Here is a 144,179-nt window from a genome sequence, read left to right as displayed (position 1 = left end):
GACACTGTGTGATCTTGTAGATCTTCTATTTTCGGCACGCAATGCCATCGTGCGACTAAGTATGAATCATGCTTAATTCCACTGGGTCCTTTCCCCTGTGAATGACGCAACACCGGCAGTGAGGAAATATTCTCTTCACAGCACTGACATGCACAGTTTCTGCCTCTATCGTTTGCACAACCATTTTCTTTATCATCAGGGATATATGCAGACAGACAGACAGGATATATATGTCAGAGCCCCAGGGGATGGGCGGCACACAACAAAAGCAACAGCATTTTTACTGTGGCGCTTGATAAAATATATACTATTTGTTTCAAAGGGGTGTCCTACTTTATCCTGCCTGCCTGCCGGCAGGCAGGATAAAGTACAGACAGACAGACAGACAGACAGACAAATAGACAGACACTTTGAAAAGTTGGCCGAAAGCTACTATTTGTTGCCAGTTGTCTGTCCTCACAAGTCTCTCAACTCCAAACTCCTTCCAGATTGAGTCGTCTGAGTGCTGAATGAACACGAGAGCGTGGAGCTTAGCGCTTGCAAAAAGCCAATTAATTGCAGGATAATACCCACATGTAACAGGATTTCAACGACTTTTAACGCTTCTCCGACGCAAAAGGAGATTTACCCTTCTAATCCTGCAGTGCTGCTGGTCCTAGCCTGCAGGGGCCCAAAACAAAGTTCTTTTAGCAAATTAGCACCCACCCACCCCAAGATTTGCAATTCATTCCTGCCATAATGAATAGACAGAGAGAGACAGTAATTTGTCACCAAAATTATAGCTTCCATGAATTCTAGCTTGTCTTCAGAATGTCCAAAATGCCGCAATTTAGCAACAACTCGAGTTTAAGAACTTTTCAAATAAATTGTCAATCCATTGCTTTAAATCTAGCATCATTAGTCCAGACGTGAACCTTGACTGAGAGACTAGAGAATCATTGCCTTATTTTGAAATGATGTGTGCCTATACAGTAGCTGCCTACAGTATGAGGAATTCCATCATACCCATACAGTATAGCCTATTGTTAGGACTGGTCTCACAGAGATTGCTGCTGGAAAGTGCATGTGAAGGCATGTTCACGTGCAAACATGTTGGCGTTTATCAATTGTAGTAATTGTTTGGTAATTCAACACAGTAAGCAAGCAAGCATGACACAGACAGTTGCATTGCTCCCCCAAACTCCAGCCTCCCCATCCAGGCACAACTAGGCAGTCTATATAACAATGTAAAGACCTTAGCCCGAAATCTGTGTGGTTTGACTCTGTCCTAGCCTGGCCCTGCCGCCGTGATTTCTGGTAGACGGGCGGGTGCCGCCGGGAGCAATGCGCTGAATCATATTGGTTCATCGATCAGAGCACTCTCATAGTGTACTGTTCTTTGTTCACTTTTCGTGACTAGAAGGATAGTTCCGCTTCAACCTCCTTGATGGAAGCTGTAAACATTAACACTAACCAATCACGGTCCCTAAACAAATGTTTAATATGTTTATTGGGTCAGGCCGGGCCCATGCAATTCTGTGACGGAAAGGCATGGCCAATTATTTCCACTGTTTGAGAATACACAGGCTAAACTAGAGGTAGGCCCGTGGGTAAATGAGGAGTCAAAGTCAGGGCAGTGCATTCTCGCGCTCAAAGGGCGCTTGTCCCCCTAATGCATCAAATACCGCCACTTGGTCAAAGTGACGCCTCAGGGTGTCCAATGGCCAGGTTTGACTTGGTGTAGTGAGTAGTGAGTACTACCACTGTCTCAACCGGCGTCAAGCTTTCAACATGCCTGCACAAAAAAATCCCCTCTGGGAGTCCGCATTGGGACTCCCCGGTCTCATACAGTGTCTCGGGACAGAGTAGGACCCTCCAGCCAGAACATCACAGGGTGGGCTGACAAACAGACGGACGGACAGACTGACAGACACTTTGAGGAGTTGGCTGAGAGCTCTTATCATTGCTATAATTTGTCGGTCTTCACAAGTCCCTCAACCTCTCCAACTCCTGCAGGGTGTAGTCGTCTGAGTGTTGAATGTATCAAAGTGAGTGAACGCGAGAGAGCGTGGAGCTTAGCACTCGCAAAAGGCAATTAATTGCAGGATAATACCCGCATGTAACAGGATTTCAACGACTCTTAGCGTTGCTCCGTCCCAAAAGGAGATTTATCCTGCTAATCCTGCGATGAAAGGCATGGCCAATTATTTCCCATGCATTGGAATACACACAGGCTGAACGAGGGCTAGGCCAGCGGGGGAATGGGGAGTCGGAGGAAACGGGCAGGAAAGTGATTTTGTGTGTGTGTGTGTGTGTGTGTGTGTGTGTGTGTGTGTGTGTGTGTGTGTGTGTGTACACAAACACACTTAACTATTAACTATATTCAGGTAGCAACAACAAGCTGTCAGTCCCCGCAAATTACCTAGTGCAGAGCTTTTAATGAACCGGTTGCATTGCAACTCACAGGAGGGAGATGAAAGCCGAGCATCGTTCTTCTAAAACTGACTCCGTGGCTGATGGGAACGGGGTCCGCCCGCCACGTTTCTTGGCGTTTCATCAGTTTTTAAGTGTGCGCAAAATGTAGGCTAATGTTCATGGATAGTTTGTGCGTGAGATTTCATCGCGACCACAGAGGAATGCACATGGCAGGAAGGACACACGGACAGGCACTGACGTTTGTTACAATTTATCTGTAGATATTTCTCCCTGTTGTATCACAACACTGCCAAATACAAACATGAAAGTGTTGCAAACAATAGATGGAAAAAACCCATGTACTGTACCAATCGTACATACACTAATTATGCTATTGTCATGTGAAGTGAAAATAGCAGATCTACAAGCTATATGAAACACGTTGTGACTGTGAGATATACATCTGATATTTTAGGAATTTTGGGATGTTTTGGACAATTTATGACAGCTTCCGCCAATAAAGACATGCCCAAAATAGGGACACCAGTGGTGAAATGTGTTCACCATCACTTCAGACAGTCACACAGACAGCAGCCTCCATTGACCACTAGTTTCTTTGTTTATTTAACAGCACTATCAGTCAAAAGTCAAACAGGGGTTTGGGTTTATGCAGGTTCAGGCTCTTTCGAGGTATGTGTAGTCAGGCCTTTTCCTGGCAGCTCGCAGTTCCATTTCAAACAATATGTCTTTACCGTGCCTTGCATCAGGCGATAGATGACAAAACTCACATTGCAAATCTTTACGCTGGTTAAATTAAGTGTTTTTCTAGGCTTTTTTCCCAAATACACATAAAGAAAATAACATTCAGATCCAGGAATTTCCAGCACACGTCCATGAAGAGGATGGCTTTTTAATTTGATAATAATCCCTACATACCACCGTATGCTTTCTCACGGTATATAGACTTTAGATTAACTCTGTTAGGAGTGGTTACTGTTTGATGTTCAATAGACCTGTACTTGAACCTGGGTCTCACAAACAACTTTTAATTGAATACTTTATTAACAAGATTGAACTCCCTGGCTAAGTAGATGTTCTTTTAGCCTTATACTTGCCACACCACACTAAAAATGAACCATTTAGGTTTTAGGGGTACAATATTTACACTGAGTTAAATCGACACTCAAAATGTGGCAGTGGGCGACGAATGGATAAAGCCCGTGTGTTTTTGTATGCAGAAGTTAGGGTGTCGACTGTAGAGTCTTCCAACTGAACCTCTGAGTGTGTGTGTGTGTGTGTGTGTGCGTGCGTTTGTGCGTGTTTGTTGTGTGTCTTAGGGTGTGGGCGGAGGTAATTAAGGCCTCAGGAAACATGCATTATTAATCGTAACACGACATAATAATGGAAAATGCTGCGTGATCCATCATGCCCAGATAACTGCCCGCCCCCGGGGAACTGTTTTTATCTGTGCGTGCGTGCGTGCGTGTTTTGTTGCAGCGGGGATTGGATGGTAACCCCTTTTTGTTGTTTGATTGATCTGACAAAGAAAGAATACACTATACACACACTGCAGTTATTTGTATGTGTAAATACTGTAGCCCTTCTGGGCAAGGGCAAAGTGTTTTGTGTGTGTAACTGTGTACGTGGGCTTAATGTGCTTTGATATGCGTGTGTGTAATATACAGTATGTACCCGCCTAATGCATTATGGGACCATTAAGCAAAATGTGACTTCAATGTCCATGCAGGTTTTTCATGCATGCATGCAGTAACTGGAACTGTGTTAATGGAACAAAAACGGACCCATAAAGGGTCCTTTTTTCTTTTTGCTTACAGTTGTTAGTCTCAGAGTTAAATGAACACTCTGGAGTTTTACTGTGCACTATTACGCCATGTCCTCATTTCGGATATTATGGTGTTATTGTTGTTACGTGAGGTCATTTGTCCCCATTCACACACGATGACAATAAAGAGGGCCGTGAGGGACACTCAGCAAGCGGAATCGTGACATGGCCGTCAGATAAAAGGCGACAAAGGGTTTCTCTTCGTGGGGGCTTTAGTGGTCTGACGAGGACCGGGGCGGCTTTGTTAGAGCACTCCTGAGACAAAGTGTGTGTGTCCGTGTTATGTTGGAACGGGGGGGTGGAGAGGGGGGGGGGCTTTGCAGGTTACCAGACTCTCTGACTCAATGTTTTGGTGTTGCGTGTCCTGCAAAATCTTATGTTACCCTCTTCTTCTCCCCCTGCGGGTAAGTTGGGGGTGTTAGCTTGATCCGGTTCCTTTGCATTCAAGGTGAGTGACAGGATATGAAACGAAGAACAAGGCCGTCGTGGATTTGAGGATTTGCTCGAACAAAAACACAAGATCGCGAAGGCGAGCCAACATCCACAGAGAGGTGCGGACCCCGAGGGGAGAATCAATCTTTTCTCTGGTCTCGCAATGAAAGCACAAAAGCCTTCCAGTAGCAGCGTTATGCACTGCTGAATTAGCTCTACTGTGGGTTGTTGCCTCCCGTGTAGAATTTATTTAAACCACTTTACCTGGCCTCCCTATTTCGCATGTCATTATAGACAAAAAGTTAAAAAATGATTACATTTGCTCAGATGTTTTCATGGGGAAGGAGGGTTGGGGGGTTAAACATACAAAACATATTTTACAAAATTGATTGTGGTGACTCGTGGGGCTATAGTCTACAATGTCCCAGCTCACAACTTCCTAGCAATTCTGAGAGACTTCAGTGCATAACGTACAGGTGGAGGAACTCAATTCTGAATGCTGAAACTTAAAGCATTTTCGGCTCTGTGGGCTCTGATTATTGAATTGTCTCCAAGAGCCTGAGGGTCCCCAACCTAAGCCAGAGTACATTGCTTCTTATTTAGTTAAAGCCTTAGTACACAACTAGCCTCGGTCCCAGCCTTACTCATCTGCGAAGAGAAAAGCCTGGTCACGACCTAATGGCTAATGCAGAGAGTGCCTAGCCGGAAGCAGGGCTTCCAGCGTTTGAACTTCCCCTGGGAGTTGTCACTCTTCCGCTTCCACCAAATTCCAGCACTTCTGTTTATAGGCATTCAACAGAGATAGGCCCAGCGATTGCCGTCCTCCTCCCCCCTATAGATAGATACAAGCCTAAACCAAACCAACAATGTCTAACCTAAAATGTTGTACCTTATACCAGGTACAGAACATTTCATAGGATCATGTGAGATCCCAGTGAGAATATAACAGTATAATCTCTGAAGACATTTATGAGGACATTGACGGTAGCGTAGAACTGCAATCACAACCTTCAACCCGCTAATTGGCTGTGTAATGGCCCAGTTGGGGCTGTTAACAGCAAAATTGCGAACAGATATCTGGCAGAATGAAGCCAGCCCACAATATTGCGGTGAAAACTACCCTTACACAGTAGTTAGTTTAACTCTGAGCAAATATAACCAAATGCGAGGGCCCATTTTGCTTACATTTTTCATAGAGTTATAAATGAATGAATTCAGCGTTGAAATAATATAAAGTACTGCAGTAAAGTACCATTCTGAGGTGCTTTTACCTTTTTATTTCCATTTTGTGATACTTTATACTTCTACTCAACTACATCTCAAAGGCATATAGCCCTATATCTTGCGCCACCCCTTAGTTGCCTATTCTTTTTTTTACTATTTTCACACTTCACACTGGTGTGATTTTTTTAGTAATATTTCAAATGCACAAATGTGACCTGTAGTAGCAGACTAGCAGTGTCTATACTGTGGTATTTCACTCTTACTTTAATCCAGTGGGTCCCAATCTTTTAGCTCGAGACCCAACAGAGAAATGTGATCTCTGTTTGGATTTTGTTTTTAATTCATGAAATGTTTTTATGGTGGGGTTTGGAAAGGAATGTAGGAATGTAGGAAAATGAAAAATAGGGATTTAGGCCTACTTGCTTGGATGTACTCAAGAAAGACGCAGGAGCGCAAAGTATGCAACAATGAGCTGGCCAGACACCAGAATGACTGGAAGCGACGATGGAGGGCTGGGGCTGAGGATGACCTAAAGAGAGAGAGAGAGAGAGACCCATAAAAATGTGTTCGCGATCAGTGTTTGGTAACCACTGATCTAATCCGCCAGTGGATAAATAAACAAGTATTCTACTGTTTAAAATGGGTCCTCGATGACGTCTTCGCCACTGTCGACCCCGATGATAAAGAGAATGAAGTTGTCCACATGCCACTTCTATTTGTTAGGGGAGCTCCGCGAGACAGCGAGACATCTTGAAGCATTGTTTTTCCAGGCCTCGGGCGTGTTCCGTTATTCCCAGGCGGTCTTGCGTTTCTTTGACGGGGGTCGTTCTTTAGCGCGCCTCTGGCTGAGCATCAGAGGGAACAGTTAAAACCTGTGTGGACGGCTGCCCAGAACACACTCCATGTTCTATCCACCTTCTCTTCAAGGTTTATTTTCACCTCAATGCCCTGTCGACGTTGCATACTCTGCACAAAGTATCACAAATATATCCATTTACATCAGTGGTTGTTAGAATCATTCATGTAAAGGACTCCCAAATTGATATGTATTTTCCCGCGACCCTCATAAACAATTTCTGCAGAAATGTTGGCCTATTCTTGTCTGTGTTCGCAATAAATGACCTGACCATTAAAGGGGTCCTAGGGTTCAAGTCAGAGTCATAGATTCCCCATTGATTCGTTTTACCACTAATGAGAGAAGGAGGGCTGTGGGTGGTGAAAGTCACCCAGGGGGGTGAGGGGTGGCAGTTCCGTGACAGCACGCTAGCCCAGTGGTTCTCAACATGGGACCCAGGGACCCCCAGGTGTCCTTGAGGGGGTCCCAGGGGACCCCCAGATACATCACTGATAGTTAGGAACCAAATAGACCATGTGTAACTCTGAGAGACAACTCTTAGCTCTCAAATTCTGACAAGCATATCGAATGCATGGGGGTCTGTGGCCTAATGCTTATCAAACTGGGAGGTCCTTGAAGTGAAAAAGAGATGAGAAACTGCACTCCATCGGGGAGTCGTCACCATGGAGACAAACAGAGGCTAACCCTAACCCCGCCCCGATGCTTGACCTCAGCGGTTGCGTGGTACGCAGGCTATGCTGCACTGGTGAAGGGAAGCATCTCCCACTGTGGGTTTTATGGTAAAGTGAGTGAGCACGACGCAGGGCAATCATAAGAGAGAAAAAGCATTACACGCCACAGGGGAGGTCAATTTTGTGAGTGTGTGTGTACGCGTGCATGCGTATATATGTGGGGTAGAGTGTGAGAACTCTGTGAGGTTTTACTGGTGTGGAATCCACCACAGTCCACTTCCCCTGCGGGAGAAGACAGACAGTGGAACAATATTCTCCTATTATGATTATCAGTCTCCGCACGCACGCACGCACACACACACACACACACACACACACACACACACACACACACACACACACACACACACACACACACACACACACACACACACACACACACACACACACACACACACACACACACACACGCGCGCGGCTATAACACAAGCCAGATGCCTCCTGGAACGGTGTCAGAGATGGAAAGTTATCCTCTTCGTTTTCAGGAGTAAATATTTTTCACCGGTTTCGAGGAAGGTAACTAGAACCAGACCTGGAGAGAGACAGACGGAGACATGGACAGAGAGAGACAGACGGAGACATGGACAGAAAGAGACAGACGGAGACATGGACAGAGAGAGACAGATGGAGACATGGACAGAAAGAGACAGACGGAGACATGGACAGAGAGAGACAGATGGAGACATGGACAGAGAGAGACAGATGGAGACATGGACAGAAAGAGACAGACGGAGACATGGACAGAGAGAGACAGACGGAGACATGGACAGAAAGAGACAGACGGAGACATGGACAGAGAGAGACAGACGGAGACATGGACAGAAAGAGACAGACGGAGACATGGACAGAGAGAGACAGATGGAGACATGGACAGAGAGAGACAGACGGAGACATGGACAGAGAGAGACAGATGGAGACATGGACAGAGAGAGACAGATGGAGACATGGACAGAGACGGAGACATGGACAGAGAGAGACAGACGGAGACATGGACAGAGACGGAGACATGGACAGAGAGAGACAGACGGAGACATGGACAGAGAGAGACAGATGGAGACATGGACAGAGACGGAGACATGGACAGAGAGAGACAGACGGAGACATGGACAGAGACGGAGACATGGACAGAGAGAGACAGACGGAGACATGGACAGAGAGAGACAGACGGAGACATGGACAGAGACGGAGACATGGACAGAGAGAGACAGACGGAGACATGGACAGAGACGGAGACATGGACAGAAAGAGACAGACGGAGACATGGACAGAGAGAGACAGATGGAGACATGGACAGAGAGAGACAGACGGAGACATGGACAGAGAGAGACAGATGGAGACATGGACAGAGACGGAGACATGGACAGAGAGAGACAGACGGAGACATGGACAGAGACGGAGACATGGACAGAGAGAGACAGACGGAGACATGGACAGAGAGAGACAGACGGAGACATGGACAGAGAGAGACAGATGGAGACATGGACAGAGAGAGACAGATGGAGACATGGACAGAGACGGAGACATGGACAGAGAGAGACATAGAGACAGAAAGATGTACAGTAGACAGAGAGTGGTACAGACAAAACGAGAGCGAGACATAGAGATATAGAGAAACGTAGAGACACAGAGGGATGTAGAGATAGAGATAGAGACAACTAGAAAAAGTGCCCTTCTGGGCACAGGTCTCCACCAGGTTATCCACAGATCCGTGCAGTTAGAGGTAAAAACACTTTTCGGCCAGTTATAGCGCCACCTTGAGGCTGAGTTGAAATTGTTCATGTGGCATTTTGTCCTGGGCCTAGTGGGAATGTGGGTGCACAATTTCACGGAAATCACGCGATGTGTTCATGATTTGCAGCATTTTGTTTGAAACGGAGCACTCCTGTGAACTTTGGAAGCCAATCTTAACCAATCAGGATGGAGTCTGAGAAATCTGAAAGACAGCTTTCATTGAATGGCTCTAGAGAGACTGTGTACCAATTTGCGTGATGTTTGGACAAAATGTGTAGGTGTACTGTGCAAAAACTTGTTTTGCACAAAGCGGCCTCCTGGTGGCGCTATAACAGGCCGTTCTGGAAAGTTTGGGGCAGAGGTTCATCGTTGGCATCCAGGGAGTGTGTGTGCAAAATTTGGCATCGACCGGGTTAACGGTGGCCGAGATTAGCTGCTCACGGACGGACGGACGGACGGACACACGGACGGACGCAGTGCAAAACATACTCTCCCCCCATGCCTTCGGCCTGGTGGAGACAAAAAGACAAAGAGGAAAATATGCCCCTTAGCTTGCTGACAGTGTCATGTTGTGTCTGTGACACTGCGCTGTGGGGCGGAGGAGGGACCGTCCAGGCGTCCACCCCCCCCCCCCCCCCCCACACACACACACACACCCAACGCTCACGATAAAAGTATATAGGCTACCTGACAATAAGGGCGGACCAGTGGGGACCACCCAGATCGCTCAGCTCGCTTCCATGTTCACTCGATCCAAACCCCCTAATTTCCCACAGCCGCTCAGGTTTTTACGATCGCCCCTGTGCGTCCGCTCCCGTCCCACCGAACGGACCGTTCAGCTAAATTTACGCCGAGACCATAGGTGCCTCGCATGTAACGGCACAGCCATAAAATGTGCTTTATTCTTCCCTATAAATAAACACATGCTGTAGGCACCCGCCGTACATTTATAAATCATACACTTTAACGCCTGGCTTTATGGTCCTTCGTTCTACGGTGTCGCGTGACATGCAGAAATATAGACGATCTGCAAGCTCACAACGCGGTACGGACGCAATGCCCCGTGAGCTTGTAGATCGTGCCATTTCCGGCACGCGCCAATTAACGTTGTCCGACAAAGTATAATCCGGCGAATAGATTGCTTCCATGATGGAGGCCGCGGCGGTGTCTTATGGCTCATTATGGCGATGAGTCCTGAGAAGAGACATACTATGGGGGGGGGGGATTGACTCTGTCCAGATGTTCCCACCTTCATCCTGTCCAGTCTAAACAGCCACAGGACAGGAAGCACTCACCATTCCCCTCCCCCATCCCCCCCGCACAGTCCTTCATCAGGGACACTTCGTTCTCTCTCCCCCCCCACCTCCGCCCCACTGTCATCTCCCTCTTTCTCATCTTGTCTTTAAGTTTCTTTGCTGTTTATCTGGTCTCTCTCTCTCGTTCACTTACCGGTAATTGTTCTTGTGTTTTTTATGGACCAGACCACAGATGTTAAGAATTGTGATTTAGATAGTTATTTAGACAGACGCTATAGATTAATTGCATGGTTTACCTGGTATCCTTGCTTCTTTGAGGCACTATGCTGTTCTCTCTGCACTCTTTATGTGATTATTTACGTTTATTGACTATATAGTTCACGCTCACTCTGCTTATTCCAATCTTGCACTTGTACAGTAGCCTAAGTCGCCCTGGATAAGAGTGTACATGTAGGCCTAAATTGTAATGATGTTGTTGCCCTAACAGGGTGGTTGGTCTGCCTATTTATTATAGTCCGCCCCCTGTGACGTCATGTGGGTCAATACATCATCATTATTATATACTTAGCTACTCAAGCACACCGTTTCTTCAGGAAAAGTATCGGTGCAAGTGCAACCACACTTACTTGCGCTGTGGATTAATGGTCTTTCTCTGTTATTTCTCTCTCTATACCCCCCCCCCCCCAACCCCCCTTCCCCCGATCCGGGTTCTGTTCTCTATATACCCCCCAACCCCCCTTCCCCCGCTCCGGGTTCTGTGACGTCCGCCTTCCGCAATTCCGCTCCGGGGCTGAGAGGGGAGGACGGAGCGTGCTTGTTTACATCACTGAAGGATTGATGTGACGTTGACGGAGCGAGCTGACCTTGGGCAGACAGTTCGTATAAGCGGCCATAGATCAAACGCACACACACGTTCTGTACGGTGCGTGTCCCGCCACGGCGTCACGTTGACGGAGGAGAAAGCGCGAGGAGCGGATGAAGTAATGGCTGACCTCATCCCTGGGAACGTGGTTCAGTGGCGACCCCTCCATAATGTGCAGGTGTTGCATGGTTCCAATCAAACGGCCCTTGGCCTATAAAGCAGTGGTTCTCAAAGTGAAATCCTCCAAAGGTCTCGAAGTTCTTGAAAATGAGTTAATATACTAGCATCAAAATCAGATTAACCACTTGAACCCGAATTTATACTTTGGCTATATTTGCTGTGGCTGGGGAGAGGGGGTGGGGCAGGTGGCTTAAGGAGCTTTACATCTTGGGGGTGGGAGGGTGCAGTGCTGGCACTGTGCTCCATATACATTAAACACTTATATTATACACACGCACACGCACCGCACACACACGGTTGGACGGGCGGGCGGACAGGGTGCAAAACCATGCCTTCGGCCTGGCGGGAACAACAAAACAAGTACAGTAAGACTGCAAAGTCTATACATGAATATATTGAATACTTAACTTTATGTTGATTAATAATCGAGTCGAGTAATAATCTAACTATAAATGCATCCAAGTCTCTGTGTGTACGTGTGTAGGCTACGTGTGTACCATAGACTGTAAAAAATATGGACAAAGCGTTCCCCGGGTCTAACATGAACGTAAAATGAAGCCTGTAATAATATGCTAATTCCTGATGTAAGTCGCCATCTTTGGTACCAGCTGGCCATTGGCTGGCTCCGTTTTGTATACCAGCTGGTCATTGGCTGCCCAGACAACGAGGCGGGACTTCCCCCCTTCTTCTCCGTTGGTTTTTATTTTGACTCGAGTGGGAGGGGAATCCCGATCATAGACTGTAATGGTAGCCACGCCCCTCAGAACATACGCGATGGTTTTTTTTCTTTATGGTCATTTTTTTAATTAATGGGACCATAATTTTCCCAAAAGAATATTATGACATTAGAAATGAGACTTTAAACTAGTGACTGGAAGAAGAAAGTATTCATGACCATGTTTATTAAGGTAATACAGTCTAGGTGAAGTTGGGCCAAAATACATGGGCCTCTATGGAGCTATGGGGCTTTTTGGGTCCGGTCCAGCGCCACAACAGGCCATTATATGAACTACCGATTTCAAATGAGGCTTCACGAAATATCTGGCTGACTGCCCCCCTGGTGTGTACGTAAGTCTGAAATCCACGTAACTAGAGAACCATTCTCCCCACCGACTATTCAATCAAATTTGACACACCTCCACAGGGGGTGCAGTGCCCGGTGTCGAGTCGGACGGGCCCACGGTTGTCAAGAACCGCAACAAAAGGCCTCTGCCCGGGCACTGCCCAGTGTCCATATATGGAGCTGGCCTGTTCTGACATCATTCTGACGTCTGCATAGACTCCATATTTGGGCATGCCTGACAAAGAACTCCATATATGGGCATTAAAGGGACACAGACATAATAACTGGGTGGAGCATCCATTTCCAACTTGCATCATTCCAAGTATAGGCCAGTGCCCAACGGGCACCACTGTAGAGGCTCCAACAGGCACCACTCTAGTAGCCTAATACATAATAATAGGGGCACTATATAGCACCTCCAACGTCTGGCTTTCAGACGTCATCAGGCAGCCAAGTCTGTGGACTTCTTATGTTTGTCTTATTCATGCACTCCCCAAATCAGCATGACCACAAAATCAGCATACCCCCGTGACATGAGGCAGCCAAGTCAATGGACTTTTTATGTTTGCTCCGTGACGTACAAAAGCAAACAAACACGCCCCTCACTTCACACAAGTGTACAATGGCTGGCCTTTGAAATTATTTCATAATGGCAGCCAAGTCTATGACTTTTAATGTTTGTTTAGAGCACCTTTAACAAAAATCGAATAGTAGCCAAGTCTATGGACTTTTAATTAATGTTTGTTTAGGGCAGCAGTTAAACAAACATTGACAATGTATAACTTCATGTGGCCATTCTGGCTAATATAAACTAGAAATGCACTCTGTCGAGATGCCGACTTTCACTTCGCACACAAGTAGGCCATACATGGCCTACTTGTGCGCAAGCAGAGCGCGCAAGTACTGCTACTAACTAATGTCTAATACAACCGCTGTTCTAAATCCTTTAGACCCGTTATTGACCTTATACCAACCTTGAAACGTACCTTAGTTACGTCACCATCAACAGCCAATAAGGGACCACCATTCTTACCCCGACATGCATACTGTATACATTACATACCCAGCCAATCACCAAACGCATCAAGAATGGTGGTCCCTTATTGGCCGGTGGACAACCCCGACATACATACACATACACTCCCAATGGCCGGTGGACAACACAGACATACCCAGCCGATCACATTACTTGCTCGCTCTGCTTGCGCAAGTAATAAATCTTGTGACTGATTTCATTTGATACAATAATAACACACTGCAGTCATCTCTCGTAACGTGTAGTGGCAGTGAATCTGCAATGAATGAACGTGACTGCCATATATGTGCAGGCTTCTAAAAAGTAGGCGCCCCTCACATCACACGAGTGATCTTTAGTATAATAAAGATCACTTAGTATAAAAAGATCACTTATAGTATAATAAAGATCACTTAGTATATAAAGATCATTTAGTATAAAAAATAATGGTTACATGATGATGTGGGGTTCAGGCACCGATTGGCTGATAGATTTGTGCGGCAGAACATTGGCTCCGTTCAGGTAGAGCTCGTCGTTGACAATTACGTCCTCTCCGAGCACAGTCACGTTCTCCATGCGCACCCATCGGCCCACCGTGCAGCTCCATCCCACAATGCAGCTCTCTAGCCAGGAGTGGGAGCGAACGCGCGCCCCCTTTAGCACCGTGCAGCGTTTTATCCTCACGCCGTCCTCTATGACCACGCCGGCGCCCACGGTGACGTCCGGCCCTATGGTACAGTCGCGTCCTATCTGAGCCGTCGGCTCCACCAGCACGTTGCCCAGGAATCCGCCTCCCGTGCTCCGCAGCCTGTCGGGCGCGCGTTGCCGCAGCGACTGCAGGTACAGGCACATGCCGGTCAGGAAGTCTTTGGGCTGGCCGATGTCCATCCAGAACCCCGGCATGTCCATGGCGTACAGCTGGCCCTCCTCGGCCATGGCCGGGAACACGTCCTTCTCCAGGGACGAGGGCCGTGGCTGCAGGCGCTTCAGCACGCGGCCGTCCAGCACGTACATCCCGCCGTTGATCCTGTTGGAGACGAAGGTCTGGGGCTTCTCCACGAAGCGGCCGATCCTGCCACTGCCGCCGTCCGTCTCCGAGAGGACCACCACTCCGTACTTGGAGGGCTCCTCCACACGTGTCACTGCCAGTGTGCCCTCTCTGCCGTGGCAACGGTGGAAGGCCAGCAGCTCCGCGAAGGGGAAGTCACAGATGACGTCGGCGTTCAGGACGAAGAAGGGCTCACGGTCGTCGCCGTCAGCAGCCAGCAGATCTCTGGCCAGCGCCAGCGGCCCGGCGGTCCCCAGCGGTTCCTTCTCGGCCGACAGGGAGATGCGGACCCCCAGGCTCTGCTCCTGGACCTTCATCTCCGTCCGCAGCAGGTCACACATGTTGCTGCTCACCGCCAGGACCACGTGGTCCACACCGGCGCTCACTAGCGCCTCCAGCTGGTGAAGCAGGATGGGCTTGTTGCAGAACTCCACCAGGGGCTTGGGCACGCTCAATGTGAGGGGCCGGAGCCTGGTCCCATGGCCGCCGACCAGAATCAGAGCCTTCATGGTAATGATGACAGTCGGTCTGGTACGGTAGATTGTCTGTATATGACGTGCTGTAGATCACTGTAGGCCAGCAGTGATGGAAGATAAAAGATGTAATGAACATGTTCTTGTTGCAGTTTAAGTACCCGGTCTGTCCACCGAGGCATGGCATATGTGGCTTCTCAGCCAATCATCAGGTCGGAACATACAAATAACCATATATGGTACCATGATACTTCTAAATGTTGATTACATTTATCAACCCATGATGTTATTATATCACTACTACAGTAGCCTCCCAGCTGGATCCGTGGTTCTGGAAAACGGCAGGCACCGGACTCCCCCGAGTCCTGGCCGATACGTGTGCTGTGATTGAAGTCGGTCGGTCCCATATATACGTATGTAGGCCTATGTACATGACCATATATGGGCATAGCGGTCCATCTGTGGCTCTGGACACCCGTATCTCAATATACGCCTATATATGGGCGTATCGGTCTGCTAAACCTCAATCTGACTTACTCGATACTGGATGTGGCACTCCCTTGGGTCGTTACTGGATGTGGCACTCCCTTGGGTCGATACTGGATGTGGCACTCCCTTGGGTCGATACTGGATGTGGTGGCACTCCCTTGGGTCGATACTGGATGTGGTGGCACTCCCTTGCGTCGATACTGGATGTGGTGGCACTCCCTTGGGTCGATACTGGATGTGGTGGCACTCCCTTGGGTCGATACTGGATGTGGCACTCCCTTGGGTCGATACTGGATGTGGTGGCACTCCCTTGGGTCGATACTGGATGTGGTGGCACTCCCTTGGGTCGATACTGGATGTGGTGGCACTCCCTTGGGTCGATACTGGATGTGGTGGCACTCCCTTGGGTCGATACTGGATGTGGTGGCACTCCCTTGGGTCGATACTGGATGTGGTGGCACTCCCTTGGGTCGATACTGGATGTGGTGGCACTCCCTTGGGTCGATACTGGATGTGGTGGCACTCCCTTGGGTCGATGGATGTGGCACTCCCTTGGGTCGGAGTGATACTGGATGTGGCACTCCCTTGGGTCGGAGTGACTCGATACTGGATGTGGCACTCCCTTGGGTCGGAGTGAGCGACACAAGTGCTGAGCTGGAAGTCGATCAATCTGACATTTCTAGATGTGAAATACAGATGGACGTACAGAGATTTTTGTAAGAATTATTATTATTTTAAGGACTTATTATTAAGCACCAATTATATATGAATATAAGGTTGAATGGGTGAAGTGCTCCTTTAACACGGGGTCCCCGGCACAAAATCCTTTCAGATGGTCTGCAACCAAGTTTTGTACCAGGTTTGTACTGCTGTATCGTGATATATTACATCACTGTAGTACCGTTACGCATATTGCGTCACCAACCAGCATAAGAAACTCCATGGAAAAAGTAGTTTGACCTTTTTTCTATGTCTTTATAGTACGTTTCGAATTTGACCCAGTTACCCCCCAAAGTGTAACCAGGTAATCTGAGTACCATTACCCATCTTGCCTGAATGTTTCAAGCTATTCTGTGCAGATTACAAACATAGAAACAGACAGACAGATAAAAATAGACATAAACACATTCCATGCCATGAGTTGTCCGACAAACACCCCCTGCAGTGGCGGAAAATACCCAATCTACAAGCTCTACATTGTGACCTGTTGTGAGCTTGCACATTGGTCACTTTCAGCAAGCAACACTTGTGCGATGGAATAAAGTAACTAAACATAACATATAGGCTCCTTTGTTTCCATGCAGTATGAGAGTGAGAAATGGAGAGCATTCAAAAGGTGACCCCGTCCACAAAAAGAGTGACACACATGTTATCCTTTGATCCACAGAAAGTTTGAGAAGGAGATGTGGAGAAAACAAAAGTTCCCTTTAATCCTATATTCATATAGAATATCATAATCAAAGCCGTGTATAAGGAAAACATCAGGTGGTCTTATCTATACACCATTAAGCGGATGCTTTTATTACCGTGTTGAGTGTATTTGCAGCCAGGACTTATTTGAAGGCGTATTGGGGGGGAGCTCATGCTGTTCATTCATCTACGAGCGAAATTGATAGCCCAGGTTTTGGTGGAGAGTCTTTGTTTGAACTCGAATCAAAAAGCCACGAGGCAAAGGAATAATTTCACACTGCAGCTATAATGAACCACATGCAGAGGGAAAACTTTGAGGTGTGGAATACAGTTAGATAATTAGTATAATTCAGAGTTATTTTTGATGTCGGGAGATTCTAAACTAAATGACATCCGCTGGCTTTGAAGCAGCAAAACCTACTGCACATCGCCAGTCATAGCCTTGTGAAGTGCCAGCAGTGTTGTTTTTTTTCCGACTAAAACTAAGACGAAAAATGTTAGTCGACACTGACAAAAACTAAATGGAAACTAAATGAAAACTAAGCTATGATGACTAAAACTAAGACTAAATATATTGACAATTTCGTTGACGAATATAAACTAGACTAGTTAGGAAGGGACTAGTGGACAAGAGATCCAGTAAGAGTCATTTTACACTAGGTTGCATGCTGAAAATAGCCGATCTATAAGCTCACAATTGCATCAAGGCCCGCCAAAATACATTTCAGTCGACTAAATCAACTGTAGATTTAGTCGACTAAAGTCTTATGACATTTAGTGGACAAAAACTAGACACTAAACTAAGACATTCCAGGTGACTAAAATCAAAATTTGCTGCCAAAAACAACACTGAGTGCCAGGGATGACTCGGATTCATGGCCTGTTTTCGTGAGACACTCCATCCATGAATATGAATGCAGAAAAAGAAAAAGTGCTCATTAAGAAAAAATATTCCAACATTCTCCCCCCACTGCGTTGCGTGTGGTCCGTGACTATTAATCATATTCCCCGAAGGGAAACAAATTGAATAAAAATGGGAACATTTTTACATTTCAAATTTCCTGCGATTGAAAAGCCCCTCTGTCTGTGAGGTTTGCATGGCTACGCTCAGACAAAGGCTTGTAAAAAGGAGAGAAAGTGGGGGTGAGATGACTAAAGTGACAAATGGGCGGTTAGGAATGTTCTTGCTGGGTTATCAAACCCATGATTACTGGGAATGTCAGAGCATCACAGATGTGCACTGACCCTGGGTTTTGGCGTCAGAAAGCGGACTCATCTGAGAAATGTTCTTGCATATTGCCCTAATTAAATAACCTGTTCTGCATACACTGCATTCTGACAGTTGTATCAACTATGAAACTATTTCTTTATGCAAAAGAACAAAATATTTACCAAATCTTATATAATTTTGCCATATAGAATGAAAAATGCGTGACCATGATATGACTACAGGTACTGTAGTCATATGGTAGACTACAGGTACTGTGCGCACGCACGCACACACACACGCGCACACACACACACACACGCACACACGCACGCACACACGCACGCACGCACACACGCACGCACACGCACTGCATTGTCTTTACCGTCCCTAACCTCAGTCACATGAGAATCACAACACATCCAGTAACGGCTGAGTGAGTTCGTGCCAGACAAGGAGATTTATCCTCTATTTATGACAACACATTACTCAACATGAAGAGTATACTATACAGCCCACAGCAATGCTGCATGTACTGTATATATCTAAAAACAAGAAGTCATCCCTCGTTTTACAACTATATATAGATAGACACTCACATAAACCCATAAATCTACAGGCAAAATAGTGTGTGTAAAGCTACCCTAGCTCTGTAACTGTTCTGTTGTATCCCGGATTCAAACCTGTGCTGAACCTTTAACCATTTTGAGCTGGCATGTTATAGTGCCAACATGAGGCCGATTTGCAAAACACATTCATTTATATTACTCGTACACATTTTATCCATACATCACGCACATTGGTACACATTATCTCTAGTCATGTGATCAACACGGATTTCCCATATTCCATCCCGATTGGCTAAGATTGTCTTTCAAAGTTTGCAGGATTGGTCAGTTTTGAACAAAATGCCTCAAATCCTGAACGCAGCGTGCAATTTATGTACATTTTTGCACGTACATTCCCACTAGGCCGAGGACGAAATGCCACTTTAACTTTTCATATCAGCCTCATGGTGGCGCTATAACAGTCCGATTTGCATTTTTACCTTTAACTGCACCGATCTTCCCGTCATCCCGATTCTCCATACATCCGGCCAGTTCGTTGGTACTTTGCACTCCTGCATCGCTCTTGAGTACATCCATGTATGTTAGCGTGGGGCGTCCTCGTGATCGATGCCCGTGTGTTGGTTCCCAGAGCACCAGTTTGCTGGCTGGCAGTTCTTGATGCCTTTGGCAGTGTCCTGCTAGTCTCATTCTCCTGGCTGCTATTTTCTGGCTCACCCTTGGTAATCCCTCATACAGAGTCTTGTTAGTGACATGTACAGTCATGCTGATGTTAATTACTGCACGCAGCATTCTGGTGTAGCACCCGTCAAGGGACTTCTGCAGGGTTGGCTTCAGGGTCCAGCATTCACTGCCGTATAGGAGAACAGACTCCACTGTTGCGTAGAAGAAGCTGAGTTTGATTTGTCGGGGGAGATTGGAGTTCCATACACTGGTCATGCCATTCAGGGCCCTCCATGCAAGTGCCTTCTTCACTTTCAGATCTTGCTCGGTTGAGTTGACCCATGAGCCCAGGTACTTGAAGTCCTTGACTTCCTTCAGCACCGTGCCTCCTGTTGTTGTGAGAGGTGGATGTTCCGGTGAGATGTTGTAGGACAGGTGATAACCTCAGTTATCTTGGCATTTAGCCTAAGGCCAACTTTGGTACACTCCAGCTCCACTCTGTTCAGGAGTTCCTGAGCTTGTTCCACGCTGTCGGAGAGCAGGCCGATGTCATCTGCATAGTCCAGATCTGTCAGGACTACCTTGGGATGTCGTCTTGACGTCCTTGGTGTTAGGGTGAATCCAAGATCCTGCTCTCGTCCACTGATGGCTTTCCTGAGTGCATAGTCCAGGACTATGATGAAGAGGAAAGGGGCTAGGGTATCCCCCCGCATTACCCCGGCCCGGATATCAAACTCCTCGCTGTTACCATCTGGGGTCATCACCTTGGCCCTTGTTCTTGCATACATGGACTCTATTGCCCGGAGCAAGTTGGGAGGGACACCGTAGGCCTTAAGGATCTTCACCTTTGTGCCTCTGTGAATCGAGTCAAATGCCTTTTTGAAGTCGATGAAGCAGAGTACAGCAGTCAAGTTATCCTTCTTCACCTCCTCAATCATTCTCCTCAGTGCCAAGAGCTGTGCTACGGTAGATCTCCCCTCTCTGAGGCCATTTTGGTTCTCTCTCAGGAGAGGGTCGATGGCATGCCGTATCCTGTTTAGTATCATTCTGTTGTAAACCTTTGCAGTGATACAAGTCAGGCTGATGCCTCGGTAGTTTCCGGCTTTGAGAGGTCCCCAGCTTTAGGCACTGGAATGATGTTGGACAGAGACCATATTTTGTAATACTGTTTTAATATAACGCTTTCAGATTCAGACCAAAAATCCTTGCAAATCGGTACACAGTATCTATATAGTCATGTGATTAAGATGCATCTGTCCGGTATTTAATTTCCATCCTAATTCGCTAACATTGGCTTCCAAAGTTTGCCGGATTGGCCCGTTTTGAACAAAATGCCTCAAATCATGAACGCAGAGTGCAATTTGAGGGAAATTTTGCATGCACATTCCTACTAGGCTGAGGAATAAATCCCACCCTTTTATAGCACCACCAGGAGGCCACGTTAACTTACCTGGCCTGGTGGACAAGCTGAGAACAAGATACCTGTTCTCAGAGGAGCACTTTTTCTAGTTTCATGTTGCACTGGTTGCCTGCTCCTACGCACCTTTTCCACTTGGTGTGCAAAAGGAATTTATTTTCTCTACAAAAGGGTATGAAACAGGGTCTGGGTTCAAATCTACTGCTTTCGGCGCATTGTTGACGTAATGAAACATTTGAACCATTTGTAACTCCAAAAGTGTAACAAATTAACCATTTGTTACATTTGGCTACATTTGGTTACCAGGGCTGCCATGTCTCACCCTTTGAGTGTGACAGTCACGCAATTTAACCCTTTACCACGCACCACGCCACACATGCCATTTCACACGCATTATAAATAACAATTTTCTCCGCGGCTCCGCCGCGTAATAACGCGCACTCATGTGTACGGTAAAATAGCCGATCTGCATGCAGCGCTGATATATCATATATGCAGTAGGAGGAAGAGGAGGGTAAACAGTGGACCTGGACAAATCGTCGGCAGGGTCCCTGACTGTGACGCATGGAAATGAGCCATGCGGAGTTTAACATCGCTTCGAAATATTTTTCATGGAAGACAATATAGCCCCCACAAGTTACAACAAGTGAGTAAGTGTCAAAGTGACCATCTCTCGTCTTCTATACTGGTGTGGCGTCTCTTGCGTGATATGAGGAAGTGGAACGGTGCCAGTAGCCCGTGCACATTATAGGGACAAAGTCGTGTGTGTGTGTGTGTGTGTGTGTGTGTGTGTGTGTGTGGCCGCATCGCGACTTGTTTCTGTTCAGAGAGAGAGAGAGCCCACAGATGTGTTTGAACTAAGAAAATGTAAAATTAGGCATTATCCCACATTCCAGTTTCTGACTTTTTATTTCACAACATATTCCCCAATTTCCACTGAGATTATGGGGTGAATGAATGTGAATGAATGAATCTCTTTCTGTCATAGTGACATTGTCCTGCATCAGATCATGTCCAAATCAGGTTCTCCAATCTCCAGTAGCCTCTTCAGTTTTTTGAAGATTTTTTGAGTGGTGCAACCACTGACCACTCCCTTACGGAGCTATGTGTGTGGCTTGCTGGCTGGCTGGGTCTGAGGACTATGTGTGTGGCTGGCTGGCTGGCTGGGTCTGAGCACTATGTGTGTGGCTTGCTGGGTGGGTCTGAGCATACATACATACATAGATAGATATCTTTTTCATTTCTACTTTAAGCATGAGGAGGCTGTCAGTGCAGGGAGAGCAGCTGGCATGGAGGTGAAGACATCAGTGTTAAGGTTAAATATCAACGTTAAAACGGGACAAATCCACATTAAAAAGGCCAATTTTTTTCGCCGCTGCCCTTCGGACGGCGTCGAACGCATTAAGGCACTAGAGTCTCACTCTTGACATTTTCTGAAATATGGCAGCCCTGGGTTACATTGTTACACTTGCAGAGTTAAATCACCACCTGGATACATCTAGATGAAAGTGGAACAAGGTCGGACCCAGCTGAACAGACTTCCGCTCTGTCATACTGATAAAAAGGCAGGAGCTGATAATATCCGTATACATTATTGCATAGCCTATAGGGAAGCGTATTGACTCAGAGTGTCCACCACCATATGTATGTATGCTTAGAGCCTGCGGCCTATCTCCATACCAGGCACTGGCTGGTGTTTGTGTGTGGTCGGTAAACAAGATCTCCAGCAGTGTGGGTAAATAACACGCACGCACGAACGCATACACACACATGCGCATGCACACACACATATGCGCACACACACACATGCGCACACACGCACACTCATGCACGCACACACACACACACACACACACACACACACACACACACACAGATCCATTTATTTGGATCTTGTCTAAATTCTTGATCTTTCACAACACGGGGAAATGAAAACTGGGATCAGTTATTGGGGCCTCGCACCCCTCTCTCCCACCCTGTGAGTTCTGGTAAAAAAAACCTCTGGCTATAGGCCTGTCAGTAAAGTATGTCTCTCTGTCTGTCTGTGTCTCTCTCTCTCTCTCTCTCTCTCTCTCTCTCTCTCTCTCTCTCTCTCTCTCTCTCTCTCTCTCTCTCTCTCTCTCTCTCTCTCTCTCTCTCTCTCTCTCTCTCTCTCTCTCTCTCTCTCTCTCTCTCTCTCTCTCTCTCTCTCTCTCTCTCTCGCACGCACGCACGCACGCACGCACGCACGCCTATCGCACCAATGCAATGGCCTAGGGATGCTGTATAGTTGGGTGGATGTTTTGTTTGTTGGTGCTGTGTATTTATTGTGTAGTTTTGTCTTGATATTGTGTTTCTGTTGTGTGGTTGTATTCATGCTGTGTAGTGACAAGTAAGACGCGAGAACGCGGGAAGCGAACGCAGATCGTAAATTGCAATAACAGCGGGACACACAGACATTCAGTGTCGTTGTTAAGCAGCGGCGGGTGGTGTAACAGCGGGACACACAGACATTCAGCCCTTGCTGTCTAGCTGCGCCCTCTGGTGTGTCGTTGTTGAGCAGCAGTAAACAGGACTGTGACTGCTTAGCTAACGTTAGCCCATATGCACACACTAGTACACATAGCCTAGTTACAGACAGTGTCGTTGTGACAGTATTATTTTTATGTTGGGCCTAGTACAGCAAGTTACAGACAGTGTCTTTGTTAAGCAGCGGCGGGTGGTGTAACAGCGAGCAAGTTACAGACAGTGTCGTTGTTAAGCAGCGGCGGGTGGTGTAACAGCGGGACACACAGACATTCAGCCCTTGCTGTCTAGCTGCGTCAGCCCTTGCTGTCTAGCTGCGCCCTCTGGTGGCGGGCGGGTGGTGTAACAGCGTGACACACAGACATTCAGCCCTTGCTGTCATACTAAGTGGCTCACTGCGTTCGCAATAATAACCATACCATCCCTCTGGCCTGCCAGTAAGGCTCGCTCGCTCTCTCTCTCTCCTTCTCCCTCTCCCTCTCTCTCTATCTCTATCTCTCCAGTATCTCAATAACACACACATCACCACCGTAACCTTGCACAACAGTTGATTTGTTGACCGTTGCTAATGACTTTTGTGCTGACAGACCTGTGTCTATACCTTGATACTGTGGACATGTGTTTCTTTCACCACCGTGCACGCTAGCCTCCATACGCTGTTTGCTTTCCAAAGCAGGTGTTCCCATTTCCTGTGAAGTGCATTTGAGTCAGTGTTTACCGCCAGCTTCAACCAAATCCACTCAGTCTCATGCAGGTTTATTACCGAGCATTGTTGACACTTCTATAGCTTCTCGCTAATGAGAGACAGCTTTATGAGGGCAGCTGTTTGGTTATTTTTGGGTCAAAAGCAAAATGTGCACGCTTTAATGATTATACACGCAGAGCTTACTGGTGGAAAAAGTGTTGTGTGTCAATTATGGGCATCACTTCCTGTTGTCGGTCATTTCATTCATTTGAGGGATCAAAATCAGTCAACAGTAATGTGGGAACACGGCCTGACAGATATTAGTCTGCCTCCTTAACCTACAATTAAGATCCCCCTCCACACAGCTGATTCAAGTTAATAATGAAGACCATTTCACCAACAATGACCATGCGCAAATTGAGCCGAGGCGTTCATGTTTCTCAAACTATCTGATTTACATGTCTACACAGTACACAGGTCGGATATTTAGTTGACAAAAATCTCTGTTTTAGCAGACGGAAATGCCATAACCGTGTGGCTTGAGTTGCTGAGAGGTCTAAGCGTTTAGAAAAAGATCCATGTGTGTGTAGCCCGAGCCTTAAGCCGACCTAGTGTTCATATATACATTTTTTATACAGATAAATCCTTTAATAAGCTGCAGTCTGTATGTTTTGTCTCCCATACTTAGCAAGCTTCAGGCAGTAATACTACTTAACACTCAGTAAGTGTCCTATACCCGACACCCAGGATCTAAATGTGGAAGAGTAGAGAACCCACCTCCAACCACTGCAGAACTCTTAGTTATATTGTATTAATACACAGTAGACTACCATATAGACTGGAACAAATCTGTAACTCTGAGAGATAAATAAGCACCCAGGACTTTAGAGCGCTTATCTTGTGTATAGTTTATATTTGTGTCTGTCAGAGGTATATGTACAGTAAGTAGTGTAATACTTCAGGCTTTCACCTGAGTAACCGCTGGTTCTCAAGAGGTCTATGCTTATACAGGAATGCAATACCAGGCTTTACAGGCCCTTGCAAGTTGAGCCTGCACAAAGAGGTGGAAGAAAATAATACTCAAATGTAATAATTAAGTAAAAGTATCAACACCTCAATGTAGAAATACTCAAGTTACAAGTAAAAGTCCGGTATTCAATCAAAATGTACTAAAATCACAAAACTATTGGCATCAAAATACTTAAAGTACCAAAAGTAAAAGTGCACACAGAATGTTTTCAAAATGTTTTCAAAATGTATACAAATCTTTTGAAAATAGCAGATCTACAAGCTCGCAAGTAGGCTATAGAGCTGAAATGGTAATGTATGTTTTCTAATAAGAATCTAAATCTGCAAAGTAACTAGTAGAGTTAAGTGATTGTAGTGTAGAGTAAAAAGTACAAATATTTTCCCTTGAGATGTAGTGGAATAGAAGTAAAAGTACAAAATAGTACCTCAAAAGTGCATACTTAAGTACAGTACTTGAGTAAATGTACTTTCCTGTTACTGTTACTTTCCACCACCAAAATCCCTGGTGGCAATTTAACCCGGAGTGTAACCATAATTTATTTTCTTTTGTGTAATAAAAAGGTAAATTGTCACTTTAGTGCCCCCCCCCCCCCCCCCCATATTTTGTTCTCTTCCTTCTAATAATCCAATAACCGCTGGTATAGTTCATAGTATCACAGTGGATGGATGATTAAAAGGGACTATAATAGAATGGTGTGTGTGTGGTTTATGATTAATAATATAATAGAATGGTGTGTGTGTGTGGTCACTGGTTTATGATTCATAATATAATAGAATGGTGCGTGTGTGGTTTATGATTCATAATATAAACCCTGGAGAGTTTTTCAACCGGTGTTTTTTTTTTCCTCTTGAAAGGAGTGCCACGACTGTTGACCTTTGTCAATGCGTTGCTCAACGACCAAATGACACAGTAGAAAAAATTGTGCAAGGAGATTACGTTAAATACAAATGACATTGATGGGGGAAAAAACAGCGCAATACCCAGAGAGAGCACCCGCTCCACACACACACACTTCCCCCCCCCCCCCTTTCCTCTTTCTTAGAATGTTGCTATTTGCTTTGCAGTTGCACAATTTCTGTTGAACCATTGCACGCGCACGCGCACACGCACACGCACACACACACACACACACACACACACACACACACACACACACACACACACACACACACACACACACACACACACACACACACACACACACACACACACACACACACACACACACACACACACAGCAGTAAAAACTGTTAGGGAAAGCAGGGCCGGGCCAATTAGCAGTTCTCCCACCTCGTTTCGCCTCTCATTCCATTTTTTAACAGAGCCTCAAACGAGAAAACACCCTGTTTTACGGTACCAAACCCTCTCAAACACCTTTAGTGTTTCTTTTATTAGTTCTGTAACTCACGCAGACTTTCGCTTTCACAAGAGGCCCCTGGTCACTGACCTTGAAAGTGGAAAAAAAGCTTATGAAATTGTATTTTAGCTAAAAGAAGAAAGAAAAAAGAAAGAAAAAAGAAAAGCATGTATCCTAAACTGTGGTTGTGTCTTACATCATGGTAATGCCCTCCATAAGATAAGCTGGTTTATCCTACGATAAGATTGTTATTTGCGCTGAAATGTGTAAGCATGGCTATCTGGAGTAGATTAACGAGATTAAGTTGCTCTTGGTAGGTGGTCCGTATACCATGCCTTCATTTCTCTGAAGCGTTGGTGCTCATCTTGACTCTCTTCCTGGGTGGAGGAGGGAGGGTGGAGGAGGGAGGGTGGAGGCGGTCTCCACCTTGGAGCTCTGTTGATGCTTGGTGAAATATGACAACAGGTGAGGCGGGCTGTTTCATGGAGGACATTGACAAAGTTAGAAGCCCAAGTCAGTCACAGGAGCGTTCGTCTGCCTTCTTAGATGTTAGTGAATGAGAAGTACAATCCTGTGTCGACACTGGATTTAAAATGAACCATTACGGGTGCCGGTTACATTTAGAAGCAGGCTTATTCGCCTTTTCTTTATTAGGTTCAAAGCATTAGGGATATTACAGATGGCTTCCATTCATTGGGAAAACCAGAGGCACATTCTAAGAGGCCTTGGCACTTGTTCTGTACTAAAAAAGAAGGAGCTTCACTGTCAGAAGAACAAGAAGAATTGAGTGTCCCTCAGCTCAGAGGACTAAAGCAGACACTAACAGACTTGTCGAGATGAGATTGCGGGAATTTCGGCCTCCTCTTTCTTTCTCCCCACTGTTGCATTTAGCAGACACTCTTAATCCAGAGCGATTTACAGTAAGCAAGGAAAACACACAGCAATACATCAAATGCATAAAACTGTAATCTAGGACAACCAAGAACATACACAACAATAATCTGCACATTCACAACAATTTATACATCATGCACACTGACATCTGTCCACATACATCATCTAAATTACATTTTAGCCTTTGCATAAGCCTGCAAGGTCGTCAAGGCATGGCAAGTGCTAAGGACAGGACAGGCCTCCTCCGATGACAGCCCAAAGGTCAAGGTTACTAACGCATTCATTGAATTCCTTTAAAGTCCTTCCTTCATTTACTCCACACAGAATACTATGTCAGCCTGGACAGACAAGCTGGTTGGCAGAGGCATGATACAACCATGATGTGGTATTTGTAATGTTATAGTTTATAAATGCCGGAGATAAAATGGCACTTTAATCCTAGCCTTCGGGGGTTCAGTGCAGGATTGAGATCACGTATCGATCTTTCACTCCGCTCCAAATTTCTAGTTTTTCCTGTTGCTCTACTAAAGCAACGGCAGTTTGTCACTTTAACATCCATCCGTCTAACCCTGGTTTTTGCCCTGTCCCTGACAAAGCTCTGGTTGTTCCCTTCCCCAGGAACCAGGGTTGCTCCCTTCCCCAGGGAACAGCCATATGCGAGTGCCAGATTCAGTCCCCTGAGTGAAGGTCAAGCCTGATGAGGCATGTGAGCAGCCAGCGGTTTGTCACCCGCAGGGTGGCACTAATTGACTTTAAGCCACACCGGGTGGCAGCCTTCAGGGACATGGTGGACATAGAGGACAAAGCTAACAGGGAGGGAGACTCAAGGCTTCCAGTCCAGCCTGACAGGATTTCAGCTGGTAATTCTTTGCAAACCAGTAGTTCTCCTCAAACCACTGGCTTTCATTGTAGGCGTATAATCATAGAATAACCTCCCGGGATATCAGGTGAATGTCCATAGATAGATAGAACATCCATTGTAATGTTTGCCAGTTTAAGAACCACGGAGGGTCCATTTGATTCCATTTGTACACTTAGAGCTATAGGGTCAATATTGGCTCCTAATTGTCAATCATTTAGCCCGGAACCCCCTCATGGACCGATGCGGGTCTGTGAAGGTGAGGGTGAACCCCATGTTGAGAGTCAATGCCGTAGAGAAGCAATTCTCAATGTGGGGTCCAGGGAGCCCCAGGGGTCCTTGAGGAGGTGCCAAAACGAGTTAAAAATGTGTTAATATAGCATCGAAATCAGTTTAAACCGATTACATCAACAATTTGAAAACAGCTGTTTTCTAAAGATATTCAACTAAATGTGAATTATTTTTTAATAAATCATTAATCTTGTATGGGGGTCCCTAGCACAAAATAGTTTCAGGTGCAGATATATATGTGGGGGTCCTTGACATGAACCAATGTCTCACAGCATTTCATGTTAGGTTGGAAGTCAGACATGAGCAATGTTATCATTCACCTGCTTTACGTTTTTAAACCTCTTACCACTAAAAGACCTCCGGATTCCAAAAAGCCCTTACATACTAACCGTATACTAACCCAGCCTTGTTGGTAAGCCTTCAAATGACCCTTGCATACCACATTACCGCCTGCTTGGATTCCGGTCAGGGCCGTGTGAGGACACAAAGCAATGTGTGGGGAAGCGTCAGCATATATAAACGGCGGTTTTATGAGGCGAGGAGCCACTCGCCTGCCCGCTGACAAGAGAAAAGCTCTGTGTGTGTGTGTGTGTGTGTGTGTGTGTGTACTTGTATTACTATCATCATCAACATTTTTTTTCGACCGCGGTCGAGATCATGGATTTCACAATGCCACGCCAGACTTTCCGGTCCTTCATTTCCATCCCCAGTTCCTGATGCATGTGTCCCTAGCGATGACATCAGGGAACGACTGTGTGTGTGTGACTGTGTGTGTGTGTGTGTGTGTGTGTGCGTGCGTGCGTGCGTGCGTGCGTGCGTGCGTGCGTGCGTGCGTGCGTGCGTGCGTGCGTGCGTGCGTGCGTGCGTGCGTGCGTGTGCAACCAATGGACTCGGTTAATTACAACATGACGCTCCATGGCAACTGCTCTCATGTTTTCCAAAACAATGAGAGCCATTTGGAGTATGCACGGAAGCTCGGTGACATGGGGTAGCGCACGGCTTGATGCGCTAGGGGCAATTAGTGCATGTTTACTTTATATTCCTGTGGACAGACATGCAGGGTCCCTCACTGTCATGTTTTCAGGGCAGCAGCAGTCGCTGCCAGGAACGAGTGCCATGCTTTTTTTCAAGAGGTTTGTTGTGACCGAGGATAAGTCTGCCTTCCCTCCCAAACAGAGGATGGCTTATCACAGGGGTACCCAAGCAATGGTGCATTTGCAAATATTTGGGTCATGCAAACATTTATATGGGTTGTGAGCAAACATCACCTTTTTTCAAAACTAATGAGAATAGCAAATCTTCAAGCTCACAACAGGTGACATAGTCACGCACTGTGAACGTGTAGATCAGCTATTTTCACTATTTCTGAAATGTGAAGGTGATTATAATGTATTTTTGTGCATCTGGGTCGTAGGGATACATTTCTGTCTTGGGTTTCGAGCTGAAACGTTTAGGAATCACTGGCTTATCAGCTCTCCTGTCGGGCCAGAGTAAAAGACGGTCGCATAAGTCTTTTTGTCTGAGCCGCGCTCTGCGAGTAGCATAAACAATCTGGATTGAAAACCGTGAGGAATCTCAACCATCAAACCCTAGCCTTGATACCATATAAGTCCATTTTCAGTTTTTCAGATGAAGGATGCCTCTTTTGTCTAAACACAGAATTTGAAGGCAGCGAGTAGTAGTACTGTGTGTTCACGGCTCTTGACAGCGGAGCTTGTGTAGCCCACTTTCTGCATGATGCATCACGCTGAAAATTGCAACTCCAAACTATAAGGAGCACGAAGGTTCACCAGCTGTTCACAAAAAACTTAAATCACACTTTGTGAAGTGAGGGGCGCTCTAATCATCATACATAATACATCACACATTCCGTGCTCAGCCAATCAAATCATCACAAAATTCCGGCCAATCACTTTGTGTCTTCACTTTTCTGCCCTCACTTTTATCTTCAATATGTACTTTGCTCAGCCAATCAAATCATTGCTGGTGTGATCGGCCAAACATGTTTGTGTTCACACAAACCCGGAAAGCTGGGCATAGGAGGGGCCCCTCAAAAAAACGGAGAGTGGATGGTTATAAATTCTGCAGATGCTGCAATGTTCTATTAGTCTGTAATGGCTAGTGCCCTTTTCTTCGCGATTGCCTGTTGGGACACGAGCAACGAGCTGGTTCCCTTCTCTCGTCTGGGCGAACTATCCGGGACTGGGTGAAGGCTAAAATGAAAGATTAATTCACAAAGTATGTGCCGTTAGCTATGAAGATGTATAATGACACACACAATGGTCACTGTGCTCGTTCAGACTAATTATCTCAGTAAGTACAGTAAGTAATTACAGTAAGGAGTCTAAGGACACTATCTGACATGGTTACTGTGTGTACCATTATTATCTTTTTGTCCTGCATTGCATGCACGGGTGTACAGTATCTTGAGTTGCTGAGATGTGTGTCATTGATTGATTCCCCAAAAAGTGTGTCCCTTATCGGTTCAATAAGGGACACGTCTGTTTAAGTCTCCAAATATGGGATGGTTTCATATTTCAAGGCACGGCTGGCAACCCTATCCTATAACAACAGCCTTATGCTTGTCACAGAGAACAGGACCATGGTGTCCGTCTGTCAGCTATAGCAGCAAGCCTGACCAACAGCGCTCTGATGACAGGGTCTGTCTGATCCAACACCACCAGATCCGTGTCTTACAGACCTCCCAGGGATGAGCAGGGTGTGGAAAGCAACTTACTGCATTTACTCAAGCAGGCCTACTCTAACATTTTGAGGTACTTTTTTTTCCCAATACTGTATACTTCTACTCCACAACATATACTAATGGGGGTATTCTACGATTGTGATATAATTATGATAAGATAAGATTCCAAACTGGACTGCCATTATAACATATTCCACACATTTCCCAAACATATCAAGATCTTATATTAAAATTGGCTTAAGGGAGTCCTGGAGGGTGGACCTCTAATGTCACGGTCATGTCACCATATAAGGAGGCAGTAGTGTCACCTCCGTACGCAAACCCGTGGGCAAGCTCGCAAGTCGAAAAAACATATGTACCTATGATCGGCCAGCATGTTGGTTCTGGGGGCTTGATATATGGGCACAAAAAACAGGCTTTTCTGCCATGAGAAAACATACATTTATATTGCCAAAGCAAAAAAGGGAACAAACAATAAAAGGGAACCATAAAGAAATGTGTAAAGAGTGTGCTGTGTTACAATGCAACTTAAGAGAAAACTATCTTACAAGTTACACCATAACAATTGTGCATTTGCTGTCAGACATAATTCTACAGTATAGTAGGAAAGGTTAGCTTTGGATAAACTTTTGAAACAAATTGCAGAAGTATTTCAATGTTTTAATGTCTCTCTCTCTCTGAATCCACTGTCTTCTGTCTGTTTATTTCTCTCCCTCATTTTCATTTCCCTACCCTTTCCTGCCTCGCTCCCCCTGCCTCCCATTGCTCCTGCAGCAAATTAGCGTCTCGTTCTCCCCGGCTCCTCGTTAGCTTTGCTTCTAATAACGGCCGTCTGCCAAATTACGAGAGGTCCTATTCCTGGTCGCATTCTGTCCGTCCTCATTCATGTGTACAGCGAGTAACGTGGCCCTGATCTGTGTGTGTGTGTGTGTGTGTGTGTGTGACGTGTGTGTGTGTGTGTGTGTGTGTGTGTGTGTGTGTGTGTGTGTGTGTGTGTGTGTGTGTGTGTGTGTGTGTGTCCGCGTACGTGTGTGCGTGCGCAGGTCAGTCATGAGAGCGGAGAGCCGCATTCCACGGTGCTGTACTAAATCCCCATGGGATAGCCCTCATTAGTGGGACTAGCTGTTCCCAGGCTGTCTTGCAGCCCCTGCTGCCTGTGTTGTGCAAGCCTGTGTCTGATGAGATGGTACAGTGTTTGCGTGTGTGCGCGTGCCTGCGTTCGTGCGTGCACGCATGTTTGTGCGTGTGCATATGCATCCAGGTAGCTTTCTCCTTTATGAATCTACCTCTGCTCTGCCTTCTGTGTCTGTGGATTGTTTATTTTGTGTCTCTAGTGTGTGTGCTTTGCACGCTTGTGCGCCGTTAGCATTGCACGTGTGTCCGTATGTACAGTACGCTCCTATGTTTTCAATCTGCGTGCTTCTGTTCATTTGAAGATCTAGGACTGCTTGCGGCTGCCAGCTGGCTTCCAAAAGATGGCCGACTCTTTCAGAATCAAATTGCAAAAGAGACTTGCCCACCAAAGTGTACATGTTTTACAGTATGTAACAAGTCTGTGTTAAAACCAACACATTCTCACACCCAGGTTATAATACAGTGACAAGAATCACAATCGGAATTCTTGATTAAAAATACTTCACAGTAAAGATGAGATTAATTTGCCAGGGATAAACAAGCGTCAGACATTTGACAAGTTGCATGTTGATTAGGACAACATGATTTACAATTCCTAATTCTAACTGTAACCTAACTGTAACCTAACTGTATGCAACTCAAATTTCATTGAGGCAACAGAAGAGATCACACACACTCCCTCTGCTACCTCTTAACTCGGGCGCCTTGTTTTAAATGTTTTACTGGTGCGTGAACCTGTTACGAGTTAGGATCGAGAAGTTATGTCGGGATTACAACAAGTCACGTGAGCGGTACTACCGGGTAGATTAAAAAGCAACGATACAGAAGAACCGTATGAAAGCATGGTTAGATTTGCCCTAGCCTCAGAAACCTAGACGTTTTATTTCCTGGAAGAAAGTAGATTTGCCCCGACTCATAAATAGCACAGACTGCGAGCGAGAATGTGCACGGCTTGGGACTTGAAAGTTATGCCCCTTATGACAGGACTTACTTGAATATGTCATACTGTTGCACACCAATCTACAAGCCGCTCTACAAACTTGAAGATCTGATATTTTTGGGACTTTATTAGGACTTGCGCAAGATTGACTCGGTAACAACTCCTCTGCGTTTGTGGCGCAGAGCTGCTGTGATACTCGGTGACGGGGGCACGCAGAGGACAGCTTTGTAAAGTGTTACCGTACAGAATTCGGGGGGGGGTGGGTGGAAGGACCCACACACCCGGGTGGAATTACAAACACATGATTTGTGCACCCGCATGAACACAACAAGCACACGGCCACGCGTTCACCCACGTCTGGCCTTCAATCCCCCGCCAGGCTGTCATGTATCAGTATGTCCCTGCGAAACACTTATCACTTAACTGGCTGATTCTCCAGTTCCTTTTGGTATGGGATGTGACCGTGACCCCCCCACCCCCCCTGACAGTGTCTGTCTTTGGTTTCAGCTTTATTTTCTGGGCGACTGAGGAGGTGGAATGGGGCGGGCAGGAAGGTTCAGCGGAAACTCTGTCCTCTCATTTCAATGTGGAAGGACAGAAAGAACCGAGGACACTCGCTTTTGAGTGCAAGAGGCCTGAAAAATGTTAGTTGTTCATGTTTGTTGCTGACATTATTATACATGTCAGCAACCTGTGACTTGAATTGAATTTCCACAGTATTCTGGGCAAGCCATCACAGGCAAAAATAAAAATGAAATAAAAAGTATTTGGAATTTGCACCGTTTATTTAACATTTTCAAAAGATCTCAAGAACTGCAAAGATTAACCAAACTGTAATCTCATCACATTTTGTTAGTTAGAAAAGGGCTTAACCCATTTAAACAGGGAAAGCATCCGTGCCATTCGAGATTTTAGTATTTCCTATTCAAAAAGCAGATATACCAGCTCACTTCGTGCCGTGCTGCAAGCTTGTACATCTGCTATTTATTTTTTTTATGTTTAGAAGAATCTTGAAAGTGCAGTTGTAGAATGGGCCTAGATTATGGCATGTACTGTAAGGATAATGTAACTCTCCCTTTGGGTATCTAACTGGAATGTTATCACACCATTATGGTTGTCATCTACCCCAGGTTACTTACTACATCTCAGTTTCAATCTTTTGTATTATTTGTTTTTAACTTAGGTTAGACATTGTCAGTATGGTTACATTTAGGCATGGGTTTGGGCTGGTTAAATCTGCACTACCGGTATATAACTGCTCTCTACTACCGATAGTTTTGAACCCGGTTTCCTGCACGGAGTGCTGAAATGTACTGAAATGTTTACCATTGCACTAAATAGAAGGTGCCTTCTTGCTCTGGGGATCATGTCAGATCCTGTGTTTGCGTGAGACCTGACCTTTGTCACATCCAAATGTCTCAATAGGAGAAAAGGGAGACAAAATACAACCACCTCAATTGAGTTAAGTTAAGACAAAGTTATATTGAATTCATTAAAAAAGTGCTGCTTTAAATTTAGGGTAAGTGGCTAAGTGCTGGGATCTGAACATATAGTAGATTAGAAGGCTTAGGTGAGCACTGTGTGTAATAAAGCATACTTATTAAAACAATTATTTTAATTTATCTCTTATTATGCCAAACAGATAGGGACAGACTATACTATCAAATCTGTGTCATAAACATCACACTAGCTTATTCATATCACTTAATTCATAACATGAGATAGAGAGAGAGATAGTTACGTCACTCACTATAGCATCTTCTCCCATTGTAATAATGGAATGCGTTAGTTCTCATTCGATCTCAATGAGGAAGTTCCAATGTTTGGAACTATAGCTCATAGCAGCCAGCTTTGCAACGAGATCAAAGCGTGTTGCAACTCTCTCTCTCTCTCTCTAAGGTTCTGGACAGACCATACCATTTTTTTATATCGAATTATAACATGGCTATGGGTGATTCACACCATATGCCAACAACACCTATCACAATCCCATAGCTTTATAATAGAATATTTCACAGTCTCAAGGGTAGTATTGTTTTTGCAACATGGCTGCCAGTGATTAGAAACAGGATTCACGTTCAGTTTGAACCCAAAAACTAGAACCACAAAAACATAGCGTAGGAGTGGGTTAACATACAACAGAGAATCTCAATGTGTTGCAACGGGTTGCCCCAATTCGACCATGTTATAAATGGTCTTATTACATGGCTTGGTTGAATGCTTGATTCTGATTGGTCAATCGCTGAATTCAGCGGCGTGTTATTTCTTGATAACAGACAGCTCCGCTCTATAACAGACCGCTGCCTAATCAAACCCTCTGAGCACCAGCTGCACGGCTGCCTGCGCTTCATTTACTGCTGTTTCCAACATGACAGCCATGTAAACACACACACACACACACACACACACTAGTGACACACAATGTCATTTACAGTTGAACGTTGCTCTCAAAAATGTTTTTGAAAACATTTGAGCTAGAAATAGACTATAGCAGTACCCTAAAATGGATTCTCTTTGATCAACTCACTTCCTTGTTTTCCGACAGTACTCGAGCCCTGCAGCTGGGCAGACGCAGCCAGCGCGAATACTTTTTTTGTTGTGTTTTGGATCAATTTATTAATTTAGCCATGTAATAAGCGGGATAATATCTGGCTAGGTGGTCATTGTCGGGATATAATTCACCTTTAGGCTTCGCCTCGGTGGTTAAACTCCCTGCTAGGTGACCACCTAGCCAGATATTATCCCTTACTTATTCTAGCGAAACAGAATAGAGTGGCATACCAAGGATACCGGAGAACTCGCCAGTTTACCAAATCGCTGCAGCGAACATTCTTCATCAATGTCTTCATCGTTATGCTAACATGATGTCTTCATCAGTGTAGTATGTCAAACTCACAGATGTTATAGTTAATTTCCAAAGTGATCAAATTATTTTGGTGAGTATGTGAATAATGAAATGGTAAGTAGGCCTACCATTTCAGGATGTTTACTAATGAATTACATTGTTTCAGTACTTCCTACTTTCTCTACTGTTAACTCTAAACAACTATCCTCTCTCTCTCTCTCTCTCTCAATTCAATGCAATTTAAATGAAGGTGAAGTAAAAACTAAAATGCACTAAATCGCAACGAGTTGGTAAACTGGCGAGTTCTCCGGATACCAATACCAACACACGCCATTCCGACTACGTGGCTTCCGCGTGCGGTTAGGGTTAGGGGCAGGACAGGTTAGTACTATTGATTGAGTACATCAGAATCACGGTGTGTCGAAATAGCAGGCTTCGGAATGCTGGTGTGTAACTAAAAAAATACATTGCATGGATGCACCTCAGTGATGTTTCCTGAGGTCATCGGGGTTTCGGGTCTACCAACATCATACTCCTCACTCAGGTCGACCCAACCGGGGTTGATCAAATCCCGACTTGCATCCCAGTAGCTACCCTCGATGAGTCCATCAGGGAATGAGCAAGGCCACACAATCCGTTGCTCCGGAACTACTCTGATGGGACTGGGAGAACAAAATTCTGGCGCTTGGAAGGACTAGGCTCTGTGGGTTGACTCCTGTCCGGGCCCCTCCTACGTCTCAACAGGTCCACTCCTGCTCTCACCAGGCCCAGGACCTGTGCGTTGCACCAGACTCCCAGCACCAGGCACTTCATTCAGGAGTGGTGGATTATAATGGCCCTCCTAAAGGCCTCACCGAGGTTTGTTGGGCTTCCTCCTCATGGAGGACACAGGCTGGGGCGCTAACTCATACTCACCCGTCTCTCCGGTGGTCACCAGACTATTCCTGAGTCACTATAAATAGAATAACTATTAAAAAAAAATACATCGCATGGATGCACCTGGGACGTATCCTCAGTGATGTTTCCTGAGGTCAACGGGTTTCGGGTCTACCAACATCATACCACTCACTCAGGCGACCCAGCCCGGGGTTGATCAAATCCCGACTTGCGTCCCAGTAGCTACCCTCGATCGTGTAACCTTATTCTAGGTTCCCTCATATGAAAATGAGGTGAACCTAGGCTAGTGGGTCCACAGACCCCACCTTGAAAACATCTATTCTAGCATACAGTAGCATGCCTGTTTTCAGTGACACTGAACTGAAACCACTATCGTCATGTTATTTCATGACTTAACAACATTACTTCCTGTTTCTTTAGCATTTTCCCACGAAGAAAATACAGTGGGTGAGTGTCATATTTACTTTCCCTTACAAAGATTTCCCCCTTTTGACGCACAACAATGCTGAGGAAAGCCACATGACCTAAAGGGAGTTTCACTTTGTTGTTCATTCGAACTGTGTGGTTTGTGGAAACGAGAAAGTGTCATTTCAAATAGGAGGTAGTTTTAAACCAGTGCTTCTCAAAGAGGGATCTGAGGACCCCCAGGGGTCATTGTCCTTGTTTTGCTATTTGGCATTTTGGGGCAACCCAAACAGTGAAAGGTTACATACTGTGCCGTTAACCTGTATGGGAGTAGAGCGACAGCATACTTCAAATGAGCCCAGAGATAGGACAATGTTTCACCTGTACTGCAGTCCTCGGAGGATAACTAGAGAGTCTACCGGTATGTGAAGTTATTTTTGAGTCCATGAAATGATGTTGTAATGATCTATCTAGGCCAGAGGCCAGGCTAATGGTCGAAGGGTGACCGCCACTGATATGAGCACACAGACACCAAGTGGTTTGCCAACTGTAAATACACACGCTGCTTACCTAGCATAGATTGTTGCTTCACACACAGGTCTGTAATGAACCCATTACCACCACACTGTGTCTCTCACACGCACGCATACGGTCACACACACACACACACACACACACACACACACACACACACACACACACACACACACACACACACACACACACACACACACACACACACACACGTTTGTATTACTAGTACTACACTTCATCGTTATTTTTAGGATACCAATTTTAACTCCCCCTTACTCTCCATCTTCAAATGAATCAAGTGACTGTATCATGTATTGACTTTTGAACCAGGAGTTAATTCAAATAGCCTATTGGTAATTTGTTATACAATTAAATTATTTAATGAAATAAACAATTTCTTTTCCAACTGTTTTTTCCACACTTGGACTTGAAATCATTGTTTTATTTGATGGCCTTCCTGCCGTGGCATTTGGCCTTTGTGCCCTCAAATAAATTACAACATAAAAGGCCAAGTGGTGGCCTTGGCCCCGAAAAGGATGGGATTCACCATCAGCACACAAGTATAAATCAGGCAGAATTCCAGACAAAACCTCTAGTCTAAACCAAACCTCTAAATGCCAAATCATAAAGCAGCCCTCAAAGGTCTAATAATAAAGGTATGCGCGCGCACGCACACACACACTTTACTGTAACGGCTGTGGTGAGCTCCTGTGCAGAAATGAGCCAAGGTCTGCCTCTCTGATCATAACACACAACACACCGATAAGAGACACCATTGTGCATGTGTATTACTCTCTCTCTCTTTCTCTCTATCACTTTCCAGCAGACGATTTCGAAATCATTAACAACCACCACGGGGAAAAATAGATTGGCAGCCAGACTATGAGGCCAAACCTGGATAGCAGGTCCAACACACACACACACACACACACACACACACACACACACACACACACACACACACACACACACACACACACACACACACACACACACACACACACACACACACACACACACACACACACCTCCATCATCAGTTAACACATGCCAAAAACATACTGTAGACATAAACTTAAACAGACTTAAACATGAACCGCAACCTGAACTTAAACATAAGCATAAACAAACTTTAATCTAAACATGCCTATGCCTAATCTCAACCTTCCCCTCAACATTGTAACGATAGGTCTGAAATCCCCCTGATAATAACCCTTACCCTTAATGATGATATTGTGTCAACTTTTATACATTAAGAATGCAGGGTACGGCCCAGGCCGTAGCGTAACGGTCTGGGCACCGGACTGGTAATCCAGTCGCAGTGTGCCGCGGGTTCGACTCCCGGACCCGACACGGCCTTTACTGCATGTCATCCCCCCATCTCTCTCCCGTTTCCTGTCAGCCTACTGTCTGTCCCTTCAAAAATCAATAAAAGGCGTAAGCCGCAAAAAAATATCTTAAAAAAAAAAAGAATGCAGGGTACATTTCGGACTGTCCCTTTACAATATAGGGCCTGTCTCCTCACACAGTGACCGTCAATGAAGTGTTGTATTGATGACATGCTTTTGTTGGCTAATGCGTAAATTACCTAATTTGCATTGAGTTTTGGATTAATTGCGAAAATAAGATTTGCAGTAAACAAAGGATTGCGACATTCAGCGAGATAGGTATGGGGGCAGCAGTGGAGGCCACTTGGGAAAAGGAAGGTTCGATGACTTTGATCGCCTGTGTTACAGACAGTCGAACCTGGAAATAAAAACGAGGCTACAGTCGAAGTGTCCTCGAGCAAGACAACGAACCCTTAACTGCTCCCGATGAGCAGGTTGGTGTCTAGTTGGTTTCCTCCACCATGTGTGTGAATGGGTGAATGTAATGCTCATAGTAAAGCACTTTGGATAAAGGTGCAAGATGAAAGCACCATGCACCTTTTAATTACTGTACTGTACATGCCCAAATGATGATGCACAAGTAGACGTCCTGGACATGATGCCAGTATGTCGCAGGGCCTTTACCCGCCAACCCTTGATGCTGAGTGCCAAGCAGGGAGGCATTTTTATAGTATTTGGTACGACCCGGCCGGGGGATTGAACCTCATCAAGTCTCAGGGCGGACAGCTCTAAAGTCCTCAACTTCAAAGAGTTTATTAAACTCTTTAATTAACCGATTTTACTATGCAGGCTTGTATGCTAAACGCATACCTTGTTTTCTGAGTAAATTGAAAACACGATGAGAAAAACAACAATGGAAATGTGCTGAGGGAACTCGTTGAGAACTCACCTCACTAGGACTAAGTGTCACGACAGGAGTTAAAAGTGAAGACTTATAGCTGTTTTGTGTCTAGTGTGAAGCGGTATCCCAGGGGCCTGGCACGCACACGCACACACACACACACACACACACACACACACACACACACACACACACACACACACACACACACACACACACACACACACACACACACACACACACACACACACACACACACACACACCTCACTTCCTTGTTAGACTCCATAAAATGTGATTTATGCTGAGGTGAGTTACCAACGCTGGTATCAGGCATTGCAAGGGAAATAACAATTTACTTTCTGCACCGTCCGGTGTGGCAATCACCACATGCACGCACAGACACACACAAACGGTTACTTTTCCTCTGACAGTCTGACCTCCCCCATATTTTCTCTGTTTATCTCTCGCGGCACGCACACACACGCACACACGCACACACACACACACACACACACACACACAGTGTAGAGATCTCTTGATTTACGGCGGTGCCCGTGCTGTTGGAATGCAGCAGCGCTACTGTATGCTAACTGTTTTGACTTGGCGCCCTTGACAACAGATACACGGGCGTGTGTGCCAGTTGGCACGTAAATCAGACAAACAGGAAGATGAGGGGTTACTGTGCACACGCTGGCAAGGCATTCGGGGTCGGGTCAAGGTCCCAGGCAGCTCCTGGTTTACGGCGCCCACTCAGGGACGCCTGATTTATACCTAATTGGGCACCCTCGTCTTGGACCGAAATGTACAAGCTTACAACGCGTTATATGAGCTGAGATATAGATTGATCCCGCAGGGGAAATTCAGGTACCAGGGAGTCGGGACAGCACAGCAGTAAAGGTTACAGATACTGGCCAAATAGAAGTACAGTAGGTGCAGAAGCGTGAAAAATAAATAGTATACAGACGTGTGCACCCTACCATTGGTTCTCAAAGTGGGTTCTGGGAACCCCCTGGGAGGGTTCCAGAGGGTCCCCGGCAAAAGTTGGTAACACGGCGTCACAATCATTTGAACCACTGTATCCATTTATATGTTGGCCATTCACAAATAGCAGATCTACAAGCTGCGAGCTTGCACATCTGCTATTTTTTAATCATTTTGAATTTTCAAACTAATCTTCTCTTCTGGGGGGTCCCTGGCACAAAACATTTTCAGATGGGGGTCTGTGGGCAAATACATATCAATGTGAGAGTTGTTGACATGAAAGAGTGTGTGAACCACTGCGCTATAAATCACCCTGCCTGGAGCAGACAAGATACTGTACTGTCAATAAATAAAGTATAGAGATGGAGATGACATGTCATGTACTGTATACACCCTACAATCATTCTGCTTGATGCAGAACGAGAGTAGCATGTTACATCAGCACTAACAAACCACAGTTAACATTACATATGACAAGAGAGTGGATGTTACAATGGTTACACAGTGCAAACGTTGAGGAATAGTTATGACATCAATTCAATCCACAGGTGACAACAGAGTGAACGTTGCAATAGTCACACAACGGCAATGTCGGCATAATGCTAGGCCGTTGCATCGTCGCATTCTTGCAGATCGTCTATTTTCTGGGCAAGACGCGGTGCGCAACCGAGTAGAAATCAGGCCGGAGGAAAGTACCTACGTGCACTCACGTGCACGTGCACACACCCACTATATTGATTACATTCATTCCCTGAACCCTGTCCTTAACCTTTGACATCTACATGTCTTCCTTGATTCAAACACTAAACCTAAGACCTACCCTTAACCCTGACCCTAAATATAAATCCGAAACCAAACCAGGGGGCCCAACGGTAATGTCCCCACATACAGCTAGGGTGTTAAAGTCAACATTCTTTCTTCAGTCGTGCAGACATTTCGTCTTGGAAAATGGGTACACATGTCATGCACACACATGCAAAAACACACTCAATCAAATCCTCAGTGTTCATTTAACTCAGAATCTTATGCAAATGGACACTACCGGATTTATAAAGTTCTTGCAGGCTGTTTTGTAGGACCTTTATGGTTCCATTTTCACTCTTTCAGAGTAAAATGAACACACACATACACAGTGGCAGGGCTGTTAATGAGTCATTGTGTGACTCACACTCCTGCTATGTTGCCTGTCGGTTTAATAACAGCCGCCAGCACGGTCTTTAATATTCCAAACAGTTCTCTACTGTATGCTGCTGCACGCACGCACGCACGCACGCACACCTGAAAACACGTTCTCTTCATGCCTCCTGTGCACATGCACAGGCAGGCATGCACTCTGCATGCATACAGTATATCATATTCAAAGAAACGCACACAAGCTATTTTTTTATCTTGTAGATCAGCAATCTTCGGTGTGCGACACTATCAGGCATAATCCCTCTAATCCCAACCATTAAAACGAACCTCTAAATGCCTAATCCCAACCTTAATCTTATTTTAATGGTAAATGTAAAGGTATATTCAGTGATATCACTTAATTCAAATATCACTTATTTTTTTGTTTTGTCGTGATAATCCTCCCTACTATAGAGTGTGCTGACCATATAAGGAGTTCCTCCCTGTCCCCAGTTAACCCCTGGGGGTCAAAAATAACATTTTTGGCTAGGTGGCCAAGTCTTCATCCAATCAGGATAGAGAGGGGCCTTCCACCAATCATGATCGAGTGTGTGTGCTGTTGGCCTGTTGCGTGTCCCCCCACTGCAGTGCGTGTGCACATCTTATTACCAAGGCGGACCGGATTTTTTTACAAATCACTGAATTCTCCTTTAAAAGGTAGGGTAAGTGATATATTTTTTAATATTTATCAGCTTGATTTTTATAATGTTCCAGTTCGAATTTTGTCTGCTCATTTCACTTACAATTCCACTTAATCTGTATCCTGACTGCATCCTGATTAGATAAAATTGCTATCCCGACCTGAAAATGGTAATTCTGTTTAATAAAAACCTGGAGAGAACTGTTGACGACTCCTGTTACTGAACAAACACACAGTTTATAGCAATTATCCGACCTTTAACTCAAAATATGTTTTTATTTATTTTTAACCATCAAGCAACCATTTCTCTTGACAAATTCTCCTAACGATGTCCATTTCTCAAATTCTACTTTAGGACATTTGGGCCACAAAAGTCTATATCACACACATTTGAAATGTTTATTTATGTCCACATAATGAGAAGTACAGGAATACCTTGTACAAAGGACATAAACAGTGCAGTTTGACAGTGGGAGAGCAGCCAGTTACAACATGCATGGACGGCAAAGCATCGTTACATACAGTACATGTCGGACACAGGGCAGCAGACATAAATCATGGATAAAGGAAACAACGCCTCCTCCAAATTGAGTGGCTTCCTATAATGGCTGAAACTGAGCAATACCTCGCTAACTGCTTGGCTCTCCTTTTGGAAAGGCCGGCCATTTGTAAGCCCCTCACAACCAACTTATGCACATGCCCTAGGCTGCCAAAGATAAAAACTAAAAGTTTACATCTGTAGCCTAGCTGTGAGATGGTCTGCACTAGCTGCTGATACTAACTCACTTTGGTTAGAAAGGCACACAGCCACACACACACACACACACACACGTTTACGTCAGTGTGTCAGACAGTGGATGAGTCACAAGCGGATAGTGTGAGGGGGGAATCCTTGCAGCTCTTTTTGTGTGACATCTCAATCGGTGGGGTCAATCAAAGCCCCGCTGTGCTGCAGACATTACTCACATCCCCCATACATATATAGCCTACATTCCTACACCAGAAGAATGTATGGAGAATACGCTCTAATGAACAGAGAAACACACACGCGCACAAGCACGCGCACACCATGATGGTTCAGCAGGCCGAAGTGCATTTTCAGCTTGGTGTTAAAAAGCAGCCTTTTCTATTTCAAAGATTGCAGGTCCCTGCTTGATATGCATTAGACCAGTGGTTATCAACATTTCTGGATCAACGCCCATTTGAAAAAATCTCAAGTGTTCGCAGCAGCCGAAAGCAGTCGGATGGGTGGGCCGCGTTCATCTTCAGAGCATTTTTATTTGAATGATAGATCAATGGATTAAGTTCCGGCTTGGATCAATGGCAAAGCTCCCATTTATCGGTAGAACAATGAGAACACATTTGTCATGGTTTAAACCCATTAAGACCGCGAAAGCATCTGTGTGTCATTTTAGATATATAGATATATATATATCTAGATATACATACATATACACACACACACACACACACACACACAGCACATTGGTTCTTTATTTATTATAATTATTTATTCAAACATTTGTTTTTTAATCATGAAGATTTGTGCAAATCTTTGAATATATATTCTTTTAAAGTTAACATTTTCAAATATTTGCTTCTGAGCCTCTGAGGGTCCCTGGAACAAAATACTTTGTTATATAATGTTATATATACAGTAATGTTGAGGGTTTGAGCATCACTGATATAGCAACATACGTTTTTCAGAAAACTGTTATACCGTGACGTTCTTAAACTTCTTATATCAGATTATTAAATCATAAAATATGAATGTTATATTATCTTTAAAATGTGTGTGTTGCCAATTATTTGGAGACCCAAATCAGAAATCACTGCATTGAACCACAGATGCCCATGCCCCAGGAGTTCTAAACTTTTATCTTGAATCGTGAATCAGATTTGGATTTTTTTGTTAAAACATTATTTCAATAAGGTTGATTAATAAATGATTAATCTCTGGGACTCCAATATAAAATCCTGATGGTATACATGAGCTTCAGGTAGTACTACAGGAATTTGTCAACCAGTATAGGTGTTCAGAGCCTGTCATAGCCTATATCTCGATGGAAGAGTAGAGAGGCCACTATACTGCTGCAGATGTAGTAGTTCATTAACATATATACTCCTACAGACTACAGATTGGTTACAATATTTTATTCATTAAAATAAGGTCCTGAGAGGCTGAGGGCCCATCTCTCCATATAAAGGCAGGGTTGCCACAGGTCAGAATGACTTCATTCAATAATCTTCACCCAGCTGCTGCTTTGCTGCCGCGTTCCAATCCAAAGATGCCTGGCCCCGGCTCACATTCATTGCTATCTGCTAACGCTGACACCGTTGCAGGTGATTTAATCGCAGCTGAATTTCAAATACGTCAGCGCAATCTTTGTGGGTTTCGCAGTGGCCAGGTGTTGAAGTGTTGTTGATACATTCATAGAACTCTTTAACACTCTCTCTCTCTCTCTCTGTATTTCATCACTCAGGCTCTGTGTCTCTCTCTCTCCCCAGGGAGGTAATTCACACCAGATGAGGCAGAGCATGAGAAGAAGGGCCATGTCTCCTCCAACTTAAACTCCCCCCCCCAGGTAAACATTCTTTGAAACAACACCCTCTTGTGGCCGCTCTGTGGAAATTTTGAACCTGGATAGATACTGCCTGTGACCTCAAACCGTAGCCCATCAATTAAAGCTGCAATGCATGCCTGCCTGCATGAAGCTCAAAAGTGCAACGTCTCGCCTGGACAGACAAGCAGTTATTCCTGTCAGAGCGGTTGAATTTTAAGCGGTTGAATTATGAGGAAAGATCCTTAGCAGTGCATGAAACGTACGCATTGCACCTTTAAAACCTGTTGTCATCATGCCACGGTCAGGCGGACGGCCAAAATCAGAAGGCAGGGAAAGAAAAGAAGGTGATACTGATATGACTTCCTTCCGTTACGGTTTGCATTTATTTCAACTCATAACATTAGATGATGTGATCAAGGCAAAACAATTAAACAAGCTGAAATTGAGCTCAGAATATACGTAGGTCCTCATATTAGCCTGCCCAGTAAAGGTTGTTTAGACTGATGCCTGCGATCCTAGTTTACTGAGGCACTACACTGTCTCTCTGTAGGCCATTTGATGTGGGCTATGTGATTACCTTGCTTACTGTAAGTCACTCTGGAAATTATAAAGGCTAATTTAGAATGAATTGTGGCGGGGTGGGTGTATTGTTGAGCCTAAAAAAACAACTTTGCTTGGCAGCTGCTCAAACAGTACAGAAATAATTCCTGGGGGTTCAATTTCATTGAAGTCTTCATTTAACATTTAATTAGTTTATGCTCTTCTGATTGGATAAAATTGCTATCCCGACCTTAAGTGTTAATGTGTTTTCTGTTTAATAAACAGCTGGAGACCCCCTTTCTAAAGAGCTATATAGAGCTGTTTAACACTTATTCTAACCCCAAAAATATCCCTTACTGCACTATTTAAGTAAACCCTGAGGATTTGTGTAGATCTGTCATGGTGACTTTCCCAGCTCTCCGCTGGGAGAGAAAACTCGTAAACCACAAACCACAGCGGCCTGCTGTGATTCATAGCACATAGGTGTACTGTGTGTATGATAGTGACAGAACAAGGTCAGTGGCATATGGCTTAAGGGCTGCTTAAGGTATGTGCATGGAATGATACGGCGCAGTGCCACGGATGACATACTGTTAGATCCTGATCTGATAGGAGTGACACATGGGAACGGAGCAAAAGACTCACACTGACTCGGTGACTCACAGGCACAGATAAGGCCTGTCCTCTGTTTGGTGGAAGAGGTACTCTGAACTACTTGAACCCCAGCAAGCATGTTCTTTGCATAGTTACGGCACTTTAGCTTTGTAGCTCAATAAGTGTCATTTTTGAAAGGTTTGAAATTATATTCTTTATATTCTGATATATTCTTACCCATAATAAGTGCATGCCCAAAATAGGTACACCAGCTTGAACATGTTAAAGGTATATTCAGTGATTTCAAATATCACTTATTTTTTTGTTTTGTTGTGATAATCCTCCCTACTATAGTGTGCTGGCCATATAAGGAGTTCCTCCCTGTCCCCAGTTAACCCCTGGGGGTCAAAAAACCTTAGGTTTCGTTTTTGACTCTCTATCCTGATTGGACGAAAGGCTGGGTCCCACAGCCAAAAACGAAACCTAAGGTTTTTTGAGTGAAATCACTGAATATACCTTTAAAGCAGAAATCCAGAACAAATTGTAATGAATAAAACATTTGTACGCCAATATAACTAGTGCATCTGCAGTGTGGTTGGATCTGGTCTCCCCTACTCTTCCACTGAGACATTTAGACCCTGGTGTCGGGTCAGGTAAGTAGTACCACCTGAAGAGTCACACTCTTCTGTCCTGTCCCCATTTGTCTACTTTGGGCTGGTCGTGACGATAGGTCGTGACTCACATTCTTCCTCGTACACGTGACCCCACCTCTCCTAACAAAGCAGCCACGCTGCACTTCCTCTACTCTGCATCTGTACCTCCTCCAATCTGCAAAGTAAACTCCTTTGTGTTTATTCATTTGTGCACTCGCTGAGTTGGAAATGGATAAATTAGCACATTTTACTACAGTGTGTTTAGAAGCAGAGAGAGGAGCCTTTGGGTGTCTCTACTGTAAGATAGGCAATGCACTATGACTCACACACGCACACTTTTATAAGCGATGACTCATCCCCCAGCACAGGCCATTTGGGTTCACAGAAAGCAAAACAAAGGGCCAGAGGCTGGAAAGTCAGCGTGTGTGACTGTGTGTGTTTGCATACACATTAACCTTTATTTGTATTAAGGCGCTGCTGTTGCGCAGTAAGCATAATAACAAACCACCTACACACCTGTTATCTCCTCGTGCCAAGGAGGGGGGGGGGGGGTTGTACTTAATGTCGTGGGCGAGGGGTTTGGAGGGGGCACAGTGACAGCACGAGCGTGTCGAGAGACGTGGAAAAGAAGCGCTTTGAGCGTGAATTGGAAATCATTCCCATCAAGGAGCTTTAGTGGAAGATAAACAGGAAGTGGGGTAAAGAGAGATGGACAGACGGACAGGTCGTGAGACTCGTGACAGATGGCAACGTGAGGTGCAGGCAGTACCGCTGCACACCAATTAGATTCAGTGAGCCCACTTGCTGCACAGTGAATGTCTCATTAATAGTATGCAGGGTTCTAAAAGCCAATGGAAGGTGGAAGGTGGTCTTTGGTTAAGTTAAGTTTAAATATAAATAAATAAAGGGGGGGGAACTTCAGAATAAAATAAGATGAAAAGCCAAGGCAATAAAACATGATCATCAGGTACTATGATGTCACTAAAGTGGTGGTATTTCGATTGGGCCTTTTGACTCAAAGGCTTTCAGCTTTCAGGAAGAAACCAAAAATACACAGGGAAGACATATTTGAACAGGTGGTCCGTGGACCACTGGTGGTCCGTGAAGGTATTGTATGTGGTCCCTGACTATGCAAAGTTGCGAAACAGAGTGCACTAAATGCGCTGGTGATGTATGATGACACGTCAAAGTTACACGAAAAAAGTACAAAAACATGCACATCCAACCCAAACTTGGGCAGGTGCCGAGCGGCGAGTAGTATACGCTCGGAGACGCTCGCACACCGTGGGCTCCGATGCTGTGACAAGTGCCTTTATTTGCACAAATAGGTGACTGTAACTGACACGTCAATGTTGTCATTTACTGGAAAGTTGGATGTCAAGAACTTCCACAGTTGTACGGGAAAGTGTACGCCCCACACACTGTACGGGATTGACTGGTTGAGTCACCATTATTAGGAAATGTGCCCATATAACCAATATAATAATACATAATGGCTGTTAAGGGCAACACAACAGTGGTCCCCAGGTTGATTCTCAGTCAGGGTGGTGGTCACTGGTTCATAATCAGTTGAAAATCCCTGCCATAGACACATACAAAACAGTACAAAAGTCACAGCACTCCCATCTTTAAAAAACTATAATGCACATACAGTAGGCTTTCATTATTTAAACCTGTTTAGTGATTAATTAGCCTTATATTAAAGCTTTTTAACTGCCTTAGTTTTTCCATCTTGTTAAAATTAGTTTTTTGCATTCGCCCAGCAGATGTCCACTCAGATGGTCATGGTGAGTGCTGTGAGGGCTTAATCACTTGAACCCTACATACTATTTTGACCGGAGTCAGCAATGGGGTTATACTAGGACCCCTCTTGTTTTCCTCTACATTAAACATATTTGCAAAAAATAGCCACCAGCATAGGGGTTAAGTGTCTTGCTCACACCAGCATTGACACACAGAGTGGGAGAGCTGGTCGCTGTAGCGGTGACCTTCTGATTGTTCTTTGGTTACAAATGGTCACGGTGGGGCAGAAACCCTGCATGTCCAAAGCGGTTACTTTACCAGACCAGTAAAAAGAAAAGTAGAGCGTTACAATGGATCCAGTGTAGTTATTAGTCACCGGCTCTCGTTAATATTTATACTGTAAAACCCACCCACCCACCCAGACAAATTGAACCTTTTTAATTTCAACATTTTTAAGAATCACGACGACACGTGACTGACTATATTCTGTGCAAAGAAATAGTGCATTAATTTACAAGAAGTTGAATTATGGAGACAAACGCTTTCTACTGGGTTTTTACTGTGTGGCGGTGTTGTTGTGTGTGTGCATTCCCGATTGATGGCAGGACAGATTGTGATAACCCATCTGCACGTACAGAGAGAGTGCTCCGGCCATCAAGACACAGCCAGCCATGGAATGGTAAACGTCCTGTGTGACTCATGCAAAGACACGACACGACACGGTGCCACCGCTATCAGCCAACATGGTGCCACTGGGTCAGCAGTGACAAACCACACACACACACACACACACGCACACACATTATCAGGGCTGGTCAGTGGTGGACAAAGTACTCAACCCCAGTACTCGAGTCAAAGTATAGTCAAATATTACTCAACTGCAAGTGAAGGTTGCTCTGTCAAGTTTGTATGAGTTAAATTGGTACTTTCTTTTAAAAAAGGTGCAAAAGATAAATGCTTTATATACTGTAAGTAGAAAGAAATAGAAACTAGAAGGTAGAGTCAAAACTTAAAAGGGATAGTTCAGATTTTTTGAACATTAATATAGTGGTTGCAACTGTATTGATTGCCCGAGTCCCGTGGTGGGAATTCTGCTCTGGTTTTGGTCAAGTAGTTCCGGTCATTTTGTGGGGGGCACTGGGGCCACGCAGTAAAAGTAAATTAATTCACAAAACTAACGTCATTGTATTGTTGACCTATTTCTAAAATATTAGCGCAACTTTCGTTCAACTTTGACCCCTCTATCACATGGAACTATGTTTTGGGCGTAGTGATATGGACACAAAAAGATGTGTGATAGAGGGGTAAAAAATTAACGAAAGTTGCACTAACATTTTAGGAATAGGTCAACAATACAAATGACGTTAGTTTTGTGGATTAATTTACTTTTAATGCGTGGCCCCCTGTGCCCCCCAGAAAATGACCAGAACTACTTAATATTTCACTAAAACCAGAGCAGAACTCCCACCACGAGATTTGGGCAATCAATTAATACAGTTGCAACCACTATATTAATGGCCAGTATTTCATACAGCTGAAGTTAGAAAAATCTGAACTATCCCTTTAAGTACACTGTTTATCTTTCATATTATGCACTGAAGTGAAAGTCATACGTATGCAAAAACAAATATTCAAATAAAGCTACTAAAAGCTACTTCAGTACTGTACTCAAGTAAATGTACTTGGTTTTCTGTCCACCACTGGGTGTGGTGGGTGAATGCACATGTACAAGCAGGTCTATAGGCACAGACGCACACCATTTATACATGCCACATACATGTCTGCACATGTGCACAAACTCATTAGCAAGCACACAAACATACATGCATACAGATAAGTCCACAGCAGGTGCCCACATCCCCCGCCTCATTTTGAACCGATGTTGTATGACAGAGGAAAAGATGAGTCACTTTCAACTGTCATCGTCACATAACTGCCGTCTCTCCGGTCCTTTCACACACAGGGAACACTCTATATAATAGCTGCGATAAGTCTTCTGGTTGACATCTTTATGAAATGGGACGGCCGGTACATTCTGTGCTCATTATGACTATGACATTATGTATTTGCCTATTTGTAAAGCATGAAAAAGGATACTGTGCATTTGTCATCAGTTAAAACAAAATGGAATGTCTTTATTCTATAAATACCAGCTCACATAGTGCAACCCGGTACATTCCACTGGCATTGTGGCATATACAAACATGCCCAAAAATAGTACACTTTTGGCACTGAATATACAAAAATACATAGCTAATGCAATACTTGACGTTTAGAGGACAATAAACGCTAATACTAAATTACTCAAAGAATTAAATGTCCTTTGTGGTAAATTACAGAATCAATAAAGATACTGCACCACTGATGCAAGCCTTTCACTTCTTGTATTAATGAATGACTGACAAATCTACCCCATTGAATCTTTGAATCTAACTGTACAAATGAAACCAAATGGACCTTTAACACTGACATTATCTATGACACTGGGACTGAAAGATATGACACATTTCTACATTCTCAAATGTCTTTTTTACTCTTTGTATACCAGGGAGGGGGGGCATAAGGGTAAAGTTTCTGCACACAGCCGTGAAGACCATGGATTCCGCTGTGCATCCTGCTTGGCCATGTTTGCGGTAGGGAAGACGGGCAGTAGATGAACTTTGTCGATAGCCTCATTCTCAGCCTGGAAACTATCTATTGAAGATGACTAGAGTGGTGCCGGTTGGGCACTGGCCTACTTGGAACGATGCAAGTTGGGCCCTGCATGTTATGTCTGTGTCCCTTTTATGCCCTTACGTACATGGAGTTCGTCAGGCATGCCCAAATATGGAGTCTATGCAGATGTCAGAACTTCACTGTGATGTCAGAACAGGCCAGGCCGGGCACTGCACTCCCTGTGGTGGTGTGGAACGTATGTGTCGAATTTGAAACCGGTGGGGCGAACGGTTCTCGAGTTACGTATATTTCCGTGGATGCACTTCCCCCATTAACGGTCTTTTTCGACCATTTACAACCAGGTTTCACACACTGGCAATGTAAACAGCTGTGTAAACTGTGAAGCCTAACGTCCTTGGGTGGTATTTCCGTCAACGTCCACTACTTCCGTTTAGACACTCAACAGGCTATAGGTCTTGCCAGCGTGTCAGGTTGGTCCCTGACCATTCAACAGAGAGGGGAACTGCATGGGATAGCATGTTGCACCAGTCACATGTATCAGAGGAGACTGTCTGAGTGTCTGCGGACTACACAGAATAACGTCCAAGTTCGTAATATACATTTTGAAGTTTTAACATACTCTTGTATGTATGCGCTGGAGCGTGGCCAGGTTGTTTCGGAAATGAAAAGCCAGATTGTCCATAGCATTTAAACATTTGTGACAACAACCAATGAAGTCAATGCAAAATGCAAAGATTGTAGCTCGTTCGATAATCTATCTAAAGTTGAAAATGTTTGGCTTCTCCCTTTTCCTAGTCCACTTCTAAACTACTAAAAACAACACTGTGTTTAGGGCAGTGATGCTGATGAGCGATTAATATGGGATGTACAGGATATACGGGATACAGAGGATGAATTCACATTCATTTGAAAAGATGAAAACGGAAATGCTACTAAACGAGTATCTATTCTGACCGTTCATAAACTAACGGATATCAGAGCACTCTGTGTTGTCAAACCCAGAGTTCTCTGAAATCGGAGCAGATTCTCAGAGCGTATTTACGAACAAACCCTAAATTGGGGGGGGGGGGGGGGGGGGGGGGGGGGGAGGGTCTATTTGTCATTGTCTGTGACCTCATCCTCGTCTTCAGAGTCTTCAGAGTCGTCCTCGTCATCCTCCTCTTCTTCGTCCTCTTCCTCTCTTCGTCTCTGGTGCCTGGGCGTCCTTTGATGCTAGGGTGACAAATACAATGCATTTGCATCGGATGTTTGCCTCCTTGGGAATAAACTCAAATAAAAACATCCCTTTCTGAGTGGAATGCATCTACAGCACGTTATGTGTTCCTACTTCCTACAGGGCTGGAACCAGCCTGTAGAGTAGACCGTCTCAATCTGGCCTGTGACATCAAAGAAAAAGTAAACGACCCCTGCCAAACAAATCTGAAATGTAAAAGGCATTATGTAGTGTTGCAGTCGAGTCCACCTAAAGCGAGTCCAAGTCAAGACCAATTCCGAGGGGGAAGGGGAGGGGGGGGGGGGGGGTCGAGTCCAAATCGAGACCAAATTATTTGTCCCTTTTTTCTAATATATAGGTATAGAAAACACAAGCGCATCAGCTGCTCTCCGTTACTAAGATAACTGTCTATAAGTGCCAGACAGCTCTTTTATAATGTTGTTAATGTGAAACATGTTCCTTGAGACTATATTTATAACATATTGCAATGTGTTTCATTAGTGACCTATTAAGCTGTGAATTGTCACATATTGTCACATAAAAGTTTACACTGCACGGATGTGGAAGTAATATTTTCCAAGTAACCTCAGTACACCAGAGTAAAACATGAAAAAGTCAACATTTATATTAATCTGGCTGAGGACCTGCACACTACTATAAACAATACTTATAAGAGGAAGATGCCTGGGGTCTAAAGACATTAGAACATTTTTACTTTAATTTTTCCATCAGTGGAACAAAACAGCATTTTTGATTGGGTTGCTGTCAAAGATGGAAATCCAGAGGCAAACCACAGAAAAAATTAAATGTGGGAAATTCTACAGCTTTTATCGCACCGTGGTTCTGTAGCATTGTAACATTTTGAGTCTTTGACAGGTCATTAAATCCTAATCTGCGATTTTTTAAACAGCATGAAAGGAGACCCCCAAACAAGCACTGTGTTACCTATAAAAATTTGCACTATATGTAGAATTATGTTTGGATATTATCGTTCTAACCAACCAATTGAAGAAATTGAAGAAATATCTGAAACCATTAGGGCTTTGGAAGATGTACAAAAAAACCATTAGGGCTTTGGAAGATGTATTCTATTGCTAGTTTGACAAACACTCTTCAAACACTCTTTAATCTACTGCCAGTTTGAACACTTCAAATACTCTTTCATCTTTTGCAGATAGGCAATTTTCAGTGACATGAATCCAAATGTCTGAATTCCGTTGTGGTCGACTGGGAACTTTAATGCATGTGTCACATTGGAGCCATGATGTTATTAGATCACTTCTCTTTTTCCCTTTTGTGTGACTGAAGTAAAATGAGACACAAGTAGCATGTGCTTAAATTCATATTCAGAAAAATGTTTCAGATGTCAAAAATGTCTGAGATGATAGAATGGTGATGGATGATGATAGTCATGGAAGGGGAGCTTTCTGAAAGCTTCATGGGCAAAGATAATAAACTTCAAAATCTAAAAATAAATCACACCCGTGTGAACTGAGTGGTGCAACTCCCCTCTCCCCCCCTCTCTCTCTCATTAGCAGGCAACAGTGCAGCACTATCTCTCTCTCTGTTTCTGGCACAACAGCGCCCCTACTGGTACCAATAATCATACTGGTGCTCATAGTCACATAGGCGAACACATAGGTGGGTGAACACACACATAGGTGGGTGAACACGGACATTGCTGTTCCTTTGAGTGGTTGCACCACTCAAAAACGGTCAAAATGACCTCTCATACATGCTAGTGTTAAAGGTGTCTATATAGAGTATGCTGCATCTTACCTGTAATGTTCCCGTCTTGCTCAGGGAGGAGCCCGTCCGATCGAGGGCGGTTTGGGAATTGGCTCGCACTATGTCTAAACGGCTCTGGTGGTCCGGGGGGTGCAGCAGGCTCCTGAACACCTGCCAAACACAGTAGGACGTGTTTAGTGGTGGGAAGTAATGTAACCAAGTACACTGAAAGTACAGTACAGTTATGAGTTATGATCATTGTGAAATGGGCCATTCTGCATAATAAAGAGTTTTAAAATTTGTTATATATTTTAAGGCCAATACCTTTTGAAAAAAGGACCTTTGGTAACAACAGACCATTTGGCTATTTCTGTGATAGATGCTCTCAGGCATCAGCAGATTTGACTCATATGTTCATTGTTTTGGTCATGCCCGGTGGATTACTGGAGGAATTCTTTACAGTTATTTCTAAAATACTAGGACTGAATGTGGATCCTTCACCTTGCATTGCTATTTTCTGTGTCCCCAAAGAGGGAACCAGAATGAACAACAGACAAAAAATATATACTTTCATTTGCTTCTTTAATTGTTTGCCAACGAATCCTCCTGTTATGGAAAAACCATCTACCTCCATCATTTGACAGAGACAGATGTTGACAGTCGTTTTACACGTCACATATTCCAAGTATGAGCGAAACCACGAGAAAGGGGAAATGAATTTCCCATCCTTCCTGAAAGTGATTACACACGCGCAGAGTGACTGGACCTTAGCGAACACACACACACACACACGTATGTTATTACAATATAACTGGTACGTGTGCAGTGGTTGGAGGTACCATACTCTTCCATTGAAACATTTAGACTCTGGTGTCAGGTAGGACACCTACTCTAGGCTACTGGCTGACATGTATTAATGCCCAAAGCTCATAAGCACAATACGTCCCCTGACCAAGTATGGTCAATCACGTCAGGGAGACCAGTGTTCAAATCCAGGTTAGGATAAAAATGACGGAATGCAACAGACTCTAAGATGCATCTAATATACTTTTTTTCTGGAGAATAAAAAATGCATTCCACAGATTCTCAGTCAGGTTTATCTGCATGCCGGGCGTTGGTGTGTGTCGTTTGGATGATTAAATCTCCCGTCTTTGTGATACGAGTGCCACATCCGGGTGAATAACTTCTCGTTGATATGAATGGGAGGAGAGATGATTCAGTGCAACAACAAAAAAAGAAACAAAACAAAGGGTGGAGAGAGATGGGGCTTATGATATCATCAGACCAACTCTGGGAGGACTTGTTCTCTTGATGTAGTCAAGTTGATTGTTACGTTTGTGGACATGATTGATGTATTGTTTTGTCTATCTATGTGTTGTGCCTGATATGAGGACACCCTCCAACAACGAGATGATGCAAAAAACTACAGAATGGTAAAAACTAGTGATGAGAGATTAATCAGCAAACGCATCGGTTTTTTTATTTTATTATCAGCTTAATTATTCGGTCAGATTGTCTTTACAGATACCGGTAAACAAGCCCAAAGTAACAGCTTGAACAGATCTACAAGCTCACAATATTAAATATAAGGTATTAAAGTTAAATATGACTTGCCTAAGCCTGCAGTGCAGATACCCCGTTACATGTATTATTCAGAATGGACAAAAGTTATCGACATCGGTATAATATATCGGCCAAAATGTCTCCTAGGCACATCCCTAGTAAAAACATACTGGCTTGAAAGCAATGCAGGTGCAGCCAAATTAATAATGAGCTAGTTACAGTAGATGTAGGCATGCCCAGAGCCATGAGTGTGGCAATGTAGTGAATTCACAAGCATAGACAGCAGCCAAACTAAATCTAACACCACCATTACTAATTTGAGTATTTGTCCGTTTTTAACCTGCTGTAGTTTTGAATCAGCCAATGTTTATTTCACCCTATGCCCCTTTAGTTTAGCAGTTAAATCCCATCCAACAATAACCACCTCAAAGACAACACTGGTGAAAGGGCGTCGGTGGTACCATCCCGTATGAACAAGCAATGACTCAGTGAGAGTAATGAGGGCATGTGTGACCATGATGCCTTTGGCTGGGTTTCACTACAACCATAAACACTATAAATTAGTGCACCAGGGCTCTATAATAGGCTCCCTCCTTTTTTCACTCTACACCAAAAAAAGCTCACAATGACTCAACGCAAGTTATGCAACGTGTTGTGAGCTTGGATGTTCTCACTGAATGTTCAAATGGTTAAGTTAGCAAATGTCTAGTCAAGGCTTGATGGACATAAAACAAATTGTGATCAGATTCCAGCCCCAGAGGAATTCAGTAGCAGCAGAAATAAAATAAAACCTAGTGTAATGGTACATAGGTACAAAAGCACAGATAATACATTGTTGCCGTTGCATAGTTAGTTAGTTGGTAGTATCTCAAGCCAGACTATCTCTTCCACAATCTTTTAAATTGAATGCTTTGAATGACGATAGTGTTCGTGAAAATATATTTTAAATAATTTAAACTTAGAATTTATAGGCTAATAATTATTTGGTTTCCAACTTTCAGTAAGAGTTATTTACGTGACGGCGCAGGAGAAGTGGGACATCCACTTTCTTTCCCAGAGCTTTTCTAATATAAATACAGACACATTTGCCTGCCAACGAGCCAACGTGTTTGTCTTGATACTTACTACTATCTAGCTTATACCAGTCATACAGTGCAATAATGAGGCTCTTAAACCAGTGTGCAATCAATGCCCCAAGACAAGACAGCCTCAGCTTGAGCAAAGGTGTCACGTGACAAAAACAACAGATCTACAAGCCAACAACGTATCATGGTTCGACATGTTAGAATTGTAGAACGATTACTGTATATTTGTCACGTGGGATGACTGTACATTAGGCCACACTCGGAGACATAGATTGTCCAGTGTAGCACTAATTCTTACCATGTTTATACTTATGTTTATGTTTACTTTGTTAAATCATGACAGAGATAAATAAACTAATAACTAACTAAAGTATGTACATATACGTGTCGTACATACTGATTTTTAATGAACAAAACGATGTATAATCCAAACATTTTCCAAAACATTTGATAAATTCCAAACCTTTTCCAGGCTTGGAAAGGTTCTCTCTCATTTCAAAACATTTCCAGGAATGTCATGACCGTGGGAACCCCGAGATAGAAACACACCGTCTATGTCAGCTGACATGGCCTGAAGTAAGCAGCCTCTTACCTCCAGGTCCTCCTCCTCGTCCACACTTTGGATGTTCTGATAGGCGGCCGTGTACAGCTCCAAGGCCTTAGCATGGAATGACATCTCCACCGTCAGAAAGTCCCCGAAGATCTTCTGCAGGGTACAGGATGACATTTCAGTTCTCAATCTAATTGTCTTGGTTTTGTTTCTAATGTAGCCTCACAGAACGTGTAGACCTGTAAAGTTTTGTAAACAAACAACTCCAGCGTTGCAGAGCTATAGAACCAATAGGCTGAAGGGATGCAACGCTCCGATTGGTTCAGAAGCACACAGCCTTCCGTTTTAGACTGAAACTTAAAAATAAAATCCCCAAAAAGCCATTGCACCCTGTCTTTAAACTAATGGCCCAAGTAATTTTTGTATTGTTTCAGGAAAAATAAAAAAATGTGATCACTATATAATAGCCTATTTCTTAATAATTTAACCAAAAAGCATTTATAACAATTTATGACTATTAATATAAAATATAAATATATTATGCAACATAAGTTAAAATAGGATTAAAACTGACTTTTTAAACAGTCACAGAGACTTTAGTCATTAGTATAAGAAGGTGATGTGAAACAAAACTAAAAGAAGCCAATCTGCATACATCAGATTAAACTACAGTAACACAATACAAAGCAGGACACAACCGGAAGAGGCATCCCTGATGAAGTGATAAAAATCACACACGTGTGAACTGAGTGGTGCAATTCCCCCCACCTCTCTCTCTCTCTCATTAGAGACACAGCACTACCCCTCTCTCCGTTTCTGGCGCCCCCTACTGGTATAAATAAGTCACATACTCGTGCTTACACAGGTACACAGGTAAACGGACATTGCTATAATCTTTGAAGCGGAACTGAAGACCTTTCTGCTTGCCGCTTCCTTTTACCAAGGTTTTTGATACATTTCTTGTGCTACACTACCTTGTTCTCATATTTTTATTGCTTTGATTTTAGCATATTCTTATTGTATACTCTTAATTCCTTAATAACTTTTTAAATGTCAAATGTCTACACTTTGTCTTAATGCTCTCAACGTTGTGTGAAGCACTTTGAATTGCCTTGCTGAAATGTGCTGTACGAATAAACTTGCCTTGCCTAACTATAAGTAAAAGAATCAAAACAGAAAGTGATCATTTTGACTCATTCAAACCGACCAAACCCAAAAATCACTCATGCGAATATCTACCATGGTTGGGAGGTTGGAAACGGGTGAGTTACACAAGCATACAGTGGTGAGCTTTCCTTTTCCATTCAGCACATGAAAAGGTGAAGGCGCGTTGTACAGCACAGGAACATATTCAGATGGCTCAAAGTAAAAGAGGTTAAAGGCAGGAAGGATCACAAAGCCATAAAGCCTTCACTGTCACAACAAAGAAGGGACCGGAAAGCATAGGTTGGTTCGAGTCTCTCTCTGCCCTGAAATAACCTCTTCCTGGCTCTTCTTCATTAGCGGCTGACTCACATGAACAAAAGAGCAGAGGGACAGAAGATGCAAAGAAGAAAAGCAGAGATTGGGAACTCAGTGAAAGGGGAGGAGACGTTGAAGCCGGCGACTTGGGAGAGAGAGTGACCTTTATGTCTCGGATCTTCTGCGTCTCAAATTCGTCGATGGTCTCTTCCAGGCGTCTCGTGGTGCGTGTGGCGTCCATGGTGGCTCTCTGGAGCTCCGTTTCAGCCTGCCGGGAGAAAGGAACGACGTCAGACCACAAAAACACTCTCAAAACGAGGGCAACCTACTGTAGAGGTGGGCCTAATCGAGTTGTGAAATGACAAACTTTGACGTCCATTATCATCATTATAGAAGGTATAGAATATAGAGAATATAGAATAGAATATAGAATCTACAAACGTAATGGAGAGAAGTGAGATGTTTGAGACGAGATTCAAAAATGAAATCGGTCTCATTGCTCTATGATGAATAGTTCAGGAGTTATGTATGACCACCAAATTGAACTACATCGTGTCAGATGTAATATTAAGTTTCAAGGCTGTGCATAGGCAGCGATTGAATGTTACAGTGTACGAGTCATTGTAGACAGTGACATACATGAATGCATACATAAAGCCTCATTTTATACCAATAAATTAACTACTAAAATAAGCTGTAAATGATACAAAATGAATGTGGAAATACTGAAGACTGAATTGATGCATTAAAGTAGATTCATAGGTGTTGGTTTTCTAAAAATGTACTTCCCTACGAAATGTGAATAATAAAGACGACCTCACAAATTGTACTCCCTCAAATTTGACAGAAACCTATGCCTAAATGTTTTTGCTGGATTTGGATTAATTTATTTTATGAATAATTGATATACAATGTTGGAGCAATGATCAGTGTTTTACAGTCATATACATCACCAGTACAGATGAGCTGAAGAGACCAACCTGGGACTGACGGCTTGGTTAAGGAACTCACCATAGAATAATAATAATAATGAACAAAACATACAACTTGACCAACATTGTAACCAATGTACAGCAGCTTACTGTACATGCTCAACACAGTTCAGACGGTGGGGGTGGACTCGAGTTAAACGCTAGTAGGACACAGATTCTAAGCTGACTAAGCCATACTACTTCACAGATTCTATTCATTTTCTGTTTCATTTCGGCCAACATGACGATCCGTACAGATCAGACTCATCGCCAGCAAAAAACATTGTTTTCCTATGTCCGGGCACGTGCTCTCTCTTGCATTGTAAATCATGTTTCTGGACGTTTTAAGACACATCAAAATATTCACACCCTTTCAGCACATGGCACAGAGGTGCACCAATCCTTCCTGTTGATGCTGATAGATGTGGTAGGAATGGTGTACAATGGTGTGCAATGTCAAATGCAGAACAAAGGTTTAGGTTCAAGACTCAATGTCTGTTTGAATGCATTTTTCCTGGTGATTATTTAAGGTGCACGCTCACAGGATCTAAATGTATCCGTATGAACTCATTCACTGTCATTGACATTCGTCGGTATGACAGTCATCATATGTGTTTTCCAGTGTTTACGATAGAACATCGCAGTGACACCCCCCTATGAAAGTAGAGACTCTTGTCTTTCTTTTGAGATATTTTACCAAGTCATAGAACCAAAGATTCTATGGGTCTTGAATGATTAGTAAGAAACAAACACTCAAAAACGGCTTTAATAGGCTATGTAAACACTAAATGGCAGTAAATTAGTAAAGATTATCTACCATACAGATTGATTAAAATAATGTTTTATTCAGTAAAAGTCTTTATACCGGTATCCAACATCATTCCATTGGGCCGATGTGATGGGATGGGATGATACGAGGACAGACTGGCTAAAGCACTATTTATCAATGTCGAGACACCTAAGGGTCCATTTGCTTCCATTAGTACACTCTACTACTTAAATAAACACTCATGATCTTACAGTGCAGATCGGGGGGTCCCAGAGATAAAAAAAGGGGGTCTGTGACGTAATGCATAATATCAAACTTGAGGGTCCTTGAAATTCAAAAGGTTTCGAATCGCTGAGGTAAAGGATACAATGATTTGCCTGTCGGAGGGGTTCCTCTGTCGGGTGCGTTCCAGCTGAGCCATCTGCTTGGCCTCTCTCTCTCTGGCACTCTGGGTCGTCTTCAGATCAGCCTGTGAGGGTGACAACAGAGGTCCATGTATAACCAGGCCCTGCAGGACTCCTAATTAACAGATCATGGAAATCTATGCTCACCCCAGAAGAACGTGTTGATTCTAAAAACTAAATGGGAACACAAAATAATAAAATAAAATCTATAAAACAATAGTGGCCGCTATACGGCCTGAAAATCTAGTTGAAGTGCTAAACACTGCTGTAACAATGCTGGACCATGTGGCCAGCATTGGACCATGGCAGACCCCTAAACAGTGTTCAAGAGAGTGGTGGGGCTCATAGCATTCCCATGAATAGCATTTCAACATTCAACAGCACTTTGGGTTTGATTCCCGCTAGGGGCGCTGTGGGTGCTGGCGGCGTGTTTCCTCCTCCGCGTCATCAGTGCCCATACCCGAAGGCGGGGTTGGCGAAAGGGTCTTTCTGTGTGGAGTTTGCATGTTCTCCCCGTGTCCCCTAGGGTAGGTACCCTCACAAAAACATGCAGTAATCCTGGTCTCTAAACTGCCTCCCCCTGGCCAGCCGGGGCGCCTGATGGAGGGGAAAGGAACTGGTTGGAATAACGTGTTCCTTTCACGCGCTACGTCCAACCAGGGAAACTCCCCCCTGTCAGGTGTAAAGGAGCAACTTGGACACTCAAGCATGAAGGAAGCAGAAGGAGTTAAGTCCATTGCTCTCCCCAGGTTGGCGGAGGGTGTGTAGAGCCCAGGATCACATTAGATGATTGACACAGGGGTGAAAAATGAGTTACAAAATCGTGGGATAAAAAATATATATTTAGAAAAACAGCACTTTGACAAACACCAGCAATGACAAGTGATTAACAAAGAAAACCGAACGTCACCCCCCTGTCCAAACACAAGAGAAGAGGAAGGCTTGGGAAGCCTCACGGTTGAGGGGACCCCCTTTTAGGCATGCCAATAGGTACCGAGTGGACAATATAGGGGACGAGACATGGGCAGTCATTCCTAAAATGGACTAGTTCCGGTCGCCATGATGTTTGCTATGACTACACTAGTAAAAGTACAGTAAGCTAATAACTTCATTTAAAGTAAATAAGGAAGTAATATGATAAAGCAGGCCACCCTCCCGCGAGTGCAATTTGTGATTATACAACATTTACATTACCATCGGTCTGACAGACAGACCATGAAAACCACTGACTGACATTCTAAGTCTACGACCGTGCCAACATTATTCAGCTTGAACACACAGAAACAAAACTTAACTGTTAGCTCAATCTCATTGTAGATAATAGATATCCGCTAATGCTAACTAAGGGTTGCAGTATGCCCCAAAACAAAAAACAATACTGATAACCAAATAAACGTTAGCACCCTGATTCTGGGCCAAACATTCGGTGAAAATGTCGACAAGCTGGCAACACAAAGCGTTGTGAGCTTGTAGATCAAATATATTCATAATCTAGAGAAAACAGGAGGGGCCTTGAATAGACACCTCGGTACTCCTGTCAATCAAGCATATCAAGTGGTAATTAAATGTCTATCATCAGGCATGATGGGGATATTAATAGATATTTAAAATAAAAGTTTAGTAAGAAATGTAAGCATTATAAAGTAGCATCAAACACTGAAATTACAATACCTTTCGAATCAATGGAAAAGCCTTTTGATGAAAGTACGTTTTAAGAAGTGAGAAGCCAGCAGGTCATTCAGTCCAGAAGCCCCTACCTATAGCAAAGACCCTCCTGCCTAATTTATGCTCCATCACACCAAAGCATCGCATGGAAATAGCCTATTTTCACAGGATAAAGTATGAATTTGGCTTTTAGTCTTCAGCCTCGCCTCAGAAACTAACAGCTGGTTCCTGTCTGACGACCTCAGGCTGCACATAGGCCCATAAATTTAAAATGTAATTCATTAGGATGCAGTTCCATGAAGTGCCATAAAAGTAATCTGTCAAATAATTTATCCTAAAAGACAAGCAACCAGTGTAGTGATGTTAAAATAGGAGTAATGTGTTCGTTTCACTTGGTCTTAAGTAAAGTCTATCAGTACATTTTGGAGCCTATTGACTGTTATTTGGCTTAACATCTTGTAAGATGTTTAAAATATATATTAAGGCGACCACACTACAGCAGACACTGAGGCTTTGGGATAGACAAGCCAATGCTGCCCTCTAGTGGACACTCAGCAATGTGACGTCTATAAATTTGACAACCAACAACTAATCTTTTTTGTATTGGCTAAGTGAGCCTGCATTTGACTGGGATGGGATTTTGCTCCCTGAAGTAGTAAATAATAGAAATATAATCTCAAATACAAATATTTATGTTCTTTTGAGTTCATGTGTTGTAGTACAACTTACCCTTTTGCTTTTCACAACGGCCCCGTAGCTTTTTAATGGCTCTACCACTTTGGCTTCAAGCCTCTCCACCTGGAAAATGGATTCAATTTAGGCAGAATTTTCACTTATAAATCATCCATTATTGGTGGACTGTTATTTGTCATGGCAGCCATACTTACATTAACTAGTACAGTAAACACAGGTGTTACCAATTATACTAATTAAGGTTCTGTTCCATTCAGTGCAGCAGAGTATTTCCAGTGAGCCAACTTCTCTGACAACTGAACTTTAAATAGTAGTAGAACACCTGGCTTTTCACAAACCTTTGGTGCCAAAAATGTAATGGTGCACGGATGACTTTTGCACAAGACAATGTTTCATTACTTGACAAAACAAGGCAACTATAAACAGTTACAATAACAATAATTAATTAAATGATAGTTACTAATCAAATTGTTATAGGTTACACAATACCATATTTTGCAAAAGATATCAGTATGCTTCTTGCAGGCAATAGTCTCATGTAGCCAGACAGCAATAACACAAAAATATATTTTAAAATATCTTTACATTTTAGTTTTTCATTTATATTTCTGCTAACCAGCATGCTATATACTGTATGCTTAGATGATTTCTATAAAATTGTGCAACTTTAAAGAAGAAACTGTGTGGGGGAGGTGTCACCACTTCCGCTTTATTGCTTATTCATGATAGAGCTTCCGTTGCTCGAGACTGTATGACGGAAGCATTTGGAAATTGAGAGAAGCAACAGCCACGCAAGACTATGCAGGCAAAGGCCACAGACATACGGGATGCAAACTTAGGTAATGTTATGCCAGAGAGTAGAATGCCTTCTGTTTGTTTTGATACTGGGTTTAACATCAAAACGTTTCATTGAACGTTAACTACAACATTATAGACAGTAAACAACTTTGAGTTCTGCTGTCGTTATGTGTTTGAGACGGAGTATCCTTGAATGGCACACTGCCAGCATCATCTACCATTTTTGGTTGTGGTGACGTCATGATGATTTGGTCAATTCTGTCTCCGTTTACATTGCTAAGAAAGTGGAAGCGTGCAACTTATTTTAACTCAATATTTCCTATCAAATTATTGTAGCTGTGTAATAAGCGGCTTAATGTACAGTGAAGCAGTATTTGAAAATAAAGCCCTTCAAGGTAAAGCAATAATGACCTGTGTACATTATCGCTTTGATCAAGATATCACTGACACTGACCTAGGGATCCTATCTCAGTGGTTCTCATAGTGGGGTCCGGGGACCCTCAGGGTCTCCTTGACAGGCAGGGTAACAAATGGACCCTTACAGGTCTGTAACTCTGAGGAACCAAATGGACCCATAAAAGGGGTACCCATGGGGTCTTGAAATTAAATAAGTTTGAGAACCACTGTCCTAGCTGACACCCATTTACCACTTGTTTTACAATAATTTTGACTCACTGACACCAATATATTAAAGTTACTACTCCAACCTCAGCTTGACGGTAGTCTTGAACCTTGGCCAGCTGTTCAGCAAACTGTTTCATGCCTCTCTTGAGGTTGGGCGTCTCCGTGTCCGCGTACAGGTTGATCTCAGTGACCAGCAGGTCGGCCTTGTCCCGCAGACGGGCCGTCTTGCGGACGTAGGCAGCGAACAGTTGGCACATGTCGCCAAAGTGCTTCTCCACGTTGGTGACGTTCTGCTGGATCTGTCTGGTCTGACTGTCCCTGGCGGTGGTGGAGAAAGTGAAACTTTAGGATGACTCAGTGCAGAGAACAGATTCTAGAGCACGGCCCACACTTTTCCCACAAGGACGTTTTATTGCACCTATGGGTGCTTGGACTGACATTCGCATACACTAGGACACTTTAGGCACTGTGACCTTTGGGTGTCGGCCAATGTGCATTTACACACATAGATCGCATCATACATATGAAAGAACTGCAACGGAAATAAGCTGGTGGCTGCGTTTTATCGTTTTGATAATGGTGTGACAATTATCATTTAAAAGAAATGTTATCAATCAAAGTCGTTCTTGTTTACGACACGGTATCAAGTAATAAGTCGTAAGAAAAGACCAGATTTGTGTGTTTTGCACAGTGATGGGAGCAGGAAGATGTTCAGTTTGTGTTGACTTGACATTTTGATCATGAACCAATGCTACCTGAAAAGAAAATACTAATAATAATTAATCACAATTGAGTGTGAAGTTAAAATAATCATGATATTGATTTGAAGTCATCACCCAACTCTACTATGGGAACACAGTCAGTACAGGCTATATTGTGGCTGTACTGTGTTGTCAACTGGGTCCTTATGTGGTGGTGGGGCAGATTAAAACAAAATAGAGGCCTGTGTATGTAATACCAGTAAGACGCCTTAAATTAAAGGCGAGAACGACTGAGACACTCTACCAGAATAATGTCACTTCATTATGTCAGCACTACAGTGGAGCGGACAGACTCTACCCAAGTCCTGATCATTCGCTCATCCCCATGTCCAGGGCCATAGAAGTTTCATTTTAAATATTCTCAATTTCTCATATAAGCATTGTGGTCCAAATTTAAATAACTGTCTCAGCGATATTGTCAGGGAGGTGTCTCTGTATCGTCACAACAGTCAGTGATATTGATAGCGTCCGTTGATAGCGAAATTCTTAATAATTCGACGGCAGTACCATTAGCGTTTTCTCAGTTGATTCTTTATATCCATACGAGTCAAACCACCGTGATCATTTGTTTATTTTTGGAACACAGTTCTTATTTGACGTGATATGAAAAAGTTGCGCTCCTGTCACTTTGGGGGATGCCTCCGTACAAATAAACTTCTCGAAATGTACAGAAACAAGGCCGTTTCTCAATGCACTCTCTCACAAAATACAGAAATGCAACAGTATAAGTACAACTAAAGCATGAACACTTACAAGCCAAGGCTCTTCAAAGCACACGTGAGGAGGAAAAGGCCAGCATTACAGGCAAGAGTAACCATAGAGAGTAGGCAAGCAATAGCATTACAGGTAGCAGAGTGATGGAAGCAGCGTTATAGGAAAGGAAAGCGTGACTGCTTCTGCGTTCAGAGCGTGTAACGGAAGCATCACAGGCTTGAGCGTGATGGCTTCTTGCACGTTTTCACTCATCATCAAAGTAGGGTCAGGGGTCGCCCCAGCAAAATGCGGAACATGTAATTGTTAATGATGCATTTTTTTATTACATTTTCTTTCCAGCGACACACTGTATTGTTGTGATTATATATATTGCATGGGGTAGGCCTACGGGAAAATTCACCCTCCCTGAAAGATGTGCAAGGATTTTACATTTGGGGAAAAGATTACATAAAATTTAGTCATTTCTAATTTAGTGTGTGTGTGCCCACTGTGCCCACTCCGGGTTACCATGTATATAACAATCGATTATATAGATTGTGATTATTACATTAACTGTGTGTGAGGGACAGCCTGGACAGGGATTGATTGATTGAAGTAATTATTAACAGATTGGAGAATTACAGTACATTTCAAGCACAACTGTTAACTGTGGACGACACCATAAAGCATTACACAATAGGGTCCTGCTACACCATGTTCAAGTCATCATAACATTTAGAGACGTACAAATATACACTACTATATAGCCAAAAACAGGAAATCATCAGGAGGTAAAAAGGGGTGGGTGGGGCATTCAGATTTTACGGGGTCCAGTTTCGAATTGCAGGTCTGCAGTAGCCGCAATTTGCAACTCTAGATTTTTTAATAATGGGATGAATCTAGAGTTGCCCCCTCCATTGAATCCCCACTCATCCAATTTGGTTTGCGATCTGCTTGTCTTAAACAACGTTAAACTCAACAACATTGCAGCTGTAGTCCAATCTTGAATTATCTCTTTCAATCTGCCGAGCTTGTTTTTCATAAAAATCCACCGTAGAGATGTTATGAGCCACTTTCTGTCAAGACATCCTCTGCAGGTGATTCTTTTTCTAAGTGCTGGAGTTTGGAAGCACTCGTCATATGTCATTGAACGGCGTTCCACCTGTTTCGAATTTGCACATAATGCAGGAGGCAGCAGAGCGACGCGTTAACAAAAACGAGTGCTTCCAAACTGCAACACTTAGAAAAAGAATCACCTGCACAGAATTTATTGACAGAAAGTATAGCTCATAACATGTCTACGGTGGATTTTTATGAAAAACAAGCTCAGCAGATTGAAAGAGGATAATTCAAGGTTGGACTACAGCTGCAATGTTGTTGAGTTTAACGTTGTTTAAGACAAGCAGATCGCAAACCAAATTGGATGAGTGGGGAGTCAATGGACTGAATGGAGGGTATTGCAACTCTAGATTCATCCCATTATAAAAAAAATCTAGAGTTACAAATTGCGGCTAAGGTCTGCAGGTGCCCTTGGAGAGCGGTTTTGAAGGATTAATAAAGGGTCTTAATGACTGTTGCGTTCCACATTTTGGTGGCATAGGAGCGAAAATAATTTAGTCCCTTGTTTGTGCCAAATCTGGGTTGCACATGGTTTGTTGAACTCCCTCTGGTGTTATGGGTGTGGACTTCGTTGACATTAAGGAAGTATTTAGACAGGTACACACCGTATCTTGGTGGATGGTGGTGTATCGAATGAATCTTGTGGACCAGACCCATTGCAAGATGCTGTACTGTACTCTGTCGTCAGCCCTAAGCAATTCCAGCCTAATTGGCCTAAGTGGGCAGGGGTGAGGTGGGACCCCAATGGAAACAAGCCAATAGGCTTTTGTGTGTTTAAATCATCTTAGGCCAGACCTTAATATTGAAATGTACTTTTCTGTGCTTTTTTTCTGCAAACTTTTAATAAAGTATTCAATCAATCAATCATCAATCAATCATGCAGTATGTAATCTCTGTCTTCTTATCTACCTATCTTTAAGTAGCATAACTCAAAGTTCATATCGGCATTTCCCCAGTGGGAATCTCCGTACTAACTCAGGTGTGGGGCAAAATAGAGATATTTTGATGTTCTCTCAGCAGGACAAACGTTTGATTTACAAAAGCCCTAAAAAAAGAGCTTTGAACGTTAGCTCGTTAGCAAAGGACAGTTGCAGATGTGCAGCATGGAGTATTTCTTTACCTGGCTCTTGCGTCTGGGGTGCGAAACATCACGACCGATTGGCGATTGCCCGGTAACACACGTTACAAACAGAATAGATACTGAATATCAACACAGAGATTTAGCTTATTCTGGGATCTCAAACGTTTACACTCGGCAAAGCTACTAGGCTAGCACGCCAATCTCCCGTTTCCATGGAGCTTCAGAGAATATCCGATGACGCGGGGTATGCTGGGAAATTGAGTTGTACTGGCTCATTATGTTCACGAATCCCAACCATAGAGTATATACTCTAAGATTGATTGATTGATTGAAATATTTATTAACAGTTTGTAGAATTGACAGTACATTTTAAGAACAAACTCAATACAAAGACTGTTAACTGTGAGTGGACGACCCAATTAAGCATTACACTTGTTTACAACAGGGTCCACATTGTTCAATTCATCAAAACATTTAGAGACACGTATACAAATAGACACTTCTATGTAGTTAAAGAACAGAACAGGAATTCATCATATAGGAAGCAAAAAGGGAAAGGATACATATACAGTGAGGGGAAAAGGGGGGGGGGTGGGGGGGGATTCAGATTCTACAGAGGCCAGTTTCGAATTGCAGCCATCCGTAGGTGCCCTTTGAGAGCGGTTTTGAAGGAGTCAAGGGATTCACATGTCTTAATGATTGTTGGTAGGGCGTTCCACATTTTGGTGGCATAGGAGCGAAAATAATTTAGTCCCTTGTTTGTGCCGAATCTGGGTTGTACATGGTTTGTTGTACTCCCTCTGGTGTTGTGGGTGTGGACCAAGAGGTGGATGCATAGTCAAAGAAACCTTGTACGAGGGCTCCTGTTAAGGTCTTCAAGGTGTTTTTGTTGACCAGTGAGGAGATCCTGTAAAGGAATCTTGTTCTTTGATTGACTTTTTTGATTACGTTGGTGGCCATTTTATCACCGGAAAGATTGGCCTCCAGGATGGAACCTAGTAGGTAGGTAATTTCATCTTTTCGTGTGATAATATTGTCACCCACTCTAACCAAGAAGCCATCTGCCTTGCTGAGATTACTATTTGATCCGAAGAGAATGGATTCAGTTTTTCCCAGGTGTAAGGATAGTTTGTTATCAGCGAGCCAGGTGCAGATTCTACTTCGAGTTCAGAGCTGAGGGTCTTTTCAACCTGCAGTTTGTTTCTGTCCGAGACCAGCAGTGCTGAGTCATCTGCGAACAGGAACAAGTTGCAGTCACAAGCTGAAGTCATGTCGTTAACATATATTAGGAACAGTAAAGGCCCTAGTATGCTTCCTTGTGGGACGCCACAGCTCACTGGGAGGGGGGGGGACAGTGTTCCGTTCACCTCCACCATCTGTTCTCTCCCCTCCAGGTACGATTGCATCCAGCTCGTTGATGTGCTATCAAAACCAATAGCTTTAAGCTTGTTAACCAGTATGGAGTGGTTCACAGTGTCAAAAGCCTTTTGGAGGACCAGCATGACCATGCCGCAGTATTTTCCAGCATCCACCTCGTGTTTGATGTGGTCGCTCAAATAGAGGAGCGTCAGTGGAGTGGGATGTTCTGAAACCAGATTGGAACTCGTACAGCAATTTATTAGTGGCAAGATACTTTTCAACCTGTTCATAGACATCTTTCCATCACTTTCGAGATGGAGCTTAGAATAGAAATAGGGCGGCAGTTGCCGGGTTCTAATTTACTCCCTTTTTTGTACAAGGGGGTTACTTTGGCCAGTTTAAAATCTTGGGGGACCTGTCCCTGTTTGATGGAGAGGTTAACTATGTGGGTGATGACTGGAGCTATGCAAATGGCTGAGTCTCTGAGAAATGTGGAGGGAATATTGTCATGGCCAGTGGCCTTGTGGGGTTGGAGGGCACTCAGTTTTTTAAGTACCTCCTCGGTTGTTACCATTGCCATTTTAAAATCATCTTTACAAACACCAAGGTTTTTGTAGAAGGCTTTGATGTGCTCTACACCAAAACGCCCAGAGTGGGAGGGCAGTTTGCTAACCAGCTTTGTTGCAATGTTTGTAAAGAAGATGTTCAAGTGGTTGGCTACATCAAGCTTGTCAGTGATGAGGGTGTTATTCGATTTGATGTTTATGTTAGTAAACCTGGTTTTTAGTTTCTGACCACAGCCTAGTTGGTTGTTTAGTAACTTCCAGAGCTCCCGAGGATTGTTTTTGATTTCCTCGGCTTTATCATTGATAAAGTTACATTTGGCTGATTTGGTCATGGCAATTACACCGTTTCTTAGCTTGTTACACTGGGTTTTTAGATTGCACAGTTTGGTTTGGAGATCACTGTCGAAGCGCTTGCATTTGGCTAGCTTGGACTTGCATTTAAGAAGTTCAGAGCATTTGTTGTCTCTGGCTTTCATTGCAGTCAGTATGTCCGAATTCATCCATGGCTCCGAGTGGGTTTTGACCCTGACGGTTCTCAAAGGAGCCATGATCCCAACCTATGATCCCAACACTGTCTGTCACTCTGAAGCCAGTCAAGACTGATAGGGGAGAACGGGGTAATAGATGAACCACTTTTTGCTTAAGTTGTCCTGGAAGCAAGGCAAAATGAGATGGCAGTAAAATCTAATGATCTCCCCATATTTCAGGATGTCTTCTATCAATTGAAACGATAAGTAAGCATCTATGACAAAGGGCCATGAAAATATGACTTATTTAAAAAAAGTGGTCATGTGGCTCAATTTGCCCCAGGTAAGGGGTAAGTTGATCCACATGATATTTTAATTTAAGTTGAACAGATAATGTATTCACTTATCGATTATAATATAATAACAGTTTTCCCTTTTGCAAATAGTCTTATTTATTCGTTTATTTATTATTTAAACAATATAAAGACAATTAAATAAAGTTTGTTATTCCGAACATTATATTTGCAATATTGTTAATAACATATTGCAAACTTCTCTTAAATGAGTATGTACATGCAAATTAAAGGTCATTCAGTATAATTTGAGTAGCAAAGACTTGAATATAGCAAAGATATGAATAGTGATTCCCATTGACTCAATTTACCCCCGGACATTGGTTCATTTTACCCATAGCCACCATTTTAGAAAACAATGACTAGAATAAGCTACTTCAGACAATTTATTTGCTAAATGATCCACATGGTTCTATATCCATTGGCAAATCATCAACGTGTATGATATTACATTTTAGACCTAGGTACATTTTTCTTTGTATAACAGTCATTTTACATGATGTGTCGAAATTTTACTTTGACTGACAAAGAAAAGTTTTTTGTGTAAAATAATGTTTTCTACTTTCCCCATGTGCTTCCCAACTTCACAGCCAGGTGTAAATGTAAATGCTTACTAGATTTATGGTCACATGGCAACACAGTTTTCTAGATAAAGGGGGTGGTTCAATTTACCCACTGGCTCATCTTACCCCGTTCTCCCCTATCTATAATCTATCTATAAATGCACCATGTCTCTATACGTCTGTACGTGTGTACGGTTGTAATCCACACACCTCGGGAACCGTTCTCCCCACGAGTAACGACTTAAAATTCGACACACGCGTTCCACACCCCCACAGTGAGTGCATTGCTCGGTGTTGGGTCTGTCGGCCCCACGGTTGTCCAGAACCTTGTCTATTTTATGTAATATGATCCTGAGAATCCTGATCTAATGTAATATGATCCTATCTAATAATTAAACTAGGCTATTATCGAACAGACCGCGGACAACAGGATCGTCAGTGGTGCTATACTGAATATAGACCAGCTTGCTCCATGATGACCACCACAATCTGGTAAAAAAAACTGCCCTGAAGTCTGGACACACCAAAAAAGTATATAAAATGCTCATCTGCCAGGAACATTAACCTCCCTCCAACTAACTAATCTTCTGTCACCCGTTTAGTCTCTTCTGGTGTGATGTCATGGGAAGTCAGTTCAGAGAAGAGAGCAGGCACCCAGTACTGTGGTTCTCCGGCAGCTTGAGAATCCAGCCAAGCCAAGCCCTCTTTCAGCAGGTGCCCCAGGACATGACAAGCCCGTTCTCTCTCCCACTTTAGATTGTATGTGATCTCACTCACTGTAACATAGCCCTTCTTCTCAGCCAGCTGTAGAGCTATAGTGTGATCCATATTGAGCTCTGCTGGGACAGACTGCACCAGGTATGAGCCTCCGACAGGGATCATCTCAAAGCTGTTGCCTAAAACCTTCAGTTTCTTTATGGCTCTCACCAAGTCGTCTTGGCTGACGTCCTGAGCATATTTCCCCCTACCCTTCAAAACTCTGTGATGGAGTTCATTCAGTGTAATGAGGCCTCCAGTTCTGTGTTTCAGGGCGAGGCACACTTCAATGATCTGCACACCCAGCTCATAGTAGAAGTCTCCAACACCAAGCATTTCTGACCAAAAGCCTTTGCCAGAGGCAAGTGGATCGACCCCAATAGTGGCACACATTTCCTGAAATTGGACCCGAAACTGTGAGCTCTTGCGGATCTCTTGTTTATGCTTGCTGGCAAATTCCTCCAGGTGAGACTTGAAGGTTTCTAGCTGTTTAGACATCTGAACAATTTGATCCTGGGAAAGAACAGTTCCTCTTTCCTTATACTTGGCCTCTGTTAGTTGCTTTTTGGCAATAGCCCCAGCACCAACACCTCTCCGATGCATCCGTTACTGTTGTCTGGTCACACACACAATATTAGAAAGGTCCGCTCAGTGGACGGCAAATATCCAATAAGAGGCACACCCCAATAATACTTACACTGTGGTGCGTATTTGAAAGTCATCCTACATTGCAGATGTAAAATCAAAAAACTAAGGTGATGAGAATAAGCATACTTGAGATGGTCCTTTCTGAGCCCTTATAAAGATTGTTTGTGATGTGGTGTGATGTCACTAGCCATGCCCAAATATATTATGGTGTCACCCCTTTTAACATGCACATTGCTATGGCAATTAGTTGATTGAACGTAACAACGTATGTGCATGTTGATCTGAAGCAATAGAATATATTGTGGGCACTAACAACTAGTTTCATCATACCCAGTTTTTACATTAACAAATGTTGAAATCCACTTTTCACTGTGACATTTGTATTTACAAGAACACTGAGCAGTCCACACTGCTTGATGTCAGTCTTAATAAGGTCCCTGCACCAAGTGTTCTTTGGCCTCCATCTAAGGGCTTGTCTTGTGATGCTGGTATTGGGCTTCCGGAGTGTGTGGCCTATCCATCCACACCTCTTAAACTCCTCTTCCACTGGCGGTAGACTCTCCCTCTGCCAGGTCATTATTGCTGATGTGTCGCCAACAGTATACTCAGGATTCTCCTCAGGCAGCTGTTGACGAATGTTTGCACAGTCATCGTTGCTGCCTTTGTTGTCCTCCACCTCTGATCCGCACAATAGTACTGGCTTGACATTTGAGCTGAAGAGTCTGAGATTTGTTTCGAGTGCCAAATGGTCTTAGTTGGACGATCTTGCCTTGCTGGCTCTGATGTCTGCATCCGTGCCGCCCTGAGTGTCTGTGGAAGTGTTTATTTTACAGTTATGGCTAATGATAAAACATCTGTATGAACCTGTTACACCAAATTCAATCAAAACATGACAGCGGACTGTTTAGTAAGCAAGACTTTACAATTTGTCTTACTGTAATGTTGGTCAGTTTAAATAAATGTGCTAAAGAGTGCGCCTGTGACGCCATTTGGTTAGCCATCACTGAATTATAGCATGATGATGCTATGACTCAACTTGTAGACATGCCATTTTGGCACATGACAACATCATAAAACAAAGTATAAATCAGGTCCGGGACCTGGTTTGACAGGCCCATTCCCTTATTACAAATTCTAATGACTTATACTAAAATCTTTAAGGTGCACACAGGCACAAGCGTAGTTTTGTAGATGAGAAATGAAACCTTACACACGATATTCTTTCCCCAATCACTGGGATAAAGCCATTTATTTGAATTTCTACAAGTGCGTGCCCCGTGCCCCGCCCCCCCCTTGAATCAAGCACATCCAGAAACCAGGCCCCATTTGATCACATAATGGGGTAACAAGGGTAGAGGGCAATGCCACACTGGTTCCCTGCATTCCTTGCCATTTTGATGTAGCCGCCATTTCCATAGAATGTACCCCAACTAAAGAAAAAGAAAGACAAGCACATTAAAACAAATAATGAAGCAGTCAGATTAATGTTCAGTCTTGGTCAAAATGGGAAATGTTAATACAGTATATATAAAGAGGTCCATTAACATTTTGGTTAACATTGGGAGTGGACATGGTCACTCCAACCACCAAAACTGACCTGTTCTTGATGAGCCAGTAGTCTTGTCCCTCTTCAGTGCCATACCCCACTGCTAGCACTCCATGATTAACTCTGTGGGTACATGTGTGATCTCTATACACACCTGTTGAATGCAATAAAGTTCAAATGTAACAGTACCATATTAACAGAAAGTTTCCGAGCACACATGCAGCTACTACAAAGTAAATCAATTTATTGTACCATCTATAAATCTCGTAGACATGCAAAGCAAATATTGTTGCTGACAATTAAGTCTAGTGGTGAAAAGTGTTCCAAGTTAAGCCTCACACTCTGCTGCTCCGTTTAATTAAAATGTGATGTAGCTCACCATGGCGGTAGAAGACAAATTTAGGCCGGGAAGCGTCGATTGCAACCGAGATGGGACCAATGGCTGCCAGGCCTGCTTTCAGTATATTTTCATCGCCCTCCGGTAAGAATGCATATCCAGAGCAGTTAGCAACTCGATATTCAGGTTCATACTTGCAGCGACCGTTCTACCAAGAGATGGAATAGAAATTGTAAGTTCAAACAACCTTAGTCACATGCACAAATTTTCTGCCCGTCAGTGACCTGCTACGGTGTCAATCACTTCCATGCGCAACTCAAACTCACCTCTCCTGTGTATGGATAGGCTGCATCAGATTCAATGCCATCATTTTTCAAGACGTACTCAAAGGCATTGGTCATAAAGCCACCGTGGCACCCATGGTTGCCAAATCTTGTAGAGCAGTCTACCAAGTTCTGAGGGCTGAGTGACATCAGGGTGCCTGTGTTCTTCTTAAACTGACCTTCCAGAGCCCCAACTGCACTAAAGGCCCAACAAGAGCCACAAGATCCCTGCAACGGTCACAGCAACAAACAAGTTTAAGTCCAAATATTGCATCTAAAAATAAATTTGTAAACACTGCAAACAATAATCAACTCCAAAATCCCAGGCTTTACAGTTCCAGTTCTCTCAGGAGACATACATTGGCACTTACGATTTTACAGAATCTACAGGTAAACGTTAATACTGTACATTTGCAGTGAAAAGTACACCCAGATCTCCTACCTGCATTTTGACCTCTGTGACAAAGCCTTGCTCTCTCCAGTCGAGCATGGGAGGAACAGAACCATTGACCTTGACAGGAGACGGCCATCTCTCCAAGTCAGCTGGCACACGGGTTCCAGTGAGCATAGCGAGCTCATCTGTGGTCTGCCAGTAAAAATAAACCAGTCTATTAAGGATCGATTATGCCCCGTGTCATTTGCCTACCATTAATGTTCAAAGTGGCCCCATCTAATCAATGTGTAGCCATTAAGACCACATTTCTGAATTCAAATATTCCACTGTTTGCTAAGTAATACTCACCAAGTCACCAAGGTGGTTCATTGCCAGCTCAAAGGTGTGTATGCCCAAGGAGGCTTCTAGGTTGTGGACATTAATCATTTCCAAATTATCTTCCCAGATATGTCTGCGACCAAGCTCCTCAAGCTGGAAGGAGTGCATATTGATTCAGCAAAAGACAAATACTGTAGAAACGTAAACTTGGCATGACCATTACCGCCATGTTTCTTTGAAACAGTAATACCATATTGCCATTAATAATGCAACAGACATTACAGAGGTAGAATTGTATAGGACAGCAGTTGTCAAAATGCAATTACGGTAAACAAAGTAGCCTACATGTGCCATTAGTATAAAACATTTGGGGAAGAATATAGAGGCCTTACATAAATGGGTCCTTGTCAAAAATCTTTTCAATGTCAAGTGAGGACACATGCAGGCCAGCTGCCAATGTGTGTCAATTTGGGGTCCTGGACATCAAAAGAAAGTTTGAGATCAACTAGTCTAGAAATAGATAGGCCAACCTGATAAGAATACACTTTATTATGGGTCTTCTTCCAAAGTTCCCAGTGTTGATCAAGTGCTTTATTGTGGTCGAACGCAAAGGCCACTGCAAATCCACACATGAGGGCGAGAAGCAGGCTCCCAGTCATATTTGACTCTGAAAGGAAAAAAGAAAGTAAAACAATACACACACACACATTTTCTTTTTTTTTTAACTTGTAACCAAGTTGCTCAAAAACACCAACATGGCTTTAGTGCACCTACCCTGAGCTAGTGCCCGGTGGTAGGCTACACAGACAGCTAGAACAAATCACAACTAACTAGGGAAAACACATCAAAGTCAAAGCACCACATCATAATTTGTTGTCATATGAACCATGGCTATGTTGAGAGAGAAGACCATAAACATGTTCAGACAAACACAATTTAACTAAACACTATTGTATTACCTTTGTTCAGGGCTCGCACTGTGTTTGCTTAGAAATGGCTTCAAACAAGCGGACAAACAGTTGCACAACTACACGATGAACAACAGACGTATTAGAGAGACTTTTAACAGGTGTGAACTGCAGTGCGCACCTGTATGTGATCTGACCTAATCATGCCTAAACCAGATTTGTACTTCGACATACTGCGGTGTAGCTCAAAATGAGCACGTTTGTGTTTTTCTTGTTAACATAATAGACTGTAGTTATTGGAATGTATGCAACTCTTTTGGGCATTACAGCCACTATCAGGATATTCAGAAACTATTTAAATATTTTCATCATAACATCTTATAGCATGATTAGCACCTCAGAAGATAGTAGGCTACATTTATTTTCTGCTCGATTCATTTGAAAGTGCTGTTATCCACTATTAAAAAAGGCAAAATTATCACTTTTTCATGCCACACATTTATCAATATTTGACATTTTAGTAGTAGTAGTAGCTAGGTAGTCTACTCTAATTGGATCTACATTCATTATGTAAAGTGTGACATACACAGATCATTTCATAAATGATAAAGCCTAGAGAGTGGCAACTGTCCCCCACATGTAGGCCTAATGACCAAAATGAAAGAGTCTAGTTTAAAAGTGATAGTGATGAATGAATATCGTTTCAGAAAGCAGAATGTTACAGAAAACAAGTGTCTGTAAGTGTTGCTCTAAAATCTGATTATGGATGGAATAAGAATAAAACCTGCATTTCTTTGGTCAAATGTGATAGCAAGGGGGTGGCATATACACCATTGCCATCCCCTGTCTGGAACCCACTGGAACACCAATTGGACACAAGAATCACATGACACCATGCTCTCTTTCTTCAGGGTTTTATTTCCGTAACATTTTCTTCATATAACTGGATATATAAAGGGCACACAGGTGCAAAACCCAGCATATTCAACAACTCTCACATAAAATAAATACAGCACCTTGTCAGCATCACTAAAATATTCTGAATATCCAGAATATAATAAATAAATTACCCAACCTTTTTTTGTTCATTTACAAAACACAAAGACAACATACAATAGTTTTGTGTCATATTGATATGTTTTTTTACTTGTTTTCCTTGATGTTTAAGTTCCACAAATCTGATACATCCAGATACAAACATCTACAGCTTCTACACACACACACACAGTAGCCTACATTTATTTCAAATCGAAAGTCACATTTAGAGTTGAATTTTCTCATTTAATATACAGGATAGAGCCAAAGTAAAATTAACACCAACATAAAGAGCTATGGTCCAGTTGCTCATTAGTGTGTGTGTGTGTGTGTGTGTGTGTGTGTGTGTGTGTGTGTGTGTGCGTGCATGTGTAAAATAATAAAAATCCTGCACATAGCAACATTAAAATATAAAAGTGGAGTTTCAATTGACAGAGTGCTATTTTGGTTACTCAATATGCCGTGGTTGTTTTCCTTTTATCATTTTTAGAGTCCAAATGATTTGTCTCAGAACTGCTTGAGAACCATAGATGAGCTTTATTGCTGACATTGACCCCGTTCCCTGTTAGACGGATTCATATGGGTAGGCCTACATTTGTAAATTAAGATATATATGCATGTTTCTTTGCACGTTTCCCTTCACCTCTGTGGAACGGCTTTCTCTGGCTTTGCCTTTCTGTCGCTGTGAGATCTATTGTACACTTTTACAGTATCCCTCAGAAAATCAGGCATTATATAAAAAGTTTAAAAAATAAATTACAAAAAATAAAAAATAAATAAAGTACACAGTAAACTCATTGTTAATTTATCCATTTGTAACTACACTACACCAAAACCAAATGGACCCTTTCAAGTCCATTTAGTTCCATACAGACGCTTTCACTGTGTACCTGGTTCAATGTACACAAGCAGAACAGTCACCAGTTCAAAAAATAAGTTGCACCAGAGTTACCCACTGATCAAGAACAACCACTGCAAGCAACATTTCTATGCGTCATCATCATACTACAACAATTAGATAAGACTAGTAGTTCTTGCTGCAGTCAGACAGAAAACACACCTGGCATACAGGTCACCCAAACTGATCAGACAATACAAGACAAACATGCTTAATGACTGGTTGCATACAGAGGAATTATGAGTGCAAGTTGCCACTCTAGGATAAAGAATGTCCATGTTATCCAACAGTGGAACAGGGTGCATGTCAACACGGTACTGCATTAACAATCACAGGGACCTATTAGGAGCTGCAGAAGGCCTGATAGTTGTTGTTGTTTTTGCCTCTACAGAAAGAACACACAGTAAAATCCTTAATTTAACACTGAGAGTGAACAAATGGACCCAAATAGATCCAAATGGACTCTCAACTATAACTACTTGTTCACCACTGGCATCAATCGTCATTATAGTTGTGATGTGGACTCTGCCATCCACTTGTGTTAGAACAATTTTAAACATTTTTAAATATCTTAGATAGCCTATAGTTAACTTTACAGTATGGTAAAAGGAAGGTAAGTCTGATATCAGAGGGACAGGGAATTGACATCAACACTGAATATTGGAAATGTTGGTTTTTTTACATGTCATAAATATGTCCTGTGATCACCAAAATGAGCTGCATTCATTACAAACACCACAACGGAAAAAGTAGAAAAATATGTGACACGCACTTTTGGTACTACATCGTGATGTTAGTAGGCTACAACATCGGCCTCTACAGCACACAGCCACACATGAATACAATGTTCAAACAATCCCTCAGATATAAATTAATTTAGACCTAAAATGTGAAGAAAAGAAAAAAACACACAATCAAGACATTCCTATAGAAACAGCAATAGAGAGCTTAGATCTAAACAATGCGTCCCAGAAATGTCTCGTTCCCTCACACATAACCACCACCACGCACACATATTGTACTCCTGCACACATGCACACAATTACACCTACAGTTTAGACGTACACATGTAACAGGTCAGATCAACTAAGTCCTCTAGTTACAGTATGCATGCTTCTGAAATAGCCCAAATCAACAGCATGGTTGTCCATCATGCCAGCAAGCACAAGGCTCAAAATGGGAGAAAGTTCAACCCAAAATGCAGTTATAGCGCTTGCTAGCATGAATAACCTAGACCTACATGAATTACTGACATCATGTGTGTTCTTCAACACACATGCACGCACGCACGCGCGCACACACACACCACACACACACACACACACACACACACACACACACACACACACACACACACACACACACAAGCATGCATGACACACTGATATAACATTTAAACAACTTGGTCGCACAACGCACCACCCATTTACTCACTAACTGATTGTCACTTAACATCTGTGACATCCACACACACACAGTAAAGTCCTCAGTGATAATTTAACTGTGAGTGTGAAAATGACCCCGAATGGACATGGATTCATCTTGGTCCATTTTTATCCCCTCAGATTGACATTAACATTGAGGATTTTACTGTGCACCTTTGGAGAAATTAAATTGATGTAGTGATATGTATACAGTATAGTTAATATACTAACTCCGGTTTTCTTGTTTGTGTGCAGAGTCTGCCGACCTTCAAATTTGTTTTCGTATCTGTCCAACAGATATTCATGTCATCTAATCATTTCAAATAATACCATTTAAAATGTGCCATTTCCCTAGATCTTTTATGGTATTATCTTATAAGCTGTATTTTCTCCTTTTGTGCCCTGTCATTGTGCTGCAATGTTCTATTGCACCTAAAGCTTAATTTATATTTAGTTGCATTTGTCATGTGCCGAAAATAGCCGATCTACAAGCTCACAACACGTCATGATGTGTTATCAGTCTGTAGACTATTTTCACCTTAAGGCGTAAGCTTTGGTGGCAGTCTTAATTGCCTTAAGGGCAAATGCTAGTTTCAATCTTTATTTGTGCTTAATCTGAGGAGTTACCATTATGGCTTAATATAATACATATAGATAGAATACTTCATATGTCAGTCTTAACAGTCTTCAAAAGAAAAATCTATGTTTTTTTCGTATGTGAATAATTTTGACTTGAACGTGCATGCAAAGCCACACAAGTGGATTGGGATTTTACACTAGTGACAGGCAGCGTGGAGATTGATCCTGAACACAAAATGGCACTGTGGTAAAGCTTTGTAATACCACATGAATGGAATACAACCACCAGCGCCAATGTGGAAGCTTTTCCATTATATTTTAGACATTAAATAGCCAAATACTTAAAATGTTATGTTTAAAAAAATAATTGTCTGTTCAATGGTTGACCTCCACCCATAAATGCCCCGCCGCCAACTCTCATGAAGTGAAAGGGATAAACAACAACTCAAATAACTTTTATGTAAAGATGAGCTAAAAGACGTGCACACCCACATACACTTACATTACCATAATGCAAGCAAACATCATGTTATGGCGGTGACACATTCATCACATGTCCAAAAATCCCATTCTGGAGAAATGCCCTTGTTACCCACTGTTAACAATGGCATAAACCTTGTAGGACTACTGTAGCTTTCAATGCTTTAGTGGTTCAGGAGGGAATAAAAAGAAGGACATTATATTTAGGCTACATTTAGAACACTGAACACTCTAAAACCTGCATCAAAATATACCCATTTACAACAAGGAATCCTCTGAAATGCATCTATATAAGTGTTCTATCTGTGTGTTGAGGCTAAGGTAGGTAGACTGGATGCATGCAGGACAAGAAAATCTGAATCTTAAAAATTATATTTTCTCTTTATGAATGGATCCAGTCGTAGGCTGAGGTGAGTGTGCTGGAATGTCTTATGGTAATTGTACTGTGTAAACATTAGTTCCTTTAGGTATTTCTACAGTAGGCCTGGCTCTATTAGACAGTAGAGTAGTAGTAGTTTTTGTTATTATTTTGGTATTTGTTTTCATCTTGGAGAGATAGAAAGATAGATTAAAAAAACAGGTGCATCTCATAGTTCTATTAGCTGCTATCTGCTAATCTGCTTTCTATCTTGTACTATTGCTAATTCATGGTAACTTGAAATTGTATCTTTTGAAATCCGGTACAATGGCGACTCAAAAGTGTTACCTTACATTATATTATATTATATATTATTTTACCAAATCTTTTAATTTACTGTATTTATGTAAATCATATGAGCCAATGCACAGATGATCAAAAAATTTATAAAACAATGTATTTCACACCATTATTTCCAACAATGCCAGAAATGTACATTCTGTCTTAACTGCAAACCGTAGTAGTACAATTTGCCATCACAGTTTTTCTTGGGGCCAGGAAATGTACATGACACTTTTGTGAGACATCAAACGTTACGTTATGAGTGCCAACATTCTGGATACCACAAAGTTGCACTAGAACGGTCAAATCTGTTGTTGTCATAATGTGAATACTTCTTTCTATCTCTGTATCTTCTCCAATTAAACACCATGAGTGGTATCAGTATAAGAATGACACAATCCATTTCATAGGATTCAGGGCTTACAATGGAGAAGGCTGTCTGTTCTTTTGGGGTTTGCCGGGCAGTGCTGGAACTTGGGGATGTTCTCTCTAGCTGTGTCCAGCGGTAGGTACCCTACTGCCCTCAGGAGGTTATTCACTTTTACTGTAACACTTGACCTTGTGTTTCAGGCAACTTCGTTGCAAGGAAACTACCTGCAGCAAGGGCACCGGCAGCAAACAAGATGGGCACAGCCTTGGTGATGCCAACAAAGGATTGGAAAATACTTATGCCTAGGACAGCAGCCAGCTTGCACAGAGCGTTAAGGAAGCCAAATGCTGTGCACCTGGATGAAAAGACAATAGGGGGAAATATAGTACATCAAGAGCAATTCCCATATACTACTAAGATGATCTTCAGAGGAACATTGACTTATCTAGTTGGGGTTCTCAAACATTTTGGCTGGGGACCCCGGAAATGCTTTGGTCATATCTTGCGACGCCCCCCCCGCCCCCCAATACAAATTGACGGCTACAATATCCTTAATAATAGAGAAAATACATCATAAATAAATACTGAAACCAGATATAATCATTAAGGAAAGTTTATGCATGTACATAGGCCTATGTAAACTCTTAATTTCCATTTTCCAGCCATTCATTTATTTTTTTATTTCTTTCCTCAGAATATAACCTGGCGACCCCCCAAAATAATTTAGGTTGAGAACCCTTCATCTATGACATCGTGAAGCAGGTACAATTTTGGTACCATGCAAAGAATTAATAAAAGTATACATTATTAAGTAATTAATTAATTATATAACCAAAAAAATGCTCAATTTGCTCATATTATGAGCAATTGAATATAAAGACCTTTTATAAATCAGTGAAAGCTATGTGGTAAAACGTTGATATTTGGTCTAGAATATGAATCAGTTTTATTTGTCACATCAGTTTTACAGGTGTAAAGCAGTGGATGAATTATTTTTTTTGTGCGCTCTCCGTCATTCTGTAGTATTCTGTGGGAAGAGAGAGTCTATTTTAAATGTGCCATATATTTTCACGCTATGATTCAGAATCTCTTTGGCTGTTGTGCCCGCCGTAGTTGTTGGCAACCTTGGTGAAGATGAGTAGAATTAATATTGAGTTGTATTGTAAACAGAGAGATGTGAGACTATCTGATGCATCATTATTTCAAATGCAGGTGTGTTCTTTTAGTTGTAATATTTTTTGTTCGAATGTGGATACACAGCAAAATAATATACAGTGCCTCCCGTGATTTACTGTACAATCTATAGGTTGTATTTTAGGTGAAATGGGTCAATGGGTCCATATTAATTTAGCACTGTTATGATCGTATGACCAAAACGCTTTTCCACCTATCACTCATGCATTTTGAGAACTTCTACGTGACGCATTAAAACGCGTCTATTGACGCAAGGACTGCAGTCCGATCACGCAGATCCAAGCGAGAGCACATGTGTTGTGTCACTCTCCGTCTGAAAAGCCCTTTAGCAGGGTAAAAGGGAAAGGAGTACTGTTTTTTGTATTCTTGGTTTATTCAGGGCTAGAATACATACCAGATTGTGACCTGGAACGCTTTAAGTGTTCACCCAGGTCTACCCGGACCACATTAACTGTTCACCCAGGTCCCCTTATTATTGACACAGCTGTCTTGTATTGCTCATTACGCTGATGAAGGCATAGAGCCAAAATATATCACCGCTCTAAATTGAAATAAAATAAGTACATGCTCATCATTTTCCCTTTTTTTATGACTTACAGTAGGGTACTCAAGTGTTATGGTGCACACAAAAACACACATTCATCTGAGGGTGGCCACCTGTTACCTTTTATCTGAGGGGTACAGCTCCACGGTAAGCACGTCTAGGGCATTCCATGAGGCAATGCTGATACCACCAAACAGACACAAGAGGGCGATCATTCCTGACTCATTACTGCCAAACATCAGGAAGAAGCAGCTGACACAAGATATGACACTGGAGCCCGCTGTGGTAAGAGGACAAGGCAAAATAATGACTATTAAAAAAACAGGGCAATAATTCAAGACCCAAACGGATGTCCTACAGCAATTGCTTGAATTTAATAGAGTTTAAAATCCGTGACATACCCAACATCCGCAACCGGCCAATTTTATCCATCAGCAAAGCCGACACAATGTTGCCTGGCAACACGGCCAACGTGCCGAGGAAGCTGACAAAGTATATCATGTAGGCATTGTTGTCATCGCTGAAGTCCAGCATGCAGCCCTCTTTGTTGTGGAGGAAGGTGCTGTTCGCCAGCTTACAGTCGATAAACCTGTATTTGAACAAATCTAAACAGAGGAGAGAGAGAGATGGAGGATATGTGCTAATTGTTATGCTGCACTGAATCCTCAGCAGAAGGAAATTAGGAAATGCAATTGAATCTAGAGATAGAAATAAATGAATAAATATGCCACACGTTTAATGTGTGCCTTTGAGTAAAATGTTTAGCTTAAATTATTAAATGGCCTATTTGTACTATCAAACCATACTTCATTTGGATCAGCTGGCTTTAATTAAAATTCTGTTATAGACACAAAATGTGATAATTGAATCACATTTGCATATGATGCTCATTTGTGGTTAACACAAACTGCTGAATTATCACCACTGTATTTGCTCAACTGTTTCTTCCATATCACAGAATTAAGCATAGTATTATTATTACAATTTCCAATGGCATCATGGCAATAGGTATCCTACTACAGCAGGGGTTCTCAACGTTTTTGGCTGGGGACCCCCGGAAATGCTTTGACCCCTCGAGGGGTCACGACCCACGGGTTGAGAACCCCTGTACTACAGTATAAAACAAGTATAGATACTGTGTAGATGTATAGTAGTGTTTCCGACATACAGTCATGCAGAGAGACAAACCCTTGTGAGAACTGTGTATATTTTGAGAACTGATCATTTGGATGATGATGTCATAATGAATACAGAGGGGGAGAGAATCCAAAAAACATGTACATGTAAGAGTGTTAGCTCTATATATAGTACTTTGAACAGATGTGCTTATGGCCTTTATCCAAGGCACTTTACATAGATTGTGCATTACATTCACCCATTCACACACACGTTCATACACTGATGGCGGCGGAAACCATGCAAGGCACCAACCAGCACATTAAGAGCAATTAGGGGTTCAGTGTCATGCTCAAGGACACTTCGACACCAACTCTGGGGGAGTCCGGGTTCGAACTGACAACCTTATGGTTACCATCTGGCCACTCTAGCACTGAGCCCCGGTGGCGGACTGCCCGAGGCCCGGCCCTACTGATTATCATACATTTTAGGCCCAGTCCTCAGGCCTAAAATTGTCATGTCAAGTTTATATACAGGTGAGCTAACATGCAAATAAACTTGATTGTGATTCTCATTCTGATAAATTAGAGTGTTGTAGACCTTTGTTTACCTGTGTTGTAAAACAGACTTGCAATAAATGTGCAGTTTCTGAAGAAGGTGTTGGTAGAGGTAATGTCCTCGAAGTAGCACTCCTCGAAAATGGAATCCTCAAACACCATGGATTTCATCTTGAGATTGAGGAACCTTAGGGAAAATGTAAATATTCACAACTGTAAATAATCTATCTCTACTAAGTCTATGTACTGTATGTATGTCATGGCATGAATCTACTGTATATGAATAAGGTTAACTTGGGTAAGCAGTCTGGATCTGAACCTGATTTTAATTCTGACCTCAACATCTCTGGAACAAAGTACACTTACTTATCATTGAAGTAGTGTCCTTCACGATGCACTTGGTTTTCTAAGGTGAAGTTAAAAGTGATATGCTCCACTCGTTCTTTGGAGAAGACCTTTGTGCGTGATTCATATTCCTGCTTCTGAATGTACTTGATCATATCCGGGAACCACACTGTCAGACCATAATAGCTGCAAGTATGGTGAAGTTGATTGTAAATCACAACATAGCTAAGTGATAGTAGCATTTAGCAAAACAACAACATCATCATCATCATCATTAACCTTTATGTCACCTCAAGAAACCATTGAGGAATGTCATTTTCAAGGGTATCAAATTACCTAATATTTAAGAACATGGTTTGGCTTACCTGAAAGACATGGTAAACCAGACAGCCATCAGCATGAAAGTCGTTCTCTTATATTCTGGATTAAAGCATGCAAGGAAGTTGCTCCGCACCTATAACATGTCAACAAACAGTGAGTAAAATTGATTTTGTGAAGGCTGATGTTGATACGTCTTGTTGAATCTGGTTGCCAAAGAAAATGTTATATGATTGTATATTTCAAAAAGAAAAAAACTGCGACACTGGATGTATTTTAACATTGAGTGTCTACTATCTTTTGTGTCTATAGGTGCGGTCCATGATCAATCCTCGATTTATTTTATTCAAAGTACATTAAACTGAAAACAAATTATTTACTACTCTGTCCCTGTCGTTATGCATATCACGTATCAGTGGTTTGTAGAAATGTACGGAAAGTAACGTTTTAGCACAAACAAAACTAGTGTTCTGATTGCTAACTGATAATATCTGACTATGATCTAGCCGATGGTGAAAGACCTTTTCCTCTCACCTGTGTGGTTAGGCTCATAATCTTCAACTTGTAGCGCTGCCAGACCGGTGTGTCTGTGCCAGTGTCAACCAACTCATCCATCTGTTTCACAGTCTTGATCGTAGTGACCTTTAATGGACCAGACATTGCTTTTAGCCTAGGCCCTAGGGCAAGTATGATTTTCCACATCTCTTAATCAAATGAATTTTAACAACTAAGTATTTAAGCAAAAACATAATGGAGCTGGGAACTTCTTCTTTGGTGCATCCATTCCTGGGACATGTGAGGGGGAGACTCTCACCCAATTGTTTTACTCTCTATCTAGTAGTAGGTACTATACAAATAAAGTGTATTATTATTATCGCTAACGTCGGGGGATAATCCCCCAATCCTACATTCAAACCTGCCTGTAGACATAAACAGGGATGGGGGCAGGGAAACAAAACTACCTTTGATGATGTCACTGAGCAGCCTGAAGGTACCCAAGGACCCACCCGCCTCAGACATCAGCAATAACCATAATTGTGTGGGTGAAAATCACCCAACGTTAGTGCTCTAGGGTCATTTTGGTGCTTTGCCATTGTGACATCCATAATCATATCAAGACCAAGAGGCCTCTATCCACCTGAACCCAAAAATGCATAAACCAGTAGAGTAGTGAGCACAGATAAACTTGTAAGAAACACTGATGTTACTTACAGAAAACACCTTCTCTGAGTGTCCCTTTGCTCTCATGTTGGTATCGTGCACTTGCTTTAGAACCATCCAGCCTTCATCGTGTTTACCATTCTGTTGTAAAATGACAGCATTCAATCATGTGTTATCTGAAGCAGAGCTCATCATTTTTAAACACTTCAATGTGTTCATTTTTGCTGATTTGAGCGGATAAACAACACTTCAAACAACCAAACCGTACAAATATGTTTCAAATTATGTCATGGGTATTATAATTTGTTTAAAGCTGCAATCCGGAACTTATTTGAATTAATAAAACGTTATTTTAACCAATCTTTATTGTAGAGCAGTGGTTCCCAAACTGTGGTGTGTGCACCCCTTGTGGTGCGTGAGCACCTTCTAGGTAGGGTATGCGCTACATGAAAAAGCTAATGTTGGTGCTATGGTTTTGTTTTAAATATATTAACATATTATGCCAATATATGGCAAATATATGCAGAATACAGTATATCCTATGCTGCATATATAAGCCATATTCAGGTTCATATATGTGGATAAATAGGAAATGTATGTCCTTACAGTATATAGCAATTATATATGCAATTTATATTGTGGTAGGGTGCGTCAGCTATGTCAGGAGGTAACAGGGGGTGCATGGCCAAAACAGTTTGGGAACCGCTGTTATAGAGTATGCACAATATGACTCTTACTGTACATCTGCAGTGGTTGTAGGTTTTCCAACTCTTCCATTGAGGCATTTTGACCCTGGCGTTGGTTCATAAGTACAATATCTTCCCTGGTCACGCAGGGATTCTGTCTTGGAAGAGTGGCATGTTTGGTCCCCCACGTGGGTAGTATGTACTATGTATTATCAAGAGCTTATTTATGGCACATAGTAATAGTAACTACATTGGATGTAACACTATTCCATTTGCCGGAAATGTATCAGTTTGGGGCATAAGGTTTCCACCCGACAGCGGCGATATATTTATTGATTGCAGCTTGAAAACCCCACATGGGATGTCATCAATGCCTACATGATGATATTAAAAGAAAAGTGAATCCCGTTGCTTTCACACCACATGGAAGGCCACACTGTCTCTCTGCATTTGATATATAAATATACCGTATATTACATTGCTTATTGTAAGTCGCTCTGGATAAGAGAGTTTGCTAAATGTCTAGATTGAAATTGTAATGAAGAGTTGAGACGAAGAACCATTTAAGAAGTCCATAATTTATCCTGACCCCTCCTCAAAAAGTCCCATCAGTACTGACCCTTTATCCAGATTTTATACATTATGGATAATTATTATGGACTTAAATGGTTTTTCGTCTCAACTCTTGTAAGATATCATATTTACCTCCAAATAGAAGCGTGGGCTTTCTGGCATGGCAGTGAGAGCAGCGATGGCAGCAACAGAGGGAAACGCGGCCACTAGCACAAACACACGCCAGCTGTGGAACTGGTAGGCAGATCCCATTTGGAAACTCCATCCTGTGAGGGAAGGAGGAGGGAGGGAGGGATGAGCACATGCCTCACGCTTTTCTATGACCATCTCAACTAATTTCCTGTGTAAATACCACTCCGACTCAAGCTGGAACATGAACACGGCCGTGGTCAGAGGTGTAGTTGACTCGCAAGTTAGATGTTTGTCATCAGACGGATCGGTAGGCGGAGATCTTCGATCGGCTGTCAACATTAGACTAGTTTTGTTGGGGAAGTTACTTTCTAAATGTATTGCATGTTGCTTTTGCTTAATACTTTCAATTAAGGTTATATGTTGTTACAATATCTGCCAAAGGGATGTTATATAATATTACATTAGATTAGGTATTATGTTGTTTTATTTACCATAGTGAGGGATTATAGCCCAGGCCATCGCAGATGCATATATGCCGCCAATCATCCAGAACATGCACAGCCAGCTGAGGTGCTCTCCGCGCTTCTCTTGGGCAAGAAATTCAGAATAGTAGGAAAACACAATGGGAATGGAGCCACCAATCCTGCAAAGATGAGAAACTAAATGAGCACTACACATACTGATCAAAAGATCCTGCACTTCCTGTACAAAACACAAACACAACTTGTGATGTTGATGATTTCATTGTGTTCAGGTTTTGGTACGCAGCATTGGCCAGATTATTGTGTGGGTGAAATACTCATTCTCTTCCTCCTTCCCCTTCTCACACTGCATCTCTACCCTCCGTCACCTGGTACCAAGTACAAAGGTTTACAAGAGAGGAAGTACTAAAAAATAAAAATACAAATATTGTGGTCTAATAACACGATGGCTTATACTGTATGTGGACATGCGAGTAGTCTATGATGTCAGTTATCTATGACATATCTATGTCAAAACCTTAGCTCTGTTAAAATTGTTAGCAACTCAAGTGAGAACTGAGAATACAAATCACTTTTTCCTTCATGACTGACTAACAGAAATGTTCTGTTTGGCATGGTGACTACTGACTAGCATTAACCACAGCTAGTGGCAGCTAGCCTAAGCTGGCTTGGCTGAAGTACAGAAACCCTAACACTTAATTTACTACACTTGTTGATTAATTTGCTGGGCCAGATATTTGGTCTTTGTCACAAGAATATTAACACTATTCTCGTTTTCTGTATACTCTAGTTACTGTGTAATCATGGCTAGCAATGAACATGAGGATAGAAACTCTGTGGGAATGTGTCTGATATAACCACAAAGCCACATGACTTCAGGCCCCAAGTATGCCAGTTGGGATCCAGAGCAGAAGGCAAAACGGTACTACATAATCTATGGATTATATAGCACTGTTTTTCATTCCGCAAAACAGTAGAATTCTTCATTCATTACTAATGGGAACAGTATGACATTTACCATTAGATGTGTAATTGCTCTTCCTTATACAATAACTCAGGATGAGCACTTATTAGCTTTCTTGGCAGTTAGGAGAATTGAAATGAAAGTTATTAAGCTTGTGGGTACAAAACAATGCAGTGCTTTATGAAAGTTTGATTCCTTCATTTCCGTGAACTCACCCGACACCAGAGAGGAGACGACAGAAGAGAAAAGTGCTATAGCCCTGAACAAAAGACGAGAAGAAGGAGAATACACTGTTGATGGAGAGAGAGATGAGAAGAGACTGCCGACGACCTATCCGGTCTGCCAGGGCCCCCCACAGGAATGCCCCGACCATCATCCCAAAATATACAATTAGACCTGCAAGGACAACAACAAATAGGTTATGTTAGGTGAAATGTTCAATACTGTGCTGCCACCACCACCTACACACACGCAGGGCCGGATCTACCTTATGGGCAATTTGGGCATTCGGATTAGCAAGGACATTTTCTGTGAGGGGCCTAAGGGCATTTCCAAATGAAATAAATGGTGTCTAAAAAGATTAGTCTTTTATTGTTGGTGAGAAGGAAGCTGAAAAGTGCAATTGCGTGAAAAGCAGCAACAATGCGCTAGATTGGCTGTTGTTCAAGGTGGGTGGGCCCAATGGGCTGTGTGAGGTCAGGTGTAGAGGTGATTCTGGTGTAATAACGACGTACGACCGCCATCCATCCATAGTCAGGTGGCTCGACAAAAAATGTGTTTGTTACTGCCTGGCTGTCACTCTGGGGCGGGAATAGGCCAATATACGGCATATACACGCGTGTGCACAAAGATTTACGTGCGCATGTGAAGGGGGGACCCTTCGAGCTTCAGTGCCCAGGGGCCCTCAGAGGTGTTAATCCGGACCTGCACACACATAACTGGACCATAGAACTTTATGTTGGTGTTACTTTTACTTTGGCTGACTATCCTACTGTCTATCCAAGCTCCCCTGCCATACTTTAACCACTTAAATCCTACTTCGTTGACCAACAACCCCCAGGGCTCAATACTTGGTCCGCTACTTTTTTATGACTTTACATCAAATCTCTGCACTGAAAATAGCAGCTCTACAAGTTGAATAGGAATGTTAGGCTTTCATGTGGTTAAACACTATATAAACAAACAATGCTTTTATTGGTTTCATTAGTAGTAACTGTCTTAATATTAGCAAAGAATATACATAATAACAATAAGCTTCCTTGAGTTTCCCTTACCCAGCATGCTCTTGTTTGGTTCAGAGAGACACATGTCTCTCTCAGCACTGGGCAGGACAAAACCAACCACAAAGATCTCCACACCATCCGCCATGAGAGCCAGCCCCAACACAAAGTACAGGGTCCACTGGAACTTGCCGTGACCACATTCTTGCAGAATGGTCTCATACTGTTGAGCCAACTCTTCCTGGTCCTTCCTCCTCTCAGCCTCCGAGACCCCCATGTCCCTGAATTGCTCCCCTCCGTCCCTCACTGAGCCAGGGCCTCCACCCAGGCCGTCCTTGTCCGACTCTGCCCTGGGGATGCCCTGGTACTCTCCCTCATATATCTCGTCGTCCTCGTCGTGGCCCTCTGTGGAATCACTGTGGCCGCCCTCGTCGTCATTGGCAGCTTGGCTGTCACCGCGGTAGCGGTCTCCTCCATCCTGGTTGCCTTGCGCAGGGAAGTCGTCATCATCTTCCTCAAAGCGGCTGTAGGAGCGCTTGCTATACTCGTCAGACACTTTGTCGACACTGCGGCCGACCTTCTTGGAGGCTTGCCGCTTGACTTCTTTGGCAATGTCTTTGGCACCTTTTATGAAAGCAGTCCGGTTTTGGTAGCCGTCCTCCATGTTGAAGAGGTGCAGCAGATGTGAAGGTGTTCACAGATTTGTCCAAGAGGCCACCTTAATCTAAAACGTTTTGCTCTTCAGAATTATTTCACAAAACCACTAAAGTTGTCTTCTTGGCTGAAATAAAAACACACAACTGTAAATACCGGTATAGTAGCTGTCATTTCACAGAATTAAATATTTCTTGGATTTGTTTTTGCCTGTTTGTTTGAAGGGGTACTGGAAATTAAAAACTGAGTAAGTGGGATGTAAAATCACACAGCACTTCCCATGTAGCCTACCTGAGGTGAGGCAATTTCCTTCTGGGATCCTTGTTGGTTAGTTACAATATAATATGATACAACTAATATGATGATCCAACTGCATCATCAAAGAAAGACCGTTTTCATGGATGGTTGGTTGACCAAGGACCAACCGAGCCAAATACCATGGACTATAGATTATGCAACAGGTAGCCTGCCCTTAAGCCATCATACTTTATACACAAAAACCTCTCCCAAATAGAAATGGACATGACAAGCAAAAGAGATATGATTAAAACAACAGAGCAGGATTTTCATTGCTCATTGTTGTGTATAACGTTCAGCTAGCCGCCTCCTCCTTCTAATCGCAGGCAGGCAAGGCAAAGGCAGCCCACTCAGGCTGTGGCGTGTGGCCAACCAACGCAGCGCTGTGGCACGTGCCTTCTTTAGAGTGAGGGAAAAAATGATGGATGGGGGAAGACTGCGAGGGAGTATCTGTCCTCTCCTCTTGAGAACGGTTTTCTTTCCATTGCTATTTTATTTACTTTTTCAGATGACACACCATCACTGCGAGTTTCCTCTTGCAAGGTCAAGCATATGGCAGATGGCCATCATCGTTACTGGCAGACAGCCATATTAACGCAGTCAGTGGCATTTGATTGCCATCAGCGGCGAGTGTCGTGATGAATGTGCCAATCTGGACACCTGAAGATAATATCGACCAACACAACCCCACATGCAGCTCGCAAATCTGTAGAATGTGTGGATAATATTTCTTCTCGCAAGGCTGACAGGCTGTGCAAGAAAATATCGTCACTACATCCCATTCATTTTTTTAATGCGCTGACCATGCCCTGGTCGAATAAATTAACTATATTTTTAAGAAGCTCTAGGCCTAGTCAGATATAAAATTCACGTGTTCAATGATGATGGTGATGTGGTGGTGCATGATGACTGATGATTATTATGATGGTGATGATGAAACGAGCCGTTAAACCAGTAGCCAATCTTGAATCATCTTTATATAAATAAATAAAAAACATACAAAAGAAATGTTCCTCGAGAGTGTCTTCAAGCGTGACACCTGTACTCCCAACATCGGCTACTGCGAGGATCCCGTCACGATCTGGCTTGAGCCTATTCATTCGATTATCGGCCCACTCTACAAATCAGCCAGATATCTTAATTGCCATTTATGAAGCCAGTTGTTGAAGAACACGCCCATCGGCTATGATTAGCCTAGGTTACATTTATTTGAGCTGACGAAATACATTGAGAGCCACTCGTGAATTAATTTCAGTCCTGGGGAAAAAAATAGTGTCTCACCTTGATCGTGCAAAGGTTAAATGATCCCTCTTTAGGTTTGTAAAGCGAGGTGTGGTGGTGTGTGCTGATGTGCTGCAGAGCTGTTGCTGCTGTGGAGCGAGTGATGATGCTGTTCAATCTCCTGTTTGTAGATACTGGAGTCCCCCACGCCAGCCGATTGGAGCACTATTCATAGTTCGATGCGCGACGGTGTCGTGCGCCGAAGAATATCCGATCTACAAGCTCACAGCGGGTGGCGGATGAGACGCGTTGTGGGCTTGAAGGTCTACTATTCTGGGCAGTTCTCGGCGCGCGACACCATCGCGCGATGGCGCATAAATTTAGACTTCACTTGCAATGATGCGAGCATCAGAGGAGAAGCCCCCTCCCCCCTATTCAACCCTCACAGAAACACATTAACGCATTGCTATAGGGGGATTGGCGCATATCCCATCTTCGTGCGGTTGTCAAAATGTATCCTTGTGTATCAGGTTTATTAGGCTAGCCTACTTATACCCATATGATGAGATTGTATTCTATGCCTCCAATTATTTAGCCTATAATAGGCACGGCTTCTTTGGATTATTTTCTTGCTTTTATATTCCCATTGGCGTTCAAACATGTTTTTTATAGCAAAAAAAAGTAGCAGCCATAGCATATGATATTTTCAACCGTGTACGGTCATATTCTTGTGTAGGAACAAAACATAGTCTAGTTTGTCGCATGTCGAGGAAACGCGCATGTCTCTTGTTGCTATGCCAACCACTTGCCTGTCAATGATTCCATAGCCTATTCTGCATACAGTGTAAATGGATTCAGACATGCTAAAGAAACGTGACTTTAAAAAAAAAAGGAACACAACCTGAGCTTCGAGATTGACCCAAATGTACATTCAATTAGTTCTCCAATCATTCATCATTTTAAACCCAAGCAGTCATGGAAAATTGTTAAACAGTTATTGGTGATTGATGATCAGTTAATGATCTGACAAACAATGTCCAGATGGAGCAAGTCCCATGTGCCCAGACACTGCCTCCCATTCTCCAAATGTTTACATTTAAGCTAGTTTGCTTGCTCCCCTTATTTATTCATGAGTTCAAAATGTTTACTTGTGTGTTAAACAGACTTCATGGTAACTCACCATCTCCCCTGACTGCAAATGTGAAGAGATTTCTGTATATTAATTGCAGGTTTATAACATGTGGCAGTTTTAGATTCTAGAATTCAGTCATAGTTGCAAATACGTTGGTTTAAAGACAGTCAATTACCACTATAGCGTAATCAGAGGTTATTGTTAGAAGATACAATAGATCCTTTTCAAAGTAGAGTAGGAAAATTTAGCTTTTGTGTTGGATATAAATACAAACATTTGTTTTTTGTTGGCTTGCGTGCACCACCTTTTCACAATTTCGCACCAATTTGGCACCAAGCCCAGGACACTTATCTATGAGACATTACTCCCTGGGGTGAGCACTTACCGTCACCGCAGTCTCACTATAGCAACCATAAACTAGAGAGGTGGACGCACAAAGATGCACAAGCAATTACTAAGGGGGAAATAAAAGGAGAACACTGATGCATGTAAAATGGCTACTACTTTTTACTCTTTTTATTTAGGTACTGTATGTGGACCTGCTGAATATTGTTTTCTGACAAAAAACTATTTTTCTGACAAATAACCACCTGTTTAACACAGTTTAATGGAAACCCAAGTCGGTAGTATTACCACCCATGACCAAAATTTGAATTTAAAAACAAAATGCCAGACACCAGAATGTTTAAATGCCTGAAATGTAAGTTCATTTAGATTAGAATAACTCCAAAATTTGTATTAAAACCTTTATTCCTCAAAAGGGCCAGGATCTGTACATTGGCAAGAGATGACAGAACTTGGTGGTTAAATTACTTTCACAATGTTAGTCTAGAGTAGATCTGGAAACATAAAAAAAGAAAAGTATGAGAAAGAATGAGAGCCCCTCTCAGCAGTCCTCATTCTATGGTGGCATTGGTCCTCTCATAGGAACACGAGGTGGAGCTCCAGGGGGTCTTGGTGGCATTGGTGGCCCTCTCTGGAAGCCGAACGGAGGAGGACGAGGAGGGCCGCTGGCATAGCCAGGTGGAGGCATGGGCGGAGGTGGGCCTCTCATACCCGGATGCATGGGATGACCTAGTGAGTATAGGAGGGGGGGGGGGGGGGGGGGGATTGAATAATCTACTGCAACTACCACATCCAGGATTTACAGTATATAGATCACGGGTTCCCAAACAGTGGGTCGAAACCCATTTGTGGGACATTTATATAAAAACATTATCAAAAAAGCTTAGGTTTTCATGAATTAATAACAAATGTAATGATTTTTCAAAGTAATGTCTTCGACAATCGAAACAAATCGAAAGCCGTTCTAGAAGGTCACAACGAGCACGAAACGATGCGTTGTGAGCTTGTAGATGTGCTATTTTCACTAAATTGGTCCTGGCTGGGGGAATGTATAATTTAATTTCTCTTTTGGGTCATGGGCTAAAACGTTTGGGAACCACTGGTATAGATTATACTTGAAAATACTTTGTCATCTGTAATCATCAATCTGTTATTTCATCAATGTTGCATATAAACCAGGGGTGGGCAACCTTTTTGGGCACATTGATCACATAGCAGTTTTCCAAGGCTGGGGTGATCACCCAGTGGCAGACAGTGAATACACCCATTGCTTAGCATAGGTTGCTAATTATAATAACAAAATAGCTCAGCAGGAAGTCTAGCCACGGACAGAATACACAGATGCGTTTCGGTGTCAAGCCTACCTCGGCATGCCGCATGCATTTGGGGTAATGCGTGTCACTGAGGAAGGCTTGGTGACTGCAGTCACTTTTACGACTTTTAAGTAATTACTTTTGAATCTTTGTTGCTTAGGTAGGGGCGGCGGTGGCTCAGGGGTAGAGTGCCTGGATGGTAACCGTAAGGTTGCCAGTTCGAACCCGGGCTCCCCCAGAGTTACTGTCGAAGTGTCCTTGAACAAGACACTGAACCCCTAATTGCTCCCGATGTGCTAGTTGGTGCCTTGCATGGTTTCCGCTGCCATCGGTGTATGAATGGGTGAATGTAATGCACAATCTCTGTAAAGCGCCTTGGATAAAGGCGCTATATAAATGCACCATTTACCATTTACCATTTAAGCATGTTTTACCAACATTTTAGCAGAGCTCATTCTGATTCTAGACTGCAATTAATTATGGCTTAATATGTGCAGGGGGAAAAAAGTGCTGTGTGTCATATACTGTATACAGCTGATAACATTCATTAAGTCAAATCACTGAGCACCTTTTTTAATATTTAAATTATCTGGAGGGAATGATATAATGACAATTATTGTGTGCTAGTGATTGCTTCCCCAACAGCCTTAGGTGAAACGATGCCATCCAGAGAGCTTTGCATTATTTGTTTTTGTTATTATACTCATTACACTGGACTTTTTTGTAAAGTCTGTTTTAAAAAGCTCTGATGTATGTACTAATGCACTTTTGCCCAAGACAAATTTCCCCTTGTGGGACAATAAAGTATATCTCATCTCATATCTCATCTCAAATACCCAAAGAAGCCTCAGAAGAAGCATGTAAACAGAAGGCAGACAATAAACAAGCCATATGGATGATGCATGGTTTGGTTTCATAATAGAAGAGTGGTAATTCTCCAGTAGATGCTACACATGACACAAGCAGAGCTTTGATATCATGGTGATGGCAATTTTCTAATTACAAAAGGAACAAACTTTTGTTGGAAAGCAAATTATTCTCTTCAACTACACTGACATTTTAAGGAAGTGGAGTAGAGTTTGGCCGCTACGCAGCCCTCACACCTACGTCGCACCGCCCATCCGACCAATATGTCTGAGTCATAATGTCTGGGGATTGGTCAGAGTACCCAATACCATTGTACCCATCTGTGTCCCTTTGTCCTATCTGGGATGTCATCTGTGATTTGGTATATTATGTAGAAGAGGAAGAAGAGAAAGCTACACTTTTGAAGTGAGCGGCACCTTTTATCATGATGATGATGTATGCTGATGAGAACGTCATCATACATCAGCCAATCAAAGTCAGACAGAAATACACACAAAGCTGTACATTGGAGTGGCTAGTGCAGCTCAAAAACGTACTACAGTGGGTAGGTAACCACACTAATAATAGAAAGGCCTAAGTGTGAACAGCGGACACATTAGCATGGGCTAGAAACCCTAATATTATGCAATACTATACATCTATTAAATATTATTGTAACCCGATACAATGTTTTCTGCATTTATCCTGACAAACAAAAACGACAACTAAAAAAGATTTGAGATTCACTGAGAGTATAGTACTTACCCATCGGGGGACCATGACCATATGGTCCTCTGGGTGGCATGCCCATCTGTGGGTGACCGTGTGGGGGCATGCCAGGCGGTGGTGCCCGGTGCTGCTGAGAACCTGGTGGAGCAGGGGGCGGTGGTACCATTCCAGGAGGTCCATGACCATGTCCATGATGTGGCATTCCCATCGGAGGCATTCCTGTGGGATACAAACAATGACAATGACTCCATAACTTGCTTTGCATGACAGTCACTTTGCGTGACAGTCACAGACATTTCACAATGGCTGTTCAATCCTGTGCGGTTGTGAAATTGGAAGCGTTCTTCTTACCTGGGTGCATGCCGCCCGGTGGAAAGGGAGGAGGTCCAGGTGGAGGCCCTGACCCAGCCGCGTTTGGTTGTTGTCCCCCTTGGTTTGGGGGCATGGACATAGGCGGCATCCCTGGGGGCATTGATCCTGGGGGAGGTACAGGAGGAAAGGCTCCGGGTGGCGGCATGCCTGTGGGGGAGGATAATCATACCGTTTATTAGAGAGCACAGTAAGCCAATATGATGCACATGCATTTATGAACGAACATTACATTTCATGCTCTTCCATTTATGTGGTTAGTAACCTAGTCCATTTTTGGCGATGAGTGCAGCCAAATTATATGCAGACTTTTGGGTTAGTTTTGGACAGTGATTTAATCCTATTGGCATGTGGTGCACTGTGACAACCTGATCATTTACGACCAGCACCCGACCGACATGGAATTGTTACTAACCAACAACAACTATGAGAAGTTGAGGTTTAAGCTGTAAAATAGCTATGTATTGTGTGCTAATAACACACCATACATTCCCTGAATTAAGGACGGTCATGGGGTGCAATCATAGAGTAATAAAAGGATAGAGGCCGAACCGGAGCGACAGTTGCTCAGTGGCCTTTTGAAGCACCCGGAAGAACGGTCTACTTCCAAAATTTGGTGCCCAAAATGCGGAAGTGCAAACAAGCGCTCAATGTTAAACCCAAGCTGCAAGGGGGTTTCCTCGTCAAAAAACCACTGGTCCGCCTGCAGTCCCAACTCTTACCAGTAGGCCCGAGCGCTTCAACGTTGGAGAGCCTCTCTGGGGGCTTGGGTTTGGCTTTTTTGGGCATTTTATTTTGAAGTTTCACTCCGAAACGGAAAGAGGTTTTTAACCAATGAGAGCGTCGAATCCCTTCAGGCTATGGGACGTCCACTACATGTGCGACATGTGCACGCGTGTGCAGTTTGTTTACAAGTCACAGAGAGACGGGCAGCAAAGCTCGTGACTTACTCGAACATATTTTAGCGTGATGATTAAGTTTAAAACGAGTAATACACTGTTTGGATGTAATTTTGAATGAGATTAAAAACGGAGTAGTCCTTTAAGCAAAACCAGCTGTGTTGGAGGACAATGAAGCATGGTAATCAAACTGGCGACTGGCGAGCTTTATTTTTATTGGCTTTTATTGATGTGGGCCTTGACACGTCATCACGCAGCACGTTTTCAGGAAGTAATTAAACAAATATTTGTATGGATTTTTGATATAAAAAACACACAAAAATGAAAGAATTGAGAATTTGCCCATTTTTTGGCATCCATTATTATGTATGCCCATATGATGACCACGGATATGGTCTAAATATGGTTTCATTTCACTACACCTTTAATCTTAGTTAAAACTAGTAATACAGTGTCTGGATGTCATCGAGAATGAGATTAAAAACAGTAGTTCTGAATCTGTAATCAAAATCAGCTGTGTTTGGACGAACGCACAGCGATAGGAATAAACCAGGTGAATGAAATCAAGATTAATTTTTATTCATGCAGGACTCGACACGTCATCACGTTGTTGTTTAAAGGAAGTGATTCAAATGAGATTTTTATGGACTTTTGATATATAAAAAAGTCCTTTCTAAGTTCTGTATGTTCTACTGTTGTGTCTTTGCCGGTGTGTGTGCCCAGGGCAGCGTAGCCACTGGCTAGAGATCCCTTGCCCCCATTTTGAAACTAGCTCCTTGGCCTACACACTTCCACTCGGTTTGAGCATAGATGTATAAATAATAGAGGGCACTGGATCAAAAAGGGCCATAACCTTAAGGGCTGTAAGCAATAATCATGACGAGTCTTGACAACATATCCTATAGCCCTGACTGAATGTTGGTGTTTATATGAAAAACAGGCTTCCACGTCGTTTGCATATGCTGACAGGCAGATGGACAAAGGTTTCCTTAATATATGATAGGATAAACAAGTGAAACAAGCACTAGCTAGTGCCCCTATTTATATTGATCAATATGAATATTACCACCAGGTGCCCTTCACTTCACCCGAGTGTGATTTTGTCCAGCTTTTGGTGTATGCATGTGCAAACACAAACTACACTACACAAACATTAAATGCCATTGACAATGAATGAACAATTTTGAGTGTTTGTGTAAACACAAACATTGCATAACACAAACATTGATGACGAAGGCGAGGACGTAAATTCTGATTGGCTGGAATTAGATGATGTACGATGATAAGACTCACTTCACATGGGTGTGATTTTTAGAAACCAAATTACGTTGGTAACATAGGACACAATAACTGTAGCATCACGTTAGTTCAGGCAGATGCATAAGTCAAGCACCCATCAGTATTTCATTCACTGGTACAGCTGATAAGAATAAGCAACTCCTCATCCAATCATAAACTGACAGCTCACACTCCTCTGCTGATATGCCATGCCATTTGCGGTGCTATCGTCTCAGCAAACTCTTTCAACCACCCCAACCATCTCCTATCTCAGAATATCTCAGAATTGTGTGGTTCATACTATAATTTCATGCTATAATTTCATATTATGTTAATCATGTGGGGGTTATAGTGCTGCGCCCACAGACAGCTCACTCATATAACTCGCACCGATTCATTGGGGAGCTTCACCAAGTGCAGAACAACAAATTATTTTAATTTACTGCAATATTAAGTCTCTCTGACTGAGCTTTTTTTCTCTATAATAACAAAAAACCTACACAATGATTGAAGTATAAAATAAAGGAGCACAGTGGTTTGGCCCTACCTGGCATGGGCATCCCTGACCCCAGTGTGGTAAGGACGGGCGTTGGTGCACTGGGTGGTGGTGGTGCATCTGCAAACAACTGGTGGGGTCTGTCGGCCTGGGAGAGGGGGTTCTGGGCTGCCAGGAGGCGCTCAGCCGCTGAGCCATGCCGTTCACCTTTAGAATCTTTCTTGAATGCGTAAGACACTGTGATGGGCCTGTTGCAGAGGTACTGGCCGTTCATAGCCTCAATGGCCGCATCCGATGCATCAAAACTGGCAAAATTGATGAAGGCGTACCCCTTGGAGTTACCAGTGTCTGGGTCACGCATGATTTTGGGTGTCTGAAGGATTACGCCGAAGGCACTGAAAGTATCGTAGAGCAGCTTCTCGTCAATTTCTGGATCCAGATTACCGATGAAGATGTTAGCTCCCACATCCAGGTTTTTGTTGTGTGCAGAAGCCTTATTGACTCGAATGGGCTTGCCATACAGTTTAATCATGTTCATAATTTTGATGGCATAGTCAGCATCCTCTTCACTAAGGAACTCCACGAATCCATAGCCTGGGAGAGGAAAAGGGTTAGTTGGTAAACTTTGCCAAGTAGAACTCAATAGCCTATTTCACCACACGAGACACAGGAGTACTTAGAATGTTAAATATCACAGTAAAACTGCAGCAGGAGTCACACTTGTAGATCTGCTATTTTTCTGTATGACAAGATGGACTGATACAAAACAAAAAACAACCCCCCCACCCCCCCACAACCACGGATTTTGATGGTCCAATGTAAGCAATAATACTCACCCTGATGTTGTCCAGTAACTCTGTCTTTGGGCATGTGTGTGTTGACCACAGGGCCAGCTTGCAGGAATAGTTCCCATAGTAATGGCTCTGACACTTTCTCATCCAAACCACCCACATACACTGTGGCATCTGTAGTGGAGCACAAACAATTATGTTTATAATGGCTGCCATGGTTGATGGGAGGGATAAAGGAGAGGTGGGCAGTGGGCACCAGGGTCATCTAGTCACGTAAAATTGGCTATTTTGTCCAAAATATTTAAAAATACAATATTTGAAAAAGAGTCTAAAGTAAACTAGTAACATAGACATGATTAGAACATGTTTAAACATTCGACAATTAAGGTCTAACATATCTACAATAATAATTGTTAAATTGTCATTTTGGGGCATAAACAATAAGTTTAAGGATCAAATTAAGTCTGATAATGATATAACGTCCACATCATGTATACTTTATATTACTTGAGACAAACTTTCAAATATTTTATGTCTTAACATTTTGGACAAAATAGGCAATTGTACACAGAGGTGCCCAGATTTCCCTACAAGCGCCCACCTATCTAGCCCTGGTCCAAGGCTTACAGCGAGCCTCTCTCTGACGCCTTGTGGAAGTACCTTCCACAGCCCTCTGGTCATATTTCCACTTCCGTGCGCTGTTTTTCTAATACCAGCAAATAAACAAAACGACGTAACCACTCACCGAAACAAAGCCTGCTAGACCTTGGTAAAAGTCCTGAATTGAACTACAGTAACGCTATCCTACACTCGCGAACCGCCAGGATCACATTACTGGCGTTTTGCGAGTGTAGGATAGCGTTACCGCAGTTAAATTCAGGGTACATTGTGTTATTAAAATGGCACAAAGTGCATTTTAGAGAGAAACTGGGGACCTGAGACGCTTCCCAGGTTCGAGATTAGACTTTTACCAAGGTCTAGCAGGCTTTGTTTTGGTGAGTGGTTACGTCGTTTTGTTTATTTGCTGGTATTAGAAAAACAGCGCACGGGAGTGGAAATATGACCAGAGGGCTGTGGAAGGTACTTCGACAAGGCGTCAGAGAGAGGCTCGCTGTAAGCCTTGGACCAGGGCTACCACCTAGCCCCTCTCGGAACCCTACATAAAGCTTTTCTGAAATTTTTATGAGTTTTATGTAGGGTCCCTGTTCATGACTATATTTTCGTATGGGAATTCTGGAACGCGGATGATAAACATGCTCTCTAAGATCGAATCTGCGGCGTTAGACGGCCTTTTTTTGTTTGCGTTATTCTGAATTCGGGAACTTTAAGTACCTATACATTCCGCTGCGAATATCTCCTGTGGCGCGGAAGCCGTTAAGTATTTGTCTTTGTTTGACCGATTTGGTCGCTGTATTTCTTCTTGTTTGTTTACCGTTTATTGTACCGCCTCCCGGTGTGCGGTTGGCTTGTGCCGGCTACGGTCCCTGCCTCTGATCTGCTCTGTCATAGCTATAGCGCCACTAGCTAGCCAGATAGGCGGTACAATGAGGTGTCAATAAACAAGGAAGGTAGAGAAGAATCAAAGCGACCAAATCGGTCAAACAAAGATTAAAAATACTTAACGGCTTCCGCGCCACAGGAGATATTCGCAGCGGCATGTATGGGTACTTATACTTCACATATTCAGAAACCCTCACACGAAAAAATGTCGTCAAAGAGCGCAGAGAGGCCATAAACACGTTGTTTATGTTTTATGTATGGCTGCGTACCAGGTGGCAGGATACTGCTGGAACAGGACCCAATGGTCTGTGTCGTCAAAAAGTCAGAAACTTCAGTACCATTGGGTTCTGCTTGGAGGGCTAGGCTACCACCTATCCTGAATTCCTGATGCGATAACACAGCAAGTTACGAAAACAACTAAGTTTGACATTTGCATATCTAGGTACGAAAGTAAAAGTCAAACTCGATAAAAAATACATCTATGATAGTCTTGAGATCCAAGACTACAGAGGAGAGGGATATTCAACTAGCCGGCAGTTTCAAGCTGCTTTCAAAGCTGATGTTAGCTTAGCAATAGCATGCTGTTCAAAATGAGTTCATTCATACAGAGGCGGCCTACAGTACGACTCTAATTTTATAGACATAACTTAATGTGTCGCATTTTTCATCAATATTAACGACACCAACAATACGTTGTTTATGATAAATCGCTACACCACGTAGTACTAACTAGCTAAATAAACTAGGAACAGCCGACCTCCATGTGAAACGTTACTCCATGGCTTATCACACAGCTATTATTAAGGAAGCTCTTAATAAAACTAGGTACATTATCAATAAAGCTGGTAAAAAGACTTTACGGGCGTGTGGTCTGCACAAAAACCAATGTGAGGCAAAACAAAAATTCCACACAAACAGTTATTTGTTATGTTACCTTGATTTCGCTCAGAAATTGGTCCCGCCGCCATGTTGAATGAACGCAGAGCGAGCGTGAGCGTCCGTCCACAATGTGTTTATGCCCCGCCTCTTCCGCTGTTGGTGGCGGAAATTCCATGGGCATTTGTTCTCCTTTATTTTTTACAACAATAAATTATTCAAATACATTTACATATAAAATGTGCTCTATTATTTATTGTATTAACTGTGTATTCAATATCTGATATCCTTAGTAAAGGGAAGTAATACATTATGGACTATGCTGAATCACAACAGGTAGTTCAACAAACCAGTGAAACCATGTGCAACCCCGATTCGGCTCAAACAAGGGATTAAATTAATTTATCTTCTATGCCACTAAAATGTGGAACGCCCTACCAACAGCCATTAAGTGATGGGAATCCCTAGACTCCTTCAAAACTGTTCTCAAAGAGCACAGGTCTACAGACGGATGCAATTCAAAACTGGCCCGTGAAAACAAGTCAATAATAAAGTCTCAATCAATTAATCAATCAATTGGATAGTAGCCTAATTACTTTGGCTGGTTATGACACACATGCAGAATTTTTGTCTGTGTTCTACTGAATCTACTCCACAAGTCATACAGGCACAGCTACAAGACCGTAGTATTGAATACTAAAATAATTTACATCACAAAAACTTCTAATTGCTGCTTTATTACATTTTATAAATCTGCTGACGGTGAAGTAGAACACGCCTCAAATTGGCCATAGAAAATACATAGGCTATAATAGGAGTTGTATCACACAAAATGTTGTTTTTATTATAAAATAACACTGTATAAAACTCATATAAACCAAAATATTGGTGAATAAATCATGCATCATTGAAAGCCAAAGTTTTGTATAAAATGGACAGTAACAAGAAAAAATATATAAGCTTACAAATGCTTATGTTTGTTTAACATTGTATAAAAAGCAAAGACGTAACAGATTGGTCATAAAGGAATAACATGTAAGATGTTTATAATATCAGGGAGTTAATGGCTTAAAAAGTTGTATTACAATCGTACAAGAGAAATGTGAAGACAAAAGAAAATGTCTAACGTCTTAACAAGATACAACCCACTGTGTAGCTTCTTAATCACGTTTCTGTTTAAATTTCACATAGTCTGGATCAGGGTCTCAAAGAAAAATTGTGCCATTTCAGTGGCTTTAGCATGAAATATCGGACTGAAATTACGTTTGCTAAATATATACGGAGCATAATTCTCAACATATTTTGGCAGGCTCTTTATCTCTTTTAGCACTACTGTATGGCAATCTGTGAGGTGTGTAATTCTAAATTACAGTATTAATTTAATTAGTGGCAACATTGTGTCCTTTAAACTGGGTGGCATTACACTTAGCCATGTTTCTATTGGTAAACATTTCATACGCTGAGAAGTAAACTGTTTTTGTGAAATAATAAAAACAATTAAAAGTCCAAAAAGTAATTAAAAAAAGGAATGGAATGGAATCTAATGCAATTTACTAATGCCACTTTAAAGCCAGTATGTAGACTACAATATAGCTACATTTTCAATGTACATTTCAAAAGATTATGACAAAATATGTATAAATGCAGAGTAAAGTTGTCATACTGTATACAGTAGACTTTTGAGTTGTTCAATAATGTACATAACCATAAGGTAGTCAAATGCAGCCCAAAATAATAAAATAAAAGTCTGTGAAACTCAAAAACAGCCCTAAATATTTGTGTTGACTTTGCATCTAAACACTGTAACTGAAAAGGGTAGCTAACTCAGACAGCACTTGAGGGTACCTTGAACCTTGAATGACATATATTACTGAGATACCGGTACTGAGATACTGAGAGTTCATTTCCAAGGTAGTTTGTAAAAAACATTGAGTCCATTATTTAGCAGTTATAAAAAAGGCACATCAACCAAGTAAAGAACAGCAATGTGATGATACAATCTGACTACAATCATAATTGTTAACTGCTTAGTCACCTCCTCAGTATGCAATGAGCTGCTACCACACAGCATTTCACAAGCACTAAGCTATCATTCATCAATATAATATTCGTCTTCAACTCAAAAAACTCTTGCCCAGATTTACCTTTTTAGCAGAACCATATGTCAAACCTCAATTACAAAACACAACCACTACTGGACAATACCTTCATGAGTGCAAGAAATACAATCAGAAATCAAATGGTAGGATATCAGATTTAAATGAACAAAAAAGTTATTATGATCCTTCGACTTCGACTAATGTCGAATGTATGTATGTTCAGAAACATATTTTTGTCCCATTGACTCGCAACAGCACCGCTAACAAATCCTTCTCAGTAACCAAACTGTAAATGCAAGTGCAGTTTGGGTGTACTCTCAACACCTACAGAGTCATAATTAATGTTAAAAGCACATTGCAAGTAGATGTTTAAATCCCTGCCTACATTTAAGTTGACAACATAAACCTTTTCAAATTACACAAAAAACACACTACTCCTTTTTGACCCCAGGACACTGACAGTGTCAGAATTATAACACCAATTCTTGCCAAGAGACTACATTTACAACACTTAAAGGCCCTTAGTTGGAATAACTGATAGTGTACATTATGCCCCTCTCATACATATAACACTTAAAAAAATATCTATATGCCTTCATACACACACATATATATATATAAAGAAAACATCTGGATGGTTCACTGCTTGCCCTTTCGGTTAACTGACTATTTGCCGAAGTACAATCAGTTAATACTTTTGCCTCAAGCCCCAAAAGCTACTTTCCAAGAGTCAATGATTGTTTACATACACTTATATTATTCATGACACCCTACTATTCCACTCAATGCTAACATTATAAATTTAGAATAGCAGTGCTAAGGTCACGTGGCAATTATTAAACTCAAATATAATAAGCGGAATATGATTAGCCAGGAAACTGGTAGGTTAACATTTTCTACCCCTTAATATTGGTTGAAGTCAGGTAGATATTTTGTTCATTCATAGATGATCAACATATTTTTGGCCAATGACCTTAAATGGGAAATGAACCAGTATATTTTTTATGTAAACACTGTCAATGATTTCAGAGTGACTAGATCAAAACTCTTCTGTTTTCTAGTAGGGATCATTCTAATCGGCTGGATTTGGCTTGATGTTTATCCTGCCACATGCCCAGTACATTCACTGACGAAAGGCAGGCTTTGTCTCTCTAGCTCAGCAATATAAAACTTTGATTCACTGCATCGTTAAAATAATGACACTGGATAGAACGTGCGAACATACACCTGTTGTTATGCCAAGCATACTTAAGGCTCATACATAGTCTGGATTTTCGGTGGTGGGGTGACCACCAAACTACAAAATGACGTCACGAGCCGCGGTGAAGAGCAAACCACCGCCACCTTCTCTCTGTTTTTACTCACCACCACTCAACGTTATTTCAGCTCCGGTGGTCAGCTCACCACCGGAGCGGTGGTCACCTCACCACCGAAAATCCAGACTATGAATAGGCCTTTACAGGTAACTAAAACCGAGCACTATTGTCCTGTGATCACTAGGCACAAAGAGGTAAAACGGCTATAGCAGTAAGCTGAGGACTGATGTGCACAAAAATAAGGCTTGAATATCTGATTCTCCTAACATGATGTAAGATATGAAACCCTAAAAACTCAAATCTTTTTAGATACAAAACCTAAAATATCCCAAAGCTTTTAAGATACAAAACCTAAAAGCTGGGTCAGATCCCACCACCATCATGATCAATACTGGTACCAGCAATCCTACAAAGAAGTGAAGGTGTTTTTCCACAAAGAAGACTTGATCTAGTGCGAGGGGAGCGTAGCACTGTTGGCTGCATTGAGTTGGCCCACAGCTAACATCAGGATGTCTTTCTTCTCCTTGTGAAATCGCAGTTCTCTGCCGGCAAGCCTGGAGTCTTCTAGTTCTCGCTCTGTTGAGGCCAGCTCCTGGCCAATAGTACCAGCAACTCCTTGTTCTCGGTTTACCCAATCAGCAGCCATTTGGGTTCGCATGTCATCATCTAGAGCCCTATGGGAGTAATGAGCCAGCACCTCCTGAAGGTAACGTAAATACGTTAAATGAGAAACATGTACAATTTTAGTATTCACTCAAAAAGCAAGTTGAATGAGTAAAATGGTGGTATAGGTATAGTATGTGTCACATGTGTTACTCTGCACTTTATTGTTATTCGTTGACACTCGTCTCAAGTTGAGAACACGTGCATTCACCCATTAATTAACAAACAAATAGACAAACACACACACAGTACCTGTCGGGAACATTGCCTTTCTCTCATGGCCTTGAGGCTTCCATTCCAATGCAGCAGCTGAAATACTGTCATCAGTTCCTGAAACAGAAACACAGTTAAATCGACGAGACCATGGACGCATGTATACAGTGTTGCACCTCTGATTTCCTTTTAAAGGAAAGTGATAAAAGCTTCTTACATCTGGAAAGACAAATAACTAATCATGGTAATCAGGTTTTTTGGCAATTTCTTTAGATTCAAAGTTGGTAGCCATTGATATTGGATTAACTGGTAACTAAAAAGCAATGTACTAGAGCAATATATAAAAAAAGAGGCAATTCTTCCCAGCTGCTGTCTCTAAACATGTTGTGTGCCAACTATGGAGAAAATATAAATAATGAGCACTCTAATGTATATATTTTACAGTGTGTAACTGTGTATGTAATGACTTTCAAAAAAAGAGAGGAGATCCGCACATCATTATAAAAACTCCTAAAGTGGGAGGAGTTGGGAGCTTTTAAAACGGTGTGCGAATCTCCTCTCTCCGTTCTCATTATTTTTTTGAATCCGGCACCCGTTGAAATGTGCGTGCACCTCTTGATCATTTATGTAATAACTTTCAACATAAGGGTGATTTATACTTTGTTGCATGATGGTGTTGTGCACAAAGAATAGCTGATCTCACAAAGTCACAATGCCTCGCAGCGTGTAGATTGACTATTTGCGGTGCGTTAAATTGCGCACAAAAAAGGATAATAAATCCTTCACTGTTGGACTATCCAGCATAGTGAATGTACTCACACATGCATGAGTAATAGTTCTGCACTCAAAGCAGAATGTTGTTTAGCTTTAGACCAACTACGCCTGAGGTAACTGTATGACCGCAGAGGGCCTGGACTCAGACCCTGCCTAATAGAATAAAATGCTAGTCATGACTATCACACTCACACACATTCCAGATTTACATATAATATGCACCTGAAACTCCAGCATTGATTTTCCTTTGTTGGACTCGAGCATGAAGCGAAATGCCCCAATTCCCGTACTGGGGTTGTCTGCCTCTTCTCTGTTACCCTGTGTATATAGCAAGATGTTGATGTTGATGTTAATGTCTTGTGTGTGTGTGTGTGTGTGTGTACAGAGTCACTCTCTGTGTGTCACTCAGTCAGTGTGTCTGTGTTACTGTGAAACATAGATACAGATATGTTTAGATGGTGGGATCATTCTAATTGGCTGGGACGGATTGGAGTTGACATTTTTTAACACTGAACCTTATGAGTACAGCTTACTTTGAAGCAGGCTAGAGCCTCACACACACTCTTCTCAATGAAGTCATCTGTGATCCGACGGGAGGGATGTTCATTGAAAACAGAGTTCATCAGAGCGATCTTGGCAGCACTGCGTCTTGCCTCTGCCTTGGTTGGACAGAACTATAAACAGTGAACAATTTATGTATTAGCGTTCCAAATTCTCACAGAACTTAGATACAGTATGCAGCCAAATGCTTAAGTGATAGCAGTTGTTTACTTTATTCATCTACTTTAGCCTTTTTGTCACCCCAATATAATCACAACGCTGTTGCATCATATAAGCTTTAACCACCCTTCATGGATCAGTTTAAAAGCTGTACAGGCAGCAGCACGGCACAATCCAGTGTTCATTCTACTCCGAAAGGGTACAAATGGACCTGTAATTGTACTGTATGATGACACAAAATATCTGGTTATCATAAAGCCATCCCGGAACTCTCTCAGACAGTCAATAAATAAATACACTACTTAGAATAAGTACCTGGAAACTCCCAAAACAGCTGCCTCCTGGAAGGCTAACATAGCAAACGTATGGTGGGTTGTTGGATGGAACCATTTCATAAACAACAAGAGCCCCATTCCGGAGATCGGCCCCTCTGGTCAGCTTCATCTGCCAAAACTCCTGTAAAGCCTCCACCACATTAACTGTAAAACACAGCACACACATAGTAAGCTATATCCATCTTGCATTTCAACTTACAGCCCTAAATGAACACTTCCTTAAATTGTGCATTGAAACAGACACAGATTATCATGGCATGTTTCCGCTCAAACTACAAATCTGGAAGAGCAAAGGGGGTCATCACAGAAAACACTGTCAAATATGGATGTCTGGGGTTTTTTTCCTGCTTGGAAAGTATTTAGGTGACTGCCTAGCAGAAAATCCCCTATCTGCTAAGCCAAAAAGGGGGGGGGGGGGAGAAAAGGCCACTGAAGCCTATATTTTATGTGTTTATACTGTGTGGATATATGACCTGTCTACTGTGCATAAAGAAATAACAAAAGACAAAAGCAATTATAACAAACAACTCTGTCATAAACTATTATTTGTGGTGTGCATTGGCCTGCGGAGAGACAAGAGTGCTGTGGACGTTCTCCAACTGTCTGGCTCTCTTTGCCTCTAAGCTCTTCCTTGCTCAGTTCTTACTGTTTGATGCAAACACAGACAGCCAGCTCTTTGGTTCGGAAGACTGATTGGTATCGGTAAGCCTTCGTATTACAGGCCTGAAGTAATCACTCATCTGCCCCATCCTGTTCCTGGTTAAATGACACTAAAATCACATGCATAGATCCGAAAGTTTAACTCATATTTGTGTCCTTCTTGTTATATTGGTTGTAAACAGATGCACGTAAATCAATACATTTTGACTTGGCTTTGACTTGAGACTTAACATAAATATGCACCAAAACAGATTTGATCATAAGCAAATAATGTGCATTTATTTAGTCATTGTGATAAAGATTCGGATTGTCAAATAATATCTTATAGACACACCTTTCACTGTGCTATTGGCCACTTCAAAACACGTTTTCTTTTTTTCATTCCAAGCCATGATCTCTGACTGTAAATTACCAGATCTTCACTAATCAAAGATTTACATATGGGATTAGTATTGATTTACAAATGCAAAATAAAGAACTCCTGCCATTTATTTTTGTAGCACAAATTTGTAGTGGTGTAAAACATTAGTTGGGTGTTCACCCAAAACACTCATCATCCACCACTGCAGAGACACAGGTTAAATTCCAGACAGTAGGCTAGTGCCTCTGGCTTGGCCGGGCACTCCAATTAACACAATTTGGCAATGTTGGCGGGTGGGAATCTCGCAGAGGAACATGTCCTGGACCTCACTGCACTAGCAACCTGTTGGCTGAGGCACCTGTCCAATGGGGGACCTGAGGGAGATAGTGAACCCATGTGTACGTCACACTCCTGGTAAAAGTCTGCCAGGTGAAAAAAGCGGCTGATCGAGCCATGTCTATTGGGGGGGGTGTGTGGATTGGCAGTAACAGGGACCGCAGTACACATAGGGAATATTTGGTATTACAAAATTCGGGAGATGGGGGAACAAAACAAGGTCAACTGTAGCACAGCTATTGAAGACAGATGTTCAATTGATGTTCAAATGTCATTGGTAACATTTGGAGTCCCAACATTCAGTGTCATAACTTTAGACTTACAACCTGGCTTGCAACATCATAAAATGTAATAACAAAATATTAAAATATATCATGTGGAAAATAACATCACTGGATAGAGGCCGACTTTCCCTGTATGATGAAACATAGACCCTCCCATAGAAATCTAATTCGCCTCTAACTCTCCCCATCTCTCTGTCGCCAAGGGGCGAGGGACATAACATATAGGAACACTGATTAAAGCCATGAAATAAGCATAGGGTGTAACAAATTCTTCACCGAAAAGTATGGCATTGCTAAATTCCAATTCCACATTGTCTGTTTGGATATATATAGATACCACTAGTATTAAATCTGAGGTGTCTTGTTTCTTATCAGGCAATATGCATGCTTGTCACATTATAATTATCTACCACTTATACTACCATAATTATTATTCAGTCTGACCCCTTTGACCACAAAGATCATGCAGGGTCATGTACAATAAGAATAGTCAATCATAACTGTCCATCCATAACTTTCCATCCATAGACAATTATACAGTATAGAGACTACTTTTTGAGTATTTATCACATTATTGACACGAAAAAGGTGGTGTGCTCTCCATAGCTATAAAACAGTAGGCTACTTTTGACCACCAGCGGCCAGCCACCACTGTACTACATTATGTATAATATGCCATAATCGGTCATACCAAATACCAAAATTACACACTTGTGAATTCGTAGTGACTGTACAGCGTACACTAGACCCTTAGACTTTCAAATGGCGTATATAACAAGCTAAAAACTGGCCTTGTGGTCCAAATTCCTGAACAGGCATTCCTGCTAGAAGAACTAACAACTTGACACAGGTCAGCAGCACATCTCCACATGAAAAGAAGACATTTGCCACACTGGAACTCTACCTCTGCCATAGCCCTGTGTGTGTTTAGCGAAGCTCCGAACTACAGCCTCCACTGCTTCCTTCAGAACCGCCGGGTTCCCTGGGTTCCCCGCACCGACACCGAGCCCCACGCCGCCCATAGAGCCGTACAAGCTGTGGAACTGTAACGGAGGCGGCGGAGGAGGTGGTCCGGAGGACACGCACAGAGAGGCCGGGGGAGGCAGCAGCGGTGCTATTGGAACCGTCACCCCGGGCCGAAGAGAGGAGCGTAGGGTCCCAGTCGATCCGATACCAAACCCAATCCCTGGCTGGAGTCTCTGTGAGCGGATATTATCAGGGATAGATTCCATTGTCCCCACGTAATGTCTCCAAGTCCAAGAACCCTCGGGATCTAGTTGAAAATGTGCAATGCGTTGTTGTGCGATTCAAAAGTAGGCACTCGCTACGTTTAAAAGCAACTAAAGGCTTGCAGGCTTTCGACAAAGGGGGATGTCGACAAAACAAGCACTTATCCGATGTCTCTTCAAAACAGACCTCTGCTGCTATGCTCTCGTCTCCCTTCTAGATTAGGCTGTTGGATTGTCAATCATGAAAAGGCGGAGAAGAAACCCGAGCCATCGCCTCTTCTTGTCCAGCACACGCAGGTAGATGGCGCTATTGCAGTATCTACCTATCTATCTATGTACAGTATGCAACGCCTGTACCGTCCGTTACTGTATAGTACGATCAGTAAACTACAGCTTGTGCTGAAGATAACGTCTGACTTCACCCCACTTCACCCAGGCACACACGCCACCCAGTGTTCAAATCAAAACTAAAGGAGTGGTTATACCAAACGGTGGTTCGGGCCCGGGGCCCATTTGTATGGGGTACTACTAGTACTACCGTACTGGCGTAGGCTACTCACAAGTAAATATCCTGTTTATTATAATTATTATTTCACAAGATTTGTTTTATTTATTTCAAAAAAGAAATCACACTTTTTCATGAATAAAGAATGAATTAAATTAATTCATAATTCATAAATAAAAAAAGAAATCCACAAATGTAATAAGCAAAAAAAGTACTGGATAGCAGATCTACAAGGCTCACGGTGCATCTCATTGCAAAGCGCTGTGCTATTTATTTTTTTAAGTTTTGATTGATTGAAATTTGTATTCAGTGTTTGTAGATGGTACAGTTCAAAAGAAAGTACAGGTCAATACAAAACTGCTACTGAGAGGATATAACCAGGAAAAAAGCACTAAGATTTGTTTACATCAGGGTCCTCCATTTTTGAGTGGTGCAACCACTCCAAGGAACCTATGTGCCTATGTGTCCGCCTATGTGATGTTAATGAGCACCAGTATGACTATTAGTACCAGTAGGGGCGCTGTTGTGCCAGAAACAGAGAGAGCGATAGTGCTGCACTGTTGCCTGCTAATGAGAGCTAGAGAGAGAGAGAGCGGAGGGGGGGGGGGGGGGGGGAGTTGCACCACTCAGTTCACACAGGTGTGATTTTAATTAACATTTAAAGACGTACAAATTATACACTTCTATGAAAAACAGGAAAAATAAAGTAAAAAACATGTAAGTATGCGGGGGGGGTTGTTGATTTATTGATTGAAGTATTTATTAATAGTTTGCAGAATGGGTACATTTCACATGAAAGCACATGCAACTCAATATAAAGACTACAGTGGACGGTGGACAGGGTCCACCATTTTCAATTTATCAGAACATTTAGAGACGTTCAAATATACACTTATATAATTAAAAAATCACACCCGTGTGAACTGAGTGGTGCAACTCCCCTCTCCCCCCTCCTCTCCTCTCTCTCTCTCTCATTATCAGGCAACAGTGCAGCACTAATACTATCTCTCTCTCTCTCTCTGTTTCTGCACAACAGCGCCCCTACTGGTAGGCAGTCATACTGGTGCTCATGAACACAGGTGAACCAACACATAGGTGGACGACACATAGGCGGACACGGATTCAGATTTTACGGGGGCCAGTTTCGAATTGCAGCCATCTGTAGTTGCCCTTTGAGAGCGGTTTTGAAGGAGTCAAGGGATTTGCATGTCTTAATGGCTGTTGGTAGGGAGTTCCACATTTTGGTGGCATAGGAGCGGAAAAAAATTTGTCCCTTGTTTGTGCCGAATCTGGGGTGAACATGGTTTGTTGAACTCCCTCATGGTGTTGTGGGTGTGAACTTTGTTGACATTCAGGAAGTATATAGACAGGTACATGGATATCTAAGTGGTGTAGCGAATCTTGTGGACTAGACCCATTGCAAGATGCTGTACTCTGTCGTCAACCCTAAGCCATTTCAGCCTGGCTCGACTCCCGATCCTGACGGCCTTTACTGCATGTCACTCCCCCATCTCTCTCCCCCATTTCCTGTCAGCCTAAAGCAAAGCAAAGCAAAGTTACCATGTTTACACAGGGTAACTGGACTAAGCTCAAGAACTTGTTTACAGCCAGGCACTGCTCATAGAACATTTCATGGTAGGGGTTCAATGCCTACTGTCTGTCCCTCTATAAAAAACGAGGGCTCCTGTTTTTGTTGACCAGTGATCCTGTATAGGAATCTTGTTCTTTGGTTGACTTTTTTGATTACACTGGTGGCCATTATCAGGGGGGGGGGGGGGGGGGGGGGGGGGAATGCCTTTTTAGAAGGGCCTTTTGAGAGCGGTTTTGACTCGAGTTTGATTGATTGAACTTTTTATTTCACAGTAAGCCTATACAGAATGTGTGAATCTGAATCTGTGGACGACATCAGAACACTGTATATGTCAATGATCAGCTTATCCTGACTAAAAGATAATGTGTGACTTCAACCCACTTAACCCGTTCTAAACTTTAAATCAGTAGATTGTGCAATGTGAATTGCATGGGGTAAAGTAACTGGGTCCAGTGGTGTACTATGTACTCAAGTACTGTACTTAAGTACACATTTGAGTTTCCATTTCCATTTCTCTATACTTTTACTTCTACTCCACTAAATCTCAGAGACAAATATTGTACTTTTGTAGATTCGTATTATTACAAAACATACATTAACCACATTAACCACCAGCCCTATTTAAATTTGTAAACAGCCGATCTACAAGCTCACAATGCCTTGCATAATGTTATGTGATAACTTGTGAAGCAGGACATTCTGCACAGTGAGTAATTTAACCTTTGGTGCTTTTTATATTATATTATATATATTTTTTGCCTATACTTTTTTTTACTTTTAGTTAGTTTAGGACTTGTGTTTCTACTGTATATTGCAGTATATTGATACTTTTATTTAAGTACAAAAGTTGAGTACTTTTTCTACCACTGGAGGTTATATATCAGCTATATAGGCTACTATCTATATACATCAATGATCAGAGTATAACCTTTCATGACTTCACCTCACTTAACCCAAAAGGGGTTGGGGCACAACCTTGTTGTAAACTTTGTGCCAGGGTGAAGTGAGGTAAAGTAACTGGGTCTAAAGTAAAACTAACTGCATTCTGAGAAAGCAATGTACAAATACAGTTCTTATAGGCGAAATGTTACCAGACAGATCACATGATTATTGTAGGTTCATTCATTAATTCCAAATGTTTACATTCTGTCTGGAATACACAGTGGATATAAGTGAACTCACTATGCTGGTCTGAGTTTGTCTCAAGGTTGAAGACCACTCTATAACCTCTACTACTTCTCTAGTGAGTGACAGGACACCCATGGGCATAACATAACACAGAAGGAGATCATCTGATCTTGTTCCACCCAAATTTGTCTCAAACATGGGTACAAATGCATTCTACCATGCTGCCACCAAAAAGTCGAATGACCTAGAAGACCTACCCAAAGACAAAGGTTCCCGACTCCCTACCCAAACGCAAAACTAACCTAAAACAATTATTGTCCTAAAAATATAACATAGTTTAACTCCTCCCCTCCTTTCTCTGTAAATATACCATATGATTCTACTGAGCTTTATTCCAATGTTTTAAATTGTATTGTATGTATTATAAATGGTAAATGGTGCATTTATATAGTGCTTTTATCCAAAGCGCTTTACAAAGATTGTGCATTACAATCACCCTAGTCTCTCGAGACAGACTGTTGACTAACATCAAACAAATTCAAAGGAAAAGAGGGCGCTGGTTTTCCTTTATTTTTGGACGATGGCTTCTCAGATTGGATTCACCATTCACACACACATTACATACACAGATGGCGGAGGACACCATGCAAGGCTCCAACCTGAACATCAGGAGTAATTAGGGGTTCAGAGTCTTGCTCAAGGACACAAACTCTGGGGGAGCCCAGGATTGAACGTTTGTGTTATCCTTTTAGCATAACCCAAAAGACCTCTCTCTACCTGTACTGTAAATAATCATGTAAATAATGTATCAAATCAATCATTGTTGCAGCACTAATATATCACTGCAGTTATGCTGCTTTACTCTTAAGGCCTATTCATACTAGTTTTAGGTGATAATTTGACCACAGTGGTTAGTAAAACAGAGATGTGCTGGGGTGAGCGGTGCGACGCTTATCACTGTGTCTGTGACGTGACGTCATGTCGTTTTCAGTGGTCACTTTATCACCTAACACTGGCCTTTACACTGAGATTAATCTCATATCTGTTAATCTTATATCCATTTAGCTGATTAGTCTATGTTAACCTTACCTCAGCATTGGACAGTGGTGGTGTGTTGTTAGTTGGGGGTCATTCACAAGAAAATAATGACCTCATCTTTAGTGCCATCTGTGTATCAGGTTGTAGCTTACGCCTGGGGATTTTACTCACAGAATGTTAATGCTAGCGTAATGCTATCTAGTAACCATTATAATCAACAGTTGCCTGTCAATAAGGGGTAGGATGGAAAAAGATAATGAGAAAATTAAACTGGTTTTAACAAGCCAAATATATTCCACTGATTTACCTTTTTGTAGATAAATAAAAGCAACTTGTTTAAAGATAAATAAAATACACACTTTGCAGTTTCACAACATCAATGTCTTACCTGATCAAATATTAATTTAAAGTAATTGAACTAGAAAGAAAAAAGTTGAATGTTAAACATTGCAAAAGTATGGAGCATTCCAGGTTGATGTCACATTGATTACAGATAGAATAAAATGTTTCGTAATGTATCCGTATCTAATCTAGGTGATTGACCAACACTCACCCCACTGTTGAAGTGCCCTTGAGCAAGGAACCAAGGAACCAACTGCTGCAATGGAGCTGCGGAATGGCCAACAGTAGAAAACTGTGGTTACTGTGCGAGTGAGTGTGAAACATGAAGGGTCCACTTGAAAAAGAGATGGAAACCTCAGTGGGATTTACCCTGGTTAAATAAAGGATTACAAAAGTATGACATATGTCCACACTAAATGTCCCATAATAACATAGTTTTTATATCTTTATAGTTATGGTAATGTTCTTCATCAAAGATGTCACCCATTTTATCCTACATCTAAGATTTAATTAGGTCTTGACCCACAGGAGGTCTCCACATCATGAGTGTGTGTGTGTGTGTGTGTGTGTGTGTGTGTGTGTGTGTGTGTGTGTGTGTGTGTGTGTGTGTGTGTGTGTGTGTGTGTGTGAGAGAGACGGGGGTCCCCCAGACAATCTGCTTAATGTGCAACATTTTCTTCTCACTTAGCAGTAAACAAACCAACATAGTACATACAGTAAGTGTATACAGGGTAGATCTGCAGATTATTAATAGCAAATTAATGACTTTTAAGACCTTTTTTAATACCTCTAAAAAAATGAAAATAACTGTCATACTGTGTCTATAACACAAATGTACCATTATATATAGTATAAATCTGACATTAATCCTTCTTGCATGACATGGAAAGCTAGCATTAGTTAAAGCCTTTCAACAATTCTTTATTTCATGGAAAGAACACTGACTAAAAGCCGGGGGCTTATTTATTTACTAATGGATTTGGACCAAACACAGGAAATCAATGTAAACATGACCTACAAGATGATTCATTCGTCGTTATCACATCGAGTGTAGTTTGAGATGGCAGTGTAAAAAGTTCATCTTTCTTAATCTCCTTTGCTCAGCATGACATTCATTAACGTCATATCGATGTTGTTGCTGAGGATTAAATCCTGTTTTTAAATCAATACCATGATAAGACGCCCACCTCATTTGAGTTGTCAGCACTCCTTCAACACAGACGGACTCTTGGACTTTGGTAAATGTTGCCCAGGTGGCAGGCTGAGCTGGAAGGGTCAAACTGCTGTGTCACATTTGCCAACATAAACAACTAATTAGTTGAAGTTCCGTCATCTCGTCCAATCGACCATGTGACCGGCCATAAATCTTTTGCTGGGCTATAAGAAGCTCCATGCACAATCTAGAAGTCACCATCAGGACCAAGTTAACAGGTGAGTCTTTCTCCACTGGTCTCTATTTGTTAATGTTTTTCATTACATCATACTCTGATGATAGTATGGTAATGTTGAATTGTATCTACAGCATAATTGCAATTTAATGTCTAACTTACTGTATGGATGGATAATTATTTACATAATGTGAATTGTTTTTGCTTGAAAATACATTATTAATTATTATTAGATAATAAACATAGTATATTTACTTAAGAGTTCCAATTCATGTTTAATTGGTGAAGAATAGATTTGGGCTGAAATACTAAGGGGCTTAGATTGAGTGATATTTTGAGGCATGTTATATTTTGAGTACCGTATACACATTTCACGAGAAAGGAAAAGCAAGGTAAACCAACACACATGATTTATGGAGTATATCAATGTAGGTAATCTATTGCTAAGCAAACTGTTACCAAATCAAATATATTCTCTCCACAACTTCAGAATAAATGGTAATTTTACATCTACCCTTAATTAAATGGCTGAAATTGTAAATGTCAGTGTAAATGGAATGGAGCAATAGGCTTACAACAGCCTCAGGACTACCCTATGTAGACTAAGCGTAGCATATAGTTGCATTTCTCAATGCTAAGTCAGTTTTAAATTAAAATGTTTAACAGTGTTACAGTGCTAGTAAGTTTGTGGCTGTGAATGGCATTGTGACCTGAATGTTTCGAGCATACAGAAAAATAAATGTAAAAAAACAAACTAAAAATCAAATCACATAACATTATAGTATAAGTTGTTCAGAAAAAGTTCAGCTTCCTACATTTCTTAGTCAAGTCACCCATTTGAGACCTTGCTCTCAGGTTAGATAATAAATGGATTATCAAATTTTTCTGATATGGTCATTAGGGCAAACTACATGACAGGCTAGCATAACCTATATTATTTAACTAAATAAGTGAATGTGCAGTGTAGCATTTAGAGGCTCTTCACTCTCATGAATAACAGAATGGTGTCTTATGAATGCATGTCGTTACATAATATTAAATTGACCATAGCAGCCATATACAGTATACTATATAGATATTTATGTTGTTTATACCTATAATATATTGGATATTTGTTAAAAAATATATAACAAATATGTGCCTGCGCAATAAAGAATATTTTTGTTGATTTATTAAATCAAGACAGCAATAAATCAATGTTATTCTCTCCGTAGTTGTGCCCACTCGTCAACAGCCATGAAGTTCTCCCTTGTTGCAGCTCTCGTTGTTGTGCTCGTTCTGGCACAGGGTATGATCAGATTACTATTACTAAGACCTTAAGAGCTGTGGTTAACTTTTTTTACCTGTCCATGTATAAAGAGAGAAATTGTGCACTACTTTGGTCAAATATGATACAATGATACTTTCATCATAGATCATAAATGAGGAAAGTATTTGAAATGTTTGCAATAGTTTTATTTACTCGTAATTGTTCACTTTTGTCAACCTACAGGAAGCAGAGCAGCAGAGTCCCCTGAAATTGAGAAGATGAGGCAGTTCATTGAGGACATGAAGACCCAAGTGCTCAGCAGTACTCAGTGAGTTATAGACAGTGGACACAGCATCCCATTTCTTCCAAAGGGCAGTGCTTCTCATAGTGGCCCTTGGGGGTGGGGTTGCAGGGGATCCCCAGCAAAATGTGTTGCATTTGTATAGCATCAAAATAAGTTTAACCACTTTAACCCTATACTGAAAATAGTTGATTACAAACAAGCTAAATTCACAAATCCAGCCAAATAAATGTTCATTTTGTGGTCCTTGACGTGAACAGGTTACCCCACCATGCAAAAAAGGTTCTTTGTTCCCCACTTAGAATAAACCTAAACCAGAAACCTAACCTAGTAATTTTAGTAATTCTAGTAACGACTTTTAGTAGCAAATTCTGATTTAAGCTCAGTCTTTGAACAATCCATTGAACTTTAGGCCTGCCTACTTAAAGTCTTAAACTATGTAGTCTACTAAAAATTAACACTGGCATAAAATAAACTAAAACATAATTGCTCACTCTTCAACAAAGATGGCAAAAACAAACATTATTTGTTCTGTACTTATACATACAATTGTATAGTACAAAGCACTGAAGTCCTTAAACCAGAAACCTATAACGCATAGAACCTGGGGAACATAGGGATGACCCCAATGAGAACCAGTGCTGCTATAGGGCAAATACATCTTACATTAGCAGATCCTTCTCATCTGGAGTCTGGACTTTGCTTGGTATTAAGATATTACTGTACTAATTATTTCCAAGTGCCACTGACAATCAGCTATAACTTATAAGCGTGTTATAGCACAATGTACTGGAATACCCAGGTTCACAATGTGCTGTCCTGATAATTAGCCCTACAGTATAGATGGGGTTAAGTTCATGCTTCAATTTGTTTATGTGTTTCCTCGTCTACTCCCAGGACCCTCATGGCAGAAGGCCAGTCTCACCTGCAGCCCCTTGCTGCACAGATCCAGGAGCAGATCAAGCCTTTTGCTGCAAGCCTTGAAGAACAGATCAAACCCTTGGCTGAAAACATGCAGCAACAGCTCGCGCCAATGATCGAAAGCTTCAAGTCTCAAATTACTGAGCTGCTCCGTCAGGCGTCAGAGAAGGCCATCGGCCACTAAACAAAGCTGTTTTCCAAGTGTGACACTCAAAATCCCATCCATCTTGGGCTGCGTGGCTTTAGATGGCCTATATAAAAAGCTACTCCACAATGGAGTGAAAGTTGAGTTATCTGGTAATGGTCTGTGTTCCAAAGCTTGCTAACATTCATTTGCAAAGATGACCTTTGTAGAACAAATAAAATCTGGAACTGGGTCTCTTTCGTGTCAGTCTTGTCTGTCTTTCATTTTGCATTGGACTTTAACTAGTCGCATATTTTAAGTCGTTTCATCTTTTGGAGGTGAACTTTAAAGAAAATATCTTTGGTTTGTTTCTTGCTTGAGGCTAGCCTACATCTTTGACTTATTTCTACAAATTATTGGACGTTCACATCGTCATCTGGTATGTGGATAGTCTCCTGACACTCTGGGCTATATTTTTGTCCATGCTAAACCCCTTATCCCTAAACTTCTTTGCCCTTTTTCTTTTTTTTTTTTACAATTTTGAAAAACATTTTTGAATAGTTAAAATAGCCAATCTACAAGCTAACATGTCGATGTAGCTAGTTGAACTATTCAAAATAGTAAAAAAAAAAAGAAGTAGTTTAGGGATAAAGGGGTTTAGCATGGACAAAAATGGAGCCCTCTGTACTTCATGCTTGTGTTTAGGGGTGATTTGATGCAACAAGGAATATCAAACTAAATTCCAAAAGGGTAATAAAGATCCTTTAGATGGCTGGGTTACTATGTTACAATTGGTCCCATTTATCAGACTACCGGGTTGTACAATAACAGTATTCAGTCACCAGCACAAAATATTTAACTGAATATCTGCAATTCCATATCCACATTACAGTCGGAGTGTACACTTATTACAATCAATATTCAATCTTTTTAGTCGTGTGCAAATGGCACATACCACACAAACTGTAGGCTCTGTTGCAGCCCAATAGCCAAGACACAGTTTGATTCCTGAGCTCGACCTTTCCGCATGTCAGTCCCCATCTCTCTCCCAGTTTCCCTTTTTTATATACACTATATAAAAACTTAAAATAAACGATAAACAACCAATTCGATTCCACGGGTGATTTTGAGCAGTCACTGGAAGTAACCATGGATGTAAGCAAGTACTAATGAGGAAGTGGTCACTGGTCATATGTCAGTCAGATTTGACATGATACATCAAGTCTTCCTATCAATTCACTGAGATACAAGTGTACTGTTCAGAAGATTGGTGCCACTGTACCAATGGCACCAACATTGTCTGTAGAACTAGAAACCAGTGTCACAACGAAAACACAAGGGCTAATGTCTTTTCTAAGTTTTATTCAAGCAAGCAAAGATCAAGGAAAATGTCACAATGCCTGGCTGTCTCTGCCTTCTACCACAGCTCAAACATTAAAACATTTAAAAGGGATAAAATGATAAAAAGAAGCACGCACACGCACACACACACGCACACGTGCACGCACACACGCACACACCTTTTGTTTATTTATTTTGCTTTTTTTTTCTTACCTTTTTACTTAAATTAACAAGACCTAGTATTTTCTTCTCTAGGACTGGTTGAATTGAGTTCTTTCCTTTTTTAATATGATTTTACCTTTTTACTTTGTTTTCTGTATTTTCAGGTTTTTCATTGTTTAAGCCCCCCCTCCCCATCGGTGAAGCTAATGTCAAGGTTTCCCTTCCCTGCAAAGAAACAAGGAAAAGTTGGTTAGTCTGTGATTAGATATTCATAGCATACTGTATTTTATATCTATGATGTAGAACTGAAGTACCTTGGGTTTAGATTTATGATGTAGAGCTGAAGTACCTTGGGTTTGGAGTCTAACTTTAGACGCTTGGGACGCCTGTTGCATTGGTCACAGTCTTCTGGGCTGTCTCCTTAGCCTGGTGTGCCTGGAGCACAGCCACTGCCTCGTCCACCTACAACAACACCATGAGTCAATGTGATGGACACCATAACAAGGAATGAAAGGATACATGACCCACAACAGGTCAAGGATCTTCTGCTCTGCACGGAGTGTGTGTGTGTGGGGGGGGGGGGTCTAATATCATCCCAAACAACATCCTAGCTCTTGGATTGTTCATCATTTGTCTGAAATGTGACTTTGTTGGAGACTTGCAGGTGTTCGATAGCACAATGTCACATACTGTCCGTCTGGTATTATAGTGTTCATGGAGCACAGGTATACAGGCTTACAAAATAGTTAAAAAATCCATAGTGGTTAATTGTCTCCACCAGGTCGAAGGCATGTGGGGTGAGTATGTTTTGCACTCTGTCCGTCCGTGTGTCCGTCCGTCCGTGTGTGTGTGTGTGTCCGTCCGTCAGTGTGTGTGTCCGTCCGTGTGTCCGTGAACAGCTAATCTCGGCCACCGTTAACCCGGTCGATGCCATATTTTGCACACACACTCCCTGGATGCCAACGATGAACCTCTGCCCCAAACTTTCCAGAACGGCCTGTTATAGCGCCACCAGGAGGCCGCTTTGTGCAAAACAAGTTTTTGCACAGTACACCTACAGATTTTGTCCAAACATCACGCAAATTGGTACACAGTCTCTAGAGCCATTCAACGAAACGGGTCTTTCAGATTTATCAGACTCCATCCTGATTGGTTAAGATTGGCTTCCAAAGTTCACAGGAGTGCTCAGTTTCAAACAAAATGCTGCAAATCATGAACACATCGCGTGATTTCCGTGAAATTGTGCACCCACATTCCCACTAGGCCGAGGACGAAATGCCACATGAACAATTTCAACTCAGCCTCAAGGTGGCGCTATAACTGGCCGAAAAGTGTTTTTACCTCTAACTGCACGGATCTGTGGATAACCTGGTGGAGACCTGTGCCCGGAAGGGCACTTTTTCTAGTTTTCCCTGAAGTTGTGCCCTGGCCATTTCTTCCTAGATCGCAGTTACACATTAAACCCTTGGACTGCCACCCCTAATAGCAGCTTTTCAGTGCCTTCTTGCCTGCTCTAGACGACCTTTGTGAATGCCAATTTTTTTGTGTGTGTAAAAAAATCCAGCTCCCCCAATGGCAGCTTTTCAGTGCCTTCTTGCCTGCTCTAGATTACCTTTTTGAATGCCAATTTTTCTTTTGTGTAAAAAAATCCAGCACTCCTGTTGACGTAATTGACGTAATGGAAAAAATATATATAATAATAATAAAGATAAAGTAAGACTTTCTAGAGATGAGATATCATGGCCACACCCAGGCTGGGGGTGGCCATGATTTGAATCAAATCCCAATAGTGTCCAAATGATGGAATGTATTTTACAGATCATTTAAGATTCTGGCTGCCATACTAAAGTGTAAATAATTTACATCCGACCACCTGACAACACTCCACATGGATAACATGCTCAAACAACCCAAAACCATGTTTAGTGCATATTATGCACTATATTTGGGCCAACACAAAATATATAACTCTACATCCCAATGAATCCCAATGGCACACACAAGTACTACAACAGCACAGCCAGTTAAGCATTTTTAATTTAAACATTTGTTGAGGACAAGCACCATAACACTACATGTACATGTATTTAAGTTACTGCCCCTCACTTCACAAATTAGTATATGATGACCTAATCATGTATCCTGGACGCAGGCTATGACAACATGAATCATCACTGTCCTCATGACGGATGAAAGAATAGCCGAGCTTACAGTCATGTTGAAATACATCTGTCACTTCACATCACTCCATGGTATTGTCACAGAGGGACACAAACACAGCTTTCTGTTACTTCATATATTTGCCATATTGTGCCGAATAGAAGACGACTGTGATTAGAATAGGTATGTATGGTATGTCATACAGCAACAAAATTGAAAAAAAAAAAATGTCGCTTGGTATTTGTTATACCAGTAACAATCAGGCTATATCTTTAAGATGTAATGTTAGTTCCTACCTGCCAATGTTGATAAGATAAGATAAGTGTGGGATAGCCTACAGCTGCGTTCCGGGTGTTATCAGCGCTACACTCTGGGTGTTATAAAAAGGTACTGCACTGCTGTGTTCCAGTTGAATAAAGAAGGCATCATAACTTCTCCTCTGGTTCAAAAGTAAGCCAAGTTAACCAAACACTCTGTTCGAGATGGTCACGTCGTTCCTCCATCTTACATCACAGCTGTAGTCGCTGTGTCCATGTTTGCTTCAATGCTAGATTCATAACACTGAATTCCAGCTGTAGGGGTGCCATCTATCAGCGCGGATGTGTAATGACATGTAAAAAAGTCTAGACTTTGAATATAGTACGACCCAGGTTTTTAGGATATTTACATTGGAGTAAAATGTCATTATATTCGGCACAATACGGAAAATTTATTTCATTGCCAGTACACTCTATCCAGTGCAATTCTAGTTTCCCTAAACACTTGCGCACACCAAAGCCATGGACTGGATGTAATTCGTCGTGCTTGCCCGCACAGATGGCAAATTCATGTGAATGAGGAGCGCCGATCCAGTCGGCGCAGTGTGTGTTCTGTGTAAGTGTTGGAGATGTTAGAGGGGATCACTGCCAACAGTACAGGACCACTGCGGTTGTCTGCCGTCCATTGTGTAGGTGAATTTGGGAATATAGCCTTGTTAAACTTAGATTATACTAACCTGGGAATGTGTTTAGTATTATTAAAGCTCAGAACTCACCTTGGAGCGGAGAGACTCTGGGGACTCCAGCATGTGGAGAAGCTCTGAATTGTCGATCTCTAGCAGCATGCCGGTGATCTTCCCAGCAAGGCTGGGGTGCATGTTTGAGATCATGGGGAACAGACGCTCGCCTACAATGGTAGCCAACAGAGAGAATTGATTCAAGAAGTGAGGACAGGATGGTTGGTTGTTGGGTTTTCAGTGAGGGTCTGGGGTGACAGTAAGAGGCAGTATGAGGCGTTGTGTGAAAGACACCCTGAAAACAGAAATGGAGACATCACATCTGATAATCTAAATACACTACACTACAGTATGCTTACTGTCATGTCAACTTAAAGGCTTTTGTCTGTAGTAAATATTTATCCCCAGCGTCCATGTTGAAAGGACGTGAGGCCCATGAACTACAGTGTCACTGTTGCAGCCATTTGGACCAATGCAACCCACTGAAGGGGTAGCAATGAATTTGACAAGCTGCAGTCCTGAGTCGACATTCTATGCCAGATATGGTTTCCAAGTAGAGACTAGACTAAAGCCTTCGGCATTGTTCTTCAGAACGAGATAGTAGGTTAGTTAGCACTCTTGTAAACACTTCAGTGGGAATTGTCTAATGGATTGATTTTATTCTGAATTCAAAATTGTGGGTTTTATTGGTGCTGAACACCAGCTGTAGGCAAAAATGTGAAAACGATGGGTTGTGGTGCAGTGAACATATATTATGTGCAAAACAATCATGACTTCCCAGCCTTACCCAGCATCTGTTTCTGTTCCTGTGGAGGAGCAGCCGCGAGCATGGAAGCCGTCAGAGGATCTTGACCCTGCACGTGCACAGCAGGCTGGAGGAGAGAGTGAGGCAGAGAGGCAATTTGCTTCACATCAGATACACCCTGAAGAGCTGCGAGGATTGAAACATCGCTAATAAATAAATTTCTATACGGAGCATTAAAAAGTGAGTTCTTCTGTTCTGAGCCTTTTTTCATTCACTGTGCTTTACAGCAGGGGTTCTCAATGTTTTTGGCTGGGGACCCCCGGAAATGCTTTTGGTTTTTAGTCTTGCACATCTGGTACACTCTCAAAGACTCTCTGCTACTACACTACTGCCAAGTATGTTAAGTATGAAGTGCCTAAAAGAATGTGCACAAAAAAATATGGTGAGGCAGCTTTTTGCTTCTACGGCCCAACAGCCTGGAATAAACTTCCATTCGAGCTCAGACACGCACCCCCTCTGTAGACATTTTTAAATCTCAACTCAAGACTCACCTCTTCACCCTTGCTTTTAGTTGAGTTTTACTATGCACGTTCCTACCCTGCCCTGACTGATTTGCTGCATGTGGTGTTTTTATTTGTTTTTATTTATTTTATGTTCTTATATTCAATTTTGTTCTCTGCCTATTTTGTTCTATCATTTTAACTACTTGTGTTTTATTGTATTTTATTTTTGTGTCCTGCCCTGTGAAGCACTTTGAGCTGCATTTATGTATGAAAGGTGCTATACAAATAAAGTTTATTATTATTATTATTATTAAGTCTAACCACAATAATAATAATAATAAAGGAATAAAACATAGAAAAGTGTGAGAAAAGCTGTATGTGTGTGTTTGTGTGTGTGTGTGTGTTCTTACTTGCTGCATTGCAACTTGGGGCTGCGTGTTCATGTGCTGTTGGGGATTGCGGACCCCTGCGGCGTATTTGTACTGGGGGACACCGCGTATGGGAGCGGCAGCAGTGGCAGCAGTAGTCGGCCGAGGGCCCATGGTCTGAGCTGTTGAAGAGGGAGAAAGGGCAGATGAGGACAATACTCAACAGGCAATGTAGTTGTGTCTTATCCACTCAAGTCTTTGCAGTTGAGACAAAATATAGTTGGTTGTGAACTTGTGACTAACCGAAACGCTGAGTGGACATCATGCGGGGCACTTGAGATGCAGGCCTCATGGTGCTGAAGGTCTGAGGGCGTGGGCCAGAGGGACGCATGGCACCTGGCATGTTTTGGAAGTCTAAAGACGCATACAAAAGACTGGCTTTAACATCTTACCCAGACTGAAATTGAGTCAGTTGTGTTTTGTTACATTTTGTCTGCAGGCACTGCAGCTATATGCACACACACACACGCTCCCCCCGCCTCTCCTTTCCAATACATTGACATAACAACGCGTCATCAGAGCGGAGGGAGGGGCGTCAGCTGCGACTCCGCGGCTCCGCCCACCCCCCGGGGTAAGATTTGTGATTTGTGATTTGCTCTCGTTCACTGCAATGCAATTTGCGGCATTTTCAAAACAATATTGCGCAGAGTAGCGATTATCTAACGTATTTGCAATGCCATACGTTGAAAGATCTGTTGCCCGCGGACAAGGCACGTTACCTCCGCAAGTTAGATATTATCGGCATAGGTGTTTGCCGTATGTGATTAAGGATTGGAAAAAGTTGCATTGGCAGCCATAGAAAATTCTGCCCAGGGTAAAACACCGGATGTGATGTTTTTGGGCGTTCCTGTCTTGTTAAAAAACCGGCTGTGACGTTTTTGGGCGTTCCTGTCTTGTTTCGTGTCAGTGTATTCCACATTTTCAACGTGTGAGAGGGCCACTCACGTTGAGGCCGCACCCCTTGGGTGGTCCAGCGTGGGCTGGGGCGGAGCTGGGCCATCTGGCCAGCGGCTGGGTAGTAGGCGGCACGATTCTGGGCCTGGGGTATGGCGGCCATGAAGTAGCCTGAGGGAGGGGCTGGCTGGTATGGATTGATGACTGGGTTGGGTACTGTCCGTACGGTGGCCATGCGCTGCATGTACTGGTTGGTCAGGTGAGCCTGACGCTCCTCCTTCCGCTGAGCCAAGGCCACGTACAGAGGCTTGGTGGCCACGATGCGTCCGTTCATCTCCGTCACCGCTTTGGTGGCCTCCTCCGGAGACGAGAAGCAGACAAAGCCGAAACCTTTGCTGCGGCCGCCTTCCATCATGACCTAAGACACAATGGCCGAGAGGAAATAACATTGATACGGAAAAGCTCAAAACGAACAAACAGGAGATGGAAGTGAGGAACATGATGTCAAGTACTACTAATTAAATGGTTTTGTCTGTAATAAATATTTATCCCCAGTGTCCATGTTGAAAGGACGTGAGGCCCATGAACTACAGTGTCACTGTTGCAGCCATTTGGACCAATGCAACCCACTGAGGAGGTAGCAATGAATTTGACAAATCTGCAATCCCAAAATGTCAGTAATGAACAGCAAGGTTTAATTAAAAAGAAAAAGATACAAAAAAACAGACCCAGGGACATTTCCTTAACCACTAAAAGCTACACTCTGTAAATTTCAAGTCCCAGTATTCGAACCTGGGTCAACTGAGCAAGTACTGAATTATTTACCACTGAATTTTGACATTCAGGTAGTACCGCTTGTCAACCAGCAGTGGTCACACCATACCAAAGGATCTGGTCAAAATAATAGTATTAGTGCAACACATTGTGTAGCTTATTTAAGGCCAATATACTTCTTTGTACGACTAATAACAGAAATCGCTGGTTTACAAGCTCACAACTCATCACTTCGTGATGCTTTGTGAGCTTGTAGATCTATTTTCTATCTTTTCTTTTTAATAAAAAGAAATGTGTTTTTTAGACTACCCTATGTATTTTCCATCTCCACAAAGACCCATTTTTGAACAATCAGGCTCTCATTTTATATGGTTAATCTGATTTGGTCGTACGATTTACGTATGGGCTGTCGCCCTACTTTGTATAATCCGTCCCCCTCTTCAGTCTTAAGTTTAGATTTTGTTTGCAATGTTACTCAAAGATGTGGGAGGGGAGTAGCTGGGGAGGTAACAAGACTACTCGCCCCGTTTCTGTTTTCCTCCCAGAATGTTCCCCAGTGAGGGGTGGGAGAGGCTGGACAGCAGACGGCTGGACTTTGAATTTCTCTAACTATAAACTTGCATGACAGCAAAACAGCCTAAGTAAAAATATAATTTATGAAAAGCTACTACAGTGAAGTCTGTTCATAGAAGTTGTAGGATATGTGGGGATTATCTGACAAGGTACCATTTGAGGGGGCAAAACCTTACATATACTAAATAATACTAAATTGTTTATAGGTTCAATATAAGTCAAATAATATAGCCTTTCCACAGGAGTATTTTTATATTTTTCCAAAAAGAATACAAACAGCCAATAGCATATTACAAAGTTATCCCCCTCACTGGGGAAAATTCCGGGAGGAAAAACGGGCAAGCACTGGGGCGAGTAGTCCAGTATTCGCTGGGGTGAGGGTGTGGCGGAGAAACAAAATTGCATACACATTTGGATTACAACAGCGCCCCCCACTTCAGACATTGTGGTACTGCAGCTAAAACTGCTTCAGAAGGCAAAAAGAAATGCAGAGTGGTGATTGAGGCTCAAACCCTTAGAAATAAAGTTTGAGGGACATATACAATATGATATTAAATACTAAAAACAGTTTTATTTCTGCTATAATCAACTTTCCTTTTTACAAAAGTGTGTGTGTGGGGGGCTTGTGACTTTTCAAACATATAAGAGAGTCTTCATGGGGGTTCAAGGTCCTACTGTACCTTGGCACTGGTGATGGTGCCGAACGGTGTGAATTCCTTGCGCAGGCGTTCGTCATCAATGCCGTCATCTAGGTTCTTCACATACAGGTTGACACCCTGAACACAGAAATGGCGACATCACGATCTGATAATCTAAATACACTACACTACAGTATGCTTACTGTCACATCAACTTAAAGGCTTCTGTCTGTAGTAAATATTTATCCCCAGCGTCCATGTTGAAAGGACGTGAGGCCCATGAACTACAGTGTCACTGTTGCAGCCATTTGGACCAATGCAACCCACTGAAGGGGTAGCAATGAATTTGACAAGCTGCAGTCCTGAGTCAACATTCTATGCTAGATATGGATATCGGTCTACCGATATACAGTATCTGCCATTATTTGACTTTCTTCGCAACAATCGGTATCGAACTATGCAGACTTTGTGTCCCCATTTTTAACCACTTGTAGTTACATCTTCTATTTTTTTAATTCTCTACCCTCACATTTTAACAAAATACCGGTCAAAATGTAGGTAGTCGGTGGGCTAAGACTAGGAACCAAAAGTCTGGCATTTGTCAGGCTTTATAAGAATTGTGGTGAAAGGCCCAAACAAACAAACAAACCACTCTTACCATTCCAGACTACGGATGTCAATTCAGTTTGCATAAACAGTCAACCAGCCCTGTCGCCTCACAACTTCACAAGTAAGGATGTCTGATATTATTTTATTAATTTAAGCAATGACTAAAAGCTACTCTTCTATAGGTTTTGATAGTTTCAATATAAGAAATGATGAAAAGGTAGTGTAGGGTAATATTTTCTGGTTAAAACATTTTTTTAAAGGTTAAATCACTATATTTTGTCTGATAGACATAATTGCTGTATAGTGTTTGTTCAGTAGTCTCTCCAGTTCTTTATTAAATAGAAAATACATTTTCATCTAGGTTTTATCAGCTTCAATTGTGTAGTGTTCCAGTTCAAATTGGTCTGCTCATTGATTTGTGTTAACGCTTCCAGTGCCACTTATTTAATCTATATCTTGTGTGAGTTCTTTCCTAATTGGATAAAATTGGTATCCCGACCTGACAGGGTTCGTTACTAAACACTCTATAAGAATTATTACATAGAGCTATTTAACACTTATTTTAACTGGGTCACGCTACAAAAAGCTTAGAAAGTTTAACCATCAACCTCCTGTGTGGTGGCAATACATTTTAAACTTGTTGAATTTGAACTTGTTGAACCAGTCAGAATCTTCAATGTCACTGCAGTGGTATTTTTAAAACTGTGCACTACTGCATTGTCCATCCAGACGGTCATCTATTGCGTATATATGTAAAGGAAGACACTGTCATCCAAACTGACCTGGTAGCGAGTCATGCGGTCCTGCTTCATTTGCTCAAATTTGCGCTTGAGCTCATTCTGTCGCTCCACCTTCTTCTGGGCACGTCCCACGTAGATCAGCTTGCCATTCAGCTCCTTCCCGTTCATCTCATCCACTGCCTGAAGCAGACAAATCAAACTCAGCTGGTTTTGTGGGCTACCAGTAGGAAACGGTTACGCATAGCTTTATCATCATCTGAACAGGTTGCCGGTTTGATTATCAAAATACACTACAGTATGCTGTAGTGTTAAATGTTACGTTAAATGCTGTAGTAAATGTCTGTAGTAAATATATATCCCCAGTGTCCATGTTGAAAGGACGTGAGGCCCATGAACTACAGTGTCACTGTTGCAGCCATTTGGACCAATGCAACCCACTGAAGGGGTAGCAATGAATTTGACAAGCTGCAGTCCCAAGTCAACATTCTATGCCAGATGTGGGTCCTAAGTGGAGCCAGACTGATATATCGGCATTCCGTATCTGTCATTATTTGACTTAAACAACATCGGCAATTATGCATCATCTGAACTGTTTGGAGCTTAGCAGGTAGACTTCTTGCTGTGAAGTTTGAGCAGTTATTTGTATACATCTATATATAACTTCTGGACATTCAAAAGTAAAGATGTCCAGATACTGTATCGGTATCGGAAAAGTATTGGTATCGGCCCTTATTTGTCATATCAGTATCTGCGAATATGTCGGGTAAATAAAATGTTGGGGCATGTGGAGTTTGCTTTCGAGTTGCCAGAACTGCAAGTGCACATTTGAGTGAGGAGTCTGCTATAAACACAACACAAGATATATAGCTAATAGCTATAAACACAACACGGGAACGATAAAAGTGTATCGGGACATCCCTATTCAAAAGTGAAACCTGTCATATTACAGTCAAAATGGCTATTTTCAGAAATAGCTCAAATAGATCTACAAGCTCATAATGTGTCACAGTGTGATGCATTGTGAACTTGTAGGCCTATATTGTCACCTCTTTATAGGGGGGTCACAGCCAGAAGCGTTGGCTACTTGGGGGTACTTGGCATCGAATGGTTTGTTAAATTGTGTTACAGTAGAGTACGTTGGCTGCCTGGTATCTTACCTGCTGAGCATCCTCGTGATTTTCAAAGCTCACGAAGCCAAAGCCTCGTGACTTGCCACTGTCGTCTGTCATGACATGAATGCTCATTGAATGGCCTAAATGACAGGAAGACAGTGAGTTTTAGTTTTACCTTTCCTTTTATCGTGTACGTAAACTGTGTGGTGTGACCTCAGTAATTCCTCAGTATTCCATCAGAAATGCATCCCACCAATGCAATAACAAAAGTAATTTCATAGAACATGATATAACAATAATAATAATAATAATAATAATAATTAGTAGTTTAGTATTTATATTGCACTTTACATTTGAAAGAAACCTACAGTGCTACAGTACAGACTAAAAACATTTGCTTAAAACAATCTAAAAAGGATGGTTTTAAAAAGTGGGACATAGAAAACCTAGGGGATATCACATTTTCTGTCATGTTCTTAAGTCAAATGATTTTGTCTGTAGAAAATATTTATCCCCAGTGTCCATGTTGAAAGGATGTGAGGCCCATGAACTACAGTGTCACTGTTGCAGCCATTTGGACCAATGCAACCCACTGAGGAGGTAGCAATGAATTTGACAAAGCTGCAGTCTTTTGATCATCTACCAAACTGGTTTCATAAGACAATAAGGGTATTAGCAATTGTGCCAAAGGACATTTTTCTCTATAAAGACCTAGTTCCTTTGTTGTAAAGAGGTTGGGCTTCAACAATGGTATTGTCAGTGGAGTGCTTACACAAAATCCAGTGAGCATATTCCCAAAAATATGAAAAAACGGTAGCACATCTCAAATTTCAGGTCAAGGCAGACAAAATACTCAAATTACACTTTTTCATTTGGCTCCCATCATAATATTAAAATGCTTAGGCATTTCAGCACAGAGACTATAAAGAGGCTTTCATATTTTTGGGGAATATGCGACCTAGTTCCTTTGTTTGAGTGAGGGAATTAATGGCATTGTTAAGTGATGCATTAACTCACCATATTTACTGAAGACCTCCCTCAGCTTCTCGTCATCCATGTCCTCACCAAAGTTCTTAATGTAGACGTTTGTGAACTCCTTGGCCCTGGCACCTAGCTCAGCCTCGCGCTCTTTGCGAGATTTGAAGCGGCCAACAAATCTACATTTAGGACATCAGAAGCCAACTAGGTCAGGTCATCATTTAGCACGAGAACACTCGAGAGCAGCGAGCAACTCTCATTGCAGTTCATGCTAAAGCTTTGATATATTGTTGCTGTCTGGCATAAAACTACCTCCATAGTTAATCTTTTTCTCTTCATGTTTTCATAAATTATTGTTAATAGCCTATTTTACACTTATATTAAGCAATTGCCATGCAAAAGTAGCCAAATTAGTACACATTTTGAACTTTCAGATTAGCTTTTCAGTTCACCATTGACGACATGCCCAAAATAGGGACAACCGGTTGCATGTGGTTAAGTGTATCTGTAGATTTTATAAATATGAATAAATAACTTGTGGTGAAATAATTACATGTATGCATTGGTACAGGGGTTCTTTTTTCCAATCCCTGAAAAGTAACATGGACATGTTTTGGACATGGTTTCAGCCCAAGAGAGACAATGGTGTAGGTTATTTGAAGCCAAGGGAGACACAAACTAGCTGAACATAGTCTAAAAGCTCTTTCCATACACAGTAAATTCTTGACACAAAAATAAAGTTAGCATAATTTCCCACAATTACAGAGACAGGTTACACAATGTTAAAAACACACACTTACACTTTTCGGTCATTGAGCAGCATGCCATTCATTTTCTCAATGGCCCGTTCGGCTGCCTCCTGAGTCTCAAAATGCACAAAGCCGTAGCCTTTAGAGCCATTTTCGTCACAAACCACCTTAGAAAAAGAGGACACATGCCGACTATAAGCCACATTCACATGCTATGCCAATGCAATGGCTCGGTTCACACAATCAACTAAAAAGTTGAACCATTGTGAATGATACGTCATTTTACAGAATTATTACTGAAGTTCCTATTAGAATGGTGGGGTTGAATGGAAAAACAAACTAAATTCTGCTCATCAATAACCAAAACATTAACACAATGCAAATTGCAAACACAAAAATGTGCTTCCTCGTCTAATGAATATGCAGATTGGAGAACTTCACATTTTTTGTCACCTTAAGTCAAATGGTTTTGTCTGTAGTCAATATTTATCCCCAGTTTCCATGTTGAAAGGACATGAGGCCCATGAACTACAGTATCACTGTTGCAGCCATTTGGACCAATGCAAACCACTGAGGAGGTAGCAATGAATTTGACAAAGCTGCAGTCTTTTGAGAGTCTTTAGCAAAAAGGTTTCATAAGACACTATAACAGGATTAGCAATAGTCATTAGACCTTGCACAGAATGTTAATAGTTACTTTTCCAGCAGGACTGCCTATAACCATTGGTAGTCCAATTTCTGCTTGGTAAAAGTGTGAAATTACTGTTCCGCTGTGAATGTGATGCGTTTACAAGGACCAGTGATCTCAATGTTTCATTTATGTTGATATCTCACACAGGCTGAAATTGTTGTTTTGCACATACGGTAGCTAGCTACTATGGCTTCTTTCAACATGGATAATGGTCATTCTAAATATACCATGAAAGGCCTCTATTGTGCCAAAGGATATTTTTTCTCTATAAGACTTTGGATAGTTCCTTTTATTTGGTTGAGGAATTCAATGGTACGGTGGTGGATTCATTATGAAAAACTGTCCTCTTTGTTCTACTTAACCAAGATAACAATTGCAATATGATATTTCATCCACATTGTACAACTTTACACTACATGTGAAATGTCAGGGTGACAATAAACACCCATCAAGCAACACAACAGTGCTTTGAGGGGCATAAAGTAGGACTCTAACCTAGAATAGTTTCCTAAATTGGGCCACATCAGTGGGTCAATATTAAATTAAGATTAGCAAAAGGTTCAAAATAAAGCATGCACAATGTTGCACATCCAAACTATAAAATCCCAGGTGCTAGACTGCTAGTCTGAAGAACACATTTAAAAAAACACACCTGTGTGATGTGAGGGGCTCTAATATATTAAAGTCTAACTCATGTTGATTAGGTGATGTAATGGTGATAAACAAACTGTGCTAACACAAACATTAAATGCCATTAACAATAAACACACAATATGACGTAATGAGGGACAATATGACGTACATTTTCCCTTCTTTGTCTATGGCGTTTTTGAAACAAACATTGAACTAAAAACAAACATTAAACCTGTATATAGGAGGGGCTAACGCCCATATATAGTCTGCACACTGGATCATGTTCCATAGTGTTTAGTATTTACTTGATTAACCACCAAGGTGATGTTTCAAGCATCTCCACTCTTCCTCCGACTTCAGTCTGAGCAAAGAAGTTTGAAATGTCACCTTGATGGCATTTAATAAATACACTGGGAGGGCATGATCCAGTGTGCAGACGCTATATTTACACTTCTACTATTAATACATTTTGACATATGCTGCCATGCGTACTCTGTCTTTTACACAGTGTACAGACGTCAGACACACTATGCAAAACATAGCAAAGCAACACTACAAGACACCCATTGACGGTTCACCTTCATCCCTGGAGATGTGACCCTCAGTCCTTTACCTTGCAAGACAAGATGTTGCCAAAAGCAGAGAAGGTGTCGTACAGGGCCTTGTTGTCAATGGACTTGTCTAGGTTCTTAATGAAAATGTTGCCAACGCCACTCTTTCTCAACGAGGGGTCTCGCTGGGACCACATTATGCGTACAGGCCGGCCCTTGATCACATCGAAGTTCATTGTGTCCAGTGCACGCTCAGCTGAGAAGGACATGACATGAGTTGTTAAAGAACTTACAATCAACTTGTGAACATTCAGTGTTCAAATGGAATGCAGGTTTTTTTATCCACCTTTAATTTAATTATGTATTACATATCAGTGGTTCAAACTTCAAGTATGCTTCAGGGCCCAGGGTTTTTTGGGTTCCAAAGGTCTGGGACAAGTCTGAGATTGTACAGATGGAACCATTCGTACACTCTTAAGAGTCATGGGGGTGCTTGAAATTAAAATGCCTGAGAACCACTGGATTCTACAGGAAACTAAAAAGAACTGCGTGCATAAGCTCCTCAAAAAATCAAGTCTATTTGAGGTCACTTATTCGGGTACCATTACAGTGCAAACTGAATTGCGTGGCACTATAGTATAATTTAAAATTTGCCCAGAATAAACACCATCGATGCATGACAACAACATGACTCAGTAGAGATCCATCTTGATAAACACACCCAAGCCAACCAGGACACAAAATGTTCTCTTATCAATGGAATGCACTCAATGCAGACGATTCTAGGGCTATAGGCTGAGGCAATACTACCTAGCATTGCATCTGTGGATAATGCTCAATGCATGTCAGTACACGTCTTTCTTAACCTGGCATGAGCATGACTCTGCTGAAACTGACCAGTGTGTGGATCTCAGTAACAACACAGCTTGTTATTAGTTACAATAATGTTGAGCTCGTCTTGTGACTCCTTTTGGGTAGGTTGTCGCTTGGCAAAAAATAACGGTTCTACAAACCAACAAACGAGACGCATTCGCTTGTAGATCCGTTCCTTTTGGCGAGCGACACCGTCGGACTACAACGTATAAATAAATTAGGCAATACCCCGACAATATGTCGGACGCAGTCACGTGGAGTTTTATTACAGTCGATGGTGGATTGAGGCTAGCCCCATGCTTCTTGTCACCCACTCCCGGCTGTCTGTCATCTCCGAAAACTGGCTTATCATTTGCATTGCGGTTCTTATAACTTGCGACACTCACCGTCAGCTGGCTGCTGGAAGTTCACATAGGCGTATCCGAGCGATCGCCGTGTGATCATGTCTCTGCACACCCGAATGGAGAGGATCGCTCCGGCCGGGCTGAATTTCTCGTACAGCATGGCCTCGGTCACATCCTGATGCAGGTCCCCGACGTACAGGGACGCCATGGGGTAACTGGGAGCGCTGGGGTTCATTTTGACTTGAACGAACGACCGACCGACCCGGTGGTGGTGGGGCGAGAAAACTTGAGATCTCTTAAATGAAAAGTTCAGACGAAAAAGGATGAATGTTTTGTTTTCTCTAACCGTCTAACGATCCAGATGGTTCGCAATCGTTAAAGTTGACAGCTGGAATGTTATTTCTTAAAAAAGAAAAGAAAAAGCACACCGTTAAGACAAATGTCAATAATAAAACCTGTATTAAGAGTTATGTTAACTACAGGCCTGGTACGAGTCGACAGGAATTCTGGCTAAAAATGCACAAAATTAAAACAATTCCACTTGGCCTTCCTTCTTGTCCAGCAACAAAAACGTGGATTAAAAAAAAACGTCGATATTTTGCCACTTCTTGTGCGGTTGCAGGCTTCTTCCAGGGTCTTAACTCCAGCTTCACCGATGTTTTTTTAAGTTACAAAATAATCAAAAAGAAAGAAAGGAAAGATTTTTTAGCGTTTTTAATATTTTAATATTTTTTTTATATTTTTTTATTTTTTATAGAACGTGTGCCGAGCGAGCTCAGCTCTGGAGCACACACGCACTCACAGCACTACCAGCCGGGGTTGAGGGGGAATGCAGCGTGGAAGCTGCTGCATATATACTGCTGCAGACGTCACGCAAATCGTGGACCAATCGTGTTGAGCCTGAAAATAGCAGATCTAGAAGCTCCCAACGTGTCGCGTCGGTGACGCGCTGTGAGCTTGTAGATCTGCTATTTTCGGAGCGCGCCACCGTCGTACGACGCACTATACATTATTAAAGTATTCCAGTTTGACTGGGGGGGAAGGCAAGTTGTCTGCAGGCAGCCCAAATGTTTGCATTACCGGTTATTTTGTTAAAGTTGCAGTAGTTTTGTTGAATAACAAAAGTTATTCTCTTGTGAATAACCTTTACTATCGGCCTATAATCCATTCCCTAAATGGGTTCTTCTCGTGAATAGAATATGCAACTTTATCTCAAAATGTACTAAGGGCATAAGCCTACATTGTACATTTGTACACTAAGGATTCCCATTCAGAAAAAAATTAATTCACAATATAGAAGACTCATTAGACACAACTTTGCACTATAGACTATACCTACAATAACATCCCTGTTTTGATTCCAGCCGAAGATCTCGTTTGTGTGAGCTTATCCCTCTGCCTTCAGTTTTCTATAGTAAATACAGACTAGTGACCAGGTATGTTATTATTACTTTCTTGTTACACATTCGGTGATATATAGGACCTTTAGTGACTGTCGTAAGCGGAACATTCAGACAAACGTGTCCCCTGCCAAGTCATTCCTGTATTTGGTTAAATTCCCCCTGGGCACATGCTCAGAATGCTAGGGGAATGTTCCAGTGAAAAGCAGGCAATACACTTCCTTCCCAGCATGGTATGGTGGTGGAATACAGACCAAATTAATTAATACACCACTGGCACTAAGACATACAATTTTCCACTGCAGTGTGTGCCTGCGTGCATGTGTTTGTGTAAGTTGTAATAAAAAGTTCTCGTATTTTTGATGAATTTACTCAGCATTATAGTTGTTGCAGCCTATATAAACTAAGTGAGGGGTATGATGTTGCGAGACCCGAAACCCCGATGACCTCGGGATACATCACTGAGGATACGTCCCAGGTGCATCCATTTATGTATGTATTTTGTTATAGTTCTTCTATTTATAGTGACTCATAGGAATAGACTAAGTGACAACCAGGAATAGTCTGGTGACCACCGGAGAGATGGGTGGCAGCCGGAAATTAGACGGCACCCGGGAGCAGTATGGGTTAGCGCCCCAGCCTGTGTCTTCCGTGAGGAAGAAGCCCAACAAACCCACGGTGAGGCCTTTAGGAGGGCCATGCAAGCCTCAAGCGGAGCCTGCGGCACCAACAAAGGGCAAGGTGGAGACTGCGGAACCGTTGCGGCTTGAGAATCCACCATTCCTGAATAAAGTGCCTGGTGCTGGGAGTCTGGTGCAACGCACAGGGCCTGACCTGGTGAGAGCAGGAGTGGACCTGGTGAGACGTAGGAGGGGCCCGGACAGGTGTCAACCCACAGAGCCTAGTCCTTCCACGCGCCAGAATGGTACCTCCCAGTCCCGGCAGAGTAGTTCAGGAGGAACGGATTGTGTGGCCCTGGTTTTTCCCTAATGGGACTTATCGAGGGTAGCTACTGGGACGTAAGTCGGGACTTGATCACTCCCGGCTGGGTCACCTGAGTGAGGGGTATGATGTTGCGAGACCCGAAACCCCGATGACCTCGGGATACATCACTGAGGATACGTCCCAGGTGCATCCATTTATGTATGTATTTTGTTATATAGAGAAAAACAAGAGTCATGGATTTCTCCTAAACCGGCACAACAGAGTAGAGCACAAAGATACAGTATATGCCTAATTGGCCTAATAAACAGCTGAGACACATACACTTAAAGGACTACTTGTTATAGTGGCGAACTGGTCCTTTAACTGATACTGTAAAATGTCACAATTTATATTACTGAAACAACCAAGGTGAAATAACAAATAAATATGCACTTCAAGTTGAATAAATGTGAATCAATGGTTTATTGTTTTTATTTTTTATCAAGTCTAAACTCATTAAACAAAAATGGGAAAACTGTATCAAATGCTGGCAAAGCTGCCACCTACAGAGTACTGTAGGTCCTTTTTTAGCTTATTTGTCTTTTCCTGGGTATGTACATATTTAGAAATACGTCGTACAGATACACAGCTGTAAATCATTGGGTGCATGATAACTTGCCTGTCCTAAAACACCTTTACCCCTTCTGCCACCATTAAGAAACAAATATAATCCAGGTAGATACAAACATATAGGAATGCAGTAATCACATGCATAAATACAAAAATACCAGACAGAAAAACAAAACAAAGAAACATGAAATATAAAAATTGCAGTATGTTAACTAGATATCACATTGCCCACCCCTCGAGGAGGCCATGCCATAGAAAATGGTATTGTGGGCAGATCAAAGAAACTTACATATAAGATGACTAGACAGATAAAAGTTGGAATCTAACATCACCTTGCAAAACAATACATTTGCTCCTAAATCAGCTCTTTGGATACATTTCTGCTGTTCAATTAAATCTTTCATCTTATGAAAGATCAATTTTTTTAAAAGCATGATATAATTTTTGAAGACCATACATGTTTTTTAAGGTTCATGTTCCAAAAAGGGAGGCCTATAATCATCAAATGTGCTCTACATGTATAGTAAATTAGTAATATTTAAAGCTTTAATTCAAGTATGTTGTTGTTGTTGTTGTTGTTTTCTTCCAGTAAATGTGAAAGCAATACTGTGGGCTTGTAGGCTGATTTGAGTCTGGATATAGATTTTATATTCACTGCTTGGAGAATCGCAGGCAGATCAGACATCAACTATTTCAAACTAAAAATTAAAGAAAACATTCAAATAATCCCATTCTCTGGCCCTAGAGCTGCACTCAAATGCAGGTGCATGAACACATTGATAACACAGAGGTCTCATTTAAAAGAACATCCAATGTTTATCCTTGGCTTGTATTGTTTCTCTTCATGTCATTGAGGGGTTATTTTGGCTACAACAGAATTACCTGGCAGCTGTCTCTGTTTGTAAACACATGTCTGTGAGTCCACATGTCTGTGAGACAGGCTACCTCAGGCATATGGCACACTTGCGTCGAAGATACTATTTCAAGCATTCTTTTCAACTGTAGACATTTACATTTTATGCTAGTAACACAATATAAATGTTACATTGTGGCTGGTTTTAGTTGAACAAGTGAACCCAAGAACCGTCTAGTGGATACAAAGCAAACATTTCCCCTATCAGGTAGGCTGGTGAGAGGTACAGTAAAGTGTGTGGGTTTTGTAACTTTTGTTTTTTTAAAGACAGATTGCAACTCAGTTATTATATGCCTCCTACTCTGTCTCGTCAGCTTCTCCCTGGCCTTCTGATGTCCATAGCTGCAATAAAAGTTGGGGAAAATTGAATAATCAAACGGTGAGAACAACAGACAAATTTAACTTACTGCATCTGACAGAGTGGGGATATTTCAGAGGCATACACCAAAGTGTATATGTGTACTGCATACATGTGACATGTCACATGTATGCAGACGGAAGTGTATACTGACCGTCAGATTGTCTCGAAGCAGCTGCAGGATCAAGGTACTGTCTTTGTAAGACGAGTCTTTGAGGGAGTCCAGCAACATGAGGGCATCATCAAAGGCCTGAGGACAGAGACACTGCGCTGTCAATACCTCCCAAAATATATTTTGTGAAATCCACTAAGTGTGATGAAATACCGTTGGGTGGCTTATTGAGGAAACAAGAGCAACAATTTTGGGATATGAGGCAATGTTTTTTTAATTCAATAAGTATAAGTAAGTAAGGAAGGAAGGAAGGAAGTGCAATGAGACTGTAAATTGTGATCTATAGGAAGATTTGGCCCAAACTATTTGAACAAGTGGTAAAGTAGTTTAAACTACAATACATTTAATCATGAAAGGCCTATATTTCACATAGAGCAGTTAGTGTTAATGGTAGCTGGTTTTAGGGGTTCAGCATTTGATCCAGTACATGTAATATTGAGTATCTGTCTGATACCTAAACCACCATACAGCATGTCAGTGGTTGCCTAACAACATTATCAGTGCGATCATCCCTACGGGCAATGGGACCTATTCTAGACTCCAGTCTAGAATTCCAGTCGATCCACTGTGAATTCTTAACAGTATGTTTGAGAACAAGTATTGAGATTTATTTTCCGGAAACAGGATTGTGTATGCAAAGCCTGTAGTTGGGCCACCCCCCTCTATAAGAAAACATCACTGCACTAACATTACACAACCTTTATTTTATGTATCACTCTGATATCCCAGTACAATTCA

At 42.3% G+C, this 144,179-nt stretch overlaps 9 protein-coding genes across 10 annotated transcripts in view; all 9 read right to left on the bottom strand.

Moving 5' to 3' along the window:
* Window positions 1–14,037: 14,037 nt before the first annotated feature.
* Window positions 14,038–15,144, bottom strand: LOC310877553 (mannose-1-phosphate guanylyltransferase catalytic subunit beta-like; the record flags this gene model as incomplete). The annotated part of the gene is made up of 1 exon (XM_083791460.1): window positions 14,038–15,144. One exon carries the CDS (start codon window positions 15,142–15,144, stop codon window positions 14,038–14,040), a length of 1,107 nt encoding a protein of 368 aa, XP_083647586.1.
* Window positions 15,145–52,818: 37,674 nt separating this feature from the next.
* Window positions 52,819–69,118, bottom strand: cibar1 (CBY1 interacting BAR domain containing 1). The gene is made up of 8 exons (XM_083775975.1): window positions 68,953–69,118; window positions 65,343–65,577; window positions 63,874–63,942; window positions 61,443–61,544; window positions 59,499–59,603; window positions 57,917–58,030; window positions 54,728–54,847; window positions 52,819–52,947 (listed from the first exon to the last, which is right to left on the bottom strand). The coding sequence occupies exons 1-8, from the start codon at window positions 68,979–68,981 to the stop codon at window positions 52,828–52,830; spliced, it is 894 nt and encodes a 297-aa protein (XP_083632101.1). The 5' UTR covers window positions 68,982–69,118; the 3' UTR covers window positions 52,819–52,827.
* Window positions 69,119–72,800: 3,682 nt separating this feature from the next.
* On the bottom strand, window positions 72,801–73,580 carry LOC310866290 (vacuolar-sorting protein SNF8-like; the record flags this gene model as incomplete). The annotated part of the gene is made up of 1 exon (XM_083775865.1): window positions 72,801–73,580. One exon carries the CDS (start codon window positions 73,578–73,580, stop codon window positions 72,801–72,803), a length of 780 nt encoding a protein of 259 aa, XP_083631991.1.
* Window positions 73,581–74,947: 1,367 nt separating this feature from the next.
* Window positions 74,948–77,560, bottom strand: LOC310859779 (cathepsin S-like). The gene is made up of 8 exons (XM_083766512.1): window positions 77,503–77,560; window positions 77,074–77,210; window positions 76,574–76,696; window positions 76,274–76,417; window positions 75,835–76,059; window positions 75,551–75,716; window positions 75,223–75,325; window positions 74,948–75,055 (listed from the first exon to the last, which is right to left on the bottom strand). Exons 2-8 carry the CDS (start codon window positions 77,200–77,202, stop codon window positions 74,956–74,958), a joined length of 990 nt encoding a protein of 329 aa, XP_083622638.1. The 5' UTR covers window positions 77,203–77,210; window positions 77,503–77,560; the 3' UTR covers window positions 74,948–74,955.
* A 5,433-nt stretch (window positions 77,561–82,993) lies between these two features.
* LOC310875115 (synaptic vesicle glycoprotein 2A-like) lies at window positions 82,994–92,893 on the bottom strand (the record flags this gene model as incomplete). The annotated part of the gene is made up of 12 exons (XM_083788210.1): window positions 82,994–83,292; window positions 84,796–84,955; window positions 85,077–85,280; window positions 86,402–86,535; window positions 86,715–86,879; window positions 87,059–87,147; window positions 87,546–87,653; window positions 88,224–88,313; window positions 89,564–89,697; window positions 90,055–90,206; window positions 91,225–91,405; window positions 92,284–92,893. 12 exons carry the CDS (start codon window positions 92,891–92,893, stop codon window positions 83,109–83,111), a joined length of 2,211 nt encoding a protein of 736 aa, XP_083644336.1. The 3' UTR covers window positions 82,994–83,108.
* A 3,129-nt stretch (window positions 92,894–96,022) lies between these two features.
* sf3b4 (splicing factor 3b, subunit 4) lies at window positions 96,023–105,102 on the bottom strand. Its single transcript, XM_083769758.1, has 6 exons — window positions 105,034–105,102; window positions 102,645–102,773; window positions 101,860–102,402; window positions 99,118–99,285; window positions 98,803–98,985; window positions 96,023–96,607 (listed from the first exon to the last, which is right to left on the bottom strand). Exons 1-6 carry the CDS (start codon window positions 105,065–105,067, stop codon window positions 96,435–96,437), a joined length of 1,230 nt encoding a protein of 409 aa, XP_083625884.1. The 5' UTR covers window positions 105,068–105,102; the 3' UTR covers window positions 96,023–96,434.
* A 594-nt stretch (window positions 105,103–105,696) lies between these two features.
* lix1l (limb and CNS expressed 1 like) lies at window positions 105,697–114,198 on the bottom strand. The gene is made up of 6 exons (XM_083761324.1): window positions 113,641–114,198; window positions 111,076–111,239; window positions 110,574–110,714; window positions 110,263–110,358; window positions 109,306–109,383; window positions 105,697–109,090 (listed from the first exon to the last, which is right to left on the bottom strand). The coding sequence occupies exons 1-6, from the start codon at window positions 113,966–113,968 to the stop codon at window positions 108,839–108,841; spliced, it is 1,059 nt and encodes a 352-aa protein (XP_083617450.1). The 5' UTR covers window positions 113,969–114,198; the 3' UTR covers window positions 105,697–108,838.
* Window positions 114,199–123,894: 9,696 nt separating this feature from the next.
* Window positions 123,895–139,856, bottom strand: LOC310871728 (polyadenylate-binding protein 1). Of its 2 annotated transcripts, none has more exons than XR_014570321.1 (14): window positions 139,087–139,856; window positions 137,890–138,083; window positions 136,004–136,119; window positions 135,243–135,382; window positions 134,271–134,365; window positions 133,156–133,293; window positions 131,807–131,902; window positions 129,831–130,197; window positions 129,129–129,239; window positions 128,868–129,007; window positions 127,997–128,081; window positions 127,249–127,379; window positions 124,370–124,517; window positions 123,895–124,280 (listed from the first exon to the last, which is right to left on the bottom strand). XR_014570321.1 is itself a non-coding variant. In XM_083783367.1 (14 exons), exons 1-13 carry the CDS (start codon window positions 139,277–139,279, stop codon window positions 124,425–124,427), a joined length of 1,899 nt encoding a protein of 632 aa, XP_083639493.1. In that variant the 5' UTR covers window positions 139,280–139,856; the 3' UTR covers window positions 123,895–124,280; window positions 124,405–124,424. The 2 variants fall into 2 exon arrangements, 1 of the variants encoding a protein (XP_083639493.1); XM_083783367.1 differs by having other exon boundaries at window positions 124,405–124,517.
* A 1,976-nt stretch (window positions 139,857–141,832) lies between these two features.
* Window positions 141,833–144,179, bottom strand: part of LOC310862221 (14-3-3 protein zeta/delta-like) — an 8,621-nt gene continuing 6,274 nt past the window's right edge. Inside the window, exons 5-6 of the mRNA XM_083769996.1 lie at window positions 143,424–143,519; window positions 141,833–143,253 (exon numbers count right to left, since the gene is read on the bottom strand). Of these exons, the coding sequence (XP_083626122.1) occupies window positions 143,209–143,253; window positions 143,424–143,519 (141 nt within the window). The 3' untranslated portion in view covers window positions 141,833–143,208. The remainder of the gene's footprint in view (window positions 143,254–143,423; window positions 143,520–144,179) is intronic.

This window comes from Protomyctophum parallelum, assembly GCF_964188405.1.
Source record: "Protomyctophum parallelum genome assembly, chromosome: 1".
Taxonomy (NCBI): domain Eukaryota; kingdom Metazoa; phylum Chordata; class Actinopteri; order Myctophiformes; family Myctophidae; genus Protomyctophum; species Protomyctophum parallelum.
This window is presented reverse-complemented; position numbering and strand designations above follow the sequence as displayed.

What these genes read in the sequence shown, in the direction of transcription:
- LOC310859779 (XM_083766512.1), bottom strand. Translation starts at nt 77,202, where the DNA reads ATGACTGGGAGCCTGCTTCTCGCCCTCATGTGTGGATTTGCAGTGGCC. An exon ending in TGAACCACCTTGGTGACTTG is followed by an intron (nt 76,418 to 76,573) that starts GTGAGTATTACT and finishes TTTTACTGGCAG; the next exon opens with ACCACAGATGAGCTCGCTAT. An exon ending in TACTGGCTCATCAAGAACAG is followed by an intron (nt 75,056 to 75,222) that starts GTCAGTTTTGGT and finishes CTTTTTCTTTAG; the next exon opens with TTGGGGTACATTCTATGGAA.
- sf3b4 (XM_083769758.1), bottom strand. Translation starts at nt 105,067, where the DNA reads ATGGCGGCGGGACCAATTTCTGAGCGAAATCAAG. An exon ending in AGTTACTGGACAACATCAGG is followed by an intron (nt 102,403 to 102,644) that starts GTGAGTATTATT and finishes TTCCTCTCCCAG; the next exon opens with GCTATGGATTCGTGGAGTTC. An exon ending in GTCAGGGATGCCCATGCCAG is followed by an intron (nt 99,286 to 101,859) that starts GTAGGGCCAAAC and finishes CCTCCCCCACAG; the next exon opens with GCATGCCGCCACCCGGAGCC.
- LOC310871728 (XM_083783367.1), bottom strand. Translation starts at nt 139,279, where the DNA reads ATGAACCCCAGCGCTCCCAGTTACCCCATGGCGTCCCTGTACGTCGGG. An exon ending in GCAACATCTTGTCTTGCAAG is followed by an intron (nt 136,120 to 137,889) that starts GTAAAGGACTGA and finishes TCTTTTTCTAAG; the next exon opens with GTGGTTTGTGACGAAAATGG. An exon ending in GGAGGTCTTCAGTAAATATG is followed by an intron (nt 134,366 to 135,242) that starts GTGAGTTAATGC and finishes CCTGTCATTTAG; the next exon opens with GCCATTCAATGAGCATTCAT.
- cibar1 (XM_083775975.1), bottom strand. Translation starts at nt 68,981, where the DNA reads ATGTTTCGCACCCCAGACGCAAGAGCCAG. An exon ending in ACCCCAGACGCAAGAGCCAG is followed by an intron (nt 65,578 to 68,952) that starts GTAAAGAAATAC and finishes CACCACCGCCAG; the next exon opens with GGACAGTCAGACCAGACAGA. An exon ending in CCGTTGTGAAAAGCAAAAGG is followed by an intron (nt 61,545 to 63,873) that starts GTAAGTTGTACT and finishes TCACCCTCACAG; the next exon opens with GCTGATCTGAAGACGACCCA.
- lix1l (XM_083761324.1), bottom strand. Translation starts at nt 113,968, where the DNA reads ATGGAATCTATCCCTGATAATATCCGCTCACAGAGACTCCAGCCAGGG. An exon ending in CACACAGGGCTATGGCAGAG is followed by an intron (nt 111,240 to 113,640) that starts GTAGAGTTCCAG and finishes TGTGTTTTACAG; the next exon opens with TTAATGTGGTGGAGGCTTTA. An exon ending in AGGCTCTAGCCTGCTTCAAA is followed by an intron (nt 110,359 to 110,573) that starts GTAAGCTGTACT and finishes CTATATACACAG; the next exon opens with GGTAACAGAGAAGAGGCAGA.